Source organism: Delphinapterus leucas, chromosome 4 (genome assembly GCF_059928025.1).
Source record: "Delphinapterus leucas isolate spDelLeu-1000000601 "Yukka" chromosome 4, BTC_Dleu_Yukka2, whole genome shotgun sequence".
Classification (NCBI taxonomy): Eukaryota; Metazoa; Chordata; class Mammalia; order Artiodactyla; family Monodontidae; genus Delphinapterus; species Delphinapterus leucas.
Genome location: NC_143132.1, coordinates 26,219,358 through 26,363,536, shown reverse-complemented (window position 1 = coordinate 26,363,536; position 144,179 = coordinate 26,219,358). Strand labels below are relative to the sequence as shown.

The window sequence follows — 144,179 nt, the reverse complement described above, 5'->3', positions numbered from 1 at the left end:
GAGCGCAAGCTCAGTAGCTGCGGCACCCAGGCTCAGTTGCTCCGCGGCATGTGGTATCTTCCTAGACCAGGGCCCAAACCCATGTCCCCTGTATTGGCAGGCGGATTCTTAACCACTGCACCACCAGGGAAGCCCTCTCCTCTTCTTTTTATAAGGGCATTAATCCCCTTGCCATTTCACCTGTCTTCACTAATCAAGGTCCTTTTGAGACTTGCACGTCCTCCAAGAGGCAGAGAGCCTAAATGATATAATGCTAGCCAGAGTTATTCTCCAGGAACTTGAAGTCAGCTGTGTCTACATAGAACTGAGCTGGTTAAGACTGGATAGGACCGCCGACCTTCCAACTGGGCAAGCGCGAGTGTCTGTTCGGTGACCTTTTGACGTCAGAGGACCAGAACTCCACCCTCAGATGGTGCTAAGCGCCTCCATTTCACAACGTGCACAGGCCTGTAGCTTAGTACGCCTGCGCAAAATAATGATTATTCCAATCACCTTTTCCAATCACCTTTCCCCATGGCCCCCGTGCTCCCCACGCCTCAGACAGCCCTGCTTCATTACTCTTTACCCCATAAATACCCCGAGCACCTTGCCTTGGGAGAGGTGGATCTGAGACTTGTTCTCCTGTCTCCTCATTTGGCTACCTTGAGAATAAATCCTCTCTTGGCTGCAAACCGTGGCATCCTGCTGTTTTGGCTTGCTGCACGTCAAAAATGAACCCAGTTCAGTAACACCATCGTAAGGGCAGAACCCTCAGGAAGACCTCCCAAAGACCTGATGCCAAATACCATCACATTGGGGGTTAGGGTTTGAGCATATGAATTTGGGAGGGACACAGATGTTCAGTCTACAGCAGATACCCACGTGTTCTTTAAACATTTTTTTGGTGGATGTTTTTGTGATATGTGTGGCCCTCTGCAGTGTGGGATCCAGGGCATCAGTATCTCTTGCCCAGTTCTAAAAGCCTAACTACTGCAAGGGAGTGATTATTGCTTCCATCTTCAGAGTTTCTGTCCAGAACACCCAAGTTGAGGTTCCTACAGTTAGAGCTGCTGGAACAGAGCCCTTTAAAATTCTCAGTAGGTCCTCGAGGGCAGGCATTCCTTCAAAGGCCAGAATCCCAAGTGAGAGTTCAAAGCTTTCAGTTCTTCATTTCACAAGAATAGCAACTCAAGGAGCAGAAGAGCTGGCTCAGGACAGGTGGCAGGGCTAGCTCTTCCAAGGCCCTACTTCTCTTTTTAGTTTAGGGTCAGAGCCAGCTCCTTGTTTCCACTTCTTATTTGAGGCCCTGCTGCATTACTTGCACCTGGGCCTTGGTCGGGACCAACCTAGTCCAAAGCCATGAATCTACCTGAAATCAAGCCTCAGGTAGAAAACTTGGGGAGCAAGGATTGAAGTATTTCTCTCTCCCTTCCCAGAAGACCCCTGGGCTCCTGATGCCAGTGGTTTCCCTCAACTTCTCAGCTCAGCAGCTGGCTTTAAACTAAGTCCTTCTTGGGCTTCCCTGGTGGCGCAGTGGTTGAGAGTCCGCCTGCTGATGCGAGGGACGTGGGTTCGTGCCCCGGTCCGGGAGGATCCTACGTGCCGGGTGAGCAGCTGGGCCCGTGAGCCATGGCCGCTGGGCCTGCGTGTCCGTAGCCTGTGCTCCGCAACAGAAGAGGCCGCAACAGTGAGAGGCCCGTGTACTGCAAAAAAAAATAAACTAAGTCCGTCTTTTACCTTTCTTCTGGGCATCACCCATGTCCTCCTAGTATACAAAAGGCATAATGATCTACTCAGAGGTGATTTTCCATCTCTACTGGTACAAGGAGGGAGTGGTAACATTTTTGCATAAGAAAAGAGAGAAAATATTTATATAATCCCTTCTAGGGCATAAATTTGACAGATAATTCCATTTGGCAAGTCAATAAAAGTTTAATATTTATATGCTTGTTAATTTGGTGAAACCCTTCAGATAATGCTGAGATATTATCATAGTAATTTGATACATTTGGTAATTCGATATATTTTATCTAGTTAGTGTTCTAGGAGAATATATACCTCTATTGTTTGTCAAGACTAGTACCTTGGCTGTTTATTAGTGGTTATTGTTGATTCATCCTGATGTTGTATGAATGCTTGTCAAGATCCTGGATTTCACCACAGAGAGGCAGTCATAACATGTTAGTCTTTAAAGATGAGTATGAAATTTCTTAACACTTTTAGACAAAGATAAAATGAATCAGTTTTTTTATTTTTTTTACGTACAACTAGCACATAAAAGGAAATGCTTACTGCCTAGGATGTGGACTTTAACTACAGAACACTTTAAAATTATTTTTATTACCTATATTTTTTCTGATTACAAAATTAATTAATGCTCTCTACTGAAAACATGGAGGATATAGAAAAGCACAAAGAAAAAAATAAAAATCATCCACATTTCTAAATTCAGATTTAAACCTCTTCACATTTTGATGTAAGATCTACCAGTATTTTTTTCAGCACATATATATATCATTTATTTTAAAAACTGGGCTCTGAGCATACATTCAGTTTTACAGTTTGATGTCTTCACGTAACATATTGCAATTTTTTTTTCATGTTATTCAATATTCCTTTGTGATTTTTTAAATATTTATTTTATTTATTTATTTTTTGGCTGTATTGGTTCTTCATTGCTGCATGTGGGCTTTCTCTAATTGAGGTGAGCGGGGGCTACTGTTTGTTGCGGTGCGGAGGCTTCTCATTGCGGTGGTTTCTCTTGTTGCAGAGCACCGGCTCTAGGTGCGCGGGCTTCAGTAGTTGTGGCACATGGGCTCAGTAGTTGCGGCTTGCGGGCTCTAGAGCGCAGACTCAGTAGTTGTGGCGCACGGGCTTAGTTGCTCTGCGGCATGTGAGATCTTCCCGGACCAGGGCTCGAACCCGTGTCCCCTGCATTGGCAGGCGGATTCTTAACCACTGAGCCACCAGGGAAGCCCTTAGTGATTTTTTAATGGCTGAAGATCATGTCATATAGCTCTACTATTTAACCAACTCCTATTTTTAGACATTTAAAATTGTTTCTTGTGTTTTACTATTATTAACTCCAAACAGTTAATAGTGGAAGTAGTATTATAGTAGAAGTAGTAGAATAGTAGAAGTTAATAATTCACCTTCAATTCTAGAAGTAGAATTTTTTGTTTTGTTTTGTTTTTTTTTTTTTTTAGAAGTAGAATTCTTGAGTAGAAGTATCTATACACATTCTGGTTCACAATGCCTATTGCAAATTGTGCCCAGCCATCATCCTCACCTTACACCTCACATTTACAAGAAAGCCCATTTATGCCCTTATGAGAAATGCATACAAAATCCTGTTCCCAGCACCTTCCCTCGTGGGGTGTTATATGTTTTTCAGTATTGCCAATTTCTTTAGTTACTAAAGAGGATTCTTTTTTTTTTTTTCATATATTTAATTGCTTCTTGTGTATACTTTACCATTTTTATCTGGGGTATTCACATTTCTTAGTAATTTTTTTTTTACTTTGAAAAAATAAATATTAAAATAAGTATCCTCGTCATATATTTGCAAGCATTTTCCCAGTTTGTCATTTTCACCTGTAATTTTGTCTGACATTTTTTTTTGACATACAGATGTCTTAAATGATTTGTGTTGTCAACTTTATCATTCATTTCCCTTATGTTTTCCTCCTTTGGTTTTATGTAATTACACAGAAGTTTTCACTCCGTGGAAATTTATCCAGCACACTTATGATTTGTGCCCTTTTCCATATTTATGTTATATTTCAATAAAATTTACCAAAACTAGTAAAGATCTTTTCTAGTCTATATATGTATGTGTATATACACACACACAGAGATATATATATTCTTCTGGTTATTTTATTAGTTTATTTTTTTAATTCTTTAATCCATTTGGGTATATTGTTGTAAAGTGAACTAACTAAATATATTTTTTGGGCTTCCCTGGTGGCGCAGTGGTTGAGAGTCCGCCTGCCAATGCAGGGGACACGGGTTCGTGCCCCGGTCCGGGAAGATCCCACATGCGCAGAGCGGCTGGGCCCGTGAGCCATGGCCGCTGAGCCTGCGCGTCCGGAGCCTGTGCTCCGCAACGGGAGAGGCCACAACAGTGAGAGGCCCGTGTACCAAAAAAATAAAAAATAAAAAAAAAAATGTATTTTTCCAAATTGTCAACTAATTTTAGCAAAATAATTCTTCTTTGAATAGGAATAAATTAATACCTCTTTTCCCCCTGAACCTCAGCATCCACATTTGCAAAATGAGCAAGATGAATTGATCTCTTGGCTTTTCTCTGTGTCTAAAGTTTTCTGATGTAGTAACATAGATGTTAGAGAATAACCTATGGTGATTTAAAACCGTAAGTGGAGGAAACACTGAAACTAAACATACTTCATCTAAAAAGTTCAAACAGACTTGAACAATCAACCTAACAACAATTGTGTTCGTATTAGCAAAGTCCATGATATTAAAGAAAAGATGAAGATGAAGGTAGAAAAACTGATTTTTCCAGACTTGCAAGGGAAGTGGTCCAGGGAAGAAATTACCAGAAGAAGCCAATCTAGCCACACAGCAGCTGAGCAGTTCATTTGGTGGATGAGTTGGCAGCATGACAGCACCTTCTCCTACCTTTGGTAATGGGATTTTCATTCAGTACTGTGGTTCCTGCACATCTATATAGCCCTCCATCAGCTCCTGACGTTGATTTTGAAAGCACTGCAGATTCTGACCTAGTTAGGTATAGACTCTGGAAATTGTATTACCATTACTATGTTCATAGAAGTCAATTATCATTTGCCCTTGAGCTCCTCCAGAAATTGATGCATTCATTGAATAAATTCTGGAGTCGAAGTTATAAATCCCAGAAACTGGACCTAATGGGATTTAGCATAGAAGTAAACGGGAGGTAATTCTACTCATTATCACTAAATCACTGTTTTTTCCAATGCTTCTCAAGGTCTGCTAGTTGAGGGAGCATACATTGCCATCACCTAGCCTAGCTTCTGCTATCACTGTCCTGATCACCTACTGCCTCCTAGAGTAGTAAGGAGTGACCCTACAAATTCATGAAGACACCTATGCTCCGATATAACTAGAGAATCATTTCCCACCATGATAACCTGAAGTACTCTTAACTCTTTGGCCCCTAGAACATGGAGCTTCATGAAATCAGTATACTTCCTCTTTGACCCAATACCCAGGTGCTCCAGGAGTTCTAGATACCAATGTTTATTAAGGGCTCATGTGGGACTTCCCTGGTGGCCCAGTGGGTAAGACTGAGCTCCCAATGCAGGGGGCCTGGGTTTGATCCCTGGTTGGGGAACTAGATTCTGCATGCATGCCACAACTAAGAAGTCCACATGCCGCAACAAAGATCCTGCGTGCCGCAACTAAGACCTGGTGCAGCCAAAATAAATAAAAATAATTTAAAAAGTAAATAAAGGCTCATGCAGCCCTTAATATTACTGACAAAACAACCCATATTTATTGCTAGGGGTAGGGGTCAGTAATGAATTCCAGTTTGCCTTTACTACTCAGGACAGACTGCCGTTATAAACTAACACTGGTTTTCTGTTAGTTCCTTTAATCTCAGACATCCTTTGTCAAAACTCTAGCATCCCTGGGTCTGCACCTCTGCCCAGGTCTCATTCTGAATAAAAGAAGTCAAGAGTGAAAAAATGAAAAATGCCTTCCACATCAATACTGAACATTCAGACATAATCACACCATTTTGACCATATTACACTCAAGGGATCTTATAATGAATTGCATTTTCTACCAAATCAAGGCCTGGTAATCTACTCCAGGAGCACAGAAAACTTGTCTGTCCTGCTCCCTAATTTATCCCTAACGTATATAATAGTATCCATCACATATGTATTGAGGAAAAAAAAAAAAAGAGTATTTTAAAGTGATTTATTTATTTTTTGAATAGGTAATGTATGCACATAGTTTGAAATTCAAAAGATACTATATGATATACGGTGAAAAGTTTTTCTCCCACGGTCTCCCAGACAGCCAACTACCCTCCTCAGAAGCAATAACTATCATCAGTGTTTTTCTATATCTTTCCAGAAATAATAATCATATACATACATACCTTCACGCAAGTAGTGGTACATGATAGACACAGTTTTGTATCTTGCTTTCTTCAATTAACAAAATATTCTTGATATATTATTATCGCACAAAGAGAGATATACTATTTCATAAAAAACTGCCTCAATGAAAGATATTTCGGTTTTCTCATCTAGTCAATATGCGAAGTTAGTTAAAACTGGTTTTGCATTCCAGTGAGAAAAAATTTTGTAGACTAAAAATATGATTTAAAAAGGATTGCATTTCCAAGAAGAAGACAGTAAGAATCCAGAAATTAAATGTCTTCCTGGATTGGAGTATACCTTATATCAAAATTCTTCCAGAATGCGTTAGTTTTCAGATGGATTCGAGCAGAGTCTTTTCAAAGATCCAGGAGTATGTAGGGAGAGGTCTCTCTTCCTCTAGATTTATGAGTGTTAAAAGCCACATGTAGAAAGGGCCCACCTAAAATAAAGCCAAACTGAGAAAAAACAGAGCCAAAAGAACTAGCTAAGTCATGATGTGTTCATTTGAACTTCTGGATTCAGCCATGCCTGAAGCAGGTCAGGACTAGGGTAAGGCAAGTGAGGCACTCATCTCAGGAGCAAAACTTGAGAGGATGCAAACAAAACTCAGTAATCAAAAAAAACAGTATTTAAAATAATATTTTTAAAAATCAAATTTAAAAACCAAAATTAATATAAAAAAATCCATGATGGAAAAAAATATTGACTTTTTCAATAAATAAAAAACAGGATCCTACTCTGCACTCGCATCACCTACCTCACTTCCTCCCTCTAATCCCAGATCTGAGACAACCTGGTTATGTGAGCAGGTAAATTTCTATAAGTTCTTTTTTCTCACCCAAGTTAATTTTAGTTTTGTCATCTCCAACTGCAAGAATCCTGTCTAATACAGCACTTCACGATGTTATTGCACGCATCACATGATTTGATGCACATGTAGAGCTTAGCAAATATTTGGTGCACATATATATATAAATGTCAGTTTTTAGGGTTGTTGTTATTCCCTGAAGTGTCACCTCTCCTCCCCCACCATCCTGAAATACTCCAAACTCCTACACAAATTTACTACAGATATTTTTAAAATTGTAGAATCAGCCCTGACTACACGGGACCTGGGGGACACTCCCAGGTGCTGTGCTTTGAATCCACCACAGTGTGGGTTCCAAAGTCAAGCTGCCCATGAGCTGCTCCCAGCCAGTGGCCCCATGTGGTAGGGAAATAAAGGTAGGCTCATTCCTCACCTGGTGACTTTGGCTTGAGGACTCTCCACTGGCTTTGCCAAAACTTTTTGAACTGCAGTCCAAGACTCTTCCTACCCACCCTTCCTTCCCTCTCTCCTTCACCAGGGTCAGAGCAGTGTAGTGGTCTGAGGCCTCTCTCAGCCTCCTCTATTCCATTTCTCTCCATTTTCCCTCACAGGTATTTTCCCCAAGAAATTCAGTGAGCTTCTAACCCTGTCTTGACATCTGCTTCTTGGAGGACCCAAACTAGCACAGGTCATAATCTCATAATCTGTCTTTTCTTTCCTTCTTTCTTTCCTTCTTTCCTTCCTTCTTTCTTTCTTTCTTTCTTTTCTTTCTTTTCTCCTTCCTTCCTTTCTTCCTTCCTTCCTTTCCTGTGCCCCTCAGCTTGCAGGATCTTAGTAACCTGACCAGGAATTGAACCCAGGCCCTCGGCAGTGAGAGCACAGAGTCCTAACCACTGGACTGCCAGGGAATTCCCCTGTCTTTTCATTCCTGTGTGTGCATTTCTTCCTAAATGACTCAGGCCAAACAAAATTATCAGACTTGTTAAACACACACACACACACATATATACACACACTCAGAATCAAAGGCCGAAACTCCTTGGCCATCAGGTCAGCCTTAAAGAACTTGGTGGTGTTACTTAGAGGAAGTCAGGCTCTGATTAAAACAGACTCTCAGGAACCACAAGCACTGGCAGATTATCAAGAAGCTGAATCATGGGCAATTTTCCTCCACCTCCTTCTTCTTTTGGCCATAATTCATTTACTTAAATTAGTTAAGAAATAGAAATAATTGCAGTGTATTCTAGCTTAATTTTCTTAAACACCTATATTCCTGGCAGCCCAAAATTGGAGCTCCTGGCCCATAAACCAGAGTTCCCATTCCATACCACTCATTCCCACTTACTAAGGCACCACATGGAAATCATGTAGTTCAAACACGTTGCCACCATTTACTCTCCTTTGGATCAGCAGATCCTCTTGGAAAACAAAAACACAGAATTCTTATGCCTTCAAGAGTTGTTTTACGATGTCTACACTGACCAGCTTCTACTTAAGAGAAAGTCTCTGTCTCGGCAATGAACAAGACTGCTGCCAGTCTAGCCCCCCCAAAGTGTATCAGAACCCAGGAACCACGTGCTATGTCTCCACCAATGGGTGACCAGGCAATCCTTAAGACATAAGCCAGTGACAAGCTATATTCAGTGACCCCTGATCCACCACTATGAGAGAAAGTATGCACATCACAACGTGCCAGGTCTATGCCATGTCCAAAATCTCACCAGTATGGATGGACCTGGAGTCTGTCATACAGAGTGAAGTAAGTCAGACAGAGAAAAACAAATACCGTATGCTAACACATATATATGGAATCTAAAAAACAAAATGGTTCTGATGAAGGTAGGGGCAGGGCAGGAATAAAGACACAGACGTAGAGAATGGACTTGAGGACACAGGGAGGGGGAAGGGTAAGTTGGGACAAAGTGAGAGAGTGGCATTGACCTATATACATTACCAAATGTAAAATAGATACCTAGTGGGAAGCAGCCACATAGCACAGGGAGATCAGCTCGGTGCTTTGTGACCACCTAGAGGGGTGGGATAGGGAGGGTGAGAGGGAGGGGATATGGGGATGTATGTATTAGTATAGCTGATTCACTTTGTTATACAGCAGAAACTAACACACCATTGTAGAGCAATTATACTCCAATAAAGATGTTAAAAAAAAAATTAAAAGAAAAAAAAATCTTACCAGTAAACCTGAAAGCCATCTTCTTAACCTGGAGCCAGCAGAGAGGGCTATATTTAGTGATGGTTTTGTGATGTTGCCTTTGTTCCAAAGTCATGATGACATCATGGCAACAGTGGACACTGTTTCAATAATGGTTCATTTTCCTAGGAACTGGGAATCTCCCTCCTATGGCTCTCAGCACTATTAACACTACCATGTTTGAAACTTATAACAGTTACTGTTTCTGGAAAAATTAGAGATGACTGGCAGTCAGGGCATAAGTCATGATTTTTGTTTTTATATCCTTTTATAGTTACTGAAGTTGGCGCTATATTATTGCATTATCCACTCAACAAACTGTAAAATAAAATAGCTTATTGTGTTGTTCTTATAGGAATTTTAGGTGGTCTTACTAAAATCAAACCAAGACTCAAAATTCACCCACTGTGGAAGATACTCGTCCTGTGAGTCTGCACTCACAGACTGAGTGGCTTAAACAACAAATATTTATCTCACAGTTCTGGAGACTGGGGAGTCCAAGATTAAGGTCCCAGCAAATTCAGTTTCTGGCAAGGACCAATTTCCTAGTTGAATGACGACCTTCCTCCCACTGTGTCCTCACATAGTGGACGGGGTGAAGTAGATCTCTGTGGCCTCTTTTACGAGGGCACTAATTCCATTCATGAGGGCTTAACCCTCATGACCCAATCATCTCCCAAAGGCTTCCCCTTTGAATACCATCACATTAGGGGTAGGGGTTTCAACAGATGACTTTGAGGGACTTCCCTGGTGGTCCAGTGGTTAAGACTGTGTGCTTCCACTGCAGGGGCAAGGGTTCAGTCCCTGTTTGGGAACTAAGATCCTGCATGCCACACAGCAGAGCCAAAGGAAAACAAACAAACAAATGATTTTGGAGGCAACACAAACATCCAGTCTATAGCAATACTTCTCTTCAATCACTAGGTATCTCTCTGACACAACACTTTTACACCTTAGTTATGCCCCCTGTTACAGGAACACCTGGGCCTCCCCCCTTCATGTCTCTGAATCCCCTTAATAATGCCCTCCATTCCTCCATCTAGAACATGGTGTCTCAATATGACTATGGAGTCTATTATTCAGATCTCACAATGCTTTCTCCCACAAAGCTTTCCAAGATAGATAATTCCCTAGCTGGCCTCAGCCACTCTGCCTTCACCTTTCAGAAAGCTGAGACAAGGTAAAAATTTTCTATGGGTCAGCATAGATCCCCAAAGACCGAGATTCTTTGGCACTTCAAGTGGAACTTTACAATCCCAATAAATTGAACGCAAAAGCATGTATATATATGCACTTATTTTTTCTAGTGAAAGTATCTATGACTTCTAATCAAATTCTCCAAGTGATTGATAACCGCCAAAACAACTTAAGAGCCATGTAACACATGCTGTAGGTGCCTGGCCTATATCCATCCTACATTTACTGTTCCCATATTTCCTATGGGTAAGAACCAATGACTAGGGCTTCCCTGGTGGTGCGGTGGTTAAGAATCTGCCTCCTAGTGCAGGAGACACGGGTTGGAGCCCTGGTCTGGGAAGATCACACATGCCACGGAGCAACTAAGCCCATGCACCACAACTACTGAAGCCGGCGTGCCTAGAGCTGGTGCTCTGCAACAAGAGAAGCCACCGCAGTGAGAAGCCCGCACACCGCAACAAAGAGTAGCCTCCCCTCCCCACCACTAGAGAAAGCCTGCACAGCAATGAACACCCAACACAGCCAAAAATACAATAAATAAAAATTAAAAAAAATATATTAAAAAACAAAACAAAAGAATGACTGACTGCCTAAGAGCTTCTCCAGTTATGGAGTGTGCTAGGTCCTGAAAGGACAGATGGGAAATGCTGAGGAGTTAATGTCTCCAGGAATAGCCTTGAACCATTGACAGATGAGAGCTGGTAAATAAACACCTCATCTCTTCATCCATCATATGGAACAATGCCAAGAAAGACCTACTCTACATAATTTTCCAGGATCTCCCATTGGGATTAACCCATTAATCATGGAGCCAATCTGCTCATCAACATACCTTCTACTGGCTTTCTTCCATGGTTGTCTCACTTCCCCATTTCCCTACTTGTGTGTCCTGGGATCACCTTCTAAATAAAAACCTGCACTCAAATCTGTACTTCAGGGTCATCCCAAGTCAAACCACTACCCTTTTGGTTCCCATATACATAATCCATTCTGGCTGTCATTTGGGTCATCTGTAGTCCAACCAACCAATACTAAAATCAGAATGCCTGTGAATGGGCCTAGTTCTATATCCATCTTTGGAAACGTACCTGCGTTTTGCTAATCCCTCCTGTAGTGGTTACATTAGACCCTACTTTGTATTCAACCTCTCCACACTCCATACCACACAAGGTAATGTATGGGAAAATGCATTACTCTTCCTAAAATTTTAGGCTCCTACGCCCTGCACCACTACTTAAAATTTCTCAGCAGCCCTTTGGGGCCTGAGGAGAAAAATACAAGGAGTGAAAAGGGAGCTGACCTAGGATATCAGGACGCTAAGTGTTTATTTTCTCATTCTGTTGAAGATTAACCAACCTACTTTGGTTTATTTGTTTTTTGACTTGAATTTAGACTCTTCCTTCTTGCTGCCATTACTTGGCTCTCATGCTTCTTAAGAAATTAATTGGAGTCTTAGTAGCATTCTAAGAAGTCGGCCCCTGGAATCCACAGGCATGTCTTCTGGCAGATGGTTTTTTGCAGTTCTGCAGACTGAACCTAATTATCCACTTTGAGTTGTCATCCGAGTTTCTATTTGAGTTGCCAATGTTTGTCCATTTGATTCTTCTCCTGTCCATTAAGCAATTTTAGTGCATGAAAGAGCATCTGAAGAAAAAGAATGTCAGGAAACCAACAGCCATTTGTTGAGAGCCATATGGGATATGCTGGGACATTCACCAGAAGTCCATTTATTTTCTTAATCAAGCAAGTAGGAAACATATAATAATGGAGAAAAGAATTCAAAAAAGATATTACCTAGCACATCTACAGGACAGTTTGGAAAATTCCTCTCATGTTAACAGAGTCCAAAATATGCACCGAATGCATTTCTACTTGGTCAAGCAGAGTGTACTTAATCTCTATCAAAATGGCACAAAAACAAATGCTATAAATTGGAGCTACCTAAATACTTTTTAAATAAGTACATATTAAATATGTTTAAATGTCCTTTCCTCAGTTTTAAGTTTCTACAAAGGGTCAACTTCCACCCCCATCCCTACCCAGCATCTCCTGCCAAATCGGAAGTTTGTCTGACCCTCTGACACAAGAAAAATTAATCTTCTTTCACTGATTCTCCCTATATTCCTTCCTTGCTTAGTAACAGCAGCACGAGGGAAATAGAAAACAAATAAACAGAAAACTAAAGTCAGCCAGTTTATTTTTACATAAAAGTTTTACATAAAAGTGGTTTACATAAAAGTGAAATCACAATGCTCAGCACTGACAAGAAAGCTTTCTTTAATGATAAGAGGGGCTTTTTAAATCTTTCAAGTGCTTTTGAATCAAGGATACTTAGCTTACTTTTTTTTTTTTTCTTTTTGCGGTACGCTGTGACCTCTCCCGTTGCGGAGCACAGGTTCCGGACGCGCAGGCTTAGCGGCCATGGCTCACGGGCCCAGCTGCTCCGCGGCATGCGGGATCTTCCCGGACCGGGGCACGAACCCGTGTACCCTGGATCGGCAGGCGGACTCCCAACCACTGCGCCACCAGGGAAGCCCTTAACTTACTTTTAAACCTATAAAAGTAGAGACAGGTGAGATCACCTTGACAGCATGCCCGTCTTCACAATAGTAAAGTTCCTCCCAGGACAAGTTTCCTAGTCTTTTAGAGCTTGAGTTGTAAATTGGAATAATTTGTTCTCACTACTAGAAATCCGAACTTAGAAATAACCAATATACCTATGAATGGCTGTCTTAGCCAGGGAGTCACCGGGTTGTCCAAAGAACAGCCTTTCCCTGCCCATTCTCACTGCCCCTGGGCCCCCTCCACATCACCTTTCTTCTCTTCTTCACTGTTGATTAGCAGAACCCCTGGCTGTTGAAAGTTCTGTTCCCCAACTCCAATGAGTGTGTACGCTACCAAGAAATTCTCTGATACCATTTGGGTGTCCTACAATTCAACTCAATTCTGACACTATCTACCTGGATAGTGCATCAGATTCCACAGGTTGAGAGCTTAGTCCTTCAAGGACTGCCCCCCCCCCACACACACAAAAACACACACATACCTTCAGAGGCCAGTTGGAAGCTCTTATTATCACCTGTGCTTCTGACGAACTGGTTATAGATTGGAGGTTCCAACCACCTCCACCATGGTTTCAAATTAATTTCCTAGAGCAGACTTCAGTTGCCAGTCATAAATCCACTTTGTTACCTGTACTTCTGACCAACTGACTATGAAGCAGATGCTCCCATTGCTCTTATTGCTTAGGAAAATTCCAAGAGTTTTGAGAGCTGTGAGCCAGGTACTGTGGACGAAGACCAAATCTATATAAGAAATATATTTTGGTCATCCGAATGACCAAATATATATCACAATATCACAGCTATTATCTTCCCAAACTCATCAACAAGGTCACCAAAGCTGCCTGGGATCTGTGGTCCCATGCCTTCTATTCTTTTTTTTTTTTTTAAGATTAAAAAAAATATATATTTATTTGGTTGCACTGGGTCTTAGTTGCAGCAGGTGGGCTCAGTTGTGGCATGTGGGCTCCTTAGTTGTGGCATGAGAACTCTTAGTTGTGTCATGCATATGGGATCTAGTTCCCTGAGCAGGGATCGAAGCCGGGCCCCCTGCTTTGGGAGTGTAGAGCCTTAGCCACTGCACCACCAGGAATGTCCCTAGGCTTTCTATTCTTGCTAATCCACCACTCCTGCTAGTCCTCCAACTTTAACCAGGGTCTTTCACTCCAACTTCCACAGCATCCGTACGGGCATCTATCCATGCTAGATCACTTATTCCTACCTGAATGATCTGCCAATTCTCCCTCTCACTTCTTTAAATGCAAATATAGTCCCTTCTCCCTAAAACTACAAACAATACTGGTTCCACACCGTAATATATGTGATTTGCCCTTAAACATTTTATGCTCCATTGTTCCTGGCGAACAGAATAAGTTTTGGCAAAGAAGCCTCACTCCCAGTTCTATGTCTGAGTGAGAGAAGCGGCTTTACTGGGGTCCTGCGTGGGCCTTGTAAATGCAAGTCCCCATAGAAACATTCTTATGAATGACATTTCATCTGCTCTATCAGGAACATAATAGTCTAAATGGATGTTTGCAGGCTTTCAGAAATTAGCATGGCTGCTATGAGATTTACAACCACTATAAAAAAAAAAACTAATTCCTCAAAGGAGTGTAATCTAGGTTTCAAAATCTGGATTACCAGCCAGGTCGTCTTTCTTTCTGGCACCTCTACTTGGATGTCTCCCAGGTGCCAAAAACCTAACATTTACACTCCACTGAACCTGCTTGTCCTCTATTCCCTGTTTAGTTAATAGCACCTTACCCACTGATTGCTCAGACCTGGAAACCTGAGATGGCTGTGCTTGTTTCCTGTTCCCCACAGCCTCACATCCTGCTAGTCCTTTCTCTGAAATGTCTCCCAAACCTTGCTCACCACCACAACCTGAGCTCAGACCCCACCAGCTTTTACTGTGACGACAATAGTTTCAATGATCTCCTTCCTTTGTTTCTTTCTACTCTCTTCAGATCCATCCTTGGTACTGCCTCTTCCCAAAACACAGGATTATGACAAGCCCTGTTTAAAACAAAAAGCGATAACAACAACAAAAGCAACAACAATAACAACACACACACACACACACTGGCTTCACAAGATTCATTTTTTTTTTAGGTATATAATTTTTAAACTTGAAGTATAATTGACCTACAGCACTATGTTAGCTCCAGGTGCACAGTGTAATGATTTGGTATTTCCATACATTACAAAATGATCACCACGAAGAGAGATTATTGCCCACTCTGTGATACGCTCAAGTGGTCAGTACATCTACGGCTTTTGCTGGCAGCAACTCTGCACGCTCAGATATGAGCCCTTCAGTAAGGCCGGGGAACAGACAGCTCAAATGCATCTAGTCTCTCAGGCTTGCTCTATCGTGAGCCCCTCCTGACTGACGAAATAAATGTGAGATGATGACTGGAGGCCACAGAGACAAAAGGAAATACAGAGGGACGTCCTCTTCTTGGGTTCAAGTGGGGACTCCAGCTACAGAAATAATCTCCTAACTTTCTTGTCTAATCTCAGATTTCCAAAGACCAGAGATAAATTTTGTGTTAAGTTGTGGTAGCTCCTCTTAATCACAGTTTTTATGTGTTCTCCCCCTTTCACCATTTTCCTGGTTTGTCTCTTGTCATCTTACTGGAATTTTAATGGTTTTAGTATGAATTAAGTTGTTATTACAGTCTATATATTTTCCTATTCGGATATGTTAGAATAATGACTTAGAATGCCAACCATTTTCTTCCTGCTCAAACTCTGAGAGAACACTTTCCCTAAAATCTCAATTAGTTCAGTCGACAAGTATGTTTTGAGCTCATATTACCAAGCACTAAACTTAATGCTGGGGCAACAAAAATAAGGAAAACCAGGTATGTTCCCTGCCCTCCTGGAGCCTACAGAAGGGAGAGTGGAATAGGCACTGACCATACAATCACATAACATATTCAAGTATAAAACTGCAAGTGCTCTGAAGGGAAGGTGCCTGGTACTTTGAGAAACTATAAAGCTGAAATTTGATTTAATCCAGAGGTCTCCTAGGGAGGGACACTTCATCTGAAACAGGAAGGGTGACTAGGAGATACCTACTTGAGAAGGTCAAGTATTCCAGGCAGAGAGAACAGTTTCTGCAAAGTGGCTGTAGCCACAGGGGGATAGGGAGTATGAGATGAGCTTGGAAAGGTAGGTAAGAGCTAATCCCATTCATAGTTAAGACGTATCATCTCTGTCATAAACACAGTGGAAGCCCTTGAAGAGTTAACTTTGTTGGGAGGGAATGTGTGCTACTATGTGTCATTATGGTCTAATCAAAGAGAGGGGAACTTATTCTGAATTCCATCTCTGACTCCTGGAATGCCTTGTTATTACTTTAATGGCTCCATGACTCAAGTTTCTTTGCCTATAACCAGTTTACTTCAGTGTGTGTTGTCTCAAGTGTTGTAGAGATATTTTAAGGAATGATGAGTCATAACTGCTGAGTTCTTTGAACTCCTTGGATGAAAGATGTTATACAGCTTATTAATATAAAGCATTGTTATTACCTATCAGACAGAAAGCTGTCTCCACCCAAAAAGAAACCAGCAAAATATAAAGTATATGAGGCGCCATCTACTTCTGTAATACTTAAATTTGTAATCTAGGTATACATTAAATGGGCTTAATGCTGGGTAGTCTCAGCACCTTTGATCTAAAATTCCCAGAGCACTCTGCAAATATGAAGTCATCTATTCTCAGAACACCAGCCACTATAATTCTTTCTTCCTGAGAGTTATGATAGAGTTCACAAAGTTTACATTCCTTTCCAAAGGTCACCACCAAAGTTAGGGTAAAATTTTCCAAAGAGGAATAAGCTCCTGGTTTATTCTGCCAGTCCTGTTGATTGTTTGTTTGCTTGGTTTTCACTCAAACAAGCAAACAAAAACACCTCAAAGCCAAAATATAAACTATAGAACATGGAGATGAAGGAAGAGCTTTAAAAAATAACCAAACGAACAATAAACTTTCTCCCCTAGGTAAATATCTTTTCTCTTTCTTGTCTTTAGTATAGGGCAATTTAATACTTTATGTATTGTTTTGGCCTAAGAGGAAAAGTAGAGAAAAGGAGCTGCAGATGAAGAAACCATAAGGTTAGAGACTTTTGGCAAAAGAAGTGAAATAGAGACAGAGATGAGAAGGAAGTTTGTAAGCTGACTTCTTTTATTTCCTTTCAAAGAAAACCTTTAATATTATTGGTATCTTCATAACAACTTACATTAGAGGTGGAGAGAGGGAGGGAGAGAGAAGCAATGCCCAGTGCCAACTTATCCAGGGCCTGTGAAAATGTTTTTAGTTCTTTTATTTATTTATTTTAAATTTATTTATTTTACTGATTTATTTTTGGCTGTGTTGGGTCTTCGTTGCTGTGCACGAGCTCTCTCTAGTTGTGGCGAGCGGGGGCTACTCTTCATTGTGGTGTGCGTGCTTCTTATTGCAGTGGCTTCTGTTGTTTGTTGCAGAGCATGGGTCCTAGGTGTGTGGGCTTCAGTAGTTGTAGCATACGGGCTCAGTAGTTGTGGCACAGAGGCTTAGTTGCTCCGCGGCATGTGGGATCTTCCCAGACCAGGGATCAAACCCGTGTCCCCTTCATTGCCAGGTGGATTCTTAAGCACTGCACCACCAGGGAAGTCCTCCTTTATCTCTTCTAAATTAGAAGAAATAATGATATGATCTAGCCTGAATTAAATTTGTCTTTATATCAACACAGCCATAAAAGACAATTTTAAATATTTGTTTTATTGGTAGAAGAGGTTCACAAAAGCAAAAATACCCAGGGCCTGTGAAAGTTAGAACGTTGCCTTAGAAATGCCCTAACTTAGATATTTTGAAGAAAAGTTGCTGAGGAAATCCTTAACAAGGATTTACTTTTCTACCCAGACACAAGAGCATCTCACAAAAGCCACTAAATATAATGTTTATCAAATGATTCAACAAACTGAATGGAGCCAGCTAAGTGAAAAAATCTGGAGGGCGATCAACAAAGGAAGATGTGGCTTGATTTCTCTACACAGCTAATCTACAGAGCATGGGATTGTTGTTATTATTATTATTATTATGTTTTGCGGTACACGGGTCTCTCACCGTTGCGGCCTTTCCCCTTGTGGAGCACAGGCTCCAGACGCGCAGGCTCCGGACGCGCAGGCTCAGCGGCCATGGCTCACGAGCCCAGCCGCTCCTCGGCATGTGGGATTTTCCCGGACGGGGGCACGAACTCGTCTCCCGTGCATCGGCAGGTGGATTCTCAACCACTGCGCCACCAGGGAAGCCCGGGATTGTTACTTTTTCTAAAAGGGCTATTGAAGTGATCAGAGTGATGAGCCTCATTGAGAATTTATAACTACAAGCCCTTCCTCATGCTAGTTTCTGATCCAAACTTATATTAACTGTGCTATCTGATAAACGTAATGCCCAAAATCATTTTTTTAAGTTTCCCTGGATTGGTAGTGCCCCTAAGATCCTGGAAGAAGCTAATACAAATCCTCTCTCAAGGAAAGCACTTAAATCTCTCAAATGATTCACACAGATGAAGTTCCACAAATAACAAGCCTATGATAAAAAATCATCATAAAACATGAAAAAAGAAGCCTAACATGAGCAAGAATCTGCATAAACAACAAAGAAATAAAATGGGACACACAGATTTCAAATAATGTAATTATTGTGCACCTAATATATATTAAATGTGTTTAATATGCTTAAAGAAATATAAGAGATATTTGGAAGTATGAGTAGGGAACAAATATGAAAAAAGATTAGGTATCTATAAATGAAAAATGTAGCTGAAATTAAAATCCGTTCGGAGAACTGAACAGAAGATTCAACACAACTGAAGAGCAGAGTTATTAACTTGAAGATAAAACTGAAAAAATTACCTGGGATTCAGTTCAGAATATCAAACACATGAAAAATATGAGAATGAGATATGAAGGTTAGAATGAAGAGGTGTAAAATACATCTAATGGGTATCTCAGAGTATGATAAAAGAAAGTGGGAAAAGCAATATTCAGCAAGATTTTGAATACTGAGATTTTTCCAGAATTGGGGGATGACAGTAATTCTCTCAGGTGCAGGAAATCGTTGGCTGGATAAATAAACAGCAACTCCAAACTAGACACAATTGTAATGAAATTGAATAACCAATCAAAGAGCTCTTAAAAACCAGATTAACAACAAGGATCATTAGATTGACTTCATTAGAGCAGCAAAGGAAGACAGAATACAGTGGAATAGTATTTTGAGAGCATTGACAGAACAGACCAGTAAGCCCCAAATTCTAGATCAAGAACTCTACCTTTTAAGAATGAAGGCAAAATAAAGACAGATGTTTTTAGACAAACAGAAACAAAGTTTACCTTAAAGAGACCCTCAGTAAAGGAATTTGTAAAGGACATACTTCTGGAGGAAGGAAAAGAAGTGTTTTGAGATACAAGAAGAAATGGTGAAGAATGTGTAGACTGTTGATGAAAGAAAAACACACAGGGCTTCCCTGGTGGCGCAGTGGTTGAGAATCTGCCTGCCAATGCAGGGGACACAGGTTCGAGCCCTGGTCTGGGAAGATCCCACATGCCGCCGAGCCACAACTAGGCCCGTGAGCCACAACTACTGAGCCTGAGCGTCTGAAGCCTGTGCTCCGCAACGAGAGGCCGCGATAGTAAGAGGCCGGCACACTGCGATGAAGAGTGGCCCCCGCTTGCCGCAACTAGAGAAAGCCCTCGCACAGAAACGAAGACCCAACAGAGCAAAAATAAATAAATACATACATACATAAATAAATAATAAAAACACACAATCTAAAAGTTGTGAATGAAGTTTTATTTGTGGACCTTATAGGATATAGCCTGGGGAGCAGTCTCTCAGATAGTTACGGGGAACTGCTTTAAAGAGGTAAGGGAGGAGCCAGGATATACATAGGAGTTTTTTGCTAACAAAACAAAACAAAACAAAAAAACACACACACACATGTCATCAAACATCAAAATATTACTGCTAATCACAAAAAAACAGATATCTCATCAGTGATTTTAGTGCTTTTCTCTATGTGGGAAGATGCAAGAGTCTGGGCTCACTGAAATCATTCCTTAGACATGCATCTTAACTATCTAGGGCGGGTATCCAAAGTACAGAATGCTTCCTGTTTTTCTCCATCCTGATTTCTCCTCAGGGTGCACTGTTGGGTGGGGGAGGGCAGTTGCAGTGGTTGATGGCTTGATCCTTGTAGAACTGGAATGGCAGGCAACATTCTTTGTTTATTGGAGTGGAGGGCAACATTCCCTTTCCACAAGACAAATCTAATTAGACACTGGCTATATTTAAAAAAAAAAAGACAATGTATAATTATAAGGTCGACAGAACAAAAACAATGGATTACAATAAATTAGGAGAGGGATTTGATAGGGGTTAAACCAGTCTAAGATCCTTGTATTATTCAGGGGAAGAGTAAAGATGTCAATTCTCTTCAGACTTTAAAAATTTCAATATTCATGGGAACATTTCACCCCAACGGAGGGCAGATTTTTGAGTAAAGACGGAGAATTAAACACATGCATCTGCCTCTACTCTCCCAAAGAAAACCTCACTAAAATCACAGTAAATAGATTTTAAAAGGCCTCCAGGTATAAGGACAAAGACAGAAGATGAAGTACCAAATGTTTGGAAACTAAAAAGCAGATGGATGAAAGTTTACTGACTGAATGCACTCAAGAAAGTTGAATTCTAGGCCAGCAATGGTCCAAATGAAGCTTCAAATAGTTTCAAAACCGAGCAGGACCCCATGGGGCCCTCCAGGGTACAAATCCTTTCTGTGTCACCCATTTCTTGTTTGTAGTAAATAGGTTTCAATCAGCCTCTTTGACCTTCCCTGAAGTCCAAAGGGCAGGTTCAAACAGTTGCTAATCAGAAAAGTGAGGGAATGCAGAAACAAAGGAAGAGCAATCAAGAAACAACAGCACAGCAATAAAGCAGGGTCCTGGTTCCTCCTCAAGGAATATACATAACAATATCTTTGAGTTCTTCTGCAGGAACTAAGGCCCCCCACCCAGGCGGAGGAAGGTAACTCCAGGCTGAGCACAAGAGTCCTGGAGTACCAAACTGTCACCTCATCACTAACCAATCAGAAGAAAGTCTGCACACAGTGGAAGATAACAAAGACTCTGACACCTTCCCCAAATGATTAACTGCAATTAACTCCCCCTTTTTCCCTTTAAAACTTTCATGGTCGAGCAGAGTCTTTGGAGTTGGTTCTTGAATAACTCCACCTGGGGGTCCACCTTCTCCCCAGGTTGCTGGCCTCCTGAATAAAGCAACCTTTCCTTTCCAACCAACACTTGTCTTGGAGTGCTTGGTCCCTAAGAAAGGGCAATTTATTTAATGGTTGCGTGCTATTTGTTACCTTGGTTTGAGGATACTAAACAATCCATAATTTGTACATTCCAGAATTAATGAGATTATCTCATTACAGATTCCAGGAGACATAATTTCCAAGCTGACAACAAAAACAAAGACTATTTAAGGTGTCATTAAGAAGTTTCAGCTACTGTTTATATGAAATAAGGTACTCATAACCCAAAGTCTAAAGATGACTTCAATTCAAATAACTTTTTTCCCCAGTTTTAATGTAATTTGTAAAAGAAAAATAGTTCACTAAATAAGATAAACTGCTCCTTTCAAAGTTACTTAAATCTTAGAGATGATACATTTGAAAAATCTGTGTTCAGTAATCTAAAGAAGTAGAAAACATTAATTTTGTGAAATTTACCTTTACTTGCTAAAAAGCTATATTAAGATGTAATGATTTGTGAGTTATTATACAGATATTTACATACACTTTATTAATATATGAATTAAATATATTCAGTTCAACAAATACTAGAGAACCTACTATGGGCTGTGCTCCCAAGAGTAAAAAAGATGAATAATGTGCCTTTTGGCCTTCTAGGAATATTCAGGGTAAGAGAAGTGATTGATAGGTATGAAAATGCCTGCCACAGAAGGAGGCAAAATGTAAGGAGTGTAAAACAAAGTACCAGAAGGAAAAGGATTAAGATGAAAATCCTTTTGGGTAATTGCTAAAGATTTCCTCTAGATGACCCCTGAGATGACCCCTGAGGGTGGTGGCCTTCTACTGAAGGAGACACTCAAGGTAGCAACCTGATAACAAAATGTGTGCTGCTTGGAAGTGATTAATACTAGAAGAGTACTCATAAACAGTCTGAAATAGATATGAACTTTAATACTTAATCTCTTCTAATCTCATAAAGTATAATGTGGTATGTAAAATCTCAAGTTCCAAATATTTTATACCTTCAATTATATCCAGTAGAATTCCTGTTTCCTCAACTAATAGGAAGTCCGTAACAGTTACTCTGGACTCTCCTTATATCAGCCAGGATCCCGCTGGAGACAAGTTAAATCAGGATCGCTGGAGTAGGGTTTCAGGTATTTGTATTTTACAAAAGTTCTCCAGATAATTTTAATGTGCAATCCGGGTTGCAAATCACCTGCCTAAATTGCAGTTGGGCAATTTTGGTCTTCCTGATAACTGGTTTACTTTCTTTGCTAGTTTAATAAATAACAAGAATTTTCCAATATTATTTTTTATTAGCTTCCACTTTACTGACCACTTACTATGTGTCAGGCACGGTGCCAAGCATACTTTTGTGCATTGTCTCTAATTTTCATAGCTACCCTTGGAGTAGGTGCTGTTTCTAAGTTACTTGCCCAGTTGCTACCCCATTCTGGAGCCCAAGAATTTACCCACTGCACAATACTGCTTGTCTCCTCACTAAGACACCAAAGTCTCTCAGCAGATATAAATAAACGTTATCTGGAAAGACCAACGAAGAACAAGTAATGGAGGGCACCAGGAGGCAGAAGCGACATTGCAGGGCTGACCGGGAGATTCTGCGAGATTCAAGATCTCTAATCCCCTGGTCTCCCAGCTACCGCCCGCGCCCCAAGCCTTTAACCGTCCCTACTGAGACCCGCTTTTCAACCTCACTGGTCCTTGTTGGCCAATTTCAGAGCTGGAATAACGTTTAAACACAAGGGAGGAAGCCCAATCCGGGTATTTCCCAAATTAGCTTAGTCACTACTGGAGATGGGGAAAAGCCTTCTCTAGCCTTCTTCTACATCAGCCTGAAAGGACTCTACGAGAGGGGAGCAAATGCCAGGGCTGCCCACTTGTCTTCCTCTAGGGCCTTAGGTGGAAGAGCCCGCCGCAGCAGCAAACATCCAGAGATAGGAGGCGTGGCTGGAGGCTCCCACCCCTACTACCCTGAGGGGAGGGTGGGGTAAGTGCAGGCGGGGCTGACTGCTTTAGTTGCATTTCAGGGTCCGGGCGCAGGTGGGCGAGTTTTGTCCCGTGCCTTGCCTTTAAGCCAGGGTGCGATAGCCGTTTCAGTCGTCTGGGGAGAGGGGCTGGCCCGACCCACGTGCACAAACCCAATTTAACTGAAGGCATTGAGGGGGGGGGATCCGAGTTAAGGCTTGGGGCGAGTGGCTGCCGGCGCACGTCAACGCCCGAGCTCCGCTGGCAGGAGTTCCTTACTCGCGTGGGTCCCAGGGCAGCCCGCCGGGGGCTCCCGGTTGCCATAGCAACCCCACGCGCCTGGCAGGGACGGCGCGCGCCGCGGGGCTTCGCTACTACCGGAAGTGACGTGTTTCACCTGCCGAGCGAGGGCGGGGTGGGACCGGGCTGCGAGGTGCCGCCGCAGCCAGCGGGTCGGGAACGCGCGGGGAGCCGGGTGACTGAGACCCCGGGTGAGAGCCGTCTACCTGCAGTCGTCGCCCACAGCTGGGCCGCCACTATGGCGCTTCTGCTGCGCTTCGTGCTTCTGTGCGGAGTCGCGGGTGAGTGGGGGACAGATCGGTCCCTCGGGTCTTTATTGCCTGGCCAACCTTGGGGCGCTCGCTGCCTGCTGCCACCCGGGAACAATGAGGCTTGGGGGAGGGGGCGGGCGCGATTTGGGGGCGCTGCGGCACTGGTGGCGGTGTGCGCGGAATTGCACCGGGGTGATTTTGCCGGACCGGGCGCGCGAGCCCCGAAGGTGGGTGGGGCCGCTGGGAGGGGAGCCCTGTGGGGCCGTGGGGTACCGGGGGGGCGTTGGAGTGGGGGACCGAGCCCCGGGATGTGGGGCGGCGGTGGAGAGGGCTCCCCGGGCGCGGGTGGGTGGGCGCGGCGTGCCGGCTGCGCCTGGCGTCTCTCCCAGACTATTCTTTGCCGCGGGTGCGGGCTTTGCTTTATTTGCTCTTGCCCTTTCCCTTGTTAGCCGCGGTGTCGTTTCCATCGGGGTTACCCGGTTTCAAAAGCTTTGGGCGGCGAGTTTTCAGGTGTCGAGCAGTCCAAGCCAGGAGACCGAATTACAAACGCCATGATTAAATGGACACTGAGCTTTTCAGTGCCTCAGATCGTCCAAGCTACCTCTAGGAAAGAGGCGCTGAACGAACTGTAGGCTGGGCATTCTTGGTCTCATGGAAGAGGCGAGCCCAGGCACGAGCTGTTAACTAGATGGTAACTCGACGAAGTGGACCGTGGAAAATCAGAAGTAGATTCCTGCAAAAATGCAGTATTGATTTCTGCAGTCGTGGGGCAAAGTGCAAAGGAGAAATTAGTAACCTTGGTTTTGAGTTTATAATGTTTTGATTCATTTTGATGATGACTTGTACAGGGAATTTCGAAAGGATTCGCCAAGTAATACATGTTCGACTGCGCCTTTCTCGGGAGGGGTAAAAGGGCATTTAAAACTGCGTGGACATAAGGCATAATCGTTGGATATCTTTAAAACACTGATTTGTTGCCATGTCCGTGCTTTAACCAACTGATATTGTCTTGTCAAAGTAAGCATTTTAGAACCAAAGGATTCATTAAACCAACCACAACAACAAAAAAAATCCATCGGTGGGACCCTAGGAGGCACAGTTTGTGTAGCCTCCGGAAGGATAATTTTTTTAAGCGCTCTAGAGCTGGATCGAGTGGCCTTTTCTGTTGGGATGGCTCTTTGCTTCCTGTTGAAATGTTAATTCCATTGTTGGATGCCCCAGCTGTGAGCATTACTCATGGGATCAACATTCTGTTAACAAATCTAATCTTCGATATGAGTCTATAGCATTACCTTCACCTTTTTAATACATATCATTTAGACATGGCTGAAATTTCCAAAGTAAAGCTTCCAGAAAAGCTAAGAGTCAGTAACCATTTTACATGATAACGTTACACCTTGTTTTGGTCAAGGACTAAACTGAAGTAGAAGTTGAGAACATTGTGATCTCTGTGGAAAAAAATGTTTTAGCCTATATCTAGAGCAGAGAAGTGGAAGAACATAAACCATATAGAGGATTCCCCCCCACCCCCACCCACAGGGATATCAGGATAATTGTCTGGATTTCATTTTTTTCTGGATGCCTCACTTTGGTAGGCACAATCTCATCCTAGGATATTTTGATACATATAGAGTCATTCTGCTCATAAACTGTACACTATGGTACAGTGAACATCTCTTTAAAGGACTGTTGGCTTCAACTAAACTATTTTACTTCAATTTTCCAGCTTAGGAAGCAACTCAAAAACTGTAATTGATGTATGGCTTTGGGTATTTCTTCAGATACTTCTTGACATCTTAGAAATTTATTGCCATGAACCCAGTTTGGGTGGTAACATTATTGGATTCTACAATTGGCAAAACAAGGTGGAGGCTTACATATTAAAAATTGCAGTGCTATTAGTAGATCTTCCTCTAGAGCTGTCTCTATGTGGGTTGTAGAGTTTTCTGTTGTACTCTGGTTGCTGATGGAACACTTTTTGATGCGTTTTTATCGCCTACGTAGTAGCAAGTCGTACCGCTAGTAATAGTAGTGTCAGTAGTGGTAGAGCAGTAGCAGTAGTAGTAAAAATAAAGCCTTGATTATGCAGTTATTTTCTTAAAAATAAATTTATTTATTTTTGGCTGCGTTGGGTCCTCGTTGCTGCGCGCGCGCTTTCTCTAGTTGTGGCGAGCAGGGGCTACTCTTCGTTGCGGTGGCTTCTCTTGTTGCGGGGCACGGGCTCTAGGCACGCGGGCTCAGTTGTTGTGGCACACGGGCCCTAGAATGCAGGCTCAGTAGTTGTGGCGCATGGGCTTAGTTGCTCCACGGCATATGGGATCTTCCTGGACCAAGGCTCGAACCTGTGTCCCCTGCATTGGCAGGCGGATTCTTAACCACTGTGCCAACAGGGATGTCCCTGATTACTCAGTTATTAAATGCCAGGCACTGTTCTAAGGGCTTTACATACACTCATTTAATGTACCTTGCAGCCCTGGAGGATATATATGTATTATAATGATCCCTACTGTACAAGTGGAGAAACTGAGGCATGAAGTGGTTGTATAACTTTACTCGCCAAGGTCACAAATTTCCTTCTGAACCCCTGCTCTTATCACTATGCTGCCACTTTCCTCTTTGATTACCTCTAATCGACATCTTAAATTTGTATCACTGGTTACTGTCATTTATTAAGAACCTGCTGTTGGTTTGACCCTGTGCCAAGTACTGAAGGCTTTTATTATTAGCCTTTTAATTTCTTGATCTTAGTTGAATATTTTCAGTCTCTCTGCGAGCACGGGGATCCAGGGCTTAGACTGGTGTTGTAGGCTTAAATGGCCCATGACCCAGCAGCATCATTGTCACCTAGGGATGACAGTGTTAAAGTTTGGGGTGCTGCTCTGCTTTTCACAGTGTCAATATGAGTGAAAGCAAAGCACTGGCCAGTGATTCTGGTCTCCAAACCACTTGTTAGCCATGCAGTGGCAGCAGGACCCTGTTCTCTGTGCTTCAGTTGCTGCTTGTGTCAAGAACGGGAATCCCACTATATCAGTTGATATAGTGGGAAATGTTTATTGTTTTGCTTTACCTGGTGTTTTTTCCTTTACTTGAAAAAATGAAGATTATTAGATGTGAACTTTATCCCCTCATATGCCTCTCTCTTAATACATTCCTGTCATTATACCACCACCAGGGCAAAAGTTGCCCTTCTCCAAGGCAAGCCACCCAACATTGACTCATTACCCTATCTGTTGTGGGGGTTTCCATAAAAGTACCCAATATATCTCATTGCACTAGGTCAGAGGGCAGGGGCATTACCTGTGCTACTGTTCATTGTTACAGTCCTGGTGTTAGCTTGTGGCACCTGGCAGACAGCAAGTGTTCAGCAAATGTTGCACAGTTGAACGTTTTCAGCCTCTTTGCCAATAGGCCTATGTATATGATATGGCTCTCATCAGTTATATCTCTTTCCCTTCTCATCCAATAAAGATGGTCCTCCACTAGTGATCATTCCACTAGCCTTACTTCATTCCATTGTTAGAAGTTAAGCCTCTGCTTTATCTCTGACCTCATTATTCTGTCTCACTCACCTGCTTCAGTTGCCAAAGGTATCAATAACCACGTGCCAAATCCACTTATTTCTTTAGAGCTCCTTGACACCTATTAACCTGCCCTTCACTACCTTCTTCAATAGGTCCCTTAAATGCCAGCCTCCCCCATGATTTAACCCATAGCCCTCTTCTCAGTCTCCATCTTAAACCTGGGTGACTTCATCTGTCCATCACTGTACACTCAGAATTGTTGCTAGTGACTTAAAAATGTTGCCAACTCACCTCTCCTTTGAATTCTGGGCCACTATTTCCAGCTGCCTAACATTCAGCATCCCATCTGAATGCACTTGAGTACCTCAGACTTTGTAGGTCCTCAACTGAACTTACCATTAATTAACTGATTAAATGATCCAGTCATTCAGATATCTATGGCCTACTGTATACTATGGCTGTGCTAGATGCCCCTACAATAGTGCAGGTGTTTGCAAGGTGCAAAAGGTTTGGTGGAACGTTCCCAGCAGATGGAGATCTGAAAGGGTATAATGTGCCTTGGGTTCAGTGCGCACAAGGCATCTAACTAACACTTCTCTTTTTGATGTGCACCTGAGTCATTCTGAGGGCATGTGGGGTGGAGCTTGAGAGTTTACATTTTAACAGGTTCCACATGATGTCACTGCTGGGTACACTCTGAGTGGACAGAGACCCAGAGACTGTGCCGAGAGCCTAGGAGACGATCCCCCAAGACTGGCACTGAGAAGCTTGTGGAGGTGTTAAAGAAGTGAGGTTATACACTGAGATTTATTCTCTTGAATGGTGTAGAACTCTGCAGCAGTTCTGGAGGCAGGTAGGACCAATAGATCTAACGCATTAATCCATCTGGGATGACCTGGACACAAGCAGTCCCTGTTGAAATACAGCAGAGTGGTGCTGGGCTTCTTGTTTCATCTGAAAATTGTTCTGAGGGAGATGCAGAGGAACCTGGTATCTGGTTGATTGAATGAGTGGCAAGAAAAAGTTGGAGGGAGCCAGTAAGATTTCTGGCTTGAGTGAATGATCATGTCACTAATCTATAGGGAGTAAAGAAAGGAGAAGCAAGTTTTAGGGAGATGACAGTGAGCTTTGGACAAGTTGTATTTGTGGTGCCTGAGGGGAATGGAAGTGAAAGATACCCAGTAGGAAGACTTAAGCAAAGGACTGGATCTCAGGAGAGAGGCAAAGATGGGTGATACAGAATTGAGCATCACTACTGATAGGTGGCATCTGTGTCTGGTTAACCAGGAAAAGCAGGTAGGACTAGAAAAGTAGGTGAAATGTGATGCTGGGGAACATCAACATCTAACAAGTAGTCAGGAGGTGAGGAACCGGGGACAGTAAGGAGTGATGGAGAGTGCAGGGGAACTAGAGGATGAGGGTGTCCCAGAAACTGATGAAGAAATGAGGCCAGTGGGTCTTACATTAGGAGATTATTCAGAACATTTTGGAAGTGATAGAATCCAGAGGGAGGACAGTACCTGTACTGAGAGTAAAGCTAGATTTTAAGAGATTGAGGAGAGGGCATCAGGTAAGTAGAGAATAAGAGATTACTTTGCACTTGCAGTTGGTTTAGTGCATGTTGCACGTATGGCCTTCATTCCAGGGGACAGGAGCAGACTCCATGGGAGAAGGTAGAAGCCAGAAGATAAGAACTCTAACTTCTGTGGGTGTGTGTGTTTATTGAAGTTTAGTTGATTAACAATGTTTCAGGTGTACAGCAAAGTGATTCAGTGTGTGTGTGTGTATATACACACACACACACACACACACACACTTTCTCAGATTCTTTTACATTATAGGTTATTACAAGGTACTAAATACAGTTCCCCGTGCTATACAGTAGGTCTTCATTGTTTATCTAGAACTCTTAACTTCCCAACCTCCCAGACATAGAACCTTGCTCACATGATCATTCTTCTTTAAAACAGTGTATTCCTCTTTACACTCATTCCGGGACTCTGAACCCTTTGGCTTCCCAGGGGATGTCACTGTCTCATCCCATCTCTTATGTAGGGATCCCATCAACTTTAAAAAAGCTTAAATATCCCTCCGGACATGGCTTCAACCCTTATATCCCTCTTTCAGCACTGCCTGTCTCTCCTTTTCTCCACCAGATTTCTTGAAGGAGTGGATTTGTTGACTCCATTATTTTCCTTCATAGCCATCAATTCTTCCACCCTTTGCAATCTGATTTTCACCCCACTCTACTCCTGTGAAACTGCAGTGGCCGCTGTGGCTGCATCCAGTGGACATGTCACACCTTCAACCTCTTAAACCTCTTAGTGAGAATGGCTCTATTGACTAATCTCTTTCCTCCTTGAGCTGTTCCTCATTCTCCTTTGTGGGCCCACTTTCCTCCCTCTACTTAAATGTCAGTTTCTGGCTTCAGTTACCATTTATGTCCTTACAGCCTCCAGTCTGTTTCCTGTCTCACTCTCCCAAAGCTTTGCCCATAATGTCAAACCACTCACTTGACAGCTCTGCTTAGACCTCCCACAGGTACCACCAGTTGAACCTGTCTCCAAACCACTGTTCTCTCTCACATTAAATGGCATTTTCAGCCACCAAAATGCCCAGGCAAAAATCTGGATACCTTACTTGACTTTTCGTATTCTCTCCCCAGCTTACACCCAGTTTCTAAGTCACTTGTATCCCTCCAGCCACTCCTGGAGGGATACAGCGTACCTCAGTGTATACCACCATCTCTTAAGATGGTTGAAGTAGCCTCATAATTGGTTTTTCATTGAGTGAGGAAATAAATGGGGAAAGATGTAATAGGCAGGAATTTCTGTTTGTTGGCTTGAGAAAAGACCTGGAAGGGAAAGAGTATTTGAAGATCAAGAACAGGTATATCATTGAAGAGGTGAGCAGGGCTGGGCTCGGTGTCCTGCACAGGCCAGCTTTGTGTGTGTCAGCCCTGCCATGCGTTCAATATTGGAGTGAATTTATGTTACCACTCCAGTCTCATTTTAATCCCCTGCTTGCAGCCTGTTCTCCCCTCTCCCTTCGTTTCCGCCTTTCCTCTGTCGTACTCAAATCATTATCACGTGTAACTAAGTAAAGGCAAGAATTGAGACTGGGAGCTTTTGATTTGCTTCATTTGGTGGGCAGCAAGTAATGGATGCGAACGTTAAAATAATTTTAAAATTATTAAATTAATTATTAAGGTAACCTGGAAAATAAAAATTATCTAACTGAGATGAGCTTATGGCTTTATCTTACTGTCATCTGTGTAGCATTTTTATTTTTATTTATGTATGTATTTTGGCTGCGCCAGTCTAAGTTGTGGCACGTGGGATCTCTAGTTGCGGCGCACATGTGGGATCTAGTTCCCCGGCCAGGGATGGAACCCAGGCCTGCTGCATTGGGAGCTCAGAGCCTTAGCCACTGGACCATCAGGGAAGTGCCTTCCTTGCATTTTTTAAAGAAAACAAATCTAATGTTCTAGAATAATTGTTAGATTGGTTTTGGAATTAGGTTGGTTTCTATTAAGAATATGATGCTAAGTGGAAGTAAAGAGCAGTAAACTTTTTTGGCCCTGGCTCCTTTATTTTCTACTTAATTTCTTCAGTGGGGCTGAAATTACAAATGGTGGAGTGTGAGGGGGATGGGAGAACTTCACCTTGGCACAGTGAAGTGGTCTGTACAGGAAGCTGGTAGTTTATGGTTTGGTGATCTCTTGGGGCTCATTTATTGATATTCTTTGTAATTTGTTCACTTTGTTGAATCCATTACTGTCTCCAGGTAAAAGAAAATGGGAAGGAAGTTGAAAATGTTTCTGTATTCAGTGGCAAAATGGTGACTTAAAGGAACATTTACCTCTTTTGTGCTTTCCCACTGGTCTTTTCTGTAGGCTTTCCCTCCCCTCATTGACTCACCCTTTCTGGTTTCTAATAATGAGCTAGCCAATTAAAGTTTAAGCCTTAAAGGCCTTAGCTTGACTCAGCAGTATTTGCGGTTTATTTTAATTGGCAGGGTGCTGGTAGAAGAAAAGGTTATTGCCTGCTCTGTTGACAAAGGGAAGGTAGGATAAGGGAAGGAGATAGTAACAGTCTATTTTTAGGGTAGGTGTGAGATCAAAGGCAGGGTTCAGTTTGTCCTTTGATAGTTGGTGAGAAAAGGATTAATAGTTACATTAACCAATGTTTATACATACTGAGACAATGCAAATTTCTTTACAGACTATTAAATCACTTTCATTCTTTCAGAGATATTTTACAGGTTGGAATGGGAATGCTGTTTCATTTACTTCTAAGAAATGAAACTTTAGATTTCAGGAAGAAGCAACATAACTAATCATGATTACTTTTTCACTTCCCTATCGTGTAACTGTATGTTCTGTGTGAGCTTTTATTTATTTATTTATTTATTTATTTATTTATTTATTTATTTATTTATTTATTTATTTATTTATTTATGGCTGCCTTGGGTCTTTGTTGCTGCACGCGGGCTTTCTCTAGTTGCTGCGAGCGGGGGCTACTCTTTTTTTTTTTTTTTCGGGTACGCGGGCCTCTCACTGTTGTGGCCTCTCCCGTTGCGGAGCACAGGCTCCGGACGCGCAGGCTCAGCGGTCATGGCTCACGGGCGCAGCCGCTCCGCAGCATGTGTGATCTTCCCGGACCGGGGCACGAACCCGTGTCCCCTGCATCGGCAGGCGGACTCTCAACCACTGCGCCACCAGGGAAGCCCCAGGGCTACTCTTTGTTGCGGTGCGCAGGCTTCTCATTGCGGTGGCTTCTCTTATTGCGGTGGCTTCTCTTGTTGCGGAGCACGGGCTCTAGGCACACGGGCTTCAGTAGTTGTGGCACACGGGCTTAGTTGCTCCGAGGCATGTGGGATCTTCCCAGACCAGGGCTTGAACCCATGTCCCCTGCATTCGCAGGTGGATTCTTAACCACTGCGCCACCAGGGGAGTCCCTGTGTGAGTTTTACAGGTTTCTCCAAAGGAAGTATGGTTTGGCTGCACAGATAAAAATGCTCTCAAGGAATCTCAAGGAATATGCAGATACGGTGAAATCAAACGTGTTGAGCCACATCTTTGTTGAATTGTTAGAGTGACTCTAGTTGACCCTCCTCAGTCTCTCAGATTCCCCAGTGAAGAGTGCTTTGAACTCTTGAATACCAGACTATTCCCATGGGGGTTTTCTTTAATGGACCAGACAGAAACTTCAAGTGTTTTGTGCCCTGGATAGTTCTACAGTAAGAATTGAGAAGACTCTTTAACCTACTTGGTTGTACACTGTGAAATCTGATACTTTTAGAATGAGCTGGTAACTCTGGGCTAGAAAAGTGATCTTACTGTGTTTTTAAAGACAGTTTCACATGCATCTCATTTGAATCCACTCTCCTGACAGCCTATGGGTAGGAAGGACACTTTTTTTTTTTTTTAATAAGGAATCAAGTTGTAAAGCCAAGGCCTTAAGTTCAATAAATTATGGCATTGGTCCAAGACAATGCTGTCCTAGTAGAAACATATGTCATTTAAAATGTTCTGGTAGTCACATTTAAAAGTGAAAAGGAAAAGGTGAAATCAATTTGTATATATTTTGTTTAACCCAATATATACAAAATATTAATTCCATATGTAGTCAAGTTGAACATCAGTAAGATTTTTTTTTTTATACTAAGCCTTCAAAATCTGGTATTTTACCTACAGCACATCTCAGTTTGCACTGGCCACATTTCACGTGCTCAGTAGCTGTGTGTGGCTAGCAGATACCCTTTTGGTCAGCACAGATCTAGAACTTGGAGCTTTAGTTCCCAGTCATCTTCCATCATACTTAGTTTCAGAACATTCCACTAACTAAAATAGCATGGGTGTGGTGTGCCATCAAAACAGCTTTGTCAAATGGAAAGTGTCTTTGGAACTGCTCTCATGAGATTTTATCTAAAATAATTATTTGTATCACAGTATTCCCGTTGACAGCAAATTAAATAATGTCTCTTGTTAGTTTCTTGTAATCATCAGAGCATTTGTTGCACACAAAATTATATCAGCTGTCCTTTTTTGGTAGTTATATGCATTTATATTTTAGGTATAAGGTAGAAAAAACAAATATATGGACAAAATAATATTTTTAGCTTGCCTATGGGGGGAATAAATGCATTTATGGAAAGATTGAAAGTAAGGATAGAGTGGTCCCTGGTGATGGTTGCTAGGAAATTTGAATTTATTTTGGGATATTAGAAAGGAAATCATGCCAAGATTGAGGCAATCTTACAACAGTTAGACATGCTTACAACAGGGTTTTTTTTTTTTATTGTAACTAACCTTTTCTTTATTAATTTCAGTATTTTCCGTAAGTAGGTAACATTTGCTTGTTTTGCTGTTATGTCTCTGCTTTTTTGTTTCCTGTGATCTCATCTTTATAAGACACATCACCTGAGTTTCTTTGCTTTTTTTGTTGTTGTTTTTTTGGCCAGGTACTCACTTTTCCTGTTTCATGTTAATTAAAGGAAGAAAAGAGAGCCTGAGGTCGTTTTTGAACAAGGAGGCAAAGGCAGATTTCTTAAAATGAAGCAATACATGTTATTTTACGAAGGTGATGAAAATATTCACTATGGCAACGGATCTGCTTTACCCATAATGCAAAATACCCTATTTGCATTTGTTTTGCCAGAGACTTCTGAAATTAGCATCTCTGTATTAGAGAACGTGGGGAAAATAATACACTACATAGATTGAAAACAGGCTGAGACTTAATTTTTTTTTTAAGGTTTAAAAAAACAAAACTTTTATTTAGAAAGGCTGAAATGATTGCATGCTAATTTGAACAGATAGGTTGTATAAGAAAATTCCATTTTTGATACCCTCGAACAGTTGGATTCCATTATGTGTGCTTTGCTCTTTCTTTAGACCTCTTAACTTCAGACTGGAGTTGAACAGAAATGTGGCTTACTCCTTTCCCCTCAATTCACTGAGAATTAATTTTATTTATTTATGGAAGGGTTTTCATTTTTTAAAATTAGTTATCTATTTTATACATATTAGTGTATGTATGTCAATCCCAACCTCCCAATTAATTTCCCCCCAACCCCCCGCCCCACTTTCCCCCCTTGGTGTCCATACGTTTGTTCTTTACATCTGTGTCTATTTCTGCCTTGCAAACTGGTTCATCTGTATCATTTTTCTAGATTCCATGTTAATGGAATATAGAAAATCCATTCTGACTTACTTCACTCTGTATGACAGACTCTAGGACCATCCACATCTCTACAGATGACCCAATTTCGTTCCTTTTTATGGCTGAGTAATATTCCATTGTATATATTTACCACATCTTTATCCACTCCATCTGTCGATGGGCATTTAGGTTGCTTCCATGACCTGGCTATTGTAAATAGTGCTGCAGTGAACATTGGGGTGCATGTGTCTTTTTGAATTATGGTTTTCTCTGGGTATATGCCCAGTAGTGGGATTGCTGGGTCATATGGTAATTCTATTTTTAGTTTTTTAAAGCACCTCCATACTTTCTCCATAGTGGCTGTATCAATTTACATTCACACCTACAGTGTGAGAGGGTTCCCTTTTCTCCACACCCTCTCCAGCATTTGTTGTTTGTAGATTTTTTGATGATGGCCATTCTAACGAGTGTGAGGTGCTACCTCATTGTAGTTTTGATTTGCATTTCTCTAATAATGAGTGATGTTGAACAGCTTTTCATGTGCCCCTTGGCCATCTGTATGTATTCTTTGGCCCATTTTTTGACTGGGTTGTTTGTTTTTTAATATTTTTTAAAAAATAAATTTATTTATTTATTTTTGGCTGTGGTGGGTCTTCATTCTGCATGCAGGCTTTCTCTAGTTGTGGTGAGTGGGGGCTACTCTTCGTTGTGGTGTGTGGGCTTTTCATTGTGGTGGCTTCTCATTGCAGAGCACGGGCTCTAAGTGCATGGGCTTCAGTAGTTGTGGCACACGGGCTCAGTAGATGGGGCTCATGGTCTCTAGAGCACAGGCTCAGTAGTTGTGGCACACGGGCTAAGTTGCTCCGTGGCATGTGGGATCTTCCCGGACCAGGGCTCGAACCCATGCCGCCTGCATTGGCAGGCGGATTCTTAACCACTGCACCATCAGGGAAGCCCTGTGCAAAGGTCCAATTTGTTTGTTTTTATTTCCATTACTCTAGGAGGTGAGTCAAAAAAGATCTTGCTGTGATTTATGTCAAAGAGTGTTCTTCCTATGTTTTCCTATAAGAGTTTTATAGTGTCTGGCCTTACATTTAGGTCTTTAATCCATTTTGAGTTTATTTTTGTGTCTGGTGTTAGGGGAATGTTCTAATTTCATTCTTTTACATGTAGCTGTCCAGTTTTCCCAGCACCACTTTTTGAACAGACTGTCTTTTCTCCATTGTATATCCTTGCCTCCTTTGTCATAGATTACTTGACCATAGGTGCGTGGGTTTATCTCTGGGCTTCCTATCTTGTTCCATTGATCTATGTTTCTGTTTATGTGCCAGTACCATATTGTCGATTACTGTAGCTTTGTAGTGTAGTCTGAAGTCAGGGAGTCTGATTCCTCCAGCTCCGTTTTATTCCCTCAAGACTGCTTAGGCTATTTGGGGTCTTTTGTGTCTCCATATAAATTTTAAGATTTTTTGTTCTAGTTCTGTAAAAAATGCCATTGGAAATTTGATAGGGATTGCATTGAATCTGTTGATTGCTTTGGGTAGTATAGTCATCTTCCAATCCAAGAACATGGTATATCTCCATCTGTTTCTGTCATCTTTGATTTCTTTCACCAGTGTCTTACAGTTTTCTGAGTCCAGGTCTTTTACCTCCTTAGGTAGGTTTATTCCTAGGTATTTTATTCTTTTTGTTGCAATGGTGAATGGGATTGTTTCCTTAATTTCTCTTTCTGATCTTTCATTGTTAGTGTATAGGAATGCAAGAGATTTCTGTGCATTAATTTTGTATCCTGAAACTTTATGAAATGCATTGATTAGATCTAGTAGTTTTCTGGTGGCATCTTTAGGATTCTCTACGTATAGTATCATGTCATCTGCAAACAGTGACAGTTTTACTTCTTCTTTTCCAAATTCTATTCCTTTTATTTCTTTTTCTTCTCTGATTGCCATGGCTAGGACTTCCAAAACTATGTTGACTAATAGTGGTGAGAGTGGACATCCTTGTCTTGTTCCTAATGTTAGAGGAAATGCTTTCAGTTTTTCACCATTGAGAATGATGTTTGCTGTGGGTTTGTCATATATATGGCCTCTATTAGGTTCCCTCTATGCCCACTTTCTGGAGAGTTTTTATCATAAATGGGTGTTGAATTTTGTCAGAAGCCTTTTCTGCATCTATTGAGATGTCATATGGTTTTTCTTATTCAATTTGTTAATATGGTGTATCACATTGATTGATTTGTGTATTTTGAAGAGTCCTTGCATCCCTGGGATAAATCCCACTTGATCATGGTGTATGAACCTTTTAATGTGCTGTTGGATCCTGTTTGCTAGTATTTTGTTGAGGATTTTTGCATCTATATTCATCAATGATATTGGTCTGTAAGTTTCTTTTTTTTGTAGCATCTCTGGTTTTGGTATCAGGGTGATGGTGGCCTCGTAGAATGAGTTCGGGAGTGTTCCTCTGAAATTTTTGGAAGAGTTTGAGAAGGATGGGTGTTAGCTCCTCTCTAAATGTTTGCTAGAATTTGTCTGTGAAGCCATGTGGTCCTGGACTTTTGTTTGTTGGAAGATTTTAAATCGCAGTTTCAATTTCATTACTTGTGATCTGTCTGTTCATATTTTCTATTTCTTCAGTTTCAGTCTTGGAAGGTTATACCTTTCTAAGAATCTGTCTGTTTCTTACAGGTGTCCATTTTATTGGCATAGAGTTGCTTGTAGTAGTAGTAAGATGCTTGTAGTAGTAAGATGCTTTGTATTTCTGCAGTGCCCATTGTAACTTCTCCTTTTTCATTTCTAATTTTATTGATTTGAGTCCTTTCTCTCTTTTTCTTGATTAGCCTGGCTAAAGGTTTATCAATTTTGTTTATATTCTCAAAGAACCAACTTTTAGTTTTATTGATCTTTGCTATTGTTTTCTTTGTTTCTCTTTCATTTATTTATGCTCTGATCTTTATGATTTCTTTCCTTCTGCTAACTTTGAGTTTTGTTTATTCTTCTTTCTCTAGTTCCTTTAGGTGTAAGTTTAGATTGTTTATTTGAGATTTTTCTTGTTTCTTGAGGTAGGCTTGTATTGCTATAAACTTCCCTCTTAGAACTGCTTTTCCTGCATCCCATAGGTTTTGGATCATCGTGTTTTCATTTTCATTTGTCTCTCCATATTTTTTGATTTCCTCTTTGATTTCTTCAGTGATCTCTTGGTTATTTAGTAATGTATTGTTTAGCCTTCATGTGTTTGTGGTTTTTACGGTTCTTTCCCGGTAAATGATTTTTTTTTTTTGCGGTACGCGGGCCTCTCACTGTTGTGGCCTCTCCCGTTGCGGAGCACAGGCTCCAGAAGCGCAGGCTCAGCAGCCATGACTCACAGACCCAGCTGCTCCACAGCATGTGGGATCTTCCCGGACCGGGTCACGAACCCATGTCCCATGCATCGGCAGGCGGATTCTCAACAACTGCGCCACCAGGGAAGCCCTTTTTTTTTTTTTTTTTTTTTAGGTACGTGAGCCTCTCACTGCTGTGGCCTCTCCCGTCGCAGAGCACAGTCCCCGGACGTGCAGGCTCAGCGGCCATGGCTCACGGGCCCAGCCGCTCTGCGACATGTGCGACCCTCCCGGACTGGGGCATGAACCCGTGTCCCCTGCATTGGCAGGCGGACTCCCAACCACTTCACCACCAGGGAAGCCCCCTGTAAATGATTTATAATCTCATAGTGTTGTAGTCGGAAAAGATGCTTGATATTTGTTTTCTTAAATTTACCAAGGCTTGATTTGTGACCCAAGATGTGATCTATCCTCAAGAATGTTCTGTGTGCACTTGAGAAGAAAGTGTAGTCTGCTCTTTTCGGATGGAATGTCCTATAAATGTCAATTAAATCTATCTGGTCTATTGTGTCATTTAAAGCATGTGTTTCCTTATTAATTTTCTGTCGATGATCTGTCCATTGGTGTAAGTGAGGTGTTCAAGTCCCCCACTGTTATTGTGTTACTGTCAATTTCCTCTTTTATAGCTGTTAGCAGTTGCCTTATGTATTGAGGTCCTCCTATGCTGGGTGCATATGTATGTATAATTGTTATATCTTCTTGGATTGATCCCTTGATCATTATGTAGTGTCCTTCTTTGTCTCTTGTAATAGTCTTTGTTTTAAAGTCTATATTGTCTGATATGAGAATTGCTACTCCAGCTTTCTTTTGATTTCCATTTGCATGGAATATCTTTTTCCATACCCCCACTTTCAGTCTGTATGTGTCCCTAGGTCTGAAGTGGGTCTCTTGTAGACGGCATATATATGGGTCTTGTTTTTGTATCCATTCAGCGAGCCTGTGTCTTTTGGTTGGAGCATTTAATCTATTCACATTTAAGGTAATTATCGATATGTATGTTCCTATTACCATTTTCTTAATTGTTTTGGGTTTGTTATTGTAGGTCTTTTCCTTCTCTTGTGTTTCCTGCCTAGAAAAGTTCCTTAAGCATTTGTTGTAGAGCTGGTTTTGTGGTCCTCAATTCTCCTCGTTTTTGCTTGTCTGTAAAGCTTTTGATTTTCTCCTTGAATCTGAATGAGATCCTTGCCTGGGAGAGTAGCCTTGGTTGTACGTTCTTCCCTTTCATCACTTTAAATATATCATGCCACTCCCTTCTGCTGTAGAGTTTCTTCTGAGAAATCAGCTGTTAACCTTATGGGAGTCCCTTTTTATGTTATTTGTCATTTTTCCCTTGTTGCTTTTAATAATTTTTCTTTGTCTGTAATTTTTGTCAGTTTGATTATTGTGTGTCCTGGCGTGTTTCTCCTTGTGTTTACGCTGCCTGGGACTCTGTGCTTCCTGGACTTGGGTGGCTATTTCCTTTCACATGTTAGGGAAGTTTTCCACTATAATTTCTTCAACTGTTTTCTCGGGTCCTTTCTCTCTCTCTTCTCCTTCTGGGACCCCTATAATGCGAATGTTGTTGCGTTTAATTTTGTCCCAGAGGTCTCTTATGCTGTCTTCATTTCATTCTTTTTTTCTTTATTCTGTTCCACGGCAGTGATTTCCACCGTTCTGTCTTCCAAGTCTCTTATCCGTTCTTCTGTCTCAGTTATTCTGCTATTGATTCCTTCTAGTGTATTTTTCATTTCAGTTATTGTATTGTTCATCTCTGTTTGTTCTTTAATTCTTCTAGGTCTTTGTTAAACACTTCTTGCATCTTCTCGATCTTTGCCTCCATTCTTTTTCCGAGGTCCTGGATCATCTTCACTATCATTATTCTGAAGTCTTTTTCTGGAAGGTTGCCTATCTCCATTTCCTTTAGTTGTTTTTCTGGGGTTTTATCTTGTTCCTTCATCTGGTACATAGCCCTCTGCCTTTGCATCTTGTCTATCTTTCTGTGATTGTGGTTTCGTTCCACAGCCTGCAGGATTGTAGTTCTTTTTGCTTCTGCTGTCTGCCCTGTGGTTGAGACTTAATTTTAATCAGAAATGAAAGCTGAATGCTTTCCTGAGCCGAGTATGTCTGTGTGTTTGTGAGGGGCAAGGGGGAATGGGTGGGTCACAATCCAATTCAATAGATACTTACAGAAAATCTGTCTGTATGTTCACATTCTTAACTCCCCTGTTCGGTTTTACATTATAATTTACACTTTCCCTGGTCCTGATTAAGTTATATGTTAAATTTCTCGTACAGAATCTCAATCCCTGTGGAAGAAGTTTGGGGGTAAATAAATAATCCGTACACGTGGGTGAGACATTGTAATAGGTGCTTCAGGAGGTATGAGGAAGATGCCATTCCAGTACTATTGGCACACTTCAATCTGGAGGAGGGAGACTGACACTTATTCTCGAGTAAAATAAAACAAATAAATAAGGCAGAGCAGATGTGTTATGTGATGTAAAACCATATGTTTTTCTCATTATTCTCTTGGGGACCCACTGACTTCTGCAGATCATTTTCCCCCTTCACCTTGTGTACCAACCCTTCAGCCCACTGTTTATGCCAAACTTCTGGTTTCTTCCTCACACTGACCATGAAATGCCCTGCCTTATACTCACCCCCCCACCCCCATCATAGCCTTATCTTGGTATTTTAGGATTTTGGTCCTACAGTTCGCTTTTCAAACATCTCTACATCACAGTTCCTTGATCCCTCAAACACAGTGATTTTCTGTGCATTTCACTTAGGCAGTCAGTCCTCTCCTTACACTTAGTTCTTCCTTTGAAATCTTGAACTCTATTGTCACTATTTCCCAGCTTTGTCAAATTTTCATCACACCTTGCTGTCATTGAGATCTCCAGGCCCTTACCCCCTCCCACCCTGCTTCTAGTCTTCCAGTTACTTTAAAACCAGAATTTCTTCACTAATCCTGCATCCCATAGTCAGATTTCAGCTCGCATTCCTGGTGTGGATCAATGCTACAGGCCAGTTTCTTTGCTCCTCCTCATGGACTGGGGTGCACATCTGGAGAAAAAGTGCACATGCATAGCTGCATACATTAGGGAGACTGTTGGCTAGACTTTTTGGCTAGCCATTTGGCTAGACTTTTTCAATTACATTTATAAAACATCAGAACGTTTTATATATATATATATTATACTCACACACATATATTTATACACACACACACACATATATATATATATTTATTTATTTACTTTTTGGCTGCATAGGGCAGCTTCCAGGGTCTTAGTTCCCTGACCAGGGATTGAACCTAGATCCCGGAGTGGGAGTGCCGAGTCCTAACCACTGGACCACCAGGGAATTCTCAGCACATCATATTTTTAACAAAGACAAAATAAAAATAACTTTTCTGCCTTTGACTCCTTCAGTTCTTTTTAAATTCATTTTAAAATAGATCTTCTGGGCTTCCCTGGTGTTGCAGTGGTTGAGAGTCCACCTGCCGATGCAGGGGACGCGGGTTCGTGCCCCGGTCCGGGAGGATCCCTCGTGCCGCGGAGCGGCTGGGCCCGTGAGCCATGGCCGCTGGGCCTGCGCTTCCGGAGCCTGTGCTCCACAGCGAGAGAGGCCACAACAGTGAGAGGCCCGCGTACCGCCAAAAAAATAATAATAATAAAATAAAATAGACCTTTTATTTGAAGTATGACATTCATACATAGAATAGTATGCAGTTTAAAACATTATTTACCAGTTTACAGGTTAGAACATTATTACAAAGCAGACCCATCTATACAGTTATCACCCAGATCAAGGTATATTACATAACCTGCAACTCAGAAGTCCCCTCATGCCCCCTGCAGTCACTTCCTTCACTGTCTTCTGATTTCTAACAGCATAGATTAGTGTTGGCACTTTATATAAATGTTATATAAGTTTTTCTTATAAGTTTTTCTCCCTAAGCTTCCTATCATGCTTGTACAATTATTCCCATTGTGTAGCTCTAGTTTATTCATTTGCTTTGCTGTATGTTATCGCATTGTGTGACTGTACCACAGTTGACTTACCCATTCTACTGTTGAATGACATTTTTTCCCTCCAGTTTTCTGCTGTTGTGAAAAATGCGGCTGTGACATCCTCAGGCATTTGTTTTAGTGCACACGTACATACAGTTCTCTGACTATGACTGGCTTTCTGGGGTCTTATAGATTATACATCTGTGTAGCTTTAGTTGATGCTGCCAAACATTTTCAAAAGTTAATTGTAGGACTTCGCTGGTGGCGCCGTGGTTAAGAATACGCCCGCCAGTGCAGGGGACACCGGTTCGAGCCCTGGTCTGGGAAGATCCCACATGCCACGGAGCAACTAAGCCTGTGCGCCGCAACTACTACGCCCACGCGCCTAGAGTGCGCATGCCGCAACGAAGAGTAGCCCCCACTTGCCACAACTAGAGAACGCCTGGGCGCAGCAACGATGACCCAACACAGCCAAAAAAATAAACAAAAAATAAACAAAAAAGCAAAACAGAAAAAACAAAACAAACAAAAAAGGAAATAAACACACACACACACACACACACGAGAGTTAATTGTACCAGTTGACACTCCCATCAATAGAGATGAGAGTTGCTCCACATGCTCAACATAGCCTTTTCTCATTTTGTCTGCTCTGGTGGGTGTGTAGTGCCACATCATTGTAGTTTTCTTTTTCAAACATTTTTATTATGGAAAATCTCAAATAAATACAAAACTAGAAAAAAAAAGGGATGATAAACCATATATGTTTGCTCAGCTTCATCAGCTATTAGCTCATCCCTGTTGGACTTGTCGTGCCATTCGTGGTCCTTCGATTTTTCTCCCATTCCTCTTCACATAGTTCAGACTCGAACCAGTCTCCAAAAACCCCCCTATCCACATTTTTTTCTGCCTCTTTTATTCTAAGTAAATACTCTGTGCCTCCTTTGTTACAGAGGAAATGTCCTTCCCTCGAATCTTATTTAAAGATGTCTTATCCCGTTTTCTAGGTCTCGTTGTCTCCTGGGGTCTTGATCCTTCACTCTCTGAGTGTTCTGTTCTATGTATTTTAACCTCCCATTCTATTTGCTCTTTCCTTTTGAGTTATAAACATGCTCTACATTTCTCATTTCGAAACAGCCTTTCCTTGACCACACAGCACACTGCTATCTCCTACTCTTGGGAGCCATGTTCCTCAAAAGAGCAGGCATTTTCTGTCTCTGCTCACATATTTCCACCTCTAGTTAGAAATATCCCATTGCATCCTCCCCAGACCCCGAGCCGTCAATAAATCAGATTTGGCCTAGGTCACCAATGAGATTCTGATTGCCAAACCTAGTAGATACATGTCAGTGTCCTTTATTTACATAACAGATTTTGAGTTCTTCCTATATGAAAGGCTCTGCTTAGTGTGAGGGATATAAGATTAAATGACACCTTCCCAACACTACACGAATTTATTTCCTAGTAGGAATGATAGGCTTGGAAGATGACAGTTAGTTGTCATACTGGATACTGTCTATTTTATTTATTTATTTTTGGTTGAAGTAGAAAAGAATAGCTTTATTGCTTTGCCAGGCAAAAGGGGCCACAGCGGACTAATGCCCTCAAAACTATGCATCACCACCTGGAGGAGGTAATGAGTTTTATAGTAACGGTTCAAAGAGGAGGGCATGGTCAGCTCATGGACATTCTTCTGATTCGTTGGTAGTGAGGTAATTGGGAGTCAGCATCATCGACCCTGTTCCAACTGGTCTGCTTGTATGCAGCACACACTTAACTTCTTCTACCTGGTAGGGGTTTCAGTATCTGGTCTCAGGACTTAATGAACCGCAGGTTCTTGATGTCTCATCGCAGGAAGAATTCAGTGAGAGACAAAGTGACAGGTAAGAAGTGGATTTATTTAGAGAGAAGCACACTCCACAGACAGAGTGTGGGCCATCTCAGAAGGCCAGAGGGTCCTGGATACTGCGTATTGAAAGGATGATACCAAGTTTTGCTGGAACTGTTCTAAGAGCTTTACATGCATTATTTTATTTAAACCCTATAAAGAAGTAAGCATTGTTACTACTAATTCCCATTTTACAGAAAAAAAGTTAAGACTTTATTTATTTTTGGCTGCGTTGGGTCTTCGTTGCTTCGTGCGGGCTTTCTCTAGTTGTGAGCAGTGGCTACTCTTCGTTGCAGTGCGCGGGCTTCTCATTGCCGTGGCTTCTCATTGTGGAGCATGGGCTCTAGGAGCACGGGCTTCAGTAGCTGTGGCTCGCAGGCTCTAAGAGCGCAGGCTCAGTAGTTGTGGCACACGGGCTTAGTTGCTCCGTGGCATGTGGGATCTTCCCAGACCAGGGCTCAAACCCGTGTCTCCCGCATTGGCAGGCGGATTCTCAACCACTGCGCCACCAGGGAAGCCCCAATGTTAATACTTTAAAAGGCTAGAAACTTGCCCTGGCTAAGCATTTGGTAAGCTCAGTTTGAATTTGAATGCAGATCCGACTTCAGAGCCGATGCTATTTGTGGGCAGAACTGCTTGCATAATTCAGTCTGCTCATATGTCAGAAATGTCTGCACTTGCTGTGAGGTGAACTCAGAGAACTGTCGCTACTGCCTTTGAGTTGTGCAAGGAGGGGAGGGGATGGATGTTGAGGGAAGGCTTCTTGTTGGTTGCTTGATTGATGGACATATTTAGATCTGAAACATAATTTACTAACACCGTTTATTTATGTTTGAGCCCTAGAGAGACAACATGTCCAAAGTGATAGAGCTTTTTTGTGACAAACTTGCCAGCAGATCCTGGTCTGGTATTTATTTCTCTGTTTAAAAAAAAGGGTCCACCCAAACTCCTGAACCATGTGCTACCTAAACTGCCGTCTTCTTGGAAGTCTAGTATAGGAGAGGAATAGTGTAAATCCTGAACCCTCCTTCCACCAAGGTGATTGCAATGGGGTCTAATAACTTACTCACTGTGTTACTTTGTAGTGACTTTTAAAAGGAAATGTCTTATGTCCAGGGGTGTTCACTGGTGGACTTCTTCTTGCAGGACGAGTGTGGCTTGGGAGCCAATCTGCCTAGCTTTGTATCTTGCTCCCATAGTAGTTTAGATACCTCTCAGTGTCTCTGTTTCTTCACTGTAAAATCGGGATGATATTAGTACCTCTCTCAGAGTCGTTATGAGGCTTGAAAGAGTTAATATGTGTAAAATATTTTGAGACGTGCCTGGCACATAATAGGTACTCAGTCACTGTTAGTTACTATTTATGGTTAAGATGATGGTTTCCTCATTTCCGTCTCAGTTTATTTCCTGGGCACTTGCTTTTTGATTTCTCATTCGGGGTGGCGAGCTGAGAATTGATATTTAAAAAAACAGCATAGAAAAAAACAGCATTAAATAAGTATACTTAATGTCATTTCTCATTGTTATCTGACTGTAAGTATTATTTTCTTAGCTCTAAGTACATATTAACATCCTGTATTGAGTAACACATGGGAATTAAACAAAAACTCCTAGACAGCAAAGAGCGTAATTTCTGTCTACCTTCTGGTATTTTCTTTTCTTCCCCAGCAATATTTAAAGGCCTAGTTGGGGTAGTTAACTAGTGTTAACATACTTAAAGTGTTTTTCTTTTTCCTTTCTAGAAAGAAACACTATTTAGGTGAATTTTTTTATTTTATTTTATTTTTTTTTGCGGTACGCGGGCCTCTCACTGTTGTGGCCTCTCCCGCTCCGGATGCGCAGGCTCAGCAGCCATGGCTCATGGCCCAGCTGCTCCGTAGCATGTGGGATATTCCCGGACCTGGGCACAAACCCGAGGCGGACTCTCAACCACTGCGCCACCAGGGAAGCCCTATTTAGGTGAATTTTAAACATTGCTAATCCCAAAACAACTCCCTGGTGAGAAGGAAATTGGCCGATTGGCATTAGGATCAAGGAAATGGTCTAAATAGCTTGGCAGTTGCATTTTTGCAACATTTAAAACAGGGTTTAAAGTATCCCAGTGACTTACTTGCTAACCCAGACATCTGATGTGTAGTATTTGTTACCAGACACACACAACAAAATTATACATGATCAATCCCTTAAACATACCACTTACTGATTTTCCCAGTTTATTTTTTAACATTGTTCTCATGAATTATTATTGAATGTTACTGTATTTTTATGTAAGTTTCCTGAATTCTATATTCTGAATTAAGCAGCACAATTGAACATCTTCTCTATTTAAAATAGTAACCTCTATGACATACTTTGACATTTCTCACAAAAGTCAATATCAAATATGTTCTTTGTAATAATTGACATGAAGGTCATCATAACATACCCCTTTTCAAGAAACTAAAGAAATATGCAAGACTTCTGGAATGTGAAGTTAAATTATTCTTATTTTTATTCCTAGTTTTTCTTTTTTGTTAATATCTTTGGGATGACTCCAGATTTTCTTTCTTTCTTTCTTTCTTTTTTTAAATTTTTGGCTGTGTTGGGGCTACTTTTCATTGCGGTTCATGAGCTTCTCATTGTGGTGGCTTCTCTTGTTGCGGAGCACGGGCTCTAGACACGCGGGCTTCAGTAGTTGTGGTGTGTGGGCTCAGTACATGTGGTGCACAGGCTTAGCTGCTCTGCGGCATGTGGAATCTTCCCGGATCAGGGATCGAACCCATGTCCCCTGAATTGGCAGATGGATTCTTAACCACTGCGCCACCAGGGAAGTCCAACTCCACATATTCTGAGAAACCACACATTGTTGTGTAACATTTTTCTCATTTTGCTTCATGCTGTTCTAGAGACAGATAGACAAGCAACTTTTCTTCATTCCTAGTTGTGATTTTAGAATATTCATGAATAAAAGTTTTTCTTAATGTCATATTTCTTTCATGTTAATATAACTATACTTAGGGATTTCCCTGGTGGTCCAGTGACTAAGACTCCACGCTCCCAATGCATGGGACCTGGGTTCGGATCCGTGGTCAGGGAACTAGATCCCATGTGCTGCAACTAAGAGTTTGCATGCTGCAACTAAGACCTGGTGCAGCCAAATAAATATGTAAATATTTTAAAAAATGAGTGACTGATCAGGTAGGCTGCTTTAAAAAAATATATATATATAACTAAACATAAAGTTGCGTACACATTAATTTCTTACCACATTTGCTAACACTTCTTGTAATGTGAATATTAAAGTAATAAGCACCTGTCTTTGCTCCTGTTAGCATACGACCAGGCTTGTTCAGCTCCCTCTGAGCTCCGTGTATCTCCAGTGACTTCACTGTTCCTTTCCTTTACTCCCCTGGATGCACAGTCTTCCCGTGGCTCTCCTTCCCATACTTTTCCCCGAAAGGTTTCATGGTCCTCTCTCCCATCACCACTCCTCTTTCAAATAGCTCCTTCACCTTCCCTCTGCTCTGAGCTCCCGCCCTCCACTGGAACTGAGCAGTTTCGTCCAAGGCAGGTCTGGGGTCTTGTTGAATTAAGGCTTGGAACATGCCCTCCAGAGATGAAACCCTGGCCCCCTGTTAAGCAAGTGAAAGTATGTGCTTAAGGGTAGGGACATGTGAACAACTACCTTCAGTAGAGGTGCGGGTTGTGTAATTGAGACTAGGAAGCAATTAACACTGCCTGTGGGGATCTGGGAAAACTTCAGAGTAGGTCACAGGTGAGAGGTACTTTGAATGGCTACAGGTGCTTTCAGTGGGAGAAACTGGGCCTTTCAGATGAGGGAAACGTGCACAAACACAGGTGCTCCGCAAGTGTGCGCTTAACTCATCTTTTCCCCCTTGGTGCTTCCTCTGATTTCTTTGCTTTCCTTCTGTGATTGGCTCCAGACCAGGATACTTTCATTGTTGTGGTTCCATCTTTAATAGAGAAAAGTCTTAACGCATTTTCACCTACTTTTAGCCACATTACATCTTGTTAATTTTTCCCCACTATTTTGAAATGAAACATCTTTCATTTCTGCTAGATCCTCAGTTTCCCTTCTCTTACACAAAGGTACTACTTGTGCCTGTGAGTTTTCCTTTTCCTTTTTTTTTTTTTAAGCTGAGCACCAGAAATTTTGCTAGGCAATCAATGATAATCAAGAAGATTTGGCTTCTAAATCAAATGCGAAATATTCACCGTGGGTACAGGGTAGGAAGGACACACAGTGAAGAAGCAACCTCAGTAAAACAGGGTAAGTACTTGTGATGGAGGCCTTATCAGCTGGCCGAGGAGTCCATTGGATTCAGTCCGTATTTGGGCACAAAGAAAGAATGCTTTCTGGGGAAGTGCCTGAGCCGAGACCAAAGTAATAGAAGTGAGTCCAAAAGGTGGGATGGAGCAAGGGAGGCAGTGTTATAAAGCGTGTGGGTGCTCAGTGCTGAGGCCCGCGGGGAGAGTGTGGGTGCTGAGCAGCCAGAGGTGGGGAGGCGCCTGCTCACCAAGGGCCTTGAGGAGGATAAAGGTGTCTGAACCAGGGAGGGGCTGCCAGGGGTGTTCAGACATGGCAGTGGTATAGTTTCAGAAACAGCTGTTCAGAGCACATAGGTGAAGCATGGAGGTGATCAGAATGAGGTAGAGTGGGTGCAGGGAAGACAGCAGGCTCAGCCTGTGGGAGAGATGGTAGTGGCCTGGATATAGAGAAAAATGGTTGCATTTGGGATATTTTAATTTGACACCAATTCTGCTGTCTGTGGGGGGGGCCCTCTCCCCACATCCACCAAGGAATGCTTTGACACCAGCTGGGTGTTCTGACATCATCCACCCGGAGGTAGCGTCAGACCCACAGGTTCATAAGGGCTCGGTCCTGCGAGCTTGCCACCCTCCCTCATGCGCACACACACTTCAGACGCCAGTTGCGCGTTCAGGTTGTCAGCTATGCTTCTGACCAGCCCGTCATAGATCTGGGGTTCCCACCACCCTCTCCTTAGCTCAATTTACTAGAGCGGCTCACAGAACTCAGAGAAATTTTTACTTACTAGATCATCAGTTTATTATAAAAAGGATATACAGCCAAATGGAAGATGCCTAGGGCAGGGTATGGGGAGAGTCTTGGTGCTTCCCTGCTCTCTGAGCATCTCCATGTGTTTAACAACCCAGTTCTATCCTAATACTGTCCTCTTGGGTTTTTATAGAGTCTTCATTACAGAGGCATGATGGATCAAATCATTGGCTGCTGGTGAATGAACTTAATCTCCAGCCCCTCCCCCCCCCCAGGGTTGGGGGTGGGATTGGTAGTTCTAATCCTCTCATCACATGATCACCTCCCCTGGCAACGAGCCCATCCTTACCGTTCCTTAGGCATTCTCTAAAAGTCCCGTTATCATAACAAAAGACACCTTGATCGCTCCTAGGAGCTCTGTGCCAGGCACTGGGACACAGACCAAATATATATGTATTATAAATCAGAGCATCAAAGTTACATTAAGGAGGTACCAGTTCTTATCGAATTAGGGCTCCGCCCTTCGACCGAATGTAACATAATCACCTCCTTAAAGGCCCTGTCCCCAACACAGTCACATGGGGGATTCGTTAAGGCTTCCCAAAGAACTATGATGGGACACGATTCAGTCGCTAGCACACTCCCCCCAGAGTATTATTATACTTGTATATTTATTATTAAACGTGTATGTTAAAGGTCATATTCTTTTTGAAAGATCTAATTTGATTAGATAACTACCTTTGCTGTCAGGTAAGTGGAATTAAACCTGGTGGTGGCAGTGTTTAGTTGAACTTCCATTAATATAAGTGGGAGTCGATTTTACTACCTGAAAGCCATATTTTAGTCAGGTCCTTTGGCTGGAGCGGGCTCGTTCTGGCCTAGTGTGTTTGCTCTAGTTCTTTGTCTCAGGTAGGAGAGCTTGGATTTCTTACCCTAATTCTGCTACCTGTTATTAGGCATCTAGGTTGTTTTCGGATGCTGCCTTTTGTTGGACATTGGGGTTGTTTTCAGATACATGCTTGCACGTATTAGGTCTTGTGAGTTCAGCCTCAATTCCTCAAAGTGGGTTTGCGCGTTTGTATTTCACAGGCCTCCTGTAGTGTTGGTCCAGTAAGTTGGACTCGCCCTCCCTGGGTGCTGCAATATTTCCAACACTTTTGCCTAGCTTGGCTCTTTCTGTTTCCATTGTCTTATACAAAGGTACTTGGGCCTGTGAGTTTGCTTTCCTGTGCTGTGCCCAGTGTATTGTGACCTGCTTACCTTGGGCATCCAGAATGTCTTGAATGCCATTTGATTCTGTTGTAATGAAGCATTTCATTGATTGCTTAGATCTCTAGACAGCTTATGTAGGAGCCCCTCTCTCCACCCAGGTGAAAACACCTCACCCGGTCACTGCTTGAAAGATCCCTGTGCATATGCCATCTTTGGTCAGACTCCACATTTAGTGTCTTGCTTGTATAGATAAATATGTGGAAAACATGTTTCAGATCCTTCCTTTTGTCTCATTTCCTCAGTGATAGAATAGCAGAAAACCGTCCTTCGTTCAGCAAGTTTTGTTGAAAGCTAAATGGTGATTTTTTTTAACCTAAGATTTTTAATATAGTTAAACTTATGTGTTTTTCTTCATAGCTTTTGTGTTCTCTGTTTTGTGTTCTCTAGTTTTCTTTAAGACTTTCTTCAGTCAAAACATTATCGAAAATTCTCACACATTTACTTCATTTTTTTGTTTTAATCAACTGTAAAGTTTCATGAGCACGTTCCAACTTCCTATGATTTTAAGATTGACAGAAGGAAAACATAGCTGAAGACATCCAGGTTAACATGTACCTTAAACTTGAAAAGAAATGAAAGAAATAAGGCAGGTTTTCAGTTGCAAACGTTGCCTGCCTTCTAGAGGAGTACTGCCTGCCATGCTCTCCAGTTCTGCTCCTTTCTGATGGTGGAAACAGATCGAAGTCCTTGGCAGAAGATGACAACATCAAAGCTGAAAAATACTCTGATGAATTCATGTCATTTTGATGCTCAGATAGAAGTCAGACTGGGCAGAAGAGAGGTTCCACAGACTCAAGTGATTTGGAATTTGGAGATTAGAAAAAGCAAGCAGAAAACTGGGAGATGTTATTTCAGTCACTGCCAAAAAGGGACATGATTCAGTCTGTTTATTTACATAATCCAGTGCTGAGCACTTATTAACAGGACCCTCCAAGTACTTGTAGTTGATCATGTGCTGCGTATTTCATCACATTCCGAATATGTTTGAATAAAATTATAAGAAGATTTGTTATTTGACTTAGTTTTGAGACCATGTTTGAACTTACAAGTAGTTTGCAAGTTGAATTATCACTCAACTTGCTGCATAAATAGAATTGGGCAGTGTTAAGAATATCCAGAGACACTGCCTGAGACCAAGTGTCTGCCTTTTGTCTTCTACAATTTGTGACTGATGCATACCTCAGTGCTTGAAAAACTATGCCCTCGTGCAGAGAGGCCCCTTCAGTGTTGCTAGGAAACCCAATAACTGTTTTCTACCATCTTGAGATTTTAATTCATTTCTAGTGCAACACAATGAAGAGCAGTTGAATGTTTTAAACATTTTTTTGGAAAAAGAAATGCTGAAAGCCATTTAAGAGTCTGTTTAAAATTTCTTTTAGCAGTATACATATTAAGGAAGTCTCATTATAAAGCTCACCTTTCTTAAAATCTCAGTTGCGAAAAATAACTAACAGTTTGATATCTATCCAGATCATTTTTATACACATGTAACTGTTTTCTAAGATACTCTTTAAAAGAAAAGTAATTTTTATGTATCAAAGAAGAAAGAATGGATGATACTATCATGAAAACGAAGTTACATTTCATTCTAATGAACTGTAGTATAAGTACGGAGAACATGAATTAGGAGAATTTAAACTTTTACTCATTTAGATATCTAATTGATGCCTCTAAACTTTTCATTTGATTTTTTATAAAATAAAAGCCCTAGAAGCACAGAGTAACCAGGAAGTTTTAATTGTTTTTTTTTATAGCAAATTTTCATTCTTACTTATATATTTTTGCCTCCATATTTTTGGGCTGTGTCTTGATTTGTTTGAAATGGAATTCTCATCCTGGACTGTACTTAGATTGTTCCTATCTTACATCATACATATGGTATTCATACCCAGACAAATGCAGACAATTGTAGGAGCTGTAGACAGGAGATCTTCAAGTAGTAGGACCTTCTGGCAGATTAATGCTATTTTTCAACATTTCTAAAATTCATCAAACTTATAATCCAGTCACCAGTTATTTTCTACTAATGTGCAAGGAACGCAACAGAGGATAAAGGTATCCACAATTTCTGCTGACCCTGATGGAGCTAATGGTGAATCAGGGCATGCATTTAAAAAATTCACTTAAAATTACAAGGTAGTATGGGAAGATAAGCTCATCGATATCTAGAAGATGGGACAAAAACCATGGAGCCTGAGTTTATAAATGAAAAAAAAAAAAAGAAAGACGATAGTATTCGCTGAGTGCCAAATGGGTGATAATGGATAGCAGAAAGTAGAGTACTGTGAGCATTACTAGGAAGACAGAGGAAAAATCATTGTAGGCTGGAGAGGTAGCGGAGTGCCTGAGTGAATGAGGTGGGAATGGAATTGAGCTTATTAGAAATGATAGAAAGTATTTATTCAGAGGATTGAATATTAATCAGGAGAAATAGTTGTGATTATACAGATACCTATCAAATCATACCATCTAAAATAGAAATGTGCACGTGAAATGGAGAATGGAGTAGTATGGACTTCTGGGGGGATGGTAAGTGGTCCATTTGGGCTGAATCAGTGGTTTTGGATGGCATATCAATCTTTGGTGTTTAACAAACCAACCCAAACTTTAGAGGCTTTAAAAGAACGATCGTGTATTAGTTCATGATCCTGTCTAGGGTCACTCCTGGAGCTGCAGGCAGCTGGTGTGGACTGGGCTGGTGTTTTAGGGTGGCTGCAGGTTGGGTACTTAACAGCTGTTGGTCTGACACCTCAGTTCTCTCTATGTGGAGCAGCAACGCCTCTTGAAGCCTAGCCTTGGGACTGGCTCACCAGTACTCAGGCTACTTTCTATTGGCCAAAACAAGGCCACCTCTGATTTAGGGGAGGGCCTGCAGAGAGTCTGTGTCCAATTTTAATTTGCTGTTTGATGAGTGCACTTAAATGTGATAAAAGCCTAGGATGGTGCCTGAATATAAATGGTCTTGAATGTAACCTGACTTTTCTTTCCTTCTCAATCTATTGGCTACAACCTTACTAACATTTCATTACAACTGATAGTCCGTGTGTATTAAGCCTCTTCTACGAGCTAATGGAAAGCTTCATGTGATGGATAATAATATAATTCTTCATTTTGGTTTGTTCTGTTGGAATGCGTCATTTGAAAACCAGCAACAAAATCATCATTATGGAGAATTAGGACTTGGATTTACTTTTAATTTTGCTCCGTGTTTATTTTTATGGTGTGAGCAGGGGTATGGGAAGTGGGGGAGAGAGGAAAGCCCCATGTATCATAATCTTTGTGCTTGGGGCCTCTTCCAGGTCATCATCCAGCCCGGAAAGTCAGGCCCACGTTGTAGAGCTGCTGAACGGAAACCAGTGTATTCATTTGAAACTTCAGATCTGCATACGTTACACATTTGACTTTACCTATAAGAAAATGTTAGGTTATCACAAGAAAAACATACAGTGACAGACTAGTGTGGTTCAAACTTTTATAGTGTAAATAGTAAAAAAAAAAAAAAAAAAAGTTTTGTGTGATAGTTCATTTACAGACTAAATTTGCATTTTATATTAAGTTGTTGGTTGCTCAAACTGTAATCTTTATTGTAAGACATAGGTAGTGAACAGATCTATGTGTGAATTAAACTTGGTATTTTTTCCCTTATTGGTAAGAAATAGCATCATTTTGCTTGTAGTTAATTTCCATCTATTTTGCATGTAAAAGATACTGATTTTGTTACAGTAAGTCATTAGCCACAAGGAGGAGACTTTTTTTTCAATTCTTATGGGGTTACAGTGGGTTTTAGCCACCTCTCACAAACTCAGTTGGAAGAAACTATGTTGGAATTTTTGTTTGGGGCTCAGGACATCTATTTTTGCTTTTATAGAGTTTTCAAATATTGCCACCCAACATTAGTGTGATCTAAGTGGAAGTTTCATAGAATACAAATTTGCGAATAGGTTATGGAATTTTATGACGTCTTTTAAAAAATGATATAATAAATATGCCTGACTTTTTCAGAAGGGAAATAAGAAGGGACAAACAGTAAGAAATGTCTTAAAGATAATATTGAGGTCAATTATTTGGTACATTTAAAAATATATAAATTGACAGTTTCTTCTCTTTTTGAATTGTCATCAAAATTTATTACTTAGAAATATTTTTAAGCATTCGATAAAAGTTACAGAATCAAATTTAATAAAAATTTGGAATTACAGAAGCCTTGGCAGGAAACGTGTCAAAATTCATCAGCATGTGCCCCAGTGATGGGAGTTCCGAGTGTGTCCCTGGCACCATGGAAGCGTGAATTAATATGGCCTTGAATTAGTATGACATAATTGCCCTTTCAGAGACTCTAGCCAGGTTCAGTTTTAAACATCTGCTTGGATAATAGAAATCCTTTACTAGGTTCTTACGATTCATATGAGAATGCTGGTATTCCATATAATGTTGGGAACTTCCCAGTGTTCTGAAAGGAAATTGTATTGAATAAGATGGATATTAATATTTGTCATTCTATTTCTACAGAAGCACAGACTTAAAAACTGGGGACCGCTGAGTTGGAATTTCACCACTGTGGTCCCAAATAAAATCCTGTTTCACCCACATCCTGTGCTCCCTCTGAAGAGCTGAGGTGTGCTGAGTGTGCTGCCAGCCTGAGAGCAGATGCTCAGTTGATATACATGTTTCATATTCTAGATTTCGCCAGAAGTTTGAGTATCACTACTCCTGAACAGATGATTGAAAAGGCCAAAGGGGAAACTGCCTATTTGCCATGCAAATTTACCCTCGGTCCAGAAGACCAGGGACCTCTGGACATCGAGTGGCTGCTATCACCAGCTGATAATCAGAAGGTGGATCAAGTGGTATGTGTTGCTTACTCGGCAGATGCTGGGGAACTGGTCTTCGGTGTCTGTCACTGTGCTGATAACGTGTGGGGGGACCTGGGGAGCTATGAAGAAAGTCATAGCTTATGGTGTAGGTGAGGAAGGCACATGCTGTGGAAATTGAGGACACTTATGTAATGGAGTGAAGTGAACAAGTGACCTCCGATTTCAAGAGGAAGAAAAGGTCACCAGACTTCTTAGAGAAGGCTGCAAGGAAGGAGAGGAACTTGGGAACGTTCTGAAAATCTGGACTTGGAAGTATATGTGAGCCAGGGAGCAGGGGAGGCGTATATGGAGCGGGTATGACAGTGCAGCAGGAATGTGCATAACGTGTTAGGGGATGCCTGGTAAACTAGGCTTTGTGAAAGGTTAGGTAGGATTGAATTTTTACATTTCACACAAGGATTCCACTACCAGTATAAGGGTCAAGTCTAACAGTGTAATGAAGGTACGTATTATTACAGTCTGCTTTCCATATTTTTGCAAGTTAAATATCCTATACATTGAATTCCTTAAAAATCAAAACAGCAGTTGGCCCTTCATATCTGTGGGTTCCCCATCTGTGGATTCAACCATTCATGGATTGAAAATATTCGGGAAAAAAAAAATCCAGAAAGTTCCAGAAAGCAAAACTTGAATTTCCCACATGTCAGCAACAATGTACATAGCATTTACATTGTATTAGGTATTGTAGGTAATCTACAGATGAGTTAAAGTATATGGGAGGGTGCATATACTTTAAATCATCTCATAAGTACGCTATCTTGTATGAGGGGCCTGAGCATCTGCGGATTTTGGCATCTGAGGAGGGGAGGGGAAAGGAGGTCCTGGACCACACCCATCCCCACCGGGGGTACGGAGGGATGTCTGTATTATTATTTTTTTATTTTAATTTTTTTTATAATTAAGATCTAGTTTCTTTTTCTTTAATTTATTCATTTTAATTTATTTTTGGCTGTATTGGGTCTTTGTTGCTGCACGCGGGCTTTCTCTAGTTGCAGTGAGCGGGGGCTACTCTTCGTTGTGGCGTGCAGGCTTCTCTTCGTTGTGGCGTGCGGGCTTCTCATTGCGGTGGCTTCTCTTGTTGTGGAGCACGGGCTCCAGGCACGCGGGCTTCAGTAGTGGTGGTTCGCGGGCTCTAGAGCTCAGGCTTAGCAGTTGTGGTGAGCGGGCTTAGTTGCTCCGCAGCATGTGGGATCTTCCCGGACCAGGGCTCGAACCCGTGTCCCCTGCATTGGCAGGCGGATTCTTAACCACTGTGCCACCAGGGAAGCCCTGGGATGACTGTATTATTATAGAATTTTTTCTAATTACAAATTAATAAGAGCCTAATGTAGAAAACTTGAAAAGCCAAAAGTAGCACAAAGGAGAAAAATTGCCCTATAACCTTGTTATTAAACCAGGTTCCTTTGCCTGACTTGCAGCAAGACAAATGCTGAAAGACAAGAGCTGAGATGCCAAAGTTTGCAGCTGAGAAAGAGTTACTCACAAGGCAGCCAAGTGAGGAGACAGAACAAATCTCAGATCTGCCTCCCTGAAGGCAAGGGGCTTGACATATTTATGAGATAAAGAAGCAGGGTGGCCTTAGGCATGGGGAAAGGTGTTTGGAGTTAGGAAAAGGTGAGGTCATCAGTGTTCTGTGCAGATATATCTTAGTTACTTGCTTTTTCTTGAGATTCACGTTCAGAAATGGAGACACTTAGCATGATTGAGGGTGGAGTTTTCAGCCCTCTGACGTCAAAAGGCCATTCAATGGACACCTGCCCAGACTCAGTTTTAGGGTCGGTGGTCCCAACCAACCTTAGCTGGTTTGAACTGGACAGAAGCCAACTCCCAGTTCCTGGAAAACAACTTAAGCCCCCCCATCACTGTGTGACCCATACATCAGCATTGTCTATAAAGGTGGTTAAGGAGTTAAAAAATAATTAAGGCGAGCTGGGTCAGAGAAGGTAGGGTACAAGTGGAGGGGTTTTGAACAAGCCATGCTTTTATGTGCTGTTCTCTAAGACAAGCTCAAGAATTCCTGTTAGTCACCAGTTTCTGTTAACCCTTTGGGGGCATGATTTCAACCTCATCTCCAAATACACATATCATGCTTTGCCTTTTAATGGTACCAGAATATTCCACTAATTTAGAGTGCCTCATATTAGCTTTGCCTGATATATTTAATTTAAAAAAATCAGTGTTAATAAATTATATTAAACCAGGGAGAGAAAAAGAAGTTCGAGTATTTGGAGGAATATTATATATAATATATTTGGAAGGGAAATTTTTACTTATGGTCCATATTAAAGAAGGGGTTATCCAGCCGTTTAATGGCTGAATCAGTGCAGTTAGGTAATTAACTATTTTTGGCAAATACAAGCAGTCTGTCCATGATGTATTTGTGAAGAAGAAAATTAAGGTGCTTTCCCAAGTTGTAAATGTCTAGGGCCACCCCCTCCAAGGATATATCTCTGCCCTGATTCTGGTATTAGAACTTCCTTCTCTCCTCCTAAGCAAAATAAGTTGAGCCTGACTCATCCTGTATACTCAGCCCAGATACCCTGTCCCCTCTCATCTTACTCTTCATCCCCTCTCTCTTTTTTTTTTTTGCGGTACGCGGGCCTCTCACTGTTGTGGCCTCTCCCGTTGCGGAGCACAGGCTCCGGACGCGCAGGCTCAGCGGCCATGGCTCATGGGCCCAGTCGCTCCGCAGCATGTGGGATCTTCCCGGACCTGGGCACAAACCTGTGTCCCCTGCATTGGCAAGCGGACTCTCAACCACTGCGCCACCAGGGGAGCCCCATCCCCTCTCCGCTTTCCATGGCAGTGCCAGCACCCTGAGTGCAGGCTTCTACCTGAGGTCCTACACACCCCGGACTCCCTCACCAGTGCAGTGCCCATCCCCCTTTAGAGTCCAGGACTCTGGTTCCGTAGTTAAGATGCATGAATGGAGAGCACAGGTCATAAATGCTTCTGGCTTAAGACTCACGGGTGAAGCCCTGTGACCAGGTACGTCTCGAGACCAAGAAGTCCAGCATGCCCTATAGCCTTGCGTTTCTATTCATGTAAGGAGACAAGGACTTCTGTGCTGAGTGGGAGGCCCAACCTTGCTGCCTGCAGGACTTGTGAGACACGTGTGAAACTAGGAACTGGGTTGAAGTGTCCATTTCTGGGCAATTCTGGCAAATTTGGCAAAGCCTAGCCTCTAACCTAAAACACAGTAAAGGAAGACCAAAAGGAAGAAGGGCCTAGGGAGAGATTGATGCAGAAGAGGATGCCTACATAGAATCTCAGCTACATTATAATGCTCGCCAAATCCTTATTTTAATATTTTTAAGCTAGCAGGCAGTGCGGTGGGGGACTGGGCTGGAGGAATTTCCATCATTCCCTGTGTGATCTCTTTAGTCAGCAAACAGTTACCATGTACTGTGCACTTACTGTGTGCTGGGCAGTGTTTTATATACTTTAATTATATATACTTATTTTTAAGCCTTAAAACAGCATCCCGGAATGAGGATCATTTCCTGTGAGGAGGAGGAAAGTGAGGCCCAGGGATTTGAAGGAACATGCCCAGGGTCACGGCGCTGGCAACAGACACAGCTGGGGGTCTGAACCCCAGTCTCTCTGACCCTGCCCTGCCCGCCACCCCCAGCCCGCACTGCACTAACGTGTACTACCTCCTCTGTTTCCTCCTGTGTAAAATAGGACCAAGTACACCTGCCTCGGGGTTGTGGTAAGAATTCTCTGAAATACAATATGCATTAGCATTTTGTAAGCCTGTAAGTCATAAAGAAATGTTTATAAAGTCAGTCAGTATACAGTGGCAGGCCAAATGGATCTGGTTTGCATGTCAGCTGTGCGACTTTGGGAGAGTAGGTCTGTGACAGCCCCTGCTTTCCTCAGGTTAAAGGTTAAACGTGGATAGTGTCTCCATCGCTGCTGGGTTGTAAAGAGGAATCAAAATTGCCTGGTAAATGTTACTTCCCGGTTTCTTAACTACTGTTTATAAGACTGTTTTCATGGGAAAACATTGAGTTAGTTTACAAAAATGACTGACAGTTGGAGACACATTTTATTTGTCAGGCCCTCCTTGAAAGACTACTGAGGCGTGTGTGTAGCAAAATGAGGGACTGAACTTTGTGGCTCAGGAGAGTCCACAGTTTAATATAGAGGAAGAGACACTATCTCATTTGAGGAGTTCTCAGTGTTGCTGTTGTCAATTGGGTGTGGGGAGAAGATGGAACAAACAAAGTGATGGCTTGTTTTATAGAGTAAGTCAGCTGTGGACCCTTCGACTGCGTCTTTTATTTACTTAGCAAACCGGTATTGAGTGCGTCTGCAGTGCAGACACTTTATACAAGCAAAAGATCTTTAGTGAATTGGGGGTGGGGTCATCATGGTAGGGGAGGTGATAATAGAAGAACCCAAGTCTGTGTCCTGGAGAAATTCCTACAGGTGGCACTGATTCTGATCTTATTGTTCATAATAAACATCTCAGATAAAAAATTATTTGCAGGATGTAGACTGTAGTTGTCTTTTCTGATTATTATTTGACTTTGGTACCACTGCTCTTTGGCTCTTGGGTCTCAGATGGCCAGAATGAAGGATTTTATTAGCGAATGAAAAATTATAAAGTGTGTTCAATTAATTTTAGTGATAGTTAGAGATGACTATTATAAGTTATTTTCCAAGTCAAGTTTAGCAGAATTTATTTTCCCTCTAAATCTAGCCTTTAGTTATTTCCATCAAAGCCTATAACAGTGGGTCAGAAAACTTAGTGGAATTAGGAAAGGTCTTTGCTCTTAGTCACAGATTAATTGGAAGGTCCTGTTAACCTGGCTGGGTACACACATCTTAACAGGTTTATTTTATTATTTTATCTATTAGAGTCTGGAACCTTCGAGTGCCTCCAACTTAGTATATTAAGACAAAAAATGTTTTCTTTTTTTGTTTTTAAGTTCCACTGGTAAATTATCATAAGCCCCTTTTGGGCAGTAGTGGTGGTTTGTACCTGATTTTATACAGTTGATCGGCATACTGCATCCTCTGAGGCAGCTGAAAATAGAGTGTATCAGAATTCACAAATCCATGCTCTTGTGGAGTCTCACCGAATGGCTTTCTGATAGAGGGCTACATAATCATGTGGCGGTCTTGGTTTCCCCATTTACAATGACAGTGTGTGACCATACTTAGGGATCGTATTGTGGTTTCTTTCCGTTTTCTTAACCTGTGATTTGAATACTTGTAGATTCCTCATGATACCGTGTTCTTATTCTTTTTTTGGATCCTACAGTACCATGGTGTATCCAGAGCTCCTTTAATGAGACAGAGAGTTTGCTTGCTTGTTTGTTTTTTCCTTGTCTTATCTTGGCTTTCTTTTAGATTATTTTATATTCTGGAGACAAAATTTATGACGACTACTATCAAGATCTCAAGGGACGAGTACATTTTACAAGTACTGATCTCAAATCTGGTGACGCATCAATAAATGTAACAAATTTACAGTTGTCAGATATTGGCACATACCAGTGCAAAGTGAAAAAAGCTCCCGGTGTTGGAAATAAGAAGATTCAGCTGACAGTTCTTGGTAAGTTATTTGTAATAATGTTACTTCTTAACAGGGTGAGTGGTCACAGTACTATAGTAGCAGCATTTATGTGAGACAAAGCCTAGGTTTTTAGAGTAATAATTTTAAATACTTGACATAATTCTAATGTCCTCTAATAGCATAAAACATAAAGCTACCTTTTTGTTTTTCCTTTGGGTAGGAAAAATAAGCGACCAACTTCTTTGTGAAGTTCATGAAAGCATTTGAAAGTAAACGAAGGAGTTCTGTGATATGGGAGAAGAACCCTAAAGCAGGAGTTAGGGGATCCAGGCTTTTCCCATTGTTCTCAGGTTTGCCCTGAGAATTAAATAGAACCTCTTCATTTCCTGGGCCTCAGCCTATATTTTCGAAACATAAAAATAATTATCATTAAATCTCCTTGCAGTCTTATTCAGCTCACAATTGTGACGTGTGCCTTAAGCTTTTTCGAACTGCATTTCCCAAAGAATAAATGAGGTTTCTATGATGAATAATTGGAGTATTTAGAACAGAGGAGATGGAACATGGTAGCTGGAATACTGAATTGGTGTAAGGCCTTTAGACCTTAGATAGTCCTTTAACCTCCATGAACATCACTGTTTTTCATCCTTAAAGTGAGGAGATTAGACAGGTGGCCACTAAGATGCAGCTCTCCAGGATAGTTTAGAAGGAGATATGTATAAACTGCTTTATAAACAGTCAAGGCCCACAGAGTTTGTTATCCTCCTCTAGATTCTGTGGTCATGCGCAAGTACTCTTTACCGCTGCAAATTGAGAAACTCTGAAAGGTATCATTCATAAATATACTTCTAAAATCTTATCATGGTAGGCTTTACCCAAAAGTACAATGGATGCCATGTAGAAAATCTCAACTGTCTATCACTATTCAGTGACAGTAAATTCCCCTGCGACCTAAGGTGCCAGGTTTGGGGGACACTTGGGCACCCACTTTATGTAGGAAATGCTGGTTGCTGGAATCACCTGCCATACTCCTGGAAATAACTAATCTGGATAACTCCCCCACCGCCCCACCCCCCCACCTCAACTTCTACCTTTCGTTCCTTTTGTTTTAGAAACTGAGCAGAGAGCTTAAGTCCGTTGGGTTCCAGACTCATCCTGAGTAGCATACTTTTCTAAAGAATGAATATCAGAGCAGGTAGAGATTAGGAATAAGAATGCAGATTTCTTTGCACCCCAATGGCAGCTCCAGGGGTTGTCTTGGTTGGTAAGGCAGTCTTCTGGCAACATCACTGAAGGGGGCACACAAGGGGTTCCTGATAAAGGGCACTCCATGCTAAATGGAGCTCATTCAGAATATGTCTGTGGTATGAAAGCAAGTGAACCTGAACAAGGAATCAGATAAAGGAATATGGTAACATTGGAAATTCTAGCCTTTTGTGTCTACATTCAGCGAACATGGAGTTGCCTTTCTTTTTTATAAATATGAAAGCAGGTAAAGTTTAAGAATTTGTCTGAACTCTTAGCCCAGGCATACCTGGAATTATAACCCTGAGTATATCTTCTTTAAGTACTGCTCTCCAGGAAGCACTGAGTTAGGACATATATGAAAATTTAACTAGTTCATGCTGTACCAAGCAGACTATACATATTTATCAGAATTATTTATTGTGAAATCCCTGTCTGAGGGGGACAGGTACACTGGGAGGAATGCGATTGGCACATGTTCCCAGAAGAGGTGTGGACAGGCACTGTGTGTGTGAGTGTGTGTGTGTGAGAGGGAAAGAGAGAGAGGTCCCTTAGGAACAGGCTCTGGCCGGGCACACTGAGGCAGCAGCCATGGCTGTCGGGCAGGAGGGATGGCCTTTTACATTAAACCTCATACCCCTCACATCTTATTCCTTAGCCTAGATCTGTGGGAAGCATTGAGACAGTAGCTCCGTTTGTTAGCTCCGTGGGGCATCACCGTGGCCAAGCAAACCCTGAAGTCAAATCAGGGAGGGAGAGAGGGATTAAAATGAGGGGTAGGGGAGAATGGGGGCAGTGGTTGCTGAAGGGAAGTGGGGATGACTAATCCTCTGGCCTGGCGAGGCTGTCTCAGAGCCAGAGGAGAATTTCTTTATCTCTTCCATGTTTCCAGGTGAGTCATGACCACTGTGGGAGAAAACATTAGAAGTTTCTCTTGAAAGTGAGAGCTGGACAGAAGCCTAATTTGCTCACTTTTTTCTGAAAATCCTGCTTAGACAATCTGGAGGAAAGATTAAATAAAGTGCCCTCTAGGGACCAGACTGAATGGCAGTCCAGTGGAGCTCTTGCTTGGTTCACTGTCAGAGGCTCTGCCTGATACTTTGATTCGTTTGTGGGAAACCTGAAGATGCCACCATGGTGTTCACGGAGTAATGAAAGCTCGTTCGGTGAGCCGTGGGCGCTGTGTGGACCGTTAGCTCCCTCGGTGTGAGGGGTGGTATGTTGCTATCCCTCGCTCCATTGCTGAGGCCCACCCTGCTATTTCAGACACACCAGACGTATATGTGGATGCAACTCAGGAAAGAAACTGGACAGGGGTGATGATAGCAAAGGGAATTGACAGAGGGTTAATATGGTGGCCACACATTACCAGCACCTTCCCTGAGAACTCTGAAAAAGCCTATTATTGAGACCTTTCGGTATAAATAGACTGGGTTGTTTTGCAGAGGGGAGCACGCACAGGTTAACTTTCCTTCGTGTGTGTATATGGTGCGCTCAGACTGCACCCACATCACAAGAACACGTGGCAACAGCATGTGTGGGGACTCAGTCAACACTGGGATATTTTTTTTCAACTTTTTATTCTGAAATAATTTTAGTTTTACAGAAAAGTTGCAAAAATACCAGAAAGTTCCTGAGAGTATACCCATAACCTAATTTTTCCTAATGTTAACATTTTATAAAATCATAGTACAACTACCAAAAGCAAGAGATTAATGTTGGGACAATAATATTAACTAAACTACAGGCCTAATTTGAATTCCTCAGCTTCCTGTTAATGCCTTTTTGTGCTGGGGTCAAATCTAAGATCCCTGCTGCATTGACATCTGTAGTCTCCAGTTAATGTCAGGGGGCACATGATGTCCTGTCTTATTGTTAACCATGATCACTTGGTTTCAGTTTTATCTGATAGGCTTCTCTGCTATAAAATTACCACTTTAAAAAAAAAATTACTACTTTTCCCTCTGGGATTAAAAAATAATCGCATGTTGGTGGGAATGTAAATTGATACAACCACTATGGAGAACAGTATGGAGGTTCCTTAAAAACTAAAAATAGAACCACCATACGACCCAGCAATCCCACTACTGGGCATATATATACCCTGAGAAAACCATAATTCAAAAAGAGTCATGTACCACAGGGTTCATTGCAGCACTATTTACAATAGCCAGGACATGGAAGCAACCTAAGTGTCCATCAACAGATGAATGGATAAAGAAGATGTGGCACATATATACAGTGGAATATTACTTGGCCATAAAAAGAAACGAAATTGAGTTATTTGTATGAGGTGGATGGACCTAGAGTCTGTCATACAGAGTGAAGTAAGTCAGAAAGAGAAAAACAAATACCATATGCTAACACATATATATGGAATCTAAAAAAAAAAAAGAAATGGTTCTGATGAACCTAGGGATAGGACAGGAATAAAGACGCATAGAGAATGGACTTGAGGACACGGGGAGGGGGAAGGGTGAGCTGGGACGAAGTGAGAGAGTAACATGGACATATATATGCTACCAAATGTAAAATAGATAGCTAGTGGGAAGCAGCCTCATAGCACAGGGAGATCAGCTCGGTGCTTTGTGACCACCTAGAGCGGTGAGATAGGGAGGGTGGGAGGGAGACGCAAGAGGGAAGAGATATGGGGATATATGTATACATATAGCTGATTCACTTTGTTCTACCACAGAAACTAACACAACATTGTAAAGCAATTATACTCCAGTAAAGATGTTTTAAAAAAAAAAAAAAATCCCAGTGGGGGAACCACTTTGAGACTATGCAAATATCTTGTTTCTCCTCAAACTTTTGCCCATTGATTTTTACCATCTATGCACGGATTTTGCCAGGAGTCAAGGTATTTTGAACTAAGCAAAAATATTCCTATATGGATGACATGATGATCAAAGCATATTCTGTCCCAAATAGAGATTTAGAGTGTTTCCTATAGACTGAGGCAGTGAGCCACTAGCATGGAGGGATGATGATACAATACACAGATGGAGCACAGCATTGCTAAATCGGTGGGATGCTGACCGAATACAAGTTGACGGCCATGTACCCTTAACTGAGAAGGACTTTTTATTAGCTCTGCTAATGATCATGGTGGCACATGTTCTGAGGACAATAGCTAGATATCCTGGAGCCCCAGACCAAAGAAACCTTAGCGGGTAAGACTTTATTTTTGTTCCTTTTGTGGTTTCATCTTTCTTTCAATTCAGCTAAGTGCCGTGGATTAGGAGTTTGTCTTCCTGGCTTTGTAATGCTGGGGCTGGCATATAAAAGACTTGCACTTTCTCCACCCAGCGTAAAGCAGGCAGCCGGTCCTAAGCACCGCTCAGAACCAGTGCTGGTAAAAATCTCGTTCTGCTGTGCATAGAGTATGTTGAAATCTCAAACTCAGTGGGACGCTGATTTCCTGAGCAGCCACTTTAAACAACTGCCTGTTATTGGATATGTTTGGGGAGGGGACATTTTTCAGTAGAAGAGAAGAAGGGTTAGGGTTAGAACGCTGTATTACCAATAGAAGTTTGATGTCCAAAGCATTGCTTCAGTATCTCACCTACTGCTAGTTTGTGTAATAAAGGATTTATTGGTAGGTTGAAGAAATGGAGAACAAGGCTCATTTCGTTGAAGACTCAGAGGATGAGATAATGTGCAAAACTGATTCAAAAGTCCAGTTGGTGTAATGTCCAGGGCAACTGATCAGTCTGAAAAAGAAAGAGATTTGCTTAGGAAAGTCAACAACGCGTTAAATGCATCTGTTGATCCTTACTAAAAAGTATAAGTAGTAACAAAGGAGAGAAATCCAATTAAATTTAAGAATTACCAGGAAATGTGTGAAGTGAGATCATGATTGACAACCTTAGGTAAAGATGCCCCATTGCGTATGACAGACTGTGTCAGCCAGATTTGGAAAACAGTTTGACAGTTTCTTATAGAGATCAACATTTACGTACCTGGTATGAAAAAGGAAAACATATACCACCATTTACAAGTAGTGTTGTTCAAACTGTTCACGTAGTGCCAAACTGTAAAACCCATTCACATTTATTCTTAGTAGTGAAAGAATAAGAGCCCACCCAGGACTTGAAAGAATGAAAATCAGAAAAACAGAAGAAAAGCAGTCCTGCCATTTATCAGGTTGGGAAGAGAGATGCAAATAGAGCCAGGTACAGGGTTTATGGGGAATGTTGCTCTCCAAGGTCGTGGGATGCTGGGAAACCATAGCCTACTGCTGTCTCCTCATTGCTGCCCCCAGACCCACTTTGCACTACTCATCCTTTACTGGGGGTACTCAGGTTGCTAAATGACCCTCGTCTCCAGTTTAATCCCCGCTTCTCCTAATCCTGCCTCACAAATGGCATCAGATTCAGAACTGATCTCTGCTTCTAGAAGACTCTTCTCAGAACCTTCAGAATCCCTCTCTCCCTTGTCCCAGCTCCTCATAGCACCTCCTCGCCAGTCAGTCTGATTTCCACAGACTTCACACCTGCTCCTGGCCAGTTTAGCTAATTAGGCTTTAACAGTAGCCCCAAGACAGGAAACAATGTGCATCAATACCTGAATGAACAAGCAATGGGATACAACTCGGTAGTAAGAAAGAACGGACCACTGATATATATATATACAACAACATAGATCAATTGGATCAGTCTTAAAAAAGCCTTACGATGAATAAAAGAAGTAAAAGCGCATACTGTATTTTTCCATTTATAGGACTCACGAAGCAGCAGAACTAATCTATAGCAATAGAAATCTGATCAGCGGCTGTCTGGGACCCGTTTGTGCAGTGAGATCAACTGCAGTCAACTTGAGGGAAATTGCTTGGGAGAGGATTGGAGTGGTGCTTAGTGTTGAAAGTGATCAGCTCGCATGATTAAAATGTGTTAATTTTATTGTATGTGTATTATGCCTTAATGCAGTTCAGCAAGAGAGTCTGAACTGCCAGGGTGTTAACCTAGTGTTTCAGGTGGGTTTCACATAATGGAGTTAGACCTGGAATATAACCTCAGATCTGCCTTTTTATAACCCTGCTCTCTGGGTGTTTTTGGATTGCTGTAAATGTGGAAAATAATTGGTCCTTCCTGTACTAAGTGAATTGTCCCTCCTATCAGCATAATTTATCGTCAACCCCCTGATTGTTGGGTTAACAGCACACAGAGAGGGTTGTGACAATGCATATACTCCCGGAGGACTACATGTCACGCTCCAAGTAGAAGAATAGGTTGGGAATGGGGGGTGGGAGGGAAGAAGCTTCCTTGGGTCTGAAGTAGCCCAGCCCTCATCATCCTTGCTTTTTTCACATGTGCCCCATGGGATGGAGGGGCACAGAGCCACACCTGAGATGCTGCCTGGCCTTGTGCAGTGGCTGCTTGCCTGAGCTCATTCTTGCCTGTTTTGTGCTGGATCAAGCTGAGTAAGCTGGCGTTGGCAACCTATTGTAGTCTTTCAGTCTTGTCCACTCTGAACCCAGGACCCCCTGCTATTGAGTTAGTGGTTGTGCGACATGCTGTGTGTTTAAGTAATCATTAGAAACACACATTCCGTTCTCTTGTGTAAAGTTATAACTTATTTTCTTTTCTCAGTTAAGCCTTCGGGTATAAGATGTTACATTGATGGATCAGAAGAAATTGGAAGTGACTTTAAACTAAAATGTGAACCGAAAGAAGGTTCACTCCCATTACGATATGAATGGCAAAAATTGTCCAACTCACAGAAACTGCCAACCTCATGGTTACCAGGTACTGCTGATGATGCACTTTGAATCTGTGCCATTGATTTAGACTTAAGTCTAGTAGGGTTTGTGCATGTAAGTGTATATTTTTTAATCCCCAGATACCTTCCCTTTTCTAGACAGAGCAATCAGGATTCTGTGGGAATTAGTCAGTGTTTTATAATGACAACTTGGTGTCATGTAGTATAAGTGAAGAGATATTTTTATAATGATCACCATTTAGGATATTATAATTGGTTTCTTTGTTGTATATTTTTTAATTGATGGGTAATATTGATGGAAACTGTTCATTATCATAAATTAGTGGTTAAGTTACAGCAAGAGCTGGATCTTGAGTGTTTTGCCTGGGTTCATGTTGAAGATACGGTTATTTAACCATGGCATGTCTGTTAAAACAACAAAACAACAGCTGTGACTAACCAACAAGATTCAAATTGGTTAAATCTGATTACTCATCTGTATGTTATAATTAACCTGTTATTCAAACTGGTTACCATGCTCCACCCTCCTCCCTCCCACCCCACCCCGCTTTTAAGCAGGATCTCTCTCCACCTCTGTTTTTCAAACTAAGAGGCTGAACAATACGACCCCCTGTCACTTTCTTTCATGTTTCTTCTGTCTGGGGGGATGACATACATTTTGTAAATCTTACTGCTGCACCTAAGAGCCTTTGTGGCACAGAATGTTTTTTATAGTCAATGTGGCTCTGCTTCAGCAGAGACTCTCTGTGCCTGGCTGAAGGGGTCATGATTACCTTGGCTTTGACATAAATGAACTAGAGGCACAGTCGTTTGCATCCCGGAGACATGCACGTGTCTTGCCAAGTTTGTTCTGTATGTAGCTTCAGTTTGTCTCACTTTTACCTGGAATTGTCAACCAAGTAGAGTTTGCTTTTACTAAAAACTCAGCAGTATGTTACTATAAGAATGGGTTTTGCTCCCTTACCCCCTTTCTTCTCATAGAAATGACTTCACCTGTTATATCTGTAAAAAATGCCACTACCGAATACTCCGGGACATACAGTTGTACAGTCAAAAACAGAGTGGGCTCTGATCAATGCCTGCTACGCCTGGATGTTGTTCCTCGTAAGTTATCTTCTTTCTGCTGTGATAGTGTTATCTTTATACAGCCTCATTTGGTGCCATCAGTGAGTGTGGGTATTAAGGGCAAGGGGATGCTAACTTTGAGCAAAGCACCCTGTGGCTTGGTTGCTAGCTTTTCTAAGTCATGGAAAGAAAAAAAGTACTACATTTTATTAATAAAACCTTCTTTATTATTGTAGCGACATTAAAGAGGCAAGAGTTGTCAAATTGACTCTTGTACCATATTTAGCCAATGTCAGTGACGACAAGCTTTTTAGAACATTCTTATATGCCAACCAAGATAGCTGTGAATATTAAAATCTTTTAGAGTGGTTTCATTCTTTTATCCTTGAAATAGCTTACACAGTTCAGAAGAAAGTTCTTTTAGTGGATTTTCCCCTAGACCAGAAAAAAAGCTAAATAAGTTGTCTCTTAACGTTAGTATATGCGATGAAATCAATGTCATTGTGTATCCTTACCTTCAAAATGACTAGATGGAAGTTTTTTTTGTTTTGCTTTTTTTAATATTAATTATTTTCTTATTAACATTTTATTCTAGCTTCAAATAGAGCTGGGACAATTGCAGGAGCTGTTATAGGAACTTTGCTTGCGCTAGTGCTCATTGGTCTTATCATCTTTTGCTGTCATAAAAAGCGCAGAGAAGAAAAATACGAAAAGGAAGTTCATCATGATATCAGGTAATTAAGTGACACAGGAGTTGACTGATGTATACTCTATTATGTCACTAAAGCATTAATTCTCTTAACCATCTGAAGCATTTGCCCCTATGAGAATTGGATGAAAGCTATAGCTCTTCCCCTCAACATATTTGAAAGCTTTTACTTATTTCAAGTGTGTGGAGCCAACCAACCTACACTGTGCCCTCCTCCCCGTTTTGGGCTCTACGTTAAGAACCATTGCAAAATGCTTTTCTCAAGACTGTCTACCTTCTCCCAATAAAGTACAGGCATGAAACAGCAAAGGAAACCATAAACAAGATGAAAAGACAACCCTCAGTATGGTAGAAAATATTTGCAAATGAAGCAACTGACAAAAGATTAATCTCCAAAATATACAAACAGCTCATGCAGCTCAATATCAAAAAAACAAACAGCCCAATCCAGAAATAGGCGGAAGACCTAAATAGACATTTCTCCAAAGACATACAGATGGCCAAGAAACACATGAAAAGATGCTCAACATCACAAATCATTAGAGAAATGCAAATCAAAACCACAATGAGGTATCACCTCACACTGGTCAGAATGGCCATCATCAAAAAAATCTATAAACAATAAATGCTGGAGAGAGTGTGGAGAAAAGGGAACCGTTCCTCTTGCACTGCTGGTGGGAATGTAAATTGATATAGCCAGTATGGAGAACAGTATGGAGGTTCCTTAAAAAACTAAAAATAGAACTACCATATGACCCAGCAATCCCACTACTGGGCATATACCCTGAGAAAACCGTAATTCAAAAGGAGTCATGTACCAAAATAATAATTGCAGCTCTCTTTACAATAGCCAGGACATGGAAGCAACCTAAGTGTCCATCAACAGATGGATGGATAAAGAAGATGTGGCACATGTATACAATGGAATGTTAGCCATAAAAAGAAACGAAATTGAGTTATTTGTAGTGAGGTGGATGGCCCTAGAGTCTGTCATACAGAGTGAAGTAAGTCAGAAAGAGAAAAACAAATACTGTATGCTAACACATATATGTGGAACAACAACAACAACAACAACAAAAGGTTCTCATGAACCTAGGGACAGGACAGGAATAAAGACGCAGATGTAGAGAATGGACTTGAGGACACGGAGGGGGAAGGGTAAGCTGAGAGGAAGTGAGAGAGTAGCATGGGCATATATACACTACCAAATACAAGATAGCTAGTAGGAAGCAGCTGCATGGCACAGGGAGATCAGCTGAAAGCTTTGTGACGACCTAGAGGGGTGTGACAGGGAGGGTGGGAGGGAGGCTCAAGAGGGAGAGGATATGGGAATATATGTATACATATAGCTGATTCCCTTTGTCGTACAGCAGAAACTAACATAACGTTGTAAAACAATTGTACTCCAATAAAGATGTGAAAGAAAAAAAAAGTACAGGCATAAAGTTTTCAAAAAAGGGAGATGTTGGGCTTCCCTGGTGGCGCAGTGGTTGAGAGTCCGCCTGCCGATGCAGGGGACGCGGGTTCGTGCCCCTGTCCGGGAAGATCCCACATGCCGTGGAGCGGCTGGGCCCGTGAGCCGTGGCCGCTGAGCCTGCGCGTCCGGAGCCTGTGCTCCGCAACGGGAGAGGCCGCAACGGTGAGAGGCCCACGTACCGCAAAAAAATAAAATAAATAACAATCCCATGCTCTGTAGATTAGCTGTATAGAGAAATCAAACCTTAACATCTCCATTGTCTTATTTTTTTCTTTTTTTTTTTTAAAAGATCTGATTGTATCAAGTGACATAGGTAGTTAATAGAACTATGGGTAATGTGATTTTATTTTATTTTTTAAATATTCTAAACCAGTAGATCTTAACTAGAAGTACACATTGGATTATAGAACTTGTAAAAATAACATATGACCAAAGTAACACCCAGAAAATTGACATTTGGTGGGCCTGAGCACTTTTATTTTTTAAATGCACAGAAGTAACTCAGATATATATTCTGTGTCAGTGCTTAGTGTGAAAATTCTTATGCCTAATTCTCAGTTTTTGCAAACTTCAGTCTGCTGAGTTTTCAGCTAAAGTCTTAGATGAGTAACTTTCATAATAAAAAGGATATTGTCTTATTCTTTTTTGGTAGAAATATCTGCAGGTGTTAGTGCTTTATTGACTATAGAGTGTTACATGACTGTAACCAGGTTATCTTGATCAGTGATACTAGAATATGAAAATATTTGAAGTTTGTTCTTTGCAAGACAGCATTATAGAATAGCACATTTTTGTAAAAAACACATTTCATTGTGAAGATAGAAACTGTAAATGATAAATTTGGCACAGATACACAGTTATGACATTAGGCCTTATTGTGCTTGTTTTTTGTGTGTCACACACGATTTTATGTACTTAATGCTTAAATAGAGGCTCTTCCCTACCCATGATTCATAGCTTACATATTGTAGGTTTTTAGAAATTTGTTCTTTGAACGTGTATTGGGATCTTTATTTCTAGGGAAGACGTGCCTCCTCCAAAGAGCCGTACGTCCACTGCTAGAAGCTACCTCGGCAGCAATCATTCATCCCTGGGATCCATGTCCCCTTCCAACATGGAAGGGTATTCCAAGACTCAGTATAACCAAGTGCCAAGCGAAGACTTCGAGCGCGATCCTCAGAGTGTGACGCTCCCAACTGCTAAGGTAGCTGCCCCTAATCTCAGTAGGATGGGGGCGGTGCCCGTGATGATTCCAGCACAGAGCAAGGACGGGTCCATAGTATAGAGCCTCTGTACCCTTCATCTGTGCTCTCCTCTTGAGATGTGAACACCTGTTTTAATTTTTGCTACCAGCCTCAAAAAAAACATATATATATATATATATATATATATATATATATATATATATATATATAAAGTTAACCAAAAACTAAGAATAATACTTCAAAAAGTTTTGTTTGGTTATATTGAAATAGTAAAGGCATTAAAGTTCTAAGGACAAATTCACCATCTAAATAATATTTCCTTTAAGAGCTTGACTTTATAGGTTTCTGACTATCAATACTTAAGTCAGCTGTGGCACTTTGAATATGAAACCATAGGTGAAGAAATAAATTGGTGAACTTACATGCATACCAAGTTGATACTTGAATCATCTGAAAGTGGTACTTTATAATTTCTGTTATTTTTATATTGCTTTTTTCAATTAATTTATGACCCCCACCCCCTGCCAAAATTGGTAAAGAAAGATTCATGGCAAAAATACTTACGTAGATTTATGTTTGTTTTTGCTTCTTTGAAAACTCTAAATGTGTTTGACGAGTCTCTAATAACTAGAAAACACTGCTAGAAGTCACTAGTTCTGAGTAATTCATAAACCTTGTATATGAAATGACTTAAGTATTTAATTGCTAGATTGCTGTGGGCAGCAGGGACGTAGTAAGCTCTTTTGTATGCTAAAATAAAGGAGCATTTATCTGATTCATTGAGAAAATTTGCTCTCAGCTACATATAGCGATGACACTAGTGGTGCAGTTGTGAGGATGAATTTTGTTGATTAATGTTCCAATGCCCTGAGGCCTGTGGTGGTCTTCAGAACAGTGACGTGCTATCAAGGAAGTGTAGTATTTTGCAATTCCCAAGTAAATGCTGGTCCTCAACTTCAGGTGATATTTTTCTAAAAAGAAAAAATTATAACTCATTTATTATTTGACAGTTACAGATTGTAATTCCGTAATTATTGGTTCTAAATTTTAATTTTAATTTTCCTGGTTCAGTGTTTTGTTTTTGTGATGGTGTTGTACATTATATGTTCTAGAAATGTAATCTTAAATTACCCTCTTGAATGCAGTTCCTGGAGGATACTTTCTTCACAGACTTAGAATGATGAAATACACTTTAAACTAGTAAGTGTCCTCTATCAATTCTGTGTTTCAGATTTGGGAGGATGTACAGTTGCTATTGTATGGCCAGCATGTCTTGTGTAGTTGCAGAAAATCAAGCTGAGCTTTGAAAAGTTTGTCTTAGTTTTGTGGAAGTGACTTAATCTTAAAAAAAAAAAAGAAAAAAAAAGAGAGAAATGAAAAGGAATAAAAGGAATACTCCTACCTGCCAAATGTGTTAAGTACTGTTTTAGTAGATGAAAGTGAATTTATTGTACTTTCCTTAAGATTGTGAGGGAGTGTGGATTGAGTAGAATGAGCCACCAGTTTCTTTATAGTAATACGGTCTGCAGTAAATCATTTCACTAGCTCTGATACCTTTTCCCTAGATTTTAGTAGGGAGTTGGTTTCTTTTCATCTCTTTGGGTGCTGTGGTGGTAAATGCTACATTATAAATTAATGTTGGCATGACTTTATGATTAGGCAGAGTATTGTATACACTTTTTAATGGTAAATTGAAGCTGAATGTGTAATGGATTCGTGTATAGTTTTACATATTTGGAAGCATTTTAAAAATAGGTTTTTAACATTACATAATATTGCTTTTACTCTTGTGTTAACGTTTTCATCTGTGCCTTTTGGGTAATTTAGTTTTTATTATGAATTTCTGGTGCCTATGAGCTAGCTATCGCCTGAAAGGTGCTTAGAGGTGAAGGTACTGTTCCTAAAAATGCATCACTGTGATACCTTTCTATCCTCATACTTTCAGTCTTGCCTCTTTTCTGATCTTTCTGGATGCAAGTTAACTGATTGTGTTACTCATAAAGTTTTTAAAATTTCAACATCCCCTACACTCTTTTGACTGTGTTTCTGATTTTATAATAACTGTTTTTGAATACCAGGCCTCTGGTCTGTTTCATATGAATAAAATTTATGATATTATAAAAATAAGTAGCAGAGCACAGACATTACTAATAAAAATTTTGGTCCTTTCTAGTCCCAGTTTTCATATAATGAAAATTATGCTATCAATCTAAGTAGAAATTACTACAAAAGGTGGACATATGTAAGGCTTTCCTTTCCTTAGACTTCATAGTTAGTCTAGGATTTGGTTATAAGTAAATTGGAATCTCTTCCAGAAATGCTTCCTTCCAGGTCAGGGTCATTACCAGCTACAGCCTGAGAAACAAGCTTGGAAAAAAAAACTACTGTTGTGACCTGAAGAGACCTACTGGATGTGGTTGAGTTTAGAGGACAGAACTCAGTTTTAGGTTTATGTCTCCAGCTACTCATTGTAAATTTCAGTGAATCCAGAAGTCAAATAGTACTGATAACTTCCTAAATAATTCTCAGTGGTAGTTTCTGGTGAACTAGAGAGCAAGTATTTGTTCTAGAATTACTATTGGTAATCATCAAGCAAGTCAACAAAAAATTGTTATTCAAGCATTTCCACTAGTAGCCAAACATCAGTCAAGGACGGCACTGAACCTTCAAAGCAAAACTCTTCCATTCTACTTTATACCTAAGAGACTTGACACCATCTTTCTGAGTTATGCAGGATAACTTCAAAAGAAATATCATAGAGGACGTAATTCTGTGCTTTGCATATGTAGATTACAGGTTTCTTTTTCTTATGGCAACCTTACTAATATTTCCCTGTTAGAAGGCCAAAAACAAAAACCTTATTGATAAACGGGCCAAATTACTTTTTTAAATTTGGGCTATCTGCCGGGAAGTTGTTACAATGGAAACACAGACTGTCTTAGGGGGAGGTTAATTCAAGAAACATAATTAGATTATCGGTATGAATTAATACCTGGTTTTTATTGAAAAGATAATTTTTAGGATGGAGTTCTGGAAATTTGGAGCAAGTGAAGGGGCAAATAAACATTTTGATTAAATATGAAAAGAACTCATTGCATGAAGTTGGATGTCAAATTCTGTAATGTTTGGCTTCTTAACTATTCTCTCTCTTTCTGTGTGCGTGCAGCATGTAAATCTGAAGTTATATGAACGTTTAAAGTTTTTTTTTCTAATCTTGTTTCATCTCCACAGTGTTTAGGGCTTTCAGATGCCTTATTCCAGTGTGAACAGAAAAGTCCTTATTTTTTGTGGTTACTGCTTTGATGTGTCATGTAAGGAGTAGTTTGTAGAAAATGTTGGCATACTTTTAACTTTTTAGTGGCTTGTGACATATATTATATATATGTATATATACCTTTATAATATTCCTGTGTTTAGTAGTATAAATGTTCTGGGCAAGTTTTCATATTTCAAATGCCTTTGGATATTCTTGCAATACAGGCAACGTGTTCTGTAGTTAGATTTTTTTTACTCATTTGACACTAAAATGGTCTATAACCGAGCACAAATTCTACCTAATAGAAGCAGGAAAGAATAATAAATAAACTGATGAATTGTGGTTCTGTTTATCTTATGGATGGTAACACCAGCGAATATTGGCTGCATCTGGCTTCTCACTGTTCATTAAAATCCAGTTTTATAAAATACCCTATTTTGTAATTTCAGAGTGTGGTGTGAATATCAGTTGGATTTGGTTTTGACCCTGAACACTAAAAGCTCCAAAGAACTCTGTTTTCTACTAACTTAATGACACAAGTGTTAAGAGAACCACAATTCACTGATTTTCATCCCTAACTGTGGACTTCTGTGACAAATACACTTATACTACTGAGAAGTAATATTTTGACACTTCATATATGCAAGTAGAGAATTGATAGTGTCAGTTTCAAAAATGATTTTTTGTATTTCAAGTTTCTGGCTTAAATATCCAATGGTGCAGATTTTGACATTTGTAAGAACAAAATTTGGTTTAAAAAAAGCCAAAAACTTGCTCTGGTTTTGTGACCTTGTGTACCTTTAAAAAAAATAAAATCAAGAAAGTAGTTTTCTGCCTCATGGTGTGGCTTCATAAGCTTCATTATACTCTTCCTCCCTGCTTTTCTGAGCCAGGGTTTCCTTCTCCCCTCTCCTTTGCATCTTTTATTAAACAAAGTAAAGATCAGAACAATAACATCAATGAAAACATATCAAACATATTTATAGAAATTTCTCCAGTCCTGTGCATCTATATGACAGTAAATAACATAATGTATTTGGGGTTGAAACCTCCAAAGTTCTGTTATCGTGTCACAATTTACAGCGTAAATTCAAGAGTTTTTCAGATGAATTAAAAATGCGCGTACATATATGTATTAAATACACACATCTAGTTATACTTTAAAGCTATTTTCATTGACTCTAAATGTTGATTTCAGAAAAAAAAACAGGATGGGGTTAGCAGTGCTTTTGTAAGAAGGTATTTTGAGAAATATTTTGTTTATACTACAGTTTCTCAACCTTGGCACTTTTAACATTTTGGGATGGATGATTCTTAGTTGTGGGAGACATCCTGTGCATTGCAGGATGTTTAGTAGCATCGCTGGCCTTTACCTACTAGGTGCCAGTAGCTCTTGCCCTCCTTCCTCCAGATGTGACAACCAAAAGTGTCTCCAGTGTTGCCAAATAGCCACTGGGGTGGGGGGCAAAACTGCCCCTAGCTGAGAACCAGTGGTTTATACTAATGTGAAGTTTTCTACTCGGAGGTTAAAAGAAAAGCATAGGCTTTGGAGTCAGACATATCTGAATACCACTTATTACTAGATGCTTTACTTAGCTTCGGTTTCCTGGTGCTTAAAATGGGGATAAAAATACCTACATCACAGGGGATGTTGGAGGATTTTAAAGAGATAGAATTGATATAATGAAAATTCTTTGCATTTGTCTCTGTTTGCTGGGATGCTGATAGTGGTACACAGATTTTCAAAGAAGCAAGATTACAATAAAATATGCTAACCAACTACTAAGTATAATTTAATGCCTTTAATTTAGATCATATTTTAATCATGAAGTTCTAAAGGCCAGATCATATTTCTGGTTAATTAAGTACCAAATGGCAAAACTGTTGAAATTGAGTCAAAATTGAATATAAAACAATCTGTTGTTAAATATTGATAAAAAATGGTTTTAAGTCTATGTCATAAACAAATGTAGTTTCTAAATGCAGTAAAGGCAGCTGAAAAGATCAGGAAGCCAGTGCTAGGAATTCAGCTCAGTGTTTCTTGCTGATATTTCTGCAGTATAAATCAAATGGGATTTGTTGTTTTGTTACTTAAATGATGTTTCTAAATTTTATAACTATTTATAGGAGAAAAAATTGTCCTAAGGTAACTGCAGAAAAAGTAGAATTTCTGAAGTTAATGAAGAACTGAGAAATAAATTTCAGTCTAGTTAATCAAGGGCTTGATCAGTATGCTTCTCGTTTCACTGCTGAGCTAGGAAATTCTAACTCTTAATGGAGAATGAGAGAGGTGGGAGGAGATACAGGAAATTACAGAGGGAAAAACCTGATGTCAGCCCTCAACAAAGTGCTAGAAGCAGTCGTGATCTTGTCTTTCCCCAAGTCATTCATTGTCCACAGTCCTAGTGGGTTAGTTGTTTTAAAATGTAAATCTGATCATATTAAAAACCAGATCATCTTAACCTGACACAGAAGGTCTCTGATGACCATTCTATTTCTCTGTGGTTTATTTTTTACACACCTCTAGGTGCACCTTTGTGATAGCCGTACTCCATAGCTAAGGGGCAGTGGTCTCATACCTTTGTGAACATGCAATTTCCTCAGCCAGAGAGGAACCCACCCTTGTTTACCTGACCAGTGCCCTGCAAGTGTCAGTCCAAACTCTGTCTCCTTGGAATCATTTTTCCTATTCTCACCCCTGCCCCTCACTCAAGTTAAATTAGGGGTGCATTTGGGCCCTCTACATTGTATGGGTCTTTATGGCACAAAACCTTTTTGCATTCTAATTATTTAACATTCTTAATTGACCTCCTTGATGAGTTTGAAGCTGGTTCATTCACCTTTATCCCCAGTTCCTAACTCTGACTTGCATATTGCTCACTAAATGCTGAATGAATTTTTAGAAGGGAAGTTATGGGCATCAGGAGCAAGTGTGCATTTATCAAGTGTGTGTCATGTGTTCTGCAAGACAACGGGCCTGCTTTCTTCCAAGAAGGCAGTATCAAGAGAAAAAGGGTGAGTGTGTACGGGTGTTAAGGGAAAATTCTGCACAGGGCTTAAAAAGTTAACTTGCACAAATAAAGACTGGGTGACCTGACTCAGTAGGACCCAACACAGAAACAAACCTAATTATTATGCAAACCTAGAGAAGTGGAGAAGCATTGGAGAAATAAGCTTCTAAAATCCTCCTCAGAGATTCTGAGTAGGTTTGGGGTAAGATCAGTGGCTGTTTCTCTCCCAGGTTATTTCAATGATCATCTAAACTTGGGAACCTCTGAATTGTTTAGGAAACCCTGTGTAGACGACGGGTGTCCATGCTAAGTCACTAGTAGGTAGAATGTTTTTTCTTGGACCTCACAAACTTTCAGAAATATTTGAGTACACCTTTAGTGAGGCCAAAAAACTTACATGCTTAGATATCATTGCCTAATTTGAATATAGTAATATTTCAGAATTTTTAGGGAGACCTACTTTGATAGATAAAACACCATATCTTGGAAGATTTTAATTTTTAAAAAATGACATAATGTCAGTTGTTTTCAAGTCTTTTAAAATGATTAGTCTCCTGAAGAGACTAGTCATTTATAATTAATTCTGTGTATAATTGTATTAGTTTGCTAGGGCTACCATAACAAAGTACCAGAAATTGGGTGGTTTAAAAAACAAATTTAGGGCTTCTTTGGTGGTGCAGTGGTTGAGAGTCCACCTGCCGATGCAGGGGAGACGGGTTCGTACCCCGGTCCGGGAAGATCCCGCATGCTGCGGAGCGGCTGGGCCCGTGAGCCATCGCCGCTGAGCCTGCACGTCTGGAGCCTGTGCTCCACAACGGGAGAGGCCACAACAGTGAGAGGCCCGCATACCGCAAAAAAAAAAAAAAAAAAAAAAAATTTACTGTCTCACAGTTCTGGAGGCTGAAGGTCTGAGATCAAGGTGATGGTAGGGTTGGTTCCTTTTTTTTTTTTTAATTGAAGTGTAGTCAGTTGGTTTACAATATTAGTTTCAGGTGTACAACATAGTGATTCATATTTTTATAGATTATACTCCATTTAAAGTTGTTATAAAATAATGGCTGTATTTCCCTGTGCTGTGCAATATATACTCGTAGCTTATTTTGTACATAGTATAGTTGGTACCTCTCAATCCTATACCCCTATCTTCCCGCTGTCCCTCTCTCCACTGGTAACCACAAGTTTGCTTTCTATATTTGTGAGTCTGTTTTTGTTTTGCATATACATTCATTTGTATTATTTTTTGATTCCACATATAAGTGATATCATACAGTGTTTGTCTTTCTCTGACTTATCTCACCAAGCATAATATTCTCTAGGTCCATCCACTTTGCTGCAAATGGCAGAATTTCACTCTTTTTTGTGGATGAGCAGTATTCCATTATATGTGTGTGTGTGTGTTATATAGATGCTATATATATATGTATGTATATCACATCTTAATCCAATCATCTGTTGATGGGCACTTGGGTTGCTTCCATGTCTTGGCTATTGTAATAGTGCTACTATGAACTTTGGGGTACATTTATCTTTTCAAATTAGTGTTTTCATTTTTTCTGGCTGTATACCCAGGAGTGGAATTGCTGGATCATATGGTAATTCTATTTTTAGTTTTTTGAGGAGCCTCCATACTGTTCTCCATAGTAGCTGCATCAATTTACACTCCCACCAACAGTGCAAGAGGGTTCCCTCTTCTCCACATCCTCCCCAACATTAATTTGTAGACTTTTCAATGATAGCCGTTCTGACAGGTGTGAAGAGATGTTGTGGTTTTGATTTGCATTTCTGATGATTGGGGATGTCCATTTTTTCATGCCCACTTTTGGCCATTCGTATGTCTTCGGAAAAGTGCCTGTTCAGGTTTTCTGCCTATTTTTTAATCAGGTTGTTTGTCTTTTTGATATCGAGTTGTATGAACTATTTATATATTTTGGATATTAACCCCTTATTCTTCTTACTGTTTGCAAGTGTTTCTCCCATTTAGTAGGACGTCTTTTTGTTTTGTCAATGGTTTTCTTTGCTGTGCAAAAGCTTTTAAGTTTAATTAGGTCCCATTTGTTTATTTTTATTTTTGTTTCCTTTGCCTTAGGTGATAGATCCAACAAAATACTGCTACAATTTGTGTCAAAGAGTGTTCTGCCTATGTTTAGGAATTTAATGGTTTCTGGTCTTATATTTAGGTCTCTAATCCATTTTTAGTTTAGTTTTGTATATGGTGTGAGAAAATGTTCTAGTTTCCTTCTTTTACATGTAGCTGTCCAGTTTTCCCAGCACCACTTCTGGAAGAGACTGTCTTTTCTCCATTGTGTATTCTTGCCTCCTTTGTCACAGAATAATTGACCATAGGTGTGTGTGTTTATTTCTGGGCTTTCTATCCTGTTCATTGATCTATGTATCTGTTTTTATGCCAGTGCCATACTGTTTTGATTACTGTAGCTGTGTAGTATAGTCTAAAATCAGTGAGCATGATTCCTGCAGCTTTGTTCCTTTCCCTCAAGGTTGCTTTGGCTATTGGGGATCTTTTGTGGTTCCATATAAATTTTCAGATTATTTGTTCTAGTTCTGTAAAAAAATATCATGGGTATTTTGATAGGTATTGCACTGAACTGGTAGATTGCCTTGGATAGTATGGACATTTTAACAATATTAATTTTTCCAATCCATGAACATGGAATTTCTTTTCATTTAATTGTATTATTTTCAGCTTCCTTCATCATTGTCTTACAGTTTTCAGAGTATAGGTCTTTCATCTCCTTGGTTAAGTTTATTTCCAGGTATCTTATTCTTTTTGATGCAGTTGTAAATGGAATTGTTTTCTTGAATTCTCTTTGTGATAGTTCATTGTTAGTGTATAGAAAAACAGATTTCTGATATTAATCTTGTATCCTGTAACTTTAGTGAATTTATTTATTAATTCTAGTAGTTTTTTTGGGGGAGGGGGTTGGTTCCTTCTGAGCGCTGTGAGGGAAGTTCTCTCTTCTTGGCTTGTAGATGGCTGTCTTCTCTCTGTGTCACTTCATGTCACCTTCCCTCAGTGTGTGTCTATCTCTGTGTCCTAATTTTCCCTTTTTATAAGGACACCAGTCATATTGGACAAGGACCCACCCTAGTGACCTCATTTTAACTAATTGTATCTTCAACAACCCTATTTCCAAATAAGGTTACGTTCTCAGGTACTGGAGATTAGAACTGCAGCATAGGAATTTGGGTACACACAATTCAATCCATAACAGAAATGATGATTGGAAACTGTGAAGCAGGACTGATAAATAAAATAGAGAAAGTTGGTATGGAATACATTCCCAAAGAGGTTTTTTTGCTTAGTTGGTACAATAAAAATAGCAACACCTGAGTAACTATGCCAATATAGTTATTTCATGGTTCTCAGTCTCCCCCATCCTCACCCTCAGGAGTATACTATTGTTATTTCAAATATGCAGTGACCATAATACACTATTAACCTCACATCTGCTTGTCAAGTGAAAAAGTAGTTGATGAAATGATTATGGATTGTCTTCTTAAGAATCTTGCTGACAAGATGAAACTACTTTTCCAGGGAAACAGTTTTTAAAGTTCTGTGTTTCAAATTGTTTATATAATATTTGTGAAATGAATGTTTTTTTTTAACGTTTCAAATATTAACCTCTGTACTCCTTCTCCGTAACAGTAAAATGAGGATAATAGCATCTATCTCATGGAATGGTTCTGGGAATGATAAAGTAATACATGTCAAGCACTTAGGCTGGCACATGTCAGTGCTCTGTAAGCACTGGTTGCTGCCATCATCATCATTGTTATTGTGTTATAATAGCAATATTTGCCTCATATCTTACAGGATTAGGGGACTATATCCCAGTTTTCCCAAGACAGTTCTGTCTTATGCCTGTTATCTCACTGTAATTACAACAGCAATAGACCTTTTGCTCTAGAGTGGCTCAGATTGGACAGTATAATCTGTGGTTACCCTACCTTTGGGGTTTATAGAGTCATAGTGATCTAGTACTTGGCATGAAGAAAGTAAAATATTTCACCCAAGTGACATCACTACGAAAAACCTTTCTGTTTTGTTTCTCTTCTAGTATATTTAAGTATACATATTATTTTTAAAGTGAATGTCCTCTGTTAGTTTCTTTTATCAACTTGGTGTTGAATCATACTTGTATGTGTATCTTAGCTATTGTTAGAAGTATTTGTATATATCCATTTTAATAGCTGCAAGATGTTTTATTAAGTTGATGTTCCATAATTCATTTTTTTCTTACTTGTGGACCTAGAGGCTTCCAATTTTCTGTTATATGGTAATATTGCTTCCTAGAGTTTTTTTCGCATTCTTTTGAGGTATTTCAGAGCACAGGTATTAAAGCAGTGGGTTGTTAGGGCAGATTAAGTTGTGGGATTTAAGTGAAAGCACTATGAAGTTGTTTCTTACAGATCATTTCACAAGCTACTTTTTGTGGATGCAGTGATCTCTAAACTACAATTTGAGGAGACTGGTAAAGAGAAAAAGTGAAGTTCTGGCCTTTTTAAGCCAAAGGCATGTGTATTAATATGTTAAATCTACAAAAGAGGGTGCCATCACTCAGGAAAGAGTGTTTAGAATGAGAAGAGGACCCGAGTCAGCCCTCTGGGGCACAAAAGACTGAGAAAGAAACCATTCTGGGAATGAAGTCACTCATGATGCAGACCAGTTCTGGTGGAACAGTTGTGCCAGTCCTTAGTTCCATAGATTGAAGCGCGGATGAGAGCTAAGGAAGATCTAGAAACATAGTATGCAAAACATGCCTCGCTGAGATTAAATCCTACAGAGTCCAAATTATATAAAAGATGAAATGGCTATTGTTTGTCTCCCCATAAGATCCCCACCAGCTCTTGAGACGTCTGATTCACAAGACACAATTTGAAAACTATACTAGACTATTCTTTCAATATTCTTGGCCATGAAGGGAAGGAGGAAGCCAGAGGAAACAGCAACTAGAGTAGGGCAAAGGTTAGCTTGTTTGTGAGGATGGGAGAGACTTGAGGCTGTGGAGAAGGGGCCTGGAAAGAGGAAGGAGCCAAAACGGAATGTGGGCGGGATTAACTTGAAGAGGGCAAGGAGAACATCTTCCCCAGAGGTTGAGGGGGAAAGTCAGTGAGGTTGGGGGCAGATTTAATAGGTTTGTGGTTGTGTGGACGGGGTATAATTAAATGATCTCACTTTCCTCCAGGAAGTAGAGGTGAGGTCATACTCTAGGAACATGGGGGGCAGGTAGCTAGGTAGTAAGAGGACTGAGGGAAGAGGTGAAACTAGGAAATTTTGGGTGCAGCATGGGAGAGAGAAGAGGCTAACACACAGAAAAGGAACCCTGAATGGTCCTGAGAGGGCAGGTGAGGTTTGGATCATGACTGTATGCCTGGCCTGTTTAGCATCTGGTACTGTAGCTGACTAAAATTAAGTATTCAGTGAAAGCGTGCTTGTATGAATTTATGATTCGTTTCAGTTCTGCTGCTTTTATAAAAAGAAACATTACTTCCCATTCATTTTCTACTGCTTGGAGAGGACTTGGAAGCATCTAGATATCTCAGGAAGACATGAAGAGGTGATGGACCACTTTAGAAAGAAATGACCTACCTGACAATAGAAGCAAGTAGATGACCATTTCTCTACAGTTATCTTTTTCCTAGACAAGAGTTGATTAAAACTCTCCAATTCGAAGTTAATTTTCTTAAAACTTTAGGTTCACTCCCTTGCTTGAAAGCTTTCCCGGACCTCTAACTTAAAAGTCTAAACTCTAGCCTAGCTTTTGACTTTCATGGCCAGCCCTCCATTACAACACTGACTCTGTGCTTACACTTGCATATATATACGTGTATATATATATATATTTTTTTTTAAATAAGGTTTTATACACACTTGTTTTTTTAATTTAGCAAATCCTCAGATCATTCTGTATATATGTATTATCTATCATTTATATATCTACCTATCTAAAACAACCTTATTTGTTTTCAAAACTGTATGATACATCAACTTGCTACACTGTAACTTATTTAGCCAGTCTCCAATTGGCCATTTAAGTTGATCCCATCTTTTTGATATAATGAATTATAAGTAGTATATTTGTATATACATCATTTTTCATATGTGCAAACATATCCTTAAATTTCTAGAAGGGGAGGTACTGGCTAAAGAGTATTTTGACAGCTATTATTACAATATCTTCTTAATAAGTGTAGCAGCTTATGCTTGCAGTGGATAAGAGTGCTTATCTCCACCCACATCCTCACCAATACTCTTATCTGACTTTTTTATCTTTCCTGATCTTGAGAAGAAAATTTTGTCATGGTTTAAAAGTCTCTTTCTGTTTGGTCAGTTGAGCATCTTTTCCTATGTTTAAAAACCATTTGTGTTTTTGAGAACTATGTTCATATGCTTTGTCCATTTTTCTTTATATTACAATTCTGCTAATTTGGAGGAGATCTTAAATGTTAATAAAATTAGCCCTTTGTGATATGAAATACAGCCCCCCCCCCTTTTTTTTTTCTTTTGCCAGGTTATCCTTTTTCTTTGACTCTGTTTACGGGCTTACCCTTTTCTGACCACGTAATCCTAATCCTTTCTAAGATGTTCTCCTAACTTCTCCCTTCTTGAGATTGTAACCTCAGAGGAAGCTGAGAGTCACCTGTCTTCATGTATCTGTCTCCTCTCCCTAAGCAGATGCCAGACTTCTCAAAGGTGGAACATGTTTACATCTAAATGATCAACATATAATAGATTCTCAGTGTACTTTGTTGATGATAATAATTGCAGCAGTTCTGGCTATGTTCGTATCAAGTCATTGCCACAGGTGTTCCCATCACGGTGTATTTCTGCATCATTTATCTTTGGTTTCTTTCTTCAAGTTTCTGGAGTTTTTGCCCAGAGCAGTTTTATTGAATCAGCACAAACTATTAATGGAGAAAATGAGTTATCTTGCACTTGAAAAAGAAGATGTGTTGGTCACATGTTTAGGTGAGCTGTCACACACTGTTCCAATTTGAATGTTGGCTACTGGCACTGTGCTCTTTTCATGTTGCTAAGTAGGAAATTTTTCCTCATGGAGTCCCAGAACTGTCAACAGTGAGAACATTTCTAGAGAACAGTAGAATGACCTTGCAATTCTGAGAGGAGACAGTGTGATAGCAAAGATACAGTAGTTCCACCCCCCAAGATCCCCCGGTGGATGCCTGAATCTGCAGGTTGTACCAAACCCTAGGTATACTGTGTTTTTCCTACACATACATACCTATGATAAAGTTTCATTTATAAATTAGGCACAGTAAGAGATTAATACCAATAATAATAAAGTAGAACAGTTATAACAATATGCTATAATAAAATTTATGTGAATGTGGTCTCTCTCAAAATATCTTATTGTACAAACTTAATACATTTTCCATTTAACTAAGTACTTAACCACACACTGTGGCTATAACTTTTTCAATTTGAAGTGTGACAGCAAAACCAACACATTTTTTTCCTTCACAATTTCCCGGATAGAAGATTTATTCTTACTGTAGATCTTAGCAACCTCGGCATTTTTTTTCTTTCCCTATTAAGTAAAGAACTCTTACCTTTTCATTGAAAGGAAGCACTTTACGGCTTCTTTTGGGCATACTAGGATTACCAACATCACTGTCCTTGCACTGTAAGGCCGTTATTAAGTAAAATAAGGGTTACCTGGACACGAATGTCCATCTGATGACTGAGAGGGCCACTAAGTAACTAACAGGTTGGGTACACTGGACAAAAGGATGCTTCACATCCCAGGCGGGACGGAACAGGATGGTGCAATATTTCATCACACTGAACAGTGTGTAGTTTAAAACTTATGAATTGTTTATTCATAGCAATAATATTAAATGGAAAATTGTTTGGACCTTGGTTGGCTGCAAGTAAATGAAACCGTAGAAAGTGAAACCATGCATAAGGGAGGAACTACTGTGCCAATGATTTGCAACCTTTTGGAAAATCACAGTCCTCCAATGTTCAGCCTCCAGCAGGCTTTTGATCTCCTGACAAGGGGAAGACATTTTATATGTTCACAAAAACAAGAGAACACAAAGTAAAATAATTACGTGAAACGAAATGTAATCTCTGCCTTGCCAGCTAAAAGATACAATCTTAGGTCCAGGACAAGGTAAAGATGCACTGTATAGTAGCCAACAGGACTTTATAAACACATGTTTATGTAGGTTTTATTTTTTTGTGTGTGTAATTTTGTAGCGTTTTTGTTTTTGTAATATGGGCAAAAGATTTGTAATATAGTTAAGTGAAGAAAATTTACATAGCAGTTCAAATTTGGTAAAAACCAAGCAAAACCCCCCAAATATCTATGGGCTATGTTATCTAGTTCAATATCATTTTATGAAAATATCAAGATTCAGAAAGGTTTTGATTTCCCAAGGCCAGTAGTTAGGAATGAAATCCAGGTGTCCTGATTCCTGGTCTAGTGTTTCTCTAGGAACCTTGAGTCCTTGGCAGTCCTGCCCTGAGAGAACTATATGAAAGGAAAGAAGAAGGGGGGAGGAGGTGGGAGGTGTGGCTCTCCCTCACCTCTGATCCCCCTTCCCGGCAATACCAGCCCAGGAGAAGGCCCATGAAAGGAGAGGAGACTGGCCTAAGCACACCCTCTGCTCCCTCTAAACGGGGTCCCCACGCAGGGCACACTGACTCTTGTTGACAATACCCATGGAGGCCCCAGTGGGCTGTATGATTGACGAGAGTCCGCTTTGTTTGGTACCAAGCCTGTTTATGCTTGTTGTATTGCTGATGACATAATTAAAGTAAATCGTATATATCAACTGTACTAGATATAGTGAAGACATGATAATCAGAGGGAATGATTCTGCTGGCACATTGCTTCAAAAATATGTTGCTTTCACTTGACTGCAAAGAAACCAAACTTTAAATTAGTATCAATATATTATGGATGTAGGTTATGGAGAAAAGAAAACAGCTCCTAGAAATAGACCCATATTCTACGAAAAATTCTTTACATCAAAAATTTGGTGCCTGAATGTATATTGATACATTTTAAACATTTAAAATATTTAAGGGATGTATCATTTTTAATGGTTTCCCACTTAAGCGTTTTTGATTGGCACTCCTAATTGTGCTAGGGAGAGGGATTTTACAGTAAATCTGCATGCCAAATCCCTATATCAGATCTTGCATCTTAGCTTTTTGTGTATTCCTTTCCAGATTTTACAGTGACTGTCAAGCATCACAAATGATCTTTTCAAAATTATTTACTCAAGGATCTCATTAGCTATCAATATCAGATTTTAAATATAGTCTGTTTTAACATTGGCAATATTAGGAAACATGAAATAGTCAGATTTCACTTTAACTCAGATAAAAACTAAAAATTTTAAATACAAAGTTTTTTCCGTTGAATTTAGTGAAACAGTCAATCTATTCTGTTGAAATTTCACAGCTTTACTTATTAATTTGACTCTAAGAAATTTATCATCTATAGAGTTTTTTGTATGTAAATTAAATTGGCAGTTCTAAAATCAATTGGCCCATTTATTTCTGGACTTCAAAGGAATACCCCCACCCTCAACCCACTCCCAACAAAGGAGTTATATATTTAGATATATGACTGAAAAAACATTTCCAAAAGAGATCGGTAGCTTAATAGCTAATGATAAAGATTGGTTAAATCAATTAAGGCAATATATATGAATACTATGAAACTATTAAAAATCATGTTTTAGGAAAAAATCAATGGCATAAGATGTTCCACATTTCCAAATTGTGAGACCATAAAATGATTATATTTCATAACGCAACAAAACAGGAGTCTAAAAAAGAGGGAGCTAAAGTAAAAGCTCCCTCTTTCAAACATTCCCCCATCCACTAAAATATTAACAGTGGTTCTCTTTGCTGGAAGGATTATAGGTAATTTTAATGATCTTTTTGTGCTTTTAGGTAATTTTATTCTCCCAAATGAACTATACATTTTTTTTTAACAAAAATAATTCTAATAAATAAAAGTTGTATATAATAACTATGGCATACTTAATTAACATTCTCCATTAGCAATGGCAATTTCTGTATGCAGATGCATAGGAAAAGCAGTGATTTAAACTGTAACCACTAATACTTTTCATGGAGAAGGGAGATTATTTACAACCTTTAGCTTGGAAGTTGGAAAAAGAACATCTGATGCCCTCTTGTGGCCAATAATTTTTATAAAGTGATTTATTCTTTTTCATTGAAATCCAGTCTAAGCTAAGAGAATAATACCAAAATATCTATTCTATTGCTTTCTAAAAAATATTGCTTACACACTATTATTAACAGTTTAAGGCTAACTATTAGAAACAGTTTAGTGTATCTTTCCAACCCCCTATCTTGCTCTTAAAAAGCAGGTGTCCTTTAGTCATACTGCTTGGGTTTGAAGCCCTGCTCGTTTAGGTTACTGGGACAACTTAACTTGAATACTCTGAGACTCAGTTTCCTTGTGTGTAAGGTGAGGATAATACTAGAACACATAAAAGTTTATCATCAAATGGAAAGCACTTAAGTACCTGTCAAATGGAATTTCATTTTGCTTGATGAAATGCTTTATAAACATGCATGCAGGGCTTCCCTGGTGGCACAGTGGTTAAGAATCCACCTGCCAATGCAGGGGACATGGGTTCAGGCCCTGGTCCAGAAAGATCCCACATGCCGTGGAGCAACTAAGCCCGTGCACCACGACTACTGACCCTGCGCTTTAGAGCCCATGAGCCACAACTATTGGAGCCCGTGAACCTAGAGCCCATGCTCTGCAACAAAAGAAGCCACCACAATGAGAAGCCCACGCACCTCAATGAAGAGCAGCCCCCGCTCACTGCAACTAGAGAAAGCCCACACGTGCACACAGCAACAAAGACCCAACACAGCCATACATAAATAAATAAATAAAATCTATTAAAAAAACAAGTATGCGTATGTATGAACTATTAATGGTTAACATTATCCTGTGATAACCTACCTAGCTTCTATTGTCCTCACTTTTTGTACCTATTTTCATCCTTCATACATCTTATGTAAACATAATAAAATTTATTGAGCATTTGATATTTGCCATGTGTTGGAGTGTTTTATATTAATCATCTTATTTCATTCCATGATAAACCTATCAAGTTCTATTACTATCCTCACTTTTTGTACCATTTTTACCCCTCACACAATATGGTGGACATCTTTCCACAACAGATACAGATCATTCTTTTATTGGCCTCATGCTCTTACATAGTATAAATGAATTATAATCCTTTATTATATAAAAAAAGGCTGCACCCATTGTACATTAATTTTTATACATTTGTGAAAGTATTTCCATAGGCTATCTTCTATATATATAGCATTTGAACTACTGGGTAAGAGAATACACACATTAAAAAAAATTTTTTGACATTGTTAAATTGGCTTCCACAAAGAATGCAAGCCACTGTCTTTTCAATGTCAATTTGTTAGGTGAAAAATGGTATTTCGTGGTTTCAACTTATACTTCCTTTGTCATTAGTGTGCCATTAGCACCTCTTTTAATTTTTTAGCCATTTGTATTTCTTTATATATATTTGGCTCTGCTAAATAATTTAATTATATGTAGAAGCTCTTTGTATATTAAGAATACTAATTCATTTTCTTTTAAACATTCTGTAGAAAATTTCTCCCTCTTTGGAGTTTGTCTTTTTTTTTTTAACTTTTCTGAAGATTTAAATTTACTTATTTATTTATGGCTGCGTTGGGTCTTCATTGCTGCGTGCAGGCTTTCTCTAGTTGCGGTGAGCAGGGGCTACTCTTCGTTGCGGTACACAGGCTTCTCGTTGCAGTGGCTTTTCTTGTTGCAGAGCATGGGCTCTAGGCACACAGGCTCAGTAGTTGTGGCTCACGGGCTCTAGAGCGCAGGCTCAGTAGTTGTGGTGCACAGGCTTAGTTGCTCTGCGGCATGTGTGATCTTCCCGGACCAGGGCTCGAACCCGTGTGCCCTGCATTGGCAGGTGGATTCTTAACCACTGTGCCACCAGGGAAGTCCCAGAGTTTGTCTTTTTAAGTGTATTTATGTCTTTTAATATGCAATTAAAAATTTTTTTCAATTCCAAAATGCCAATTTTTCTATCTTCATGGGGAAATTTTTCCTAAGCTAAAAGTTTATGAATATCTCCTTCCATATTTCCTCTCAGTACTTTTATAGTTTCATATTTCACATTTTGTCTTTAATCTATCTGGAATTTATTTTTATGGTTTGAAGTAGGAATTTAACTTTAAAAATGGCATAGCCAGGGCTTCCCTGGTGGCGCAGTGGTTGAGAGTCCTCCTGCCGATGCAGGGGACGTGGGTTCATGCCCTGGTTCAGGAAGATCTCACATGCCGCGGAGCGGCTGGGCCAGTGAGGCATGGCCGCTGAGCCTGCATGTCCGGAGCCTGTGCTCCGCAACGGGAGAGGCCACAACAATGAGAGGCCCGCGTACCGCAGGAAAAAAAAAAAAAATAATAAAAATTGCATAGCCAAATATAGTTCACAATTAATTTTATTAGTGAATTATTTTCAATTTGAAAAGCCACATTCACCATACAATAAACTTCTGTATCTAAATGTTTCTGGTTCTGCACTTGTATTGTTTCATTGGTATATTCACTCCTATGTTATATTGGGTTGGCCAAAAAGTGCCTTCGGTTTTTAAGTAAAAATAAAAGACACATTTTTCATTTTCACTAAGAACTTTATTGAACAACGTAGTCACCTTTTTGTTCCACTACCTTCTGCCATTTTTCAGGCGACTGCATAATTCCATCTTCCCAAAACTTTTTATCTTTTCGAGCAAAGAACTGTTCCAGGTGCCTTTTACACTCTTCCAGGGAATTGAATTTTGTTTTCTATTAAGAGAATTTTGTAAAGACCTAAATAAATGGAAATCTGAAGGTTCAGTGTCTGGTGAATACGGTGGATGAATCAGAACTTCCCAGCCAAGCTGTAACAGTTTTTGCCTGGTCATCAAAGAAACATGCAGTCTTGCGTTATCCTGATGGAAGATTATGCGTTTTCTGTTGACTAATTCTGTACGCTTTTCGTCAAGTGCCGCTTTCAGTTGGTGTAACTGGGAGCAGTACTTGTTGGAGTTAATTGTTCGGTTTTCCGAAAGGAGCTCGTAATAGAGAACTTCCTTCCAATCCTACCATATACACAATATCACCTTATTTGCATGAAGACCGACCAGCCTTTAGTGTGGTTGGTGGTGGTTCATTTCACTTGCCCCATGGTGTCTTCTGTTCCACATTTATTGCACAGTATCCACTTTCCATCACCCGTCACAATTTGTTTTAAAAATCGAACGTTTTCATTACGTTTAACTAGAGAATCGCATGCGGACACATGGTCAAGGTTTTTTTCATTTAACTTATGTGGAACCCAAACATCAAAGTGATTAACATAACCAAGCTGGTGCAAATGATTTTCAACGCTTGATTTAGATACTTTGAGTATGTTGGCTATCTCCTGCCTGGTATAGCGTTGATCGTTCTCAATTAATGTCTCGATTGCTATCAACTTCAACTGGTCAGCCTGACTGTGGAGCATTGTCTAATGAGGAATCTCCAGCACGAAACTTCACAAACCACTTTTGACAGGTTCAGTCAGTCACAACACCTTCTCCATACGCTGCACAAATCTTCTTTTGCGTTTCAGTCGTGTTTTTACCTTTCTTGAAATAATAAAGCATAATAGGCCGAAAATGTTGTTTTTCTTCCACCTTCAATATTAAAATGGTTACACAAAAATTAACCAATTTTGATGTCTTTTTTTAAATGCATGCTGATATGACAGCTGTCACATATAATCTAACAATTGTTTCGAATGAAATTAAAAACAACTAAGTGCTACTAGAGCCATCTTATGGGAAAAAACGAACGAACCTTTTGGCCAACCCAATACTTTAGAGTATATATTGATAAATAAAAGGAAGAACGCTCCCTGTCCATTGTTTTTTTTAAAAAAAAAATTCCTGGTTATTGAGAATTATTCTTCTATGTAAACTTAAAATCAGGCTTTCAAGTTCCACTAAAATTTCAGTGGGATTTTAATTGATTTATATTGGCTTTACATATTAATTTGAAAAGTTTTTTTTATAGCATTGTATCCATTTAAATATGGCATATTCTTCTAGTCAGTTATTTTTGACTTTAGGCAAATTCTTATAAATTTTTCTCCTCTGTGGGACGCACTCCTTTCTGTTGTTAAAAGTTTATTTCCAGGTATTTAATACCCTTGCTTAGTAACAGGGATTTTTCTCCCACAAAGTACTATTTAAAATTTTTCTCATGAAATATATATCATTGGGAACATTGGAGAAGTATGTAATACAACCAGTTTATTACAAGCATTTATTTTGGAATATTTCCTTCTAGAAATATTTGTATGATCAGCAAATAAAATCAGAAACATACCAGATGGTCCATATGTGCAATTTGGTTATCAGTGATGTATATAGTATTTGTATTTGCTAAAAATAAATCCGCTGAACTTGTCTTAAATTGAGTGCTCTTTAAGAAATATTTGTCCTTCTCCAGTTACAAAGTCATAATTGTATAAATATCTGAAATGTGCAATGTAGGAAAATGGAGGTTCTCTGTATCTGCCCCCCTCCCCCGCCTCTGAGAACCCTAACTACTTTTAACAATTTGGTGTTTATTTTTCCAGACAATATTGGCACCATCCTAGATGTAACATTTCTTTCCCCACTTGCAGTATTTTCCCAACTTGCAACATTTTATCCCACGTCATTAGAAATTGATGTACTTTTGTGTGTGTGGCTACATGGTATTTTCCACAGTATTTTCTTGAACACATGTTCAAATTTAACTGTTCATCTATTGGGTTATTTTTGCTGTTTACAAACATTTTGAAATGAACACTTTTACATAGGTAACAGCCCCTTGTTTTTGAGTATTTCTGTAGATATATTCCTAGAAGTATATTTGCTTGGTCAAAGGATATGCATATTTACATTTTTAACTGCCCTTCAAAAAGGTTATACTCTTTCAAGCCTGTACTAACACTATGTGTGTGACTGCTTCCCCACACACTCTCACCAACATTGGGCATTTTTAATCTTATGACTATCAAGATAAACCTGCTTTAATTGCTAGTGAAGTTCACTTAACATAAAATTATGTATAGAAGTTAGCCATTAAACCTCTAGCCTGGCTAGAAATACTTACAATCTTTAATGCAGGGATATTGTGTTTCCCGTAGAGCCTTACAGTTGTTACTGCTTCACAACTGGGATACAAACTCCAGAGAATACATGAGAGCATCATATACCACGTCAAACCAACAAATGTTTGGTACTAAGAAAAAAAGTTAAGTCCTGTGATAAACTTGGGCCATACTAACACCACTAACTCTCTTTCCCTTGACCAGTCATTGGTAGTTTGCTTTGTCATCTCAATCCTCAATCGATTGGGCTGTAGAAATATTGCAATTTGATTTAGAGTTCAAGCGAATAAAATGGCTGTCAAGTTATTAGTCAGCCCCTTTTCAAAATATCTTAATAGTTTGTGAAAAGGAACTTCGTCAAGGCTTTATTAGTTATTAATCAAGATACTCTGATGTCTCATATTCGCACTCAATATAATTTTTGCATCTGTTCCTTTTTTTCCAAATCTTGGCTTGATACCGAACCTTTCCTCAAGTTTTAGGAGTTGGTAGACTTTATAGACTTTAGTTGGTAGACTTTATATATGGTAGACTTTACAAAGCCCAGCTTGGATTTAAGTCAGGGCTTCATTACTTAGCTGTGATCTTGAGCATTTTTAGCTTCTCTGAGAGCCCTTATCTTACCTGGGATAATAATGGTACCCACCTCAGGGGGTTATTATGAGGATTAAATAAGTTGTTGGTATATAGTAATACAAATTTTTTAAACTTACTGTTTACTATTATCTGTAAAAAGGATAGAATGGTTACTCTAGCAAGGTAAATGCACATAAGTGATTTAAAGTTTTTTTCCTCTTCCAAATCACCAAATAAGAAATCACTTTAACAGTGTAGCTGAGTAGAAGCCAATATAAATGCTTTATCATCTTAGTTTGAAGTCATTGAAGTTTGCCAGAAAGTTAAATACTCTGAGATAAATATTACACTAAAAACCCAGAAATAAGCACTTTGGTATTGATGTAATATAACTTACCAATTTATATTTTTCTCTTATTTTTGATATTTCCATGTCCAAGTTTAACCTCTAAATTTAGAGCTTTGCAGCTATGGCTACAAATATAAAATAAAATGGAGAATTAAAACAAATTATCATTCAGTCACAAACCACTCCTTCAAACAGCCTCGTAACACTGTCAAGCTGAAATTATGCAGCAACATTTTGTCTTCATTAGAGCAGTCCTGCAGTCTGAGGGAGACAGACTTAGAGATGTTACAACTCCTAGAGTCCTAATTACTAGTTAAAAAGTTTGACACACTTTGAACTGCATACTTACTAGACTTGAGTTTAAGATGTAGCTTCTGAAAGAAAGATGGTTTTATTTCATTAGGAATGGATTGGAAAAGCTATATTGATGAGAGCTTTCTTTTGCTTTAAATAAATTTTGGAACAAGGTGACGTGGATAGTCAATAAAGGGCATAATCTTCTACAGGTAACATATCTAATATGCAGTCAACTTCAAAATTAGCATTTTTCCTGAGACACTCTGCCATTTAGTTGTCAACACTAATGAATAAGAGATTTAGGAGATTTTTATAGTAATCTGATGTGGAAAGAAAGGTGTAGCTGGCTAGGCACTACTGAAAATATTTCCCTCAACAATATAGCTATTATGCTTCTGATTTTCCCAACAGCCTTATAACTATGACATGTGCAAACTAACAGAACAAATGCTATCTGCTAACTCCATGATAAAAATACTTGAAACTTGCCACTTTTACAATTGCCTAGAAATCTGCTATTATCACCCAAACTCTCTAGGATCTATAAGGGAACAGTAACAATTAAAATTTTTTTTTCCAACTTAAATAAAACTAATCTCCCTTGTGATGCCAGGTACCCCTAGGAAAATATGCTCAAGTTTGAATAAGCATTCACGATAAATCTCAGGAAAAAAAAATAGTAGATATGGTTTAGAAATATATTATAAGTTGCCTATGGCTTATCAAAGAGTACAATAACATTAAAACCACAGGCCTCTAAAGTTTAAAAGTAAGTTTTCTGTTGAAGTTGCAGACATTTTGAATTCCACATACTTCAAACCTTTGAGAGCTATGTATCCTTACGATTTGTGCACTTTTTTCTGGTAGTCTGTACATCAACAGAATTTATCAGCAAACACAACAGAAATATCTGGAACAGCCAAGGACATCCAATGATTTATTAGCAAGTTGTGATTTTTCTGGTAAGTTAAGACTAGAAATCTAAAGATGTAGGTAACGAGAAAACATAATGATCTTTTAGTTTTTAAAAATTTACCTTCGGGAAAAAACCTAAATTCTTATATCTTTTTTTCTCTTTTCGTAGTTCAAGTACACTTATGAGACTGATGGCATTACAGTGGTATAAATATGGACTACTGAAGAATCTGAAGTACTGTACTATTTGGCTTTATTTTAGACCTCTAATAAAGACTTTAACATGTTGAAAAAAAGCACAAGGCACAGAGATTAGCGTAGCTATAAGAACATTTCTGCTTTATGCCATGGCACTAGGCATATAAGTCAGATGTCATATCAAAATTTGTACAGGCCAAATTCTTGGTTAGGAAAATCCTACATATAGTGACTCTAATGGTTGAAAGATGTTTCATTATATTTATATTTTCAATTATCTACTACTAACAAACTTTAGACGTTTTATATGAATCTTTTGATACTATAGCCTTTGGGAAAGGTATGGCTAATAAAAAGTCAGTTTTTTAAAGAAAAGTTAAAATTGTTAGTTTTTTCTTTGCTAAATATTTAATTAAACATATGGAAGTGAGATACCCTTTGCCCTTTCTCCCTTTTTATGCACAGAACAGAAGCACACATTGTCATGCCTCAAACTACTTTTTATTTGCAACTACATGATTTCACGCAATTCTTCTAAACAATGACATAAAATAGATTTCCTTGTGTATAAATAACTTACATACTCTCCATAAAGTAAATGCTCAAAGGTGCTAGAACAGATCGTCCACTCCTACAGTGTTCTCATATCCAACAGAGTTGATGCACAATATATAAATACTCAAGTCCAATATTAAAAACTCAGGCACTTGACTAACTTTAATAAAGTTTCTCAAACTATATCAATATATCTAAAGTGCATATATATTTTTTAAGAAAGATTATTCTCAATAACTTCTCTATAAAAATAAGTTTGATGGTTTAGCCCATCTAACTTTACTACTTTGAGTATGAACTTTTAATATGCAGTCAGGCTTATTCTACCTTCTCTCAACATGACACCAACAGAATCAAAGCAGCTAGTGAGGTGCTAGCATGTGAGGATTAATCCAGTGATTCCGGTCACAATGCATTCCAGGAGGAGGTACCCATGTTACTGGAATTGGGCGATATGGTTTATTCTTCCTTCCCTGATTTGGATAACCAAATGGAACAGGAGGAGGGTAGTGACTTTGATGACCATTCCCTCGGTACATTCCTGGTTTTTTTCTGGGTAAAGGGTGCCACATTGGAAGAGGTGGGAATATCACCTCTGAAATCTGTAAAGAAGCGAAAACAGTAAGTTAATAAAAAGAAAAAATTAGTCATGTGTTATATAAAAACTAGGTGACCTTCCAGATTACTCATTAAAGAAAAACAAAATCACCCACCCACAACCCTAAGAGTAGGTCTAAGGCACATTACTACAATCAAGTCTAAATATGTTAAAAACCTCAAATATAATAGGTGATCAATCAACGTTTTTTCACTAAATGAGTGAAAATGAATAAACTCAAACACAGCACTCTAAAGCAACCGGATATTTTCTGGCTATTTCAACCAAAGAAGATGAAAACACAGAATGAACAGAAGCTTGTAAGGACACATCATGTTTTAGACCACTGGTTTCCACAGCTGGCTGAAGAGTCACCTAAGAAGCTTTTAAACACAAAATGTTCATGCCCCAGCCCTGGTCTACTGAACAATATTAACAAAACTTTAGGAAGAAAGGCCAAGTATTTTGATGACACTGCAGGTGATTCTAATGTAGCCAGTTCAGCATTTTGGAAAACGGTCTTAGGTTATCCCATAAGTCAAGTGGGACATCAAGTTCACATCATTCAAAATGTTATCAGCAGTTTCAGACCTCTCTGCTCAGAATGCCACACCCTGTGACTATGAGTCTCAGAGTTCTCTGATTTCTAATTTGCTCTTCCTAGCATAGGCATTTAAAAATTGATATTCTGTGTAACAGCACTGCATTCATGATAGAAAATTCAAAAGGTACAAAATTGTATACAGTGGAAAAAAGTCTCTTTTCTTTTTGTGATTACCAGCTACCCTCTCAGAGGCAGCTGACACCAATCAACTGTTTGATCATCTTTAGAGATATTCTGTGAATATACTTGGTATACATCTATATACACATTTATAAAAACTCACAAAATTCTGTATACTGCTTTTTGCACTTGATAAATACATCTCAGAGACATTCATCTCAGTACATAATGACTTTTTTGGTCATTTTACAGCTAGTAATGCAATGACTATGCCATAACTAAATTAACTGGTGTCTTGTTGATAGTACATTTAGGCTTCTTTCAGTCTTTTAATATCAAAAAATGCACAAAAGCAAACGAAACAACGCAGCAGTGAATAACTTTAGCACAGTTAATTCTTGATTATCTACAATAATGGGGAAATAAAGAATTTAGAGTTCAAACTAATTGACCAATACTACAAACCAGTAGCAAAGTGGAATGTTTTCATTTCTTTGTACATTGGGGTGTTGATAAGCTTTTAAAACTGTCAGAAAGACACAATCCCACAGACAACCACTGATTTTTATCACCAGACTGAGTTTTCCCTGTTTGTGAACTTAATATAAATGGAATCATGTGGCATGTATTCTTTTGTATCTGGCAAAAATTTTTTTTTTGCCACACCGCCTGGCTTGTGGGATCTTAGTTCCCCAATCAGGGATCAAACCCGTGCCCTCCGCAGTGAAAGAGGGGAGTCCTAATCACTGGACCACCAAGAAATCCCCGGCAAAATTCTTTTGCTCAATCAGATGTTTTTTAGGTCCTTCCGTATTGTGTCTATTATTAGTTCTTTCTGTTTTAATGCTATTATCCTACTGTGTGAATGAATACACAATTTCCTCCCATTCACTTGTTAATGGGTATTTGGGTTGTTTTCCTTTTTTTAATTAAACGATTATGAAAAAAGCTGTTATAAACATTCTAATATGAGGCTTTGTAGATATTTGTTTTTTTTCATTTCTCTTGTTAAATGCTTAGGAGTGGAACTGTTGGGTTACAGGGCAGATGCATATTTAACTTTGTAAATGCCAGTTTTCCAAAGTGGTTATACCATTTTACACTCCCATCAACAGTTTATGAATCCAGCTGCTTCACATCCTTGCCAACATTTGGTATTGTCAGTCAGACGTTTTAATTTTAGCCATTCTGGAAGTAGTGTTTCACTGCAGTTTCAATTTGAATTTTCCTGATGACAAGTAAGGTTGAGCACCTTTTTCATTTGCTTACTGGCCATTTATATAACTTCTTCTGTACAGTGTTTATTCTCATCTTTTGCCCACTGTTTTTAATTGGATCATGTCTTTTATTATTGATTTATAGGAGTAATTTTTAAAGTATATTCTGGAAACAAGTCCTTTGACAAATATATGTATTAAGAATATTTTGTCCCAGTCTATGCTTTTGCCCATTCGTTTTCTTAATGGTTTCTTTTTATTTATTTATTTATTTATATTTATTATTTGGCTGCACTGGGTCTTCGTTGCTGCGCGTGGGCTTTCTCTAGTTGCAGCGAGCAGGGGCTACTCTTTGTTGCGGTGCACGGGCTTCTCATTGAGGTGGGTTCTCTTGTTGCAGAGCACGGGCTCTAGGCACAAGGGCTTCAGTAGCTGTGGCTTGCGGGCTCTAGAGCGCAGTCTCAGTAGTTGTGGCGCATGGACTTAGTGGCTCCGCGGCACGTGAGATCTTCCCAGACCAGGGATCGAACCTGTGTCCCCTGCAATGGCAGGTGGATTCTTAACCACTGTGCCATCAGGGAAGTCCCTCAAATTAGTTTTCTAATGTATGGTATCAGGTAGCAGTTAGGTTCACTTTTTTTTTTTTTTTAAGATATAGATTATCCAATTGTTCCAGTACTAGTTCTTGTATACTTACCCTACTGAATTGCTTTGGCACTTTTATTTAAAAAAAACAAAAACGAAATTGTACATACATGGGTCTACTTCTGGACTCTCTATCTGTTCCAATAATATATTTATATATCTTTAAATCATTATCACACTATCTTGATAAACATAATGACTTAATATTAGTGTGAGATCTCTGAGTTGATTCTCCTTTCTTTAAATTTTATCTAGAAAAAGGCTTTTGGGATTTTGATTGATAGCAAGTTGAAACTATAGATCAATTCGGGGAGAAATAAGATAATTTTCATTCTTAATTAGTAGAATTATCTCTGGAGGTTCCTTTCAGAAAACACAGACCCCCCTCAGAGAACAAAGCTCGGAATTACTTTGCCCATACTTTGATAACCTCTTTTTTAAGGATCTTGGTAATGCCAGGTTCAAGATGGAAAAATGTATAGGTAAAAAAGAGTAAAGTGGACCATCTGTACCAGCTTTCTACACAATGATTTTAAGAGCTATGCTTCTCAGTCATGAAATGTTTTGTAAGTGAATATAATGTCAAGGAGAAAAGCACATAAAGGACAGTTCAATTTCTATGCCTTTCTGTTATAATTTTATCCTAATAGTCTTTCAACATAGGGGAAAACAAATACAATTTAATTTTAAAAGAAAATCTAAAAATTAAAGGTCAATTTACTTGAAAAAATGAGCAGCAATCACTTCAATTTGGAATTTACATTCTTGCTTTGCTGTGTAACAAATAAAATTCTTGAGGTAAAATTAGCACACACCTGAATGAATTCCAGGCAATTTAACAACTGTAATCTGTAGTACATAATACATCATACAGAGGAAAAATATGTCCAAAATATTTATGGCCATGGTCTTAAAAATGATCCCTGAATTACAAATATTATGTTTACTTATCTATATAGGGAATCTCTTGGGAAGAATATAAAAATAACTGGTAATGAAAACCTCCATGCAAGGGCACAAGACTGGTCATTGTGGGAAGAGGAGGACGTGTCACTATTATACTCTTTTTTTTTTTTTAAATAAATTTATTTATTTATGGCTCTGTTGGGTCTTTGTTGCTGTGTGTGGGCTTTCTCTAGTTGCGGTGAGTGGGGGCTACTCTTCATTGTGGTGCGCGGGCTTGTCATTGCAGTGGCTTCTCTTGTTGCGGAGCACAGACTCTAGGTGTGCAGGCTTCAGTAGTTGTGGCACATGGGCTCAGTAGTTGTGGCTTGTGGGCTCTAGAGTGCAGGCTCAGTAGTTGTGGCACACGGGCTTAGTTGCTCGGCGGCATGTGGGATCTTCCCAGACCAGGGCTCGACCCAGTGTCCCCAGCATTGGCAGGTGGATTCTTAACCACTGCACTGCCAGGGAAGCCCCTATACTCTTTCATACTGTTTCAACTTTTTGTTTTGGTTTGTATTTTTTTTTAAAGCAGGTGCATATGTTGTAATATACACATATACATATACCCCTAAGAATGTGACAATCTTCAGAACTAAGCTTCCTCTCAAGCCTAGGAAGGATAATTCAACAATTAAAAAAAAAAAAATAGGGCTTCCCTGGTGGCGCAGTGGTTGAGAGTCTGCCTGCCGATGCAGGGGACGCGAGTTCGTGCCCTGGTCCGGGAAGATCCCACATGCCGCAGAGCGGCTGGGACCGTGAGCCATGGCCGCTGAGCCTGCGCGTCCGGAGCCTGTGCTCCGCAACGGGAGAGGCCACAACAGTGAGAGGCCTGCGTACCGCAAAATAAATAAATAAATAAATAAATAAATAATTAAGAACTCAAAAATTAAGTTATACTGAAAGGATGTTCATTATATATAAATGTATCCTGGATTTAAAGGTTCAGTTTCTCATACTCATGATACTCTGATTTCTTACTAATTAAGGTCTAAATTCTCATTTTAGCCCAAATCAAACCCTACCAGAAACCTGGTATGTTTAATTATGTCTAATTAAGGCCAAATTAATAAAAATAGGTATATTTAAAAATATACTCAAAATTAGCAAAACTACACGTACAGAATAAGGCTCAACTCAAAGGACTTCTTTAAATTTTAGTATTAGTAGCTATATGACTCTTTAAATGTTAAAGCAAAGAAAGATATTGTTTTGGCTTGAGTGAAAAATTAAAGAATAATTTAGTGAAGTTTCTCTTTAATTATAGAAAGGGAAAGAACATGAAAGTTAGGTACAAACTGGAAGTGTTAAAGGCTACAAAAAAATGAGTAGCTATTTTTGAATGCAATAAGGATTTTTAAAACATCAGGAATGTTTTATCTCCATTATTTTTTCTATTGTTTTTACAATGTATTCATCCCACTTATTTAGTAAAGCAGACCTTTGATAAAATGACTCAGGATGCCTATTTCATCTCAGAGGTAGCAGCTCCCCTTAGCGTGGGAAGGCAAGAACTGTGATCCAGAATTTCAACTCAGAAACTTTGGGCAACATAAGCAGGACTACCTAGAATGCCCTTGCAAGCCTTGCTCATGACCTTCAATATGGAGCCACTTCATAGTTACCTGGTACACGGGGCTGGGGGTCGCAGCCACTGAATTGGGTTTCACTTCTACTTCCTTACTTGTTTCTTCATCTGAAGAAGAGGACCCTGAATGATAATCAGAGGTAACCTTATCAAGGGCCCTGGTCACTTTCTTGGAAATCTCATCCTTGTTCTCATCCTCATTTTCAAAGCTGGCAACAATGAATGCATTGTTTTTCTCTCCATACCTAAGAATAAAAAAACCAAAAAACTTACACACCTTGAAGTCACATCAACAAAGCAAGGAATGTCCACAAAAACAACTGAACAGGTCTGGACATGCCATCAGTTCCAGGCAAAGAAGGAACCCTCCCAGAACTTGATTCTACATCTATAGTATCTTAACCCAGCTCCATGCCAACAGGCAGGCCACAATTTTCTACTCCTGGTCTATTAAAGTACAAATAAAAAGTGACCTCATTCTCTTTTCCAATTTTCTTTTCTACTGCCTCCTGACAAAAATAGTTGTCTACGATATCAGAGAAACTCATTGTTTTGATTACATTTTTGTACGTACCACTGAAACTGGCCATACAGAACTTTCTAACAAATTTTTAACTGACCCTTATAACAGATCCTAGTAATTCAGGTCAAAAATCAACCAGACATTTCCTATGGGATTTACTTTTACCACGATTAAATAAAAAAGAGGCCTCTGTTTCCTATATCCATACTGACAAAAACGAGAACTGAGGCAACTGTTGAAGTACTACTGTTTAGGAAAATAAAAGGATTTTGCTTGAATTATACTGCTGATTTCACAGAGATTCCTATGATAAATGCTTACCCCCATCTTATTTTTTTTAAATTAAGCAAACGTTTTTATCCTTCCAAAACATTTTTAAAGCTTTGATCTAAGAAAAATAATTGTCAGAACATGTAACTTCGGCTGATGGGTACTAGAAAAAAGGAAAATAAATTCTGCAATGAGGGAAAATAGCACAACACACAGTAAAACTAGGAGTTTTCATTGAGAGGACAGAGGAGAAACCCACAAATCCATTCAAATAGATTGCACAACATAAACAATATGAAACAATTTCTAGGAAGTGTTAGGACAAAGGAAATGAATTGTTAAGCAGTCTTACATAGCATGTAATTAAAGTTAAACAAAGTGATTCTAAGCTTAAAAAATATAAAAACGTCAACAGAAAATAGGGTTAATTGACTATGATGTCAATTAATTTCATTCAGGATAATTCTTATCTCAAATTATTTCTGAATCAGGATTGTATCTACAATTAAGTAAAAGGCCTAACTGCAACAAAGCCTTTGAAAGTTTAAATGGCAATCAAGTAGTCTCACAGGTGAGTTCTGTTTCTTTCAACTGTGCTATCTTCCGTTCTCATAGGCTGGATGAGGCCATAAATGCAATCTAAATATGGTACATAATTTCCTTTTCTATTCTTTTTCAGTCTCTCTCATAAAAGGAGTTGCTGCAGGATGGTGGAAAGAGCACTAGACATGTTTCTGGTTCTGTTCTGTCATTAACTAGCTCTGTTACCAGGTGCAAGTTATTTAATCTCTCCCGGCCTTAGTTTCCTATCTGCAGAGTGAGGAAGCTGAAGATAGCTGGATAGTGGTTAGTCTTCAGCTGGTGATTCTTCTTAGAAGATGCCTGAACAGTGGGAAGGGTTCTTCACAACACAGAATTCATGAAGTATAATTTCAAGATTACTTGGCCTTGGGTTGTAGCAGTGGAAATCTACCCCTTGGTCCTCTCCAGGTTTAAAGACGCAACAAATTTCAATAAAATCAAAGGTTAATTCATATATTAATACCAGCAGTATTAACAATGGGCTTAGGCCTACCTTCAGTATTGCCCATTAATGGAGTCAAAATTCAAGCAAAACAGAAAGGCAAGAAATTTGAGAAAAATCCCTGCCTCTGTAGAAACAGAAACCTAATCCAAGGGCAGACATCTAATGATTGAAGGATCAGCTTTATTAACTCAGGTTTCTTCGACACTCAAGCTCAGTTAGGTTCTGCATTTTTCCCGTGGTAGTATTTTGGTATGAGGGCTCTCTTCAGGGTAAGTGAAGCTACTTACTATATTACTGTAACATTAGAATGTGCAGTTAATTCCTCAGAATTCGTAATGGACAACTTTTAAATTTTCCAAATTTCAATGACACACTGCTAAAACATTCAGGTCTACTGAGTTAATTTGAAACAAATCAATAGTATCTATTGCTCTTTATCAGGAAAAGAAAGGATTACAGAAATTACAAACAAACACACAAAAAAGTGTAGAATATTGAGTAGATAATAAAGCTGCCAGCTATTTGTAGGCCTTCTCCTTATAGGATCTGTTGTCTATTCAGTATCTTCTAAAATATTTCACTTAGTGAAATATTTCTAACTGTATAACACTTTGCACTCTTCCAATATTTATCCTGATGGAATAACTCTATGAAGAATGTTCTCTTTGAGTACATTTCAATTTTTTTCATAACCTTAGTCTTTAGTATACCAATGAGTTATTATTTTTAATGACTCATATTTATTCAATTATATAACTGCTATATCAGCTTTAATTTTCAGAATAGTTCCAGTTTTGGTCCAAAAGCACTAATATCTCAGTCTCCTCTATTAATTTATAGCAATTACCTCTACCCAATCACTAACAGGTCTTTCTTTCTGGGATTTCTATCATTACTGAATGAGCACTCATATTCTGAAAATATCAATAATTTCTATTAACTGTGAAAAACCTCACATCATAGCCAATTTGGGGCAAAATTCTGATCATATATAAAATAATTAGAAGGCTACTGAATGCAAAGATTTTCTTATATTAACAAGATTAAAGCACAGTAATTTTTTATTATCTGGCATCATCAAGTAATGAAGTATCCACTTAAGTAGAATGTCCATGTAACTAAAGCTTTTATCTTCAGGTACCAAGATGTAGTTTAAGCATTTCAAATAAATATGTCCAAAATGTTTATATAATTAGCCAACTTCTTAAACATCCCTGGATATGGAAACTTTTCCCTAATGACTTAAGATCGTTGTATTAAGTATGCATTATTTGATGTTGTGATAATACATTTGGGTCAACTCTTTGCTTTTTTGTTCCTGCCTCTATGTCAGACTATTACTTTTTTTTGTAGCTTTATGACAACGGTATCCTGGGGGATTGGTTCCAGGACCATCCCTGCCTCCCTCCAATGCCAAAATCTGTGGATGCCCAAGTACCTTAAATAAAATGGCATGGTACTTGCATACAAACTATGCACACCCTCCCATACACTTTAAATCATGTCTAGATTTACTTATCATATCTAATACAATGTAAATGTTATATAAATAGTTGCATGGCATGGCAAATTCAAGTTTTGCTTTTTGGAACTTCTTTCCCCCCCTCCCCCCAAATATTTTTGAACTAAAGTTGGTTGAATGCATGGATGTGGAACCCTCAGATACAGAAGGCCAACTGTACTAGGAACAATCCCCTTTCAAATGCCACGTAATTTTTTATGGGCTGAAAAACTACACAACTAACTTAAAAGAACTGTGTGTTAAGTAAGAGTAAATCATGATCAAAGTGTGGGCCTCATAAAAAGTAAACATTTCAATATAGTAACTTTGTGATAGCTATTTCTTGTATACTGAGGTCTTCTGCAGGGATTCATTCAGTGGTCCAAGTCTATAAAACAAAGTCTGATCCTGGCCTACGGTAAGTGCTTAATTAGTCCCAGACTCTAAAAATGTTTGACCTTCTTAGACCAGAAATTGAGGTATCTTGCTCTTCCTTTTTCTGAGAAATAAGTATTGGAGAATCTACTACCTACACCCGGTTTCCCAAAGCAATAAGCTTATATAAGCCACCAGCTTATATCAAGCAGCTCCAGGGTGGTCCAGAAAATGGTTGCAGGATTACCATGTATTTTTCCAACATGTCTTCACCACCACTTTCACTGCTGGAGATCAGGTCAAAGGCTATGACCACCTTTGGAACATATTAGGGTTGCATCAAAAAGCACCTCTACTATAATCAATGGGTGAACTGTACCTCTAAACCAAAGAGAAAACCCTAAAGGAACAGCTGTAGGAAATTACTCACAGGGGTTCCATGCATCTATTTATCCTGTTCCTCCTGCCTGGAAATGTCCTTCCAACCTTCCAACCTTGTCATCTAGTCAACTGCAACTCATCCTTCCCCACTCAGCTCAAGTATCACCTACTCTACAGTCAGCCCTCCATATCCATGGGTTCTGCATCCATGCATTCAACCAACCACAGACCAAAAACATTTGGGGAGAAACAATCCAGAAAGTTCCTAAAAGCAAAACTTGAATTTTTTTCAATTCAAGCAACTATTTACATAGCATTTGCATTGTACTTACAACTATTTACACAGCATTTACATTGCATTAGGTACTATAAGAAATCTAGAGATGATTTAAAGTATATGGGAGGTTATGCATAGGTTATATGCAAATACTACACTATTTTATATAAGGGACTTGAGCACCCGAGGATATTGCCTCTGTGTGTGTGCATGTGGCCGGGGCGGGGGCATGTTCTGGAACTAATCCCTCACCAATACCAAGGGCTGACTATAGTCTTTCCTGAGGCAGTGACTTTCTCCTTTGTGCCACCAACTACTGCATTTTGTACATAATTCTATTATAGCACAAATCACACTCTGTTGTAATCTGCTTTTTCTTTCTTCTCCCTTATTACACTCTGAACTACCTGAATGTCATTTTCATTTTTTAAAAACCCTACAACTAAGAATGCCTGGTCCAAAATGAGTATTTTTATTTTATTTATTTATTTATCTATTTATCTATGGCTGTGTTGTGTCTTTGTTGCTGCGCGTGGGCTTTCTGTAGTTGCAGGGAGCGGGGGCTACTCTTCGTTGCGGTCCACGGGCTTCTCATTGCAGTGGCTTCTCTTGTTGCAGAGCATGGGCTCTAGGCACGTGGGCTTCAGTAGTTGCAGCACTTGGGCTCAGTAGTTGTGGCTCGCAGGCTCTAGAGCACAGGCTCAGTAGTTGTGGCGCATAGGCTTAGTTGCTCCACAGCGTGTGGGATCTTCCTGGACCAGGGCTCAAACCTGTGTCCCCTGCCTTGGCAGGCCGATTCTTAACCACTGCACCACCAGGGAAGCCCACAATGAGTATTTTTAGAATGAAGTTCAATTAGATTTCATACCTAACACTCACTTTTTCAATTCTGCTCATTAGGAGACAAGAAATAATTTCCATTATGAAAATAAAACCATGAAAATATCACTCAGCCACTTAAAAACCAAAAAGGGGGAGGGAGGCAAGAGTAGAAACAAACAGAAACAGAAATCAACCAAAAGTTAATATCAAGTATTATTTGGGATTAGCGTCTTTCCTAATTTGAAAAGGGGAAAGACAAGGGCACCACCAATGAAAGAAGATATAATTGACCTATAGGGAGTCTAGGTGTCTAAATTCTACAACAGAGTTCTTGGTAAAGCTCTAAAAAAAAAACCCTGCTCTATCAGTTTTTGAGTTTCTTTAGCTGTAAAACAGGAATGTAACCAGTCTTTCACTATCACTTCCAAGAAGAATAGTTTACAAAATTCACAGCTGAGAAAGCCAAACAACCAGCTCCTGGCTATAAAAATACATGTGTAGGCAGTACCTGAGAGAATTTCATAAAATCAGTTCCAGCATGGTAATCAGTTAAGCTGCCAAACTCAAGAACTCACCGACAGCACACCTCACATGGGTCCACCCATAGAGTGAGTTCCTTTGGCAAGCCCAGGTCACTGTACAAAATGCAGCTGTTCTCACAGGCTTTCAGGACATCAGGATCAACTCTCTGAAACTTATTGACACGAATGCATCTACAACAAAGTGGAGTAATGTTAATAGCTTTAAATAAATGTAAATCAGAAACTTTGTTATATCTATTAGTTTTTGCCAACATGAATTTAAAAAAATTAAATGAACCCTGGCAAAGAACCCAGGAATATCTATTCTAAATAGATAATAAATCTGAACTAAAGGCAAAGAGGCAGCAGCATCATCAAGACTACCCAGCCTGGTGGAAAGAAGAGTCTGTGTGAGCACAGGGAAATCACTAGAACTGGCTCTACTTCATTTCACACAGAAACTACTCAATCTCACACGTACATTAAATGAGCAAGGAGTATGAAAGTTGCGAGAAATTACTTAGAGCTTTGAAGTAAAAGCTTTAATAGGTCAAATTCCTATATAACAAAATCTCCAACTCACAAAAGACCTCGAGCAAGGCGTATGAAAGTTGCGAGAAATTACTTAGAGCTTTGAAGTAAAAGCTTTAATAGGTCAAATTCCTATATAACAAAATCTCCAACTCACAAAAGACCTCGACCAATGGTTCAAATAATATTTGGAAATTCTTGTGACAAGTTTTGATCTGTTGTTACCTTGCTTAAGAAGGGTATCCTATGCCTTACCTATAATTGTTCTCTAAATACCGAATCAGTCAAGGACACAGAACCATTCATACCATGTACTTAAGATTAAAATATAATCCAGGGACTTCCTTGGTAGTTCAGTGGTTAAGAATCTGTCTTCCAATGCAGGGGATGCGGGTTTGGTCCCTGGTCGGGGAACTAAGACCTCACACCGCAACTAATGAGCCGGTGCACTCTGGAGCCCGCATGCCGTGATGAGAGAGAAGCCTGCGCACCGCAACAGAAGATCCTGCATGCCACAATGAAGATCCTGCATGCCACAACTAAGACCCGATGCAGCCAAATAAATTAATTAGAAAAAAAATCCAAAAGTGTTATTGACTTATTTCACTTAACCTCTGTTACTCGAGTTTTCTTTTTTTAAGTTATCGAAAGAGAGAAAAAAATTCTAAACCACTAAAGACTGTTCCTTTTTTTTTTTTTGGTCGCACCACATGGCTTGCAGGGATCTTAGTTCCCCAACCAGGAATCTAACCCATGCCCACAGCAGTGAAAGCACAGAGTCCTAACCACTGGACTGCCAGGGAATTCCCATCTGTTCCAATTTTTCTAACCTAAGAAATACCATAAATACCATTCACAGCTACCTATCAGAATGCTCAAAGATGGTTCTCAGTATGAATGCAAAAATACCTGTTAAAATAAGTATTCTGCTTACATAGAGAAACGTTAGCTACAATGAAAGTATTTACTGCCTACAACTAAGAAATCAATCAAGAGAACCCAGGTTTTAGTATGAGTCCTGAGTACTAGTATTATTAGGTGAATTTAGATTAAGTCATTTTACTTCTCCAAAAATATAAGTTAATTGACAAATACTGATTATATCACTAAATACAATACTGTAACATCAACAGAATAAGGTACTATTTAAATTTTTTTAAAGTTTAATTATTAGTTAATTTCAACTTTCATTTAAAACAGTGAAAAAAGTTCTCATTAGGTAACAGCTAATATGTATTTCTAAATAATAATAATAATAACTCTTTTTGAAGGTTTACCATGCAATGGAGAGTCTTCTGAATGCTCTGCATGTACAGGCATACCTCAGACATTGCAGGTTTGGTTCCAGACCACAGCAATAAAGCGAGTATCTCAATAGAGCTAGTCACACAAATTTTTGGTTTCCCAGTATATATAAAAGTTGTATTACAGTACACTGTAGTCTATTAAGTGTGCAATAGCATTATGTCTAAAAAACAATGTACATAGCTTAATTAAAAACTACTTTATTGCTAAAAAATGGTAACCATCTGAGCCTTCAGCAAGTCTTTGTAACAGTAACACCAAAGATCACTGATCACAGATCACCAAAACAAATATAATAATGAAAAAGTTTGAAATACTTAAGAATTACCAAAATGTGACACAGAGACACAAAGTGAGCAACTGCTGTTGGAAAACTGGCACTGACAGCCTTGCTCAATGCAGCTGCACAAACCTTCAGTTTATAAAAAATGCAATGTCTGTGATGCGCAATAAAGCAAAGCACAATAAAATAAGGTATGCCTATGTTAACTTTTTAAATTTTCACAATGATCCTGTGAGTTAGATACTATTTTCCCCACTGTAAAAAAAGAAAGGAGGCAGAGAGAGTTTGAGTAACTTGCCCAAAATTACACAGCTAGAAAGTAATGAATCCAGAGCTCAGATCCAGACGAGATGCCAAAGTTCACTTTATTAAACAACCCTATTATGCCTGTACTTATCGTAACATCACCGTTAACAATTTAGCAAATTCAGAGTAAAAAAAAAAATATTTTAAGCCATGTAAGATACTCTTTATTCCTTTCTATAAGATGGTCCTATGTTATAGATTCTAATGTTGTGTAAGTTGATTCAAAAGTCCCACGTGCACCAGAATCAAAAGCAATTAAGCGTAAGGTAGATCTTAGATGTATGTGTTTGTTTTTTTTATCTACAATGCGGGAGATGTAGGCTCTAAGCTTAAAAAAATATATGTAAACATAGATGCTTAAATAGAGACTCGCTTCAACAAAATTTGCATACCTTACATATTTTTATGCTATTTTTTTCACTCTAGATACTGTGACGATTTACCCATTAACCACTCTTCAAAAACAAGATTTTAAAAGCTGCATAAAAATAGTCCATTGTTTACTTAATGTTGACAGTGTAGCGCTTTCCAATTTTTTTGCAATTATAAAGTGTAAGAAATATCCATATTCATACATATTTGTCTGCATTTCTGATTATGCTTCTAGAATAGATTTTAGGAGATTTACTTTTCAAAGACTGTGAATATTTTTATAGATCTTGATAATGTTACCAAATTGCTCTTATTTGTATAAGAGAAACATACCTCCCTGCAGAGAAACATACTAATTTATAAAAACTTTAGAAGAAAAAGAACTTTATGGATTGAAGAGTCTACTAACCCTGGTTAATCCTATAGTCTATTCATTTTTATAAAAGAAACGACCCACAATTAACTCTAATAGTTTTCTATTTCAAAGACGGCTTCAAAATGACTCAATAATGATACTTCTGATTATATGCCAATTTAATCCTGTGGATAACTTTTTTCCTCAAGTTTTTAGAATTAATGGAAATAAAATTGTACACTGTCTGACCTTTAAGCATTTACTTGATAGTGTCTCCTTTTTCAGTAATAGTACGGTGGCTTGGCACTTCCAAAAGCCTTAGTCCAATGTCAATTACATCAGTGTAAAAAGCTTGAACAGCTGTAATTCACAAAAGCTGTTCACTCTATCAGAAATGAAGATGTGCAGAAAAAAATTAAGAGAATCAAGTGAGAGGATAAAAAACAGTAACTTGAGTGCTTTATATAGAACATCCACATTTCTACTTTCACTCACCACATTTTCCAATATACTAGGAAACCTCTTTGGATAGAAATGAAGAGGAAAATATATCAATTACTTTGATTCTTTTCTTTTCAACAGATCATATGCTCACCTGGCTTTTAGCAAATGAGAACTAAACAAATCATATTTTCACCTCCCTTGCACACTCCGTGAACAGTCTTACACTTTCAAGAGCTCAGCGACTGAAAGGAAGTTCTTTTTACTGTGAAGGGCTGATTTGTGGAGGAATCTTTGGGGACAGAAATATGCATAAATAAATGAATTTCTGTATTCATGATAGTCACAACTGTTCCACTTTTATTTTTTTGGTCACATCCACAAATGGGGCATGGTTTGAACAGCTGAGTTTAGCAGAATATTCTCAACTCAGGTTCCCAAGTAGTCACATAAATACTAAAGAGTGAGCATGCCAGGACATGTTTTACAGGAGGCTGCTCTTCTTTAAACTGTAAATGTAACATAAACCACAGTACAAAAGATAGCTGGGAGTGAGAATTGCCTTCACTCTCAGAGACAAGGCTGTGGGAGGACTGTGGTATACAGAAAGCTCATAAGAATTTAGGGTCAGTGAGACCTGAATTCAAATCCCAGAGCTAATATTTACCAGTTGTGAATCATAGGTAAGTTACCCTCATCTATAAAATGGTTACAATGGCTTCTACCACGACGAATTATGCACAGTACAAATGAAATTATTCCTGTGTCAAGAACATGTTAGGTGTCTAATAATCTTAGTTCTCATTTGCCAAAAAACTTCTAACACGTAACATGTAATTTACTTTTAAATACAAGGAACTCATTTCCCTCAACCCTTACCATGCCCCCTTTTAAGTGATAGTTTTAGGGGTTCTCTACAATTGGGAAAGCCCTCAACTACCTGTGATACTTAAAGAAAAACACTCAGGAACCACACTATGACCACAAGACTAACTCCCATGAGCCTATACTATTGGCCCCCCAAGTCCAGGCAGTGGGACTCGAACAACGAATACTTGTATTTTAAAGTGAATAAGGAAAAAATACAACTGACACACTCCTGAGTTGGGTATTTTGCAGATAAACTGTGAAAGGCATGGACTGGACACACCCATCATTCCTCTGGCCTGGCACTCATCTGAGGAGCTGATCAGCCTCTTCATTTAGTCCAATCTAACTGTCCAAGCTATTCCTTTACCTGTAGGCCTGTCCTTTTGATGGTTTTTCCGGATACCAGTGATTTTTATATTTTTCTTGAAGTATTAGAGTCAATTTCTCAGCAAACCTCTCGACTGCTTCTTTTTTCAACTTATCATGTTTTCGAACTAGCCTTGTGAAAAAGAAGACTACGGCAGCAATTTCGTTCTTCATCTTTCCCTGCAAAGATAAAATAGTTTTTCTCAAAAAACCAAAACATCAAAACTTGAAGATAAAGCTCTGCAAAATATCCCTCCTTTACAGCAGCACCCCTTCCTCCTTCTAATTTTATCTTGTTTCACTGGTTCATATCTGGAGTAGGGAACAGTCACTAATTTATGCCATAAAGACCTTATTATAAAATACTGTTCAAGAGTCTTATCACCTAGCTTTGTAAAGGAGTTCAGTAAAGAGAGCACACCAAATTGCTCCTGTTAGCTAAAATAAAATCAGAGATATCACTCAAAGAGAAGCATTACAATGATACCATTATATAGTTTTTACTTAAATGTGTCAATATTTAGCTACAATAATTCAAGTTTAAAGTTCTATGAAATAACTTGTATTTTAAAACATAAAAAAGTCCACTTTAAAATCCAGTATTGTAGAGCCACTACTTTGGCAGTTCCTAAAAAGGTCAGATATATAGCTACCATATGACCCAGCAATTCTACTCCTAGCTCTATACCCAAGAGAAATGAAACCATATGTTCACACAAAAACTTGTACACAAATGTCCATAGAAACATTATTCATAATAACTAAAAAGTAGAAATAAACTAAATGTTGATCAACTGATAAATGGACAAATAAAGTGTAGTATATTATTCGGCAACAAAAAGAAATGACATGCTGATATGTGCTACAACATGTATGAAACTTGAATACGTTATGCGAAGGGAAAGAAGCCAAAAGACCAAATACTGTATGACACCAATTATATGAAATGTCCAGAATAAGCAAATCTATATAAACAGAAAGTAGATTAGTGGCCTAGGGGTAGGAGGATGGGGGGGAAGGAGTGATGTCAGTGAGTATAAGATTTCCTTTTGAGGTGATGAAAATGTCCTAAAATTGACTGTGCTGATGGCTGTACAACTCTGTGAATGTACTAAAACCGAAAACCTGTACATTTTAAATGTGTGAATCGTATAGTATGTGAATTATATTTCAATAAAGCTGTTATACACAAAGAAAAAAAATCCATTATCGAGCTTCTGTAAGCACTCTTTCAAGAACAGAGATATATTTACCTAAAAAATATGACCAAAAAAACCCAGCTCTATCAAAACATATTTGAGAGAGTGGAAATTCAGGGTCATTCACAGAAAATCTAAAAGAAATAATCAGAGATTCAGCTGCATATTGGAACTGCCTCAAGAAGGACTCTTTTTAAATGACAGATCTGATTTATCACTGATTAATGCATAAAGGCAAAAACCTTGTACTGGGATTGTTTCGATGTATATTCTGTCTTTGCTTGATGAGCTCATTTATTTGGCTGCTGTAAGTAACTTGGAGTTATTCAGATGCTGCGTTTATTAAGCAACATCACCTTTTCAGAGCCAATTATTAAAGACATACAGCCCCTGTTATGTTTAGTGCAAAAACTGACCAACCCAGCCTATAGTTTGTGTTCTTTCACATTTAAAAAATACAGCTGATTCTGTTAGCTTCCTTTTTCTTTTCTCAAAGTTGCTCTTAAAGTCCGTCTTCATAAGATTCCTTTCCTCCTTGTGCAAATTCAAACAAGGGACCTCAGTGTGAAATAAATTCTATATGTTATTTGAGAGGTGTGCTGGCAGCCATGGCCACCCTGATGCTAGATGGGAAGACACCCAGACCTTCCTCCTGGAAACCCTAGAATGCCAAGTCTACCTTCTATGGCCAGCTGCACACAACCCCAGCCCTCCACAACTGCTGTGCAGCCTCCTCCTGAAAAAAAGTCAGCCATTTCCACTTATAAAGCTATATTTATACTCCACCACGTTATGATGGAAAAGAAAACCCACTGCAATTTAATACATGGTTTGGGATGAAACTTGCTGATGGAACTCCATTAGCCTCCACCCCACCAAAGAAAACTAGAAAGGTACTCAATCCCTAACTAGCTCATTCTCCTTATTCATTAAATTGGCCAACTATGTTCCACATATCTGAGTTTTGTTTTCCTTTTATTTTTTCTTCCCTGTTTCATATCGAAAAATAAAAGGAAGAAAGGAAGGAAAAGAACCACTTAGTGGTGGCTTTGGGTTGTAACACAAGATGAGTCATATGGAATTACTTTTTTTTTTTTTTTTTCAGTTTGAGGGAATGATGCCTGGAAGAGCTGAGAATTTAACCCACCTCCACCGGTCAGTATTCTAGGAGTACCAAAAGGGCAGCCCTAGAGGGGAGAGTTATGAGGTCAGGGAGAGAGAAACCAGAAGCCAGCAGGGCCAAGAAGCCCTTAGGCGCCCCGAGTAAGTCGCCGCAATTCCTCCACCCACACTCGGAGCGAAAAGCTCCCATTTTAAACATCGCACGGTGACGTCATCCTCGGACGTAGCCACCGAGGCGGCTGCCCCTCAAGTTCTACTTTGTTCCACAGGGTCCTCTGCTCACGGCGGCGGGGAGAGAACCCAAAGGAAAACCCAGTCCTGCCTTCCAGGAGTTCATAACTTTGTACTTTTCCCTCTCTTGTAACGAAGAGCTTCATCGCGGCCGTTTCTAGAAACAAGTATTTCTCCCGACAGACGTTCCCAAGGTTGAGGAAGGGGGGGGTGGCGGGGGGAGGTCCCGGCCGCGGGGGGTGACGAGCCCTCGACCAGGCTCCGCGTTGACACAAAGCGGGCTCTGGACCCCGAGCGACAGGATTCCCACGGGGCCGGGAGTTGAGCTTTGTAAGCCATCCAAGCCTGCTGCTCGGCACTCGCGCTTGGGTTTGAAGAGCGCCGGGTGAGTAGGCACCAAACGTCCCCACCCACTCTTGGAAGAACGGCCTGCACGCGCGTCCAACTTCTGCAATCGCGGGTTTTCCTGAGTTAAGGGGGCAGCGCCCCGAGCCCCCTTCCCTTCCTCCCGCGAACAGCCTCGCAGGGTCCGCAGCCCCCGGGAAGGCTCCAGCCTCCGGCAGCTCCGGGTTCAAGGACCGGGCTCCCCTCAGGCGCGACTCCCCCCCGCCCACCCAGACAGCGAGCCGGATCCCCGGATCCAGAAAACCCACAGACGCGGAGGGGGAGGGGGCGTGGGCAGGCGCAGGGCTGTCGCCCACCGCGAGCAGAAGGTAACGCGCGGTGAAAACGTGGCAGGAGCCTCGAGGCGGCGTCTCCTCCGTCGCGATGCCGCTGAGGGTCCCGCGGAAACGCTCGCGGGCCGCCCCCCTCCGTCCCCAGCCCTTCCTTCGCGCCGGGCCAGAGCCGATGCAAGCAGGTTCGACCCCGCACTCCTCCTGGTTCCCCCGCGCGCTGCCCGCCCGCGAGCCTTCGACGTGGCCGCAAAGGCGCTCGGACCACCCTCCTCCCGAAGCCCTCAGCCCCGCCATGTCCGCCTCCTCCCGGCCCGGTCTCCTCACCGCCGCCGCCTCTGCTCTGGGGCCACAGATTCCCTCCTGGCCGGGAACCGAGGGCGCCGCCTCAGCGGGCCGGCGCTCGGCGGCAGTGAGCGCGGCGAGCCTAGTCTGGCGCGTGCGGCTCCCGCGTCGTCGGGCGGCCGAGCGCGCGCTGAGAGGGCGGGCTGGTGGGCGCGCGCGCGCGCGCGAGCAAGCGAACGCTGCTCTGAAGCGGCGCGCGGGGGGCTCGCGGCCCGGAAGAGAGGAGGGGCGATGACCCGGGAAAGGGATGGCGCCGCGCGGGACCGGCTCGCGCTCCTGGGGGGGAGGAGCCAGAGGCAGGGCTTCGTCGACGTCCCGCCCCCAAGGCCCCGGCCTCGCTGTGCGAGCCTCGAAGCGCTTTCAGTCTTGCGACGCGCCAGCGGAGCTTCGGCTCAGACGGCGAGGGAAGCAGCACCACGGGCTTCCCTCCTCGGGAAGGAACGGCGCTGAGAGCCGAGCGGACCCTCGCCAGCCCGCCCTACCTGCTGCAGCGTCTTCGGGGGTCGCGTGGGCCACTTCCCCTGTGCTGCCTGGGCCTCTGCTTCCCCGTCTCGTTTCTCCTTGTCGCCCTGCGCCCTGACACCCTCCGGCCGGGAGGGCGAATACTAGACCCTGCTCTGTAGAGGTCCAGTTCTCTAGACCTGGGGCTTCGGGGGCGGGTTGGGGGGCGTGGGGGTCTACACAGATCAGACGGAAGGCGGACTTTGCCTTTGTGGACTGATGCTCTTCCTTGCTGTGTTAGTTACGGGCACGTCAGCTGTGCAGCCGCCTTGTGATCTTTCAGTTTGTTTCGAAGTCCTAGTTGGACCCCTCCCTGGCCGGGCTGGTGGCTCCCTCAGAGCAGGGACTGCCCCCTGTTGACCCTTGTGTCCCAGCTTGGCACTGAGTACAGTGTCTTGCACGAAGGACGGGCTGCAGGGATGTTGGCTGAATGAAACCTTCAGAGTCCAAGCTTTCTATTTCCCAGCCACTTCTAGTGAAGGACTTCCAGATACAAAGCTTAATCTTTGAACAAATACAAATGTGGAAAAGGTAACGTTAACTTTATGAAAAAAAGAGGAACATCTTTCCAACCTTTTGTATTGAACTGGCGCCATGGTATTAGTTTTGTGAAAGCACTTTAATACATTAAACAGGCCAGAAAAAGACAAGATATTTCTACTTTTTTTTAATTAAAAGAGAGCCAGCTTTCACTGTTTCCAGCCAAAACATATTGTAAATTACTCAAGAAATGATTGTTCAAGTTATACGTTGACCAGATATTTCACTGCCTGCTATGCCTGGGAGCATGTTTTCAGCTCAGTTCTATGAATATTTAAAATTTGTGTTACTGATGGTGAGTATAGCCTATTCGCAATTCAAAACGTTAATGCTTTTAGCAGTAAAAAATATGCAATTCCCAAACCAGTACAATAAACTTTATTTGTATTAAAAAAAAGAAAAAGTATACTGTTCTACCCAGAGCTGCTCACTGGCCAATTTAAGGAGGATACTTATATTCACACCCTAGTCTATTCTAGGAGATATGAAGGTGTTTTCATTCTAATCTCATAACACTCTGATTGAGGTTATTTTACTGATGAAGGCTTTTCTCTCTACAATTTCATAAAGTAGCTAGGCAGGGCTTCCCTGGTGGCACAGTGGTTGACGCAGGGGATGCGGGTTCGTGCCCCGGTCCGAGAAGATCCCACATGCCGCGGAGCGGCTGGGCCCGTGAGCCATGGCCGCTGAGCCTGCGCCTCCGGAGCCTGTGCTCCGCAACGGGAGAGGCCACAACAGTGAGAGGCCCGCGTACCGCAAAAAAACAAACAAAAATAGCTAGGCAGTGACAAACACTACTCAGAATTTGTCCAGAAATTTCTAAAGCTCAAGATTAGTATTTGATGTTTATAAATCTGTGACCCGCATGGCCCAGTCTTACTTAGAGCACTACTCTACTCAAAACACACAGGCAAGTACCTGAAACCTAATTTCAAAATACAAAAAATTCTTATAGCCTAGACACTGCGAAGCAGATAAATAACAAACAATGGATCTTAAACACTTCTCTTTTCTCTCTCATCCACTGTTCTCACACAAGGTAGCTGCTTGTGTGTCTGTCTTTCAAAACGCCCTACTCTTCTCCAGTCCTGGCTGCGTGCTTTGGATCTTTCCCCCCAGCTCTCTTTCCTCCTAATTCAGAACCACACAAGCCCAAAAGAATTGGTCTCAAGTCAGGACCCTCCTCTTTAGGAGGCTGGAAAAGGGGAGCAGAGCTGATACAAACAGTTACCCATTAGTATGGATTTTTCCTTTCACAGTTTCTTTCTTTTCTCAGTTAACTCTGAATGTTCACTAAGATCGTGTGTTAATAGATGTAGTTTGCTTTTAGCACAGGCTGTTTCTTTGGAAAATGAGCCACCTAAATAGGGCAGGGCCTCTATAATCCCATACATCCTGTGGTTGTATCACAAAGTCACAGAGACCACGACTCAACAATCACCAAAATCTATGAATAGCTTCCAAAATCAGGACTTATTTTTTCACTAAATAAGTGTAACTCTTTCAAATCTGTTATTCCTTTTGAGCTCAGAGAAGTTCAGCATTGAAAACAGAACAGTGTCAGGCAACACCTTCTCAATCCACATGTGTCAAGTTTGAATCTGAATACAAAACCACCCACTTTTATAGTGGACAGAGAGAGTTCTGTTATATAACATCAGGGGAAAGTGTGCAGCCTTTGGGGGCCTTTGGAGGTCTACCAAGTGGGATTTAAGACTTTTTAATTCTAAAAACACTTCAATATATTTCTTCAAAAATTTCCAGGACCTAACCACCTGGATAAATTAAAACAAACTAAATCTATAATACTTTCTTTGCTTTGACTTCTTCAATATCCACAAACTGGCAGTGGTTTAAAAAAACATAAGCATAAAGGAAATTTGTAATCTTCATTATTTTCTCCATTACATCATGCAATAAAACTGACTTCCAAGAGTCGCAGCATAAACTCTCCTGATGAATGAAGCAATGGAAACTGAGCAAACCAACCTCTTACAATGAGTTGCATTAACTCTTAAAACCCTCCTCCCTGCCCCCCCCCCAACTATAGCCCATCTTTTTTGGAAGAAAATGTTTTGATTAAAGCTCTCAGTTTCTTTATTGGAAATTGGTTAGGATTTGTCAATTCATATGAACTGGCTTAGGCAAATGTATAGGTTATAGTGCTTAGGTAGGCTGTACACTCTGGACTCAAATAGAACTTCGTACTGGAAACTTCTGGTGTAAGATTTCCATGCTTGCCAGAAGAGGTGCCATCGTTGTTGGGTTCCTTTGACAATACTCTCTTGTTCTTCATACCAACAGAGAAACAGACTTCCATTAATTAGTATATAAACTCCTACCCTTATTCAGTATAACAAAAGTAAGACTATAGATATATTCATTTAGCAAAACATTCAGAAATGTTGTAAAAGAACTGCTTAGAAACACAACTGTGTTAGAGTTCTCTGGATACATATATGGATACAGAGATTTATTTTAAGGAATTGGCTCATTCAATTGTGGAAGCTGGCAAGTCTGAAATTTGTAGGGCAGGGGGCAGGCTGGAAACTTACACAAGAGTTAAAGTTGTAGTCTTGAGTCCAGAATCCATAGGGGTGATTTTTATGTTAAGGTGTTGAGGAAGGAATGGTATCCCTCCTACTCTGGAAAACCTCATTTTTTGCTCTGAAGGCCTTCAACTTGTTGAAGCCCACCTACATTATTGAGGGTAATCTCCTCCTTTAAAGTTCATTGATTGTAAATGTTAATCACGTCTACAAAATACCAGTCACAGCATCATCTAGACTAGTGTTTGACCAAACAACTGGGCACCATAGTCTAACCAAGTTGACACATAAGATTAACCATCACAATGACCTTCATTCAATAGTATTTCCTCAAAGGCATGTGATAAGTAGGTTTAAAAAGATAGATCCCTTAGTGAACACTGTAAAGCATGCTTTCAATAAGAAAACAACTCCCTTTGTTTTTATTTTTCTTTACTCTTTTCAGTCAGTTGTGTGGTGATGGGGATGGTTGGGGACGGGATGAGGGAGGGAAGATTGGATGTTGGTCTTCAGGTGGCTTCTTCTGCTTAATATTAAATATTTGTGCTAGAGTATTGGGGACAGTGTGTCCATTAGGGAGGATCAAAAGATGAACAAATAAGCTGCTCACAATCTAGTGGGAGTTAGAGACGTGAACAATCTACCTTACATATTACAAGTTGTATTATATTGATAAATTAAGTGCCACAGAAAGGTATAAAGGCAATAGTAATGTAGGCATAAAAAAGGTTTTGGATGTGATTGGGCTCCCAGCTAAAAGGAAGTTTCACAGACTTGGAGGGCAACATTGCAAACCTTCCTTAATACTTTTTCAGTACAGGAGGGTGGAGGGGGAGATGCCATACGCATAAGGAAATTGCTCCCAAGGCAGTCAGTCCCTTGATGCGGCAACATCAGTTGCACCACAGAGATGGCTAGAGTTACTCAAATTCACACAGCAAGTCCTAACACTTGATGGCTTAATTAGGGCGATTATGGGTAAGCTTTAAAAAATCTGCTTTGTCAGCAGATGATCCAATAGATGTTACCATAAAGAGCATATTCCCAACCCACACCCAGCCCAGGAGAGGCTCAAAACATGGAACTAAAGTTAGTACATTAATATTTTGTGATGTAGTTGGAGAAAATATTTTATAATTGTGTTTATAGGAGTATTTTAGGTACTTTAAATAATTGCAGCAGGTCAGGAATTTTTCTATCTTGTAGGAAGATTTCAGCAACTCTTTGTGATACAAAACGTTTTTTATATATATATATATGACATATACGTATATATACAGATATATATTTAGATGTATATTTGTAATACATATAGATAGATATTTATGTAACATACATAACATAAATAAATAAATAAAACCTTTATCTCTGAGAGAAAGAATAAGACAGAGAATGAGAGAGTCATGATACAGAGAGAAAGATTTATGACAGAGTTGGGTTTTTTTTTAAGTGTTTTAATGTTTTTATACTAGCCTAAAGTGCTCACGAATACTTTTTTTTTTTTTCCCAGAAGGAAAGTTGGTGAGAGTAATAAGCTAGCTATGACCCATATCATGAGCAACCACTAACACACAATGGGGGCAGTATGTGTAGAAGAAAACAAAGAGTAGAACAAAGTTGCTGGGTTAGTAATTTTCTGTTTTGTTTTTGTTTTTAATTGCAGACATGTAAATACTGAATTCTCATAGCGTTGAGGTATCAAAATGAATTGAAAAATAATACTCTTTGTCAGATGTTTAACATAAATGTTATATAGAACCATATATAATTCTAGGATGTTAAAATGTCTCAGAGCAACAGAGTAATATAATTTACAAGTCCTTTGATATGATTGTGCAGCTTATGCTGATTTCACTGGACTATTTCAGCTCTATGATCTGTGTTTAATTTGGAAGACCTAACTAAAATTAAGTGATGACTCTTTATTTTGGATTTTCTGTGATGGTACAGATTTTATTCAATTTTATTATTATTGTTATTATCATTATTTATTTATTTATCTTTTTATTTTTGGCTGCTTTGGGTCTTGGTTGCTGCACACAGGCTTTCTCTAGTTGCCGTGAGTGGGGGCTGGTGGCTTCTCTTGTTGCAGAGCACGGGCTTTAGGTGCACGGGCTTCAGTAGTTGTGGCACAGGCTCAGTAGTTGTGGCTCGCGGGCTTTAGAGCACAGGCTCAGTAGTTGTGGATCACAGGCTTGGTTGCTCCGCAGCATGTGGGATCCTCCCAGACCAGGGCTCGAACCCATGTCCCCTGCATTGTCAGGCGGATCCTTAACCACTGCACCACCAGAGAAGACCCCAATTTTATTATTTTTAAGGCAAGTAATTCATTAAATACATAACTAAATATTTTTAAAATATTTTGGTTTGTGGGATTATTCATTTATTTGTGTTTACAAATCAGAGAAAAAGAATACGATCTAGGAGAGATTTTCAAAAAGGGGTAAGCCAGGAGGTACTATTCTTCTCTCTTTACACTCTTTTCCATGGTATTTGAACTCATCGTCTTAAGGCTTTGAACACCGTTGATGTGAGAGTCCCTAATTAATAGTTCCAGTTCCAGACAATCCTCTGAACTCTAGACTTGTGTATCTAACAGCTTAATGAACATCTCCACTTGGAGTCTGATTGGCATTTCGTACATAATAAGTCCCAAGATGAACCCTTCTCTGCCCCTGGTCCCCAATCTTCCTCTAGACTTGCTCCTCCTGCATTGTTTGTTATCTCAGTACCACTCTTCTACCCTTGGCTCGGGATGGTTTGGGGATCAACAATGACTCCTCTCTCCCAAGCATGCCATAGGCCATCTATGAGCAAATCCTCTTGACTCATCCTTTGATTTTCTACTCTTTTTTGACCCGCTCAAAGGGCAGTTTTATATAGTTCAGCCTAATGTACCCAGAACCTGACGTCCTCTCTCTCTTACAATTTCCCCAAGTTTATACAGTTGTGTGAACTATTGCAACATCCATCTAACTGGATCCTTATACAGGGTAGTTCAAAGTGATCCTTTTACAACGTAAGTTTGATTATGTTATGCCTGCCCCAATCCCCCACTGACTCCCCATTTCACCCACAGTAAAAGATAAAGGCCTTACAATGGTCTGCAAGACCCCATAGGAGCTGCCCCCCCTTGTTCACCTTCTTCCAATCCACCCTTTCATCTCCTATTACACTCCCCCCTCATTTCAATCCATTGTCATGGTCTATTAGTATTCTATTGCTGCCATAACAAAAGGCCACAAATTGCCACAAATTTAGCAGCTAAAGCAATACAGATTTATTATTTCATAATTCTGCTGGTCAGAAGTTCATTTGGTTTAGCTGTTTTTTCTGGTTGTTGGCAGAATCTAATGCTTCATGTTTATAGGACTGAGGTCCCTGTTTCCTCGCTGGCTGTCAGCTAAGGGCTGCTGTTAGCTCCCTAAGGCCTCTCTCTGGTCCTTGCTCAGGGGACTGCACATCTCAGAGCCAGCAACAGTGTGTGGCATTATTCTCACACTAGGAATTTCTCTGATTTCCTTTTCTGCCAAATCTCTCTTGCTGCCAGAGAAAGTTCTCTGCCTTAAGGACTCATGTGATTAGATGGGACCCACCTGGATAATCCAGGATAATATATTTTAAGGTCTGGAACTTTAATTCCATCTGCAAAGTCCCTTTGCCTTAATATAATATAGCAAATTCACAGGTTCTGGGAATTAATCACATGACATCTTTGGGGGACCGTCATTCTGCCTATCAGAGGGCCTCTCGGCCAAGCATGCTTCCATCTCAGGGCTCATATACTTGCTATCCTGCTACCTGGAATAGTCTTCCCCTGATAACTGAACAGCTCATTCCATCTGTTCAGGTCTCTGAACTAAAGATCTGTTATAACCATATCCTATCAGCCTCTCTAAACAGCCTTAAGAAAAAATCCCTCCTTACTCTTTTTTCCTTTTAGCCTTTTTTTTTTTTCTTTTTCTCACCAGTACCTGACACAGAATATAATCGTTTACTTGTTTATTATCTGTCTCCCTCTACCAAGTCCCTTGAGGTGAGGGACTTTGATTTATTCACCATTGGCTTCCCACTACCAACAGCAGTTCCTGGCACATGGTGAAATGTTCAATAAATATTTGTTGAATTAATGAAAATCACCAAGAAAGCCCCAGAGGCTTCACTCCATTAATCACGTCTGAAAAAAATTAGTCAACTAACTCTGAATTGACCTAATAGAACAACTTAAAAAATATCTTATTCATAAGAATATCGTTAGTTTGTCAAATGCCTTTCTGAAATCATTAGTTGTAACTTCTATAGCATCTCCCCATCTATCATAAAAGAAAACAAGGAGCTTGATGTTCATGTCCTTGGCATACCTAAGCTAGCTCAAAGTTTTCATCTCTTCCATGGCTAAGAGCTGACGAGCTTTTTAATAATCTGTTTTAAAATCGTGAAAGAGCTCAAGTCTGTAATTTTCAGAACCCACTTTCTTCCTTCTCTCAAAATTAGGATATATCTCATTTTCAAATTCTTTAGACTTCTCTTATTTTAAGTATTTCCTCAAAGATGATTGACAATACACTCTCAATCTATATAAGTGACTCTATGATCCGAGATATGAATCCCCTCAAAGTTACCATTCCTTCTTTTTCTTTAACCCCCACCATCCCACCCCACCCCTCTGTGAGGTTTGTTTTGTTTTTTCTTATTTAAGTTTGCTTGGGGCAAAGTAGGAACACAAAATGAAATTTTGAAGATTTTGCTGTCTGTCTCCATCTGCAGCTGAGCAGGGATCTGAACTCTTTCTCTGGACTTAGCTAAACAGCTGCTTGAGAAGTATCAGCTCACCCTGACAGCCTTTCCTTCACCATTGTTGAGGGTCTCAGCTGATTTCTTTTTTATTTGTAGCTGATCCATCAGGCAGCACCTTGTGCAGTCTCTTTTGTTTCCTATGCATTTTCTCCTTTTCTTTCCTCTTGGATAATATTATTGATAACATGGGCAGAAAATTTTAGAATTTCCCCTTCCTCCTGAGCCATTTTCTAGTTTAGATCTGTGTCAGTGCAAGTATACCTGTCCTTCTGAATTAAAAGACTTTCAAAAAAAATTTTTTTGAGGCCAAGTGCAAGCAAGAGGATGTGCTATATACAACAGAAAACAACTTTGAGTTGTTTTCTAAGTGTGCTCCCAGGACCACCTGAATCAGAATCATTGGATGGGGTGGGGGGTGTTTATTACAATGTAGATTATCAATTACTGAATCAGAATTGGAAAGGGGTGGATGGGAGGCTTGGGAATCAGCATTTTAACAAGTTTCTCAGGTTATACTCTTCAAAGTTTGAGAACTTAATCTGTCAAGGATATGCAGAAGTGTAAGTTCTTGCTATTAAGTAGCTAATAGTATATTTAAGATACGGTGTAAAAATAATATATGTCAAATGAATGACATAGACAGTAAGTACACGGGAGTCAGCAAGTCAAGCTGTTAGGGGTGGGGTAGGGCTGTTCAGGTTGGCTTCATGGAGCAGGCATTCATTGCTCATAAGTGATACTCAAGAACTGTTTGTTCTGTGTTCAAAAAATGACACAGCTGTCATGAAAGGTGAAGAAACCATAACTTTTTTTTTGATTGTGAAAGAACGAAGGATCCTCTTGTCTTATCTCATTTTCATGCAGATAAGGAAACTGAGTTCCAGAGAAGTTATTTGACAATTGCCCCATTTCACACAACATGGTGGTATTGGAAAAGACTAGAACCAAAGTTTTCTAATTCCAGAATTTGGAGTGGATAAGAGTAAGGGGGAAGGCATTCTAAGAACTGGAGTAAATTTAGTTCAGTGTGTCAAAGGGGAAGGGCAGAGGATTTGATTGAAAGTTTAATGACAGACAAGCCTGAAAAGGTAGGTTGGAATCAGTTTGTGAGCAACTTTGAATATCAGAATAAAGGATGTAGATAGTGGAGACCTGCTGAAAATCTTAGGATAAGATAAAAGCAGTTTATTAGGAAACTGCTACTGAGAAAGATGAGAGGGATGAAAGGCCAGGGAGACACGTGAGAAGGAGCCAGATTCATGGTCCATGATGAGAAAATTCAGACCCAGTTTGATAAAAAATGGATGTGACAAAATTTAAAGAATGGATCAATGAAATATGGAAACTATTTGAATTTTGGTCTACTTCAGTAGTTTCCTTCTTTTTTTTAGTTGATTAACTTTTTGGTTGCGTTTCTTAAAAAGCAAGGAATTCACATTTTCTCATTCCAATGTAGGGCCCAAATTTTCCTTTTTTTAAAAATAAGTAAACAAATAAATAATCAAATCTAAGTCTTACACTCAGGAGGTAATAAAAACACTGTATTAAAATACCAGTTCAGGGACTTCCCTGGTGGCACATTGGTTAAGAATCCTCCTGCCAATGCAGGGGACACGGGTTCGAGCCCTGGTCCGGGAAGATCCCACATGCTGCAGAGCAAGTAAGCCCGTGTGCCACTACAGCCCACGAGCCACAACTACTGAAGCCCGTGCGCCTACAGCCCGTGCTCCGCAACAAGAGAAGCCACTGAGATGGGAAGCCCGCACACCGCAACGAAAAGTAGCCCCTGCTCGCTGCAACTAGAGGAAGCCCACACGCAGCAACGAAGACCCAACACAGCCAAAATTAAATAAATAAACTAACTAATTTAAAAAAAAAGAGAGAGAGCAGATTGCTCCATCTCCTATTTAAAAAAAAAAAAGAAGTTTAAAAAAAATGAAATACCAATTCATTCAGCAAACCTTTAAAAGAAACATCTCTCTGTTAGGCACTGTACCAGTTCTGGGTTCTTTAGAAATACATAAAATATGGTCTCTATATTAGTCAGAATCCTCCAGAGGAACAGAACCAATAGGGTGTGTGTGTGTGTGCATAAAGATTTATTATAAGGAATTGGCTCATGTGATCACGGAGGCTGAGAAATCCCAAAATCTTCAGGGTGAGCCAGCAAGCTAGAGACCCAAGTGTATTTCGAGTCCAGTGGTTAGCAGGCTTGAGACCCAGTAAGAGCCAATGTTCCAGTTTGAGTCTAGAGGCAGGAAAAAGCAGATGCCCCAGTTTGAAGGCAGGAATTCTCTCTGACTTAAGGGAGGGTCAGCATTTTTGTTCTATTCTGGCCTTCAACTGATTGAATGAAGCGCACCCACATCATGGAAGACAATCTGTTTTGCCCAGTCTACTGATTTAATGTTAATCTCATTCAAAAACACCCACACGGAAACACTCAGAATAATGTTCGACCAAATAATTGGTCACCAGGTGGCCCAGTCAAGTTGACACATAAAATTAACCACCACGGTAGCTGTCTTCAAGGAGGTTATACTTTATTGGGAGAAGACAGACAAGTAAAATAATAACACATCTTTTTTTTTTTTTTTGCAATACGCGGGCCTCTCACTGTCGTGGCCTCTCCCGTTGCGGAGCACAGGCTCTGGACGCGCAGGCTTAGTGGCCATGGCTCACGGGCCTAGCCGCTCTGCGGCTTGATAACACATCATTTTAATGCTCCAATATAGGTGTTTTAAAAGTATTTTTAAAGGGCGAATGATGAATTTTGCCTATAGAGAAAAGGGAAATCAATGACGTTACAGGACAAATAGGAAAACACCTGGATGGACAATTTTGTTTATGGATATCAGGTTCTCTGAGTACAGCCATATTAACCCAGGATACTCCAAATTGCCCTGGGTGGGAAATAAATGTACATTTGAGGTTTGGATGTAGGCAAGAGATTAAGAGCTAGATTCTAGGGAGAAATCAAGGCAACCCAAAAATATTTTGGGCTAGTTCTTAAATGGAGAAGAAACGCCAGTGAAAATTTCTAAGATTCAGGATTAATGAGAAGTTCTAAGAACAGGAATATGTTAATTTTTATTTTTAAATTAGAAAGTCGTATGAAATTTAAACACATACAAAAGAGAATAGCACAACAAAGCCCCCATATCCATAAAGATTTGACGGTTATCAGGTTTGCCCCACACTCACTCAATCTGTTTTCTCTCTTTGCTGAATATTTGAACGCAAATCTCAGAAATGCTGTCATTTCACTTCCATATACTTCAAGATGCATTTCTAAAAATATGTTTTTTTATAAAACTTAGTAACTTTTAAAAATAACAATGTGATTTTCACACCTAACAAAATTAATAATAATTCTTGGATATCATTTTGATACTGTCAAATATCCAGTTCATATTAAAATGTCCTTGGTTGTCTCAAACATTGCATTTGAATAATTTGACTCTTGAATTTTTTTAATCTAGAAGACCTTCTTCCTTCTCTTTTTCTTTGTTTCTCATGCTATTGTCTTATCGAAGAAACTGGGTTGTCATTTAAAATATCCCACATGCTGAGTTTGTTCTAACATTTATTTATAATTTATTTTTCATATTGCTCTGCAGTATAATCCTCTATCTTTTGCTCTGTACCATCAGTAAATTCTGCTCCCCACTCAGCTTTGAGTCAGCTTCTTATGGGAGCAGAAGAATTGGAGAGATGCTTTCCAAAAGAGGGTGGTGGGTTATGGAAAAGGGAATGCCTGTGTAGAAAGTGAAATGGCATAGATCAAGAAGACAAAGGAAGCAGAAATGGAAAGTGAGAGAGAGACGATGCAGAGAAACATAAAGCCTCACCCCAGCTCCCCTACACCTACCAAAGAAAGTGAATCAAATTTGAAAAAATGGAGACATCAAGTGTAGATGTTAAGATAATTGTAGAAAGATCAGTATTAAGAGGGTGATGGAAATCTGAATAGTAAAAATGTATTAAGCCCACTAAATAGATTCCTGTTAAATTGGCATTGTGGGTTCTTTGACTGAAATATAAAGCTGACAATTTTTTTTTCCTTAGGAAAAGGATAGATTATGACACACTGTAGAAGCATGTATTATAGAACTCAGTGGTAAATGGTTTAGTATAGTTTTACAGTTTGTTGCTTTTATAGTCTTAGACTATAAAATAAAACAGTTGGACTGAAAATGTCTTGCTCTTAGCCAATTTCATCACCCCGCTGCTTTCCACGCTCTTTTGCTTTTTGTTGGCCAGCACACTACTTCATTTTAAGCCAAGTATTTGAAAGTGTCAAATAAAAGTTCTGCTTCAGCCAGGCAGCAGCTGACTTTATTTTTACTCAAGTGTGAGATAGCGCTCACAGATGTCAACTTGTATTCATTTTTAATGAAATAAGTTTTGTGGCTAAAACACTGCCACAATTACTTTAGAAACCTAGTGTACAGTAATCAATGTAGATTCCAGCAACACCTCAAATGTATCAAATATCTATTTTCATAGAGACCTGATGAGATCAACGTGACAGTATTAATGATTTTAGTTTTTTAAAAAAATTCACTCTTGATATCATTTTCATTTTATACATTTCTTTACAGATTGTCATTTTATACATTTCTCCATATTACTACCATCTAAGACAGAGTGAAGCTAAAGACATTTGTTTGTGCTGCCTAACACCCCCAAGTGCAGTAAACTAGACACCACTTGATTGAGGTGACAATAAAGGGAAGATGAGGTGTATTTCACACTATTCTAAAAAGTCTGAATTTGGAAAACTTTCAACAGGAAGTAGCAAACACATTTGTGGATTTGGGTATAAATAACTTATGTATTTCCAGTTTCAGTACCACATAGTAAGAGATTCAGAGTGGACCATTTGAAGTTGACAAAATTCACATATCTCTTCAAGAGTGAAGGGTTGTACAATCTGCAGGTTAAAACTGGGTCCTGAGGGACTTCCCTGCCAGTCCAGGGGTTAAGACTTTGCCTTCCAATGTGGGGTGGTGCGGGTTCCATCCCTGGTCGGGGAAGCTCTGATCCCACATGCCTCGCAGCCAAAAAACCAAATCCTAAAACAGAGGCAATATTGTAACAAATTCAGTAAAGACTTTAAAAATGGTCCACATCAAAAAAATCTTTTAAAAAAATAAACAAAATTGGGACCTGAGTTTAAAGGTCTGTGACATACAAAGTTTAAGGGCTTAGAGGGAAATCTAAGACAATACACTGTGAGTTAACAGCTTTAGGAAAGATCAAGGATGGGAGGAATTATACAAAGAACAGGTAAGGAAAGCAAGCAGAATAACACAGTTGCATATTGGTGTGGAGGTTCAGCTAAAAGGAGATGAGGACAAACCGGTCAAGGTTTCCAAAGGGCGATATTTAGGAGACACAAGCCAACTTGGCAATTCAGTTGGCAATTCAGTTTTAAGTAGGTTTTACTTCTACTTAAAACTAAAAGGAAGAGGGGCTTCCCTGGTGGCGCAGCGGTTAAGAGTCCGCCTGACAATGCAGGGACACAGGTTCGAATCCTGGTCCAGGAAGATGCTACATGACGCGAAGCAGCTAAGCCCATGCGCCACAGCTACTGATCCTGTGCTCTAGAGCCCGCGAGCCACAACTACTGAGACCACGTGCCACAACTACTGAAGCCCGAGCACCTAGAGCCCGTGCTCCGCAACAAGAGAAGCCATCGCAATGAGAAGCCCGCGCACCGCAACAAACAGTAAACCCTGCTCGCCACAACTAGAGAAAGCCCGTGCACAGCAACAAAGACCCAACGCAGCCAAAGTTAAATAAATAAAATAAATTAATTAATTAAAAAAAAGGAAGAGACTTAGGTCAAAGCCCGTGTCTGTAGGTATGAAGGGTTTGAATCAGGAAGTTTAGATTCTGGCTAGAGCTACGATTAAGATGGTCCCAAGGTTTAAGTCTAATTCTTTAAACCTGTGCTAAGGTAATTGTATACCATGAGACCACGGCTGGAATTTTCTTTAATTATATGAAGCTAATATCTCAAAATAGCCTCACACGCACTAGTAAAGATTAGCAGGTCTTTTGGACCGAAGGTTTGTTCTGGAATAAAGTGAACAGAAGAGGAAGGAAAATTGCAAAAGGTCATGAACCCAGGGGTATGATCTTCAGAGGAGAGATTTCATTTCTCCTAAACTCTACATAATAGTGGAGCTCTATATGGGAGGATCTGCCATCTGGGACCTGCCTAGGGCAGAATAAGGTAGGGGTACCTCATTCTACCACAGTGAAAAGAAAAAGTACTTTAAGACTTTGCAAAATTTTGTTCATGTTGCGTATCTTTTTAAAATTCTGGCTTTATACACTAAAAAGAGATAGCCTAAATAAGCTATATTTTTGAATTAAGAGCCTGATAAACGCAATAGCTCTTCCAGTTAAGTCAAGAATCAGACTTACAAAAATATCAGAGGGAGCTTTTCAGATGTAGCTAGAGAAAGGTCGGCTGGTGAACTTGAACCAGTTATTTTTATTTAGAATCTTGAACCTTTTTTAGTTTACTCATGTATCCTCCAATACTCTAGCTTTCTCTAGAAATCAGTAGAGAGAAATAACGGTGCTATTTCAGGCATGTAATGTGTCAAAGACTACATATTGGAGGACTGCAGAAAGAAGAAAAAATAGAAGTACCCATAATCAACGACGGAAACATGCTAAATGCCTTCTTTACTCTTCCTGGATGGTGAAAGGGAAAACCATTTCATGGCCTCTCATTCCTTGAACACAACCACAATAATCCCAGAGTAATATTCTACAATAAAAGTATGTAAATTAGGGATTCACTGGTGGCGCAGTGGTTGGGGGTCCGCCTGCCGATGCAGGGGGCGCGGGTTCATGCCCCGGTCCGGGAGGATCCCACGTGCCGCGGAGCGGCTGGGCCCGTGAGCCATGGCCGCTGAGCCTGTGCATCTGGAGCCTGTGCTCCGCAACGGGAGAGGCCACAACAGTGAGAGGCCCGCGTACTGCCAAAAAAAAAAAAAAAAGTAAATTACAAGGAGTTGGAGTCTACAGAGAGAAATGAATGGAAATTATCTCAAAAACACAGAAAAGCCTAAATAGAATTTTTAGCATAGATCTGGAAAGAGCTCTTAGAAATTATTTCCTTCAGTAGCCTCCTTTTTTAAAAAAAATTTATTTTATATTGGAGTACAGTTGATTAACAATGTTGTGTTAGTTTCAGGTGTACAGCAAAGTGATTCAGTTATACATATACGTGTATCTATTCTTTTTCAAATTCTTTCCCCATTTAGGTTATTACAGAGTATTGAGCAGAGTTCCCTGTGCTACACAGTAGGTCCTTGTTGGTAATCTATTTTATTTTATTATTTTATTTTTTGCCTGTGCCGGGCCTTAGTTGTGACACGCAGAATCTTCATTGCGGCATGCAGGATCTTTAGTTGTGGCATGCAGGCTCTAAGCTGTGTCATGCGGGATCTAGTTCCCTGACCAGGGATCAAACCCGGACCCCCTGTATTGGGAGCACAGAGTCTTAACCACTGGGCCCCCAGGGAAGTCTCTGGGGGAAGTCTATTTTAAATGTAGCAGTGTGTACATGTCAATCACAAACTCCCAGTCTATCCCTCCCCCACACCCCCAACTCTTCCCCCTGGTAACCATAAATTTGTTTTCTAAGTCTGTGAGTCTGTGTCTGTTTTGTAAATAAGTTTGTTTGCATCATTTTTTTTTTTTTAGATTCTGCATATAAGCAATAGCATATGATATCCTTCTTTCTCTGTCTGATTTACTTCACTTAGTATGATAATCTCCAGGCCCATCCATGTTGCTACAAATGGCATTATTTCATTTTTTTTTAATGGAGTAGGCTCCTTTTGAAAATATCAAGGCTCAGACCCAGATGGGTAAAGTGACCTGCCCAAGTGCTGATAAGTGATAGGCCCAGTACTAAAGTTTGAGGCCAGCAGATTCCCAGTTCAGTGCAGTTTCTGGAGCTTCTAAAAATTGATGTTATTACTTTTTGCTGAATTAAAGCATAATTAATAAGCATCAAATATTTGTAAAATATCTTCTGTGTAATAGGGTATGTTTCTTTTACTTATTAGTAAATTTACCACTATATTAACTTACTTAGTAACTTAGATTTTTCTCCCTGTCCATCATATACTTCACTTGCCACACTCTCACTCCTTCCCTCTTCCTTCTCACCTGGTCTGAAGGATGGAGTCTCTCAGGCATTTCTCAAGCTCGTTACAACTACTAATTTACTTTTAAAATATTGTAAGTCTAAAACAGTTTTTATCTGCAAAATTTACTTTAATAAGATTGGTTTTTCTTAAAGATGTTTCTAGCCTTTTATCCAATAATTATACTCCTAGAAATGACTCCCTAGAAAAATACTTTTAAAAACCCAAAATGTCCTGTAACTTTGTTCTTTTCTCCTCAAGTTGTTTTGGCTATTCTGAACCTTTTACATTTTCATATATATATATTTTTTTATTTTTTTATTTTTTTATTTTTATTTTTTTTCAGTACGCGGGCCTCTCACTGCTGCGGCCTCTTCCGTTGCGGAGCACAGGCTCCGGACACGCAGGCCCAGCGGCCATGGCTCACGGGCCCAGCCACTCCGCATGTGGGATCTTCCTGGACTGGGACACGAACCCGTGTCCCCTGCATCGGCAGGCAGACTCTCAATCACTGCGCCACCAGGGAAGTCCCTCATATATATTTTAAAATCAACTTGCCACTTCTACAAAGTAGCCTCCTGGGATTTTGACTAGGATGCCTTGAATCTATTTGCAGATTTTGGAGAGAATTAGCATCTTAATAATATTGAGTCTTCTAATCTATGAACACATTTTATCTCTCAATTTACTTGTCTTTTAAAATTTTTCTTAGCAATGTTTGTAATTTTTAGTGTTTGAGTCACACACAACTTTTGTCAAATTTATTCTTAAGCATTTCATGTTTTTGATGCCATTGTAAATGGTTAATTTTAACTTCAGTGTCTGTTTATTGCTAATGGACAGAAATACAATTTTTCTTATATTGACTTTAAACTTGCCATCTTACTAAACTCAGTTTTAGTTCTAGTAGTTTATTTGCAGATTCTTTATGATTTGTACATAGATAACCATGTTGTTTGTGAATATGTAGGGATTTGTTTCTTCCTTTACAATCTGTTTGCTTTTATTTTCTTCTCTTACCTTATTACAGTGTTAGAACCTCCAGTACAACACTGAGTGGAAATGATGAGAGTGGACATCTTTGCCTTGTTCCCCATCTTAGGAAGGATGTGTTCAATCTTTCATCATTTGTATGACACTAGCTGTAGTATTTTCATATATGCCTCTTATCAGGTTGAGAAAGTTCCCTTCTGTTTTTCTGAAGTAATATGCAGACTGCAAAAGTAATTGTCAGGTTGGTATAATTTTGAGTAATTAAAATATTATATCTCAATTACATTCTTCATCCTTGATGTACATCATCTTTTCAATAACATTTTCATTGGTAATAATAGCTGAATCATTTGCAACTCTTTTCTTGCCTTGGACAGAAAACTCAACCAACGTTGGCTGAAGTAAAAAGGGAGGTTATTTGATCACATAACTAAAAGGTGCAGGGACTTGTGATGCCATGAGGGTCCAGTTTCTCTCTCCCAGGCTCTCTGCTCTTCTCTCTGACACCGTTCTTAGACATCTTCTCTTCCTGTGATGTTAAAAGGGCTACAACACTTACATTATCTCTTTTAATCTTCACAACTACTGAAGAGAAAGGCACTATCCCCACTTTATAGATGAGGAAACTAAGACTTAGAGATGTTTAGTAACTTGCCCAAATACAGACAGTAAATGGCATAACCAGGAATCCAACTAGGCTGATTACAAAGCTGGTAGATTTTATTACTAAGTTAAACTTATTTATTATTTCTTAAATTCTTTCAAAGAATGAGTGATGACTCTCAACCTAAATGAAATTATAACAAATTAGTAAAATATGCACGAATAAGGGTTTTAGAACCAGAGACATAAATAAGGGTAATAAATCAGAGACATAAATGATATTTTTAGTTTCCACAATTTACTTTATGCTCTCTTTCTTCCAAAGGCTGGACTTGATAATAATTTCTTTGAAATAAAATGTACCCCAGGTTGTTCTCCGAACTAATCTTATCAAATGTCTCATAAACCATTGATTCCTTGCTATGGACTGAATGTTTACATCCTCCCCAAATCAGATGTTGAAGCCTAAATCCCCAATGTGATGGAATTTGGAGGTGGGGCCTTCAGGAGGTAATTAGGTCATGAGGGTGGAGGGCTCATGAATGAGATTAGTGCCCTTACAAGAATAGGCTTGAGAAGGATGATTGCTTTCTCTCTCTCTCCACCATGTGAGGACACAGCAAGAAAATGACCATCGGCAAACCAGAGAGTGAGCTCTCACCAGACACTGGATCTACTGGCATTGATCTTGGACTTCTCAAGAAATAAATTTCTTTTGTTTACAATTCCCCTCCCTCCCCCCGCAAAAAAAGAAAAGGGCTACAGCAGCCCCAGACCTTACATTTTCTCAGCCTTAAGGCCACTAGAAAAGAGTGCCTGGACTTCCCTGGTGGCGCAGTTGTTAAGAATCCACCTGCCAATGTAGGGGACACGTGTTTGAGTCCTGGTCCAAGAAGATCCCACATGCCGTGGAACAACTAAGCCTAAGAGCCACAACTACTGAAGCCCACGTGCCTAGAGCCCATGTTCCGCAACAAGAGAAGCCACGTCAGTGAGAAGCCCGCACACCACACAATGAAGAGTAGCCCCTGCTCACCGCAACTAGAGAAAGCCCACACAGCAACGAAGACCCAACACAACCAAAAATAAAATAAATAAATAAATAATTTAAAAAAAATTTAAAAGAAAAGAAAAGAGTGCCTGATGCTGTCCAGAAGTTTCAGCAAAAGTCTTACTATATTCTCAGCCTGAGTTGGGTTGCTTGTCCATCCCTAAATGAATTGGCCTGGCCTGGGGAATGTGATGAGTTGACTGGCTCTGGCTTGTGTCCAGCATACCAGCTGGAGTTGGGGTGGGGCCAGCGTCAAGAAAACCACGTGGTCTGAGATTGGCAGAGGTACTGCCCTGAAGGGAAATAGGGATGTGGTTACCAAACTTAGAGGGAATGGATTATGAATGGCCAGAATCAATAACAGTCCACTGTACTAATGTTTATTCAGCACACAATATGTGCAAGGTACCTTAAATCTCCTCATTTACTCCTCCTCAGAACAAGTCTATAACAATGACTGTTACTATTCCAGTTCTCCAAATAAGGAGACTGAGGTTCAGAGGTGTCATACAGACCCAAACTCATATGGTCAAATTGTCTCATTGTCTGACTTCAAAGGCCAAGCAATTAAGTTCTCTGCCTGACTGCCTCTCAGTTAACTCACTGCCAAGATGATATGTAATCTGCCCATGTTCAAGAAATAAGAGAATACAACACAAGTCAAATCTAGCAGGAGAAACCCCAAAAGGAAAGAAGTATTTGTGTAAAATATACGTAAAGGTGATACATTAAAATGTATAAAATTGTTTTTATAAAAAATGTTTTTGAATAGTTTCTTTTTAATACACTTTATTTTTTTTTCATTTTTATTTTATTATTTATTTATTTTTATGTGGTACGCGGGCCTCTCACTGTTGTGGCCTCTCCCGTTGCGGAGCACAGGCTCCGAACGTGCAGGCTCAGCGGCCACGGCTCACGGGCCCAGCCGCTCCGCGGCATGTGGGATCCTCCCGGACCAGGGCACGAACCCATGTCCCCTGCATCGGCAGGCAGACTCTCAACCACTGCGCCACCAGGGAAGCCCTTTTTTTAAATTTTTTAAACACTATTTTTTAGAGCAGTTTTAAGTTCACAGCAAAATTGAGTGGAAACTACAGAGATTCCCTGAATGCTCTCAGCTCTCCCCAGCCTCCGCCAGTATCAACATCCCCCCACAAAAGTGGTATGTCTGTGACAATCAATGAACCTACAGTGACACATTATCACCCAAAGTTCATGGCTTACATTAGGGTTCACTTGTGGTGGTGTACATTCAATGGCTTTTGGCAAGTGTATCCATCATTATAGTATTATACAGAATAGTTTCAGTGCCCTAAAATTCCTGGGCAGAGCACATTTTTGGGATTGGTTCCAGGACCAATACCAAAATCTGCGGATGCTCAAGTCCCTTATTTAAAATGGCGTAGTATTTGCATATAATACTTTTTTTTCTCCCTATTCTTTAAATCATCTCTAGATTACTTATAATACCTAATACAATAAAAATGCTGTGTAAACGGTTGCTGGCACACAGTAAATTTAAGTTTTGCTTTCTGGAAATTTCTGGAATTTTTTTCAAATATTTTTGATCCATGGTTGGTTGAATCCATGGATGTAGAACCCATGGATATGGAGAGCTGTACTGTCCCGAAACCTGGAAAAAAGATAAGCATGCATAGGTCTGGTTTCCTATTCAAGCTATACAGGTATAATAAAACTGTTCGACAAAACCACATACCAAGGTGTCATTCTTGGGCTGATGGCAAACCTGAGATGACAGTTAGTAATTGTTCACAGTTACATTTATCAAACGTTTATTGACTCTCCCCTAATGTGTGTTAGCTTTATAATTTTAATTAATGCATTGTATGGAACAATCTTTTTATGTGTCTGCGGCAGAGTCCTATCTTTAACATGGTGCCTAGAATTAGGAGATGCCCCTGAATGAAAGCTCTGTTCTAAAGTCCACAGAGAACACACAGATCAGTGAGAAATGCCTTGGCTCTTACGTATTGATAGGTTCCTATAGTGTAACAAGGGAAACTTTGATACCCAGTTATATTAATCTAAGATAGCGGGGTGAGTGCTAAAGAGGGTATCAGCAACATTGAGCTCTGCTGGAGTGACTTAAGCAAGAAAGTGGGTTATTTCCTTCATGTCAACAAGAAGCACCAAGGGCAGAAGTCTGCTCTTCTATTCCAATAAGACTTCAGGGGAACTAGCTCCTTCTAACTTCCAGCTCTTCTCAGTGCGAGACCAGCGCTGGCTATGTAACCTGTGGGGCCCAGTGCAAAATGAAAATGGTGTGGGGGGGGCTTGTTCAAATATTAAGAATTTCAAGAACATTAAACTACAACTCAGGGCCCTGTGCAACTACATGGGCTGCACGCCCATGAAGCTAGACCTTGACTGTTGCAAGATGGTTCCAGGTTTTGTATTCAAGTTCTGGGCAATAAGCTGGGAAACATGGAGGCAAAAGATACCTGTTAACTGAGACTGTCCCTTTTTTTTCGGAAATACAATAGCTTTTCTGGAAGCCCTAACAATAAATGTCCACTTACATTTCATTAGCTAGAAATGAATCACATGTAAACCCTTAGCTGCAAGCTATCTAGGGAAATAAGTTCTTCTGGCTGGTTATTTTGCTACTCCAAAGGAAACTGTGGCTCTGATTCTAAAAAGGAAGGGGAGAGATACTATTGGATAGGCAATTAGCAGACATGATATTAATACTAACACTTACTTCTTCATTTTTCTAATGCTGTGCAACCAACCACCCCCAAATCTAGTGGCTTAAAACAATGACAACATTTAATTTGTTTACAAGTCTGCATTTTGGTAGGGTTTGGCAGGGACAGGTTCTCTCTGCTTTACTCTGCATCACTTAGAGTGGCTCAAAGCTGAAGGCTAGAATCACCTGAAGGCTCACCTACTCAAGGGTCTAGAGGTTGGTTCCAGCTGTTACCTGGTATCTCTACTGGGCTGTGGCTCTAACACCTTCCCGTGGCTCTTCCATGTAGCTGCTTGGCTTCCTCACGTCATGGTGGGTGGGTTTCAGTGACAAAGCTCTACTGTCTTTTATGCCTTAGCCTGGGCAGTCACATGGTATCACTACTGCTCTAGTCATAGGCCCACCTCAATCAGGGGAAGGGGACCTAGACTCCACCTCTTGACAGCAGAGCGCCAACATCACATTGTAAGAAGAGCATGTGGGATGGGCTATATTGGTGCTGGCACCTTTGGAAGATATAATTTTCCAGTAAGTGCTTACCTGCCCCGTGCTAATATGTGAACATGGTTGTTTCATTTCTACGAACATCAGCATCCATTTTTCTTTCTTTTCTTTTCTTTCTTTCTCTCTTCCTTTCTTCCTTCCTTCCTCCCTCCCTCTCTTTCTTTCTCTCTTTCCCTTTCTTTCTTTCTCTTTCTTTCTTTCTTTCTTTCTTTCTTTTTTCCTTTCTCCCTCCCTCCTTCCCTTTCTCTTTCCTTCCTTTTTTTCCCCAGAGCATTCTTTTAAAAACAAAATTTGGACAATGTTTTTCCACTTAAAATGTTTCAATTCTTCCCAGTAAAACTCAAATGTAATAAAATCTCTTTACTGTCGTTTATGAACCGGGTTTCTCTCTCCAATTTCATCTCAGTTTCTTCTCCCCTTCACTTGCTAGGCTTCTGCTACAGCACATGTCAGTTCTGCAAACATACCCATTTCTTTCATTCTTCTAGTCCTTTGCACATGCTGTTTGCTCCACCTGGGGCACTCTTCCTTCAGCACTTTGAATGGATCAGCCCTGCTCATTTTCCACCTTCTTAGAGGGCTTTTAAATAGTAATCAGCTGAGACGTTAAATAGTAATTAGCTAAGACAGGGGGTTCGAGCCATAGAATGAGACTAGACCGAACTCAGTTCAGAAGCAAAGGAAAGCATTCTCAGATCAGAGAATGGAAAGTGTGCTCCAGCTGTAGAGCACATGCTCTACCTAACAGGCCGTGGGCGGGGCTGCTTTATAAGGATCTCCTCACTGGGGAGAGGAAGAAGGTAGAGTTCTCGCAGGGCCGCTGCGGCTGCGCGGCTCAGGCTCCAGATCGCAGCGACAGGCTTGGCGTCTCTGCGCACCGCCTGCTGCCGCCGTCTTGCATCACCGTGTTGTGTGCAGCTTCTGCACACGGTCCCAAGCTGAGGTGTCAGCACAGCCGTTTCATACCAGGAACTCCGGTCTGAAGGGCCGGGTGTGAGGCCTCTGCACGGGCACCCTATGAGCAAGTGAGACTAGACTAAGCACAAAGGAAGAAAAAGGTTAGACTTTATTTTATTACCCAGATTCTAACTTTATTTCCTGGGAATTGTTAATGGGCTTTGCTGTTGACATTTATATATCCACATTTATTTTTACTCATTTATTTTTATTTCCCCCTCTGAGTGAAGCTTCATAGCTGCAGAAACCTTATCAGTTTTGTCACTGCTGTGTATCTGTGTTTAGTCCTGTGCCTGGTATTTCATCATAACCTAATGAGCTGGGTACTATTATCGTTCTCACTTCACTGATAGGAACTGGAGCCCAAAGCCCACGGGTGGTAAATGACACAGCCAGGCCTAGCACCCAGGGGCAGACTCCAGAAGCAATGCTCTGATTCATCGTGCTCTAAATTGTTTGGTAAAAGAGAGAAAGCATGCATTAATTTGGCCTGCCTTAGGTGATAGGGTAGGGGTTTCTTGGTGGTGAGGCCATTTGAGCAGGGCCTTGAGTGTTGGGGAAAAGGGCATTGCAGGTGGTGGTGGGAACAGTGTGAATAGGAGAAGAATTGGGAAAGCACTGGAACATTCTGGGAATAGTGAGTAATTGCAGAGTAGGGTGTAGGGGAGTTAAAACTGGAAAGGTGGGTTGCATCATTCTGTAGGGGCTTAGAAGACATCAACGTCGCTTCATTTTGTTTTGTTAAGAGGAGGCTGTATCTGTATTTTAGGAAGAGACAGCTGCACAGGATAAGTATAAGAAGTCAGCTGTTGGTTTTGAACAAATCATATAAATACTTAGAATCCCATTTTACTTATTTATAAAATGGATATAGCACCATGCTCATAGTTTTTTTGGGTTTTTTTGTTTTGTTTTTCTTGTGAGGGTTAAATAAGATAATCCTGGTGGAATTACTCTGTAAACCTTATACTATACAGAAAGGTTAGTTAGGATTTTCATCATAAGTTCCTTGATTGAAGAGAGTGTAGAAGTAAGCAGGTGACCAGAGCAGTTGGGCAGTAGCAGAGATCCAAGTAAAAAGTGACCAGAGTCTATAAGGGGGCAAGATAATTAGATAATATTGTCCAACAAGGGCAAGTTTAAATGAGTTTATGTTTGTAAAGCTCCTAGAAGAATACTTGTCTCATAACTCATCATAAGTGATTATCATCTATTTATCATTCTCTGTTTTTTTTTTTTTAAACATCTTTATTGGGGTATAATTGCTTTACAATGGTGTGTTAGTTTCTGCTTTATAACAAAGTGAATCAGTTATACATATACATATGTTCCCATATGTCTTCCCTCTTGCGTCTCCCTCCCTCCCACTCTCCCTATCCCACCCCTCCAGGCTGTCACAAAGCACCGAGCTAATATCCCTGTGCCTTGCGGCTGCTTCCCCCTAGCTATCTACCTTACTACGTTTGTTAGTGTGTATATATCCATGACTCTCTCTCGCCCTGTCAAAGCTCACCCCTCCCCCTCCCCATATCCTCAAGTCCGTTCTCCAGTAGGTCTGCGTCTTTATTCCTGTCTCACCCCTAGGTTCTTCATGACATTTTTTTTCCCCTTAAATTCCATATATATGTGTTAGCATACGGTATTTGTCTTTTTCTTTCTGACTTACTTCACTCTGTATGACAGACTCTAGGTCTATCCATCTCATTACAAATAGCTCAATTTCATTTCTTTTTAAGGCTGAGTAATATTCCATTGTATATATGTGCCACATTTTCTTTATCCATTCATCCGATGATGGGCGCTTAGGTTGTTTCCATCTCCGGGCTATTGTAAATAGAGCTGCATATCATTCTCTGTTTTTTAAGTAATAAGAATGCAAAAGACGTTTTAAGGGATGGAACAAATTACGACTATTGTGTGAAGGTCAGTTGCAGAGAAAAAGGAATCAAAGTTAACAACAGCAACAAAGTGTAACCCCAGGTGCCTGGGAAAGTGTTCATTAATTGTTATAAGGAAGAAAGAACAGAGAGAAGAGATCAAGACTTCCTTTGAACATGATACATTGTGCATTGAAAACCCATAGCAGATGTTCAAAAGCTTATTGAAAAAGGATGGAAGGAACTCGTGGTCAGAGGAGTAAATTTGGGAATTTTTGTTTAGAATGGTTACTCTGAGTTTGGGATCAGATCAAGAATAGAGTGAACAAAGGTTAGAGAAAATGGCCAAGGGCAGAAAATTAGAGCAATGCTTCTGAAGCTTTACCATGTATATGAATCACCTGGGCATGTTATTGAAAGACAGACTGACTCAGTAGGTCTGAGGCGGGCCCCTGAGATCCTGTATGTCTGACAAACTCCCAGATAACACAGCAGTATTGCTATTCCCAGTCTGAGGTACTGAGGTATGGTCAGAAAATTGAGAGCCAGAAGAGACAAAGGCAGAAAAGAGAGGCGGGGGCGAAATAAAATTGAGAATGCAATGCTGCAACGTAATGAAAAACAGGCGAAAGAAAGGAGAGTGCTCCTTCGTGCAAGCACAATGAATAAAGCTTAATTTTGACAAGTAATCCAGTATATGTAAATAAGAGCATGGTTTCAGCAGATGGATGTTGGAAGTCACATTACAGCGATGAGGTAGAAACCCTGAGGCAGTGATTATAAACCTTGCAATAGACAAATTAAGCAGAGAAAGAAAAGTGGGTGGTGATTAGTGAGTTAATAGGGCTGTAATTGTAAGGGAAGCATTGCATTCAGGATGGGAAAAACTCCTAAGTTTGTAGGCAGAGAGGGAAGAGGCAGTAGAGGAGAAATGCCTGACTGGAGAAAGAGGGGGAGACAGAGAAAACATATATCAGAGAAAAAAAAGGGGGGGCGGTGTTAAATCTAATCACAGGCAAAAGTTAGACATGAAAAAAGAATAGATGAAAATATAGAGGTGATTTCAGGCAGAGGAGAGGCTAGGGAAATAGATGGCATTAATTTCAGATGGTTTAATCGGCCTAGGGGCTACAGAGCTAAGGCAAGTTTGGAGCAACCTCTCTGGGTGACATGAAAAGGAACAAAAAGAGTGAAGTAAGGATGGCCAAGCAGAATGAGGACATGCTGAGATTAGATAGTGTGAATAGGTTGTGGACCAACAGGCACCATTCAGCAACTTTCTCAAGCAATGCACAGCAACAGTGCACAATGGAACAGAAATAGAAGCTTGGGCTTCCGCAGGTGTTGGGAGCTGGACATGTGGGTCCATGTGAGGGACATGCTGGTCACATTTTGGTATTTTTAATTGTTGCCTTAAGGTTGGGTAAAGAGCCAGGTGAAGCTGAGAGAGAGGACAGAATCATGGGTCAAAGCAACGTGATGCCGGGTAATGAGTACTAGACTCAGAGGCAGGAGACTTGGATTCCTACTTTAGCTTCACTTTCTAGATGGTAGACCTTGGATAATCTTCCTTAGTTCCTTTATCTTTATAACAAAGGTGTTGAAGTAGATTAGCTCTCAACCTTGGCTATACATAGAATTGCCTGCGGAAGTTTAAAAAAATATTATTCTTGTTCCCTATCTTAGAATAATTAAATCAGATTGGGAGGGGTGACCTAGATACCTGGTTTTTGTTGTTGTTTGTTTTTTTAAAAAGCATGTCAGGTGATTTTTTTCCCAGCCTTATTAAAATATAATTGACATGTAACATTGTGTAAGTTTAAGGTGTACAAAGTGATGATCTGACATATGTATATATTGTGAAATGATTACCACGTTTGTTAGTAAGACTAGTTAATACATCTGTCATCTCACATAGCTACATTTTAATTTTTTTTGTACGTGGTAAGAAATTTTAAGTTCTCTTAGCAACGTTCATGTATACAATACACTATGTTTTTCTTTTTTTTAATGTTTTTTTTATTGTGGTAAAAGTCACATAAAACATACTATTTTAACCATACTTAACTGTACAGTTCAGTGGCACTAAGTACATTCACATTTTTGTGAAACTCTCATCATCATCCATCTCCCGAATTTTTCACCTTTCTAAACCGAAACTGTCCCCGTTAAACACTGACTCCCCATTCCCCCTCCCGGCTCCCACCCGCAGGAATCTACCAATGTATAGTGATAACTATGGTCACCATGCTGTGCATTAGATCCCCAGAACGTATTCGTCTTATAACTGGAAGTTTGTCTTTTTTGACCAGCTTCACCCATTTGCCCCTACAGCCCCCATCCCTGGCAACCACGAGTCTCCTCTGTTTCTAGGAGTTTTGTTTTGTTTCTTAAATTCCACATATAATTTCAGTTATAGTGAGTGATTGGGAACATTGGAAAAATTGGTCAGAAAGTGAAATTTCGGGTTGGATGATAAGGTTGGGGGAAAGGCCCTCCATGTGGGTGGCCATCACTACTTAGGGTTGAATTTTGTGGCCGCACAGAAATAATTTTTAATTGAATTTCTATTAGGGACACTGTGCAAAGAGCCTTTTGAATAAATGCCATAGCCAAATAGTTGAGAACACATGGGTTCTAGCCAGTGCCAATCTCAGCACTTACAGACTAGCCACCAGTTAACACCATTGGGTGACTTGGGGCTTGTGCCCAAACTGATACTGATGAAACCATAGAACCTTGTTAGCTGTTAATTACTTTCATGCCTCTCATGGCTCTTACCCTCAGGTCTAGAATGCAGGCTCCTCAGGCATTTCTTTCTTATTATCTTCTTCATGCTCTGTGCTTCTTTTCCTCTGAGTCATCTTCTCATTGCTTCCCAGTGCTGACCTCTCTCACAACCCTTTCTATTGCTCTCTAGAAATATTATTCCATTCT

The 144,179-nt window shown here is 40.0% G+C and overlaps 2 protein-coding genes across 8 annotated transcripts; one reads left to right on the top strand and one right to left on the bottom strand.

The window, feature by feature from the left end:
* The first annotated feature begins 23,569 nt into the window (after positions 1-23,569).
* On the top strand, positions 23,570-112,431 carry CXADR (CXADR cell adhesion molecule). 6 transcript variants are annotated; one of them, XM_089910373.1, is made up of 9 exons: positions 23,570-23,751; positions 54,637-54,803; positions 60,192-60,396; positions 67,197-67,352; positions 68,308-68,430; positions 68,987-69,125; positions 71,598-71,781; positions 72,928-72,982; positions 75,488-96,221. In XM_089910373.1, the coding sequence occupies exons 1-8, from the start codon at positions 23,709-23,711 to the stop codon at positions 72,961-72,963; spliced, it is 1,053 nt and encodes a 350-aa protein (XP_089766499.1). In that variant the 5' UTR covers positions 23,570-23,708; the 3' UTR covers positions 72,964-72,982; positions 75,488-96,221. The 6 variants fall into 6 exon arrangements, with proteins under 6 accessions (XP_089766499.1, XP_089766498.1, XP_022430781.1 ...); XM_089910372.1 differs by lacking the exons at positions 72,928-72,982; positions 75,488-96,221 and adding an exon at positions 108,496-109,253; XM_022575073.2 differs by lacking the exon at positions 75,488-96,221 and having other exon boundaries at positions 72,928-73,802.
* On the bottom strand, positions 95,585-116,226 carry BTG3 (BTG anti-proliferation factor 3). 2 transcript variants are annotated; one of them, XM_022575193.3, is made up of 5 exons: positions 115,963-116,226; positions 112,411-112,589; positions 107,635-107,772; positions 101,921-102,128; positions 95,585-96,771 (listed from the first exon to the last, which is right to left on the bottom strand). In XM_022575193.3, the coding sequence occupies exons 2-5, from the start codon at positions 112,581-112,583 to the stop codon at positions 96,532-96,534; spliced, it is 759 nt and encodes a 252-aa protein (XP_022430901.1). In that variant the 5' UTR covers positions 112,584-112,589; positions 115,963-116,226; the 3' UTR covers positions 95,585-96,531. The 2 variants fall into 2 exon arrangements, with proteins under 2 accessions (XP_022430901.1, XP_022430983.1); XM_022575275.3 differs by lacking the exon at positions 107,635-107,772 and having other exon boundaries at positions 115,963-116,069.
* Positions 116,227-144,179: the final 27,953 nt, after the last annotated feature.

Coding starts and splice junctions, on each gene's coding strand:
- CXADR (XM_089910372.1), top strand. CDS start 23,709: ATGGCGCTTCTGCTGCGCTTCGTGCTTCTGTGCGGAGTCGCGG. Junction 23,752..54,636: donor GCTTCTGTGCGGAGTCGCGG/GTGAGTGGGGGA, acceptor TTCATATTCTAG/ATTTCGCCAGAAGTTTGAGT. Junction 68,431..68,986: donor ACGCCTGGATGTTGTTCCTC/GTAAGTTATCTT, acceptor ATTTTATTCTAG/CTTCAAATAGAGCTGGGACA.
- BTG3 (XM_022575193.3), bottom strand. CDS start 112,583: ATGAAGAACGAAATTGCTGCCGTAGTCTTCTTTTTCACAAGGCTAGTT. Junction 107,773..112,410: donor TCAAAAGGACAGGCCTACAG/GTAAAGGAATAG, acceptor ACTTTGTTGTAG/ATGCATTCGTGTCAATAAGT. Junction 102,129..107,634: donor CCATGTGAGGTGTGCTGTCG/GTGAGTTCTTGA, acceptor TTTTATTCTTAG/GTATGGAGAGAAAAACAATG.